The 141,526-nt window shown below is 48.6% G+C and overlaps 3 protein-coding genes across 8 annotated transcripts; 2 read left to right on the top strand and 1 right to left on the bottom strand.

The window, feature by feature from the left end:
* The first annotated feature begins 36,986 nt into the window (after positions 1 to 36,986).
* SEPTIN6 (septin 6) lies at positions 36,987 to 101,773 on the top strand. Of its 6 annotated transcripts, none has more exons than XM_047843629.1 (13): positions 37,031 to 37,134; positions 42,402 to 42,483; positions 42,842 to 42,922; positions 52,111 to 52,225; positions 60,464 to 60,659; positions 74,159 to 74,345; positions 76,937 to 77,098; positions 84,346 to 84,442; positions 87,936 to 88,104; positions 90,628 to 90,760; positions 93,887 to 94,077; positions 96,525 to 96,586; positions 100,101 to 101,773. In XM_047843629.1, the coding sequence occupies exons 3-13, from the start codon at positions 42,863 to 42,865 to the stop codon at positions 100,169 to 100,171; spliced, it is 1,443 nt and encodes a 480-aa protein (XP_047699585.1). In that variant the 5' UTR covers positions 37,031 to 37,134; positions 42,402 to 42,483; positions 42,842 to 42,862; the 3' UTR covers positions 100,172 to 101,773. The 6 variants fall into 6 exon arrangements, with proteins under 6 accessions (XP_047699587.1, XP_047699585.1, XP_047699588.1 ...); XM_047843633.1 differs by having other exon boundaries at positions 37,037 to 37,134; positions 96,542 to 96,586; XM_047843632.1 differs by lacking the exon at positions 96,525 to 96,586 and having other exon boundaries at positions 37,034 to 37,134.
* A 9,955-nt stretch (positions 101,774 to 111,728) lies between these two features.
* On the top strand, positions 111,729 to 127,732 carry NKRF (NFKB repressing factor). The gene is made up of 3 exons (XM_047843721.1): positions 111,729 to 112,445; positions 123,564 to 123,694; positions 124,764 to 127,732. The coding sequence occupies exons 1-3, from the start codon at positions 112,180 to 112,182 to the stop codon at positions 126,719 to 126,721; spliced, it is 2,355 nt and encodes a 784-aa protein (XP_047699677.1). The 5' UTR covers positions 111,729 to 112,179; the 3' UTR covers positions 126,722 to 127,732.
* A 2,611-nt stretch (positions 127,733 to 130,343) lies between these two features.
* Positions 130,344 to 139,936, bottom strand: UBE2A (ubiquitin conjugating enzyme E2 A). The gene is made up of 6 exons (XM_047843722.1): positions 139,694 to 139,936; positions 139,474 to 139,554; positions 139,033 to 139,058; positions 133,280 to 133,369; positions 132,174 to 132,262; positions 130,344 to 131,896 (listed from the first exon to the last, which is right to left on the bottom strand). The coding sequence occupies exons 1-6, from the start codon at positions 139,735 to 139,737 to the stop codon at positions 131,768 to 131,770; spliced, it is 459 nt and encodes a 152-aa protein (XP_047699678.1). The 5' UTR covers positions 139,738 to 139,936; the 3' UTR covers positions 130,344 to 131,767.
* Positions 139,937 to 141,526: the final 1,590 nt, after the last annotated feature.

Raw genomic sequence — 141,526 nt, 5'->3', positions numbered from 1 at the left:
TTGAACTTTTAGTCTCCAGACCTGCAACACAATACATTTCTGGAGTTTTAGTCACCTAGTCCGTGGTACTTTGTTACAGCAGCCCTAGGAAACCAATGCAGGGCCCATCCTGTGGATGGGTCAGAGAGGTTCCCAGAGCGTTGTATATTGGTTTGATATGATTTCTTTTCTTTTCTTTTCTTTCTTTCTTTCTTTCTTTCTTTCTTTCAAGTAAGCTCTACACCCAACGTGGGGCTTGAACTCACAGCCCTGAGGTCAGGAGTCACATGCTCTACCGACTAAGCCGGGTGCCGTTGGTCCCTGGCAGTGTGCTGGAGCCACAGGGGACCTTTACTTCTGCACAGGCAGCTGGACGTCAGCTCTTGGTTGGCTCTGTGGTCTCTCCCGAGTACCACCTTGTATACATTTGAACCTTTATTCCTTCTACTTCCCCTCGCCTGGAACACCGGTGTGACTAATCCACCATTGATTTGGAGTATGTTAATTCTTTTGAGAGCGCTGTTCCCATTTCCCTTTCAAGACGGATAGAAACTCTGAGCTCCGAGTGCTAAGAACAGCCCTCCTCAGGCGCTGAGACTTGGCTCCACGAGGGACAATTTTGCAACCCCATTTCCGGAAGCCACGATTCAAGGGATTTGTCCTAGTGACCAATGGATGTTCCTCTGACCTGAAGGCACGAAGGCTGTGAAAACGAGGCTCCGAGCAGTACGTATCCGCTCATCAGTGACATTGAAAGGGAAGGAGAGAACAGGCTCTTGGTCCCCCTGAACAGTGTTCCGCAGGATCGCAGTGGTTCGGCAGAGACTGGCCCCGGGGATGTGATGAATGAGAACTGGAGAGACCTCCGAGGAAGACAGCAGTGAGCAAAGCCAGCGGGACGCAGCAGCCCATGAAAGACGCATCCACAGCCTTCGTTTCGACCCCCGCGGCTGAGGCCTGCCCAGCTCAGGGAAGAGCGGCAGAACTGAAGTGATGATGGGAGCACCGAGGAGTAAATACATGACAGGGAACCTGGCTACTGCAGAGGTTCTGGATAGCAGCCCGCACGGCCGCCCGGGGCAGGACTCTGAGGAACGCACGGGCTCCCTCTCTGCGCACGAGGCCAGCCCTTGTCAGGTACAAATGGGGATGTCATGGAGGGTAGGTAATTCCTGGATTTTCAGAGACTCAAGCCCTGGCTGTCCCTCTCATGGGGGCCCTACTCACACTTCACCCTGGAGTATGTTATTTCTGATTGATTGATTGATTGATTTTTGAGAGAGAGGAGAGCATGAGCAGGGGAGGGGCAGAGAGAGAGAGAGAATCCTAAGCAAGCTCCACGCTGGGCGTGGAGCCCGTCTCGAGGCTCGATCTCACGAACCGTGAGATCATAACCTGAGCCGAAATCGACCGTTGGACGCTTAACCGACTGAGCCGCCCAGGCGCCCCCAGTGCCTGTTTTAGATACGGATCCTCTGTGATCACTCTCCTTGCGGAACTTGTCCGTCGGTCTTGGGGGCGGAACATCCCCAGCAAGGCGTCTCAAGTACACTCCGTAGACAGCTGCTGCTCCCAGAATTCCGTGGCCGCTTGAAATCTGCCAAGTGTTTATTTAGCACACCCAGCTTCTCACTTCTGCCCTAGGCTTGCGGGTTGCTGACAAGGGAGTGTGGGTGTATGTGGGACACCGAGTTGAAGGTCGGGATTTAGAAGTGAAACACCAAGACTGCAAATACAAACTTGCCTGAAACTGGACCTACTTTTACATAAGGCCGGCCCTGCCTTCTTGATCTCTAAGTCCGGAGGACAGCCTTATCACATAAGCATCAACAAATATTTATTGTGGACCAACTATTTATAAGACACTGTGTTAAGCACAGTGAAGACTTGCACTCTTGGGGCGCCTGGCTGCCTCCGCCAGTACAGCACGCAACTCTTGATCTCGGGGTTGTGAGTTCGAACCCCACGCTGGGCGTAGAGATTACTTAAAAATAAAATCTTAAGAAAAAAAGACTTATATTCTTATTGACGGACATAAAACGCCTGAGTATTTGGAGGGACACGCCATGTTCAGGAATATGAAGACTCAATATCATAAACATGTTAGTTGGGGCATACAGAATTCATAGTTGTGAGATAATAGAAAATATATATTGGTCTCTGCCCCAGGGTTACGGGCACAGACCTCCTGAAACCCTTGCGATTTCAAGTGGTAAGGGGACCAAGAGCATCATTTGTTCTTATAGTTGGGCTTTAACCCCTGTTCCTGACACAGGGCTCCTGAGATTCTTGTAATTTCTTGGGTGACAGGAGTGCCTCTTGTTCTAACGAGGCGACTCTGGGTGGGCTCCTGGATGGAGGCTGGTCACCAGAAAGAACAAACCATGATTAGAAGCTTGGAAATTTCAGGGGAGCCTGGGTGACTCAGTCCGTTAAGCGTCCGACTTCGGCTCAGGTCATGATCTCGTGGTTCGCGAGTTCGAGTCCTGCATCGGGCTCTGTGCTGACAGCTCGGAGCCCGGAGCCTGCTTCAGATTCTGTGTCTCCCTCTCTCTCTGACCCTCCCCTGCTTCCACTCTGTCTCTCTCTCTCAAAAGTAAATGATAACAACAACAACAAAAAAACATAAAAAAAAGAGGCTTGGAAATTTCAGCCCCACCTTCCATTCTTTTGGGAAGGGAAAAGGGCTGAAAATAGAATTAATGATCAATCATGCCTACATGATGAAGCCTTCATAAAATCCTCAAAGTATGGAGTTCAGAGAGCTTCTAGGCTGACGAACACATGGAGATTTGGGGAGAGTGGCGCTCCCGGAGAGGGCATGGAAACTCTGTGCCCTTTTCCACACATCTTGCCCTATGCGTCTCTTCCTGGCTGTCCCTGACTTATATCGTTTTCTCATAAACTGGTAATATAGTAAGCAAAACATTTCTCTGAGTTCTATGAGCCACTCTAGCAAATTAATCGAACCTGAGGGGCGGGTCATGGGAAGCCCTGATTTGTAGCCAAATTGGACAAAAGTTGTAGGTAACCTGGGGACCTACTACTTGAGATTGGCATGTGAGGCAGGGTGGGAGCATTCTTGTGGGACTGAGCCCTTAACCTGGGGGATGTGACACTATCTCCAGGTAGATAACGTCAGCATTGAGTTAAATTGTAGGACACCCGCAGGGCGCCGGGGCAGCTCAGTCGGTTTAAGCATGTGACTTCGGCTCAGGTCATGATCTCACAGTTCGTGAGTTCAAGCCCAGCATCAGACTCTCCGCTGACAGCTCAGAGCCTGGAGCCTGCTTCAGATTCTGTGTCTCCCTCTCCCTACCCCTCCCCTGCTCATGTTCTGTCTCTGTCTCTCTCTCTCAAAAATAAACATTAAAAATTGTTTTTAAACTGTAGGACACCCAGCTGGGGTTGCAAAGAATTGCATATTGTGAGGGGGAAAACCCCCACACATTTGGTGATCAGAAGTGAAGTGTTTTGCGAGTAATAAAGGTAGACTCATGGGAGAAAGATATAGGAAGAAAGAACTGGGGTTTTCCCTACACGGGTGGAAAATTGAGTTTTTCCATTACAGCTGGTGTCTAATCATTGCTTGTCGGTGTTGGCAACCGCCCCCACCCTCACCCCGCCATTGGAATTTGTGTGCAGAACCGATTTTAGTTCACGTCAGCGAGGCGGAATTTGCTAGAGCAGCCATGTGACTTGGGAAGAGAAAGGATGAAAGGTGGAGGTGGGGTGGGAATGGTTGTGAGTTCAAGCCCTGCGTTGGGCTCCACGCTGGGCGTGATGGCTACTTAAAAAAAAAAAAAGGAAAGAAAGAAAAAACCTAAACATAGAATCCCTTGGTTATTGTTATCTATAATAGCTTGTGGAAGTCGATAAGAGGAAACCTTGTTTAGAATGGAGTCGGGAGACCAACAGGGGAAGCTGCCACACCCCACCACCAGTCATCAAGTGCAGACCCAACAGGAACACCTCACAAGTTGATACTGAGGTAGCTACTTTACTACCCCGGCAGGAGGAAGAAAGGTTTTTCTCCTCTCCTGGCAACAGCCCAGCCAATGAGAGACGTCACAGCTCAGCCAATGAAAAGGCACTGTACCTTGAAGTCCCATTTTAGTCCAGTAGACTTTTTATTCATAAAAGCCCTCGCAACTACTCCCCTTTCCTCTATAAAAGAGCGGGCTTCTCCTTTGTTCTCTGGATTGGCCTGTGGTTCTGCACAGCCTTCTGGTCCTGGATTGCTATTCCAGAAAAAAAAAATGCATTGCTGCTGGTAAAATAACCGACAGTTTTATTTTTGGAGCTCAGATTTGGGTTGGCCAAAGCTTCAGTTACTAGCCTCAAAGCTACCCAGGAAAAGAACAATTCTGTAGGGGCCACGGAACGTATCTCTACGACCTCTGGTCACCAAGCAGGTAGTCAACAGGGGGGCAGGGCAAAAACCAAGAAACCATTGAAACCAGGGGGTTTCGTGTGAAGCAGTTGTTTGGTTTTGTGGTGAAGGGGAGCAGAGTTTACTGCCCCAAAATATGTCACTTTGACGTGAGGATTCTTTTGAGCTAGAGGCCACCAAAACCCAGCAGGTTCAGAAAAAGGTCTTTACCTCCCCCTCAACTGCCTAAATTGGAGAGCTCTTGCCAGAGATACCTTTTCCACTAAAAACTTCTCTGCCTGACAGGGCAACCTTTGTTTTCTTTTCTTGTTTTAAGTTTATTTATGTATTATGAGAGAGAGAGAGTATTCAGGAGACGGGTAGAGAGAGGAGAGAGAGAGAGAATTCCAGGCAGGCTCTGGTGCTGCCGGTGCAGAGCCCGACTCGGGGCTTGAACTTACGAACAGTGAGATCATGACCTGAGCCAAAATCAAGAGTCAGACACTTAGCGGAATGAGCCATCAGGTGCCCCTGAGCTTGCTTTCTTTCTTTCTTTCTTTCTTTCTTTCTTCCTTTCTTTCAGTAATCTCTATCCAAAACGTGGGGCTCTGGCTCAGAGCCTGGAGCCTGTTTCCGATTCTGTGTCTCCTTCTCTCTCTGCCCCTCCCCCGTTCATGCTCTGTCTCTCTCTGTCCCAAAAATAAATAAACGTTGAAAATAAAATAAAATAAAATAAAAAAATAAATATAAAAAGGGGCGCCTGGGTGGCGCAGTCGGTTAAGCGTCCGACTTCAGCCAGGTCACCATCTCGCAGTCCGTGAGTTTGAGCCCCGCGTCGGGCTCTGGGCTGATGGCTCGGAGCCTGGAGCCTGTTTCCGATTCTGTGTCTCCCTCTCTCTCTCTGCCCCTCCCCCGTTCATGCTCTGTCTCTCTCTGTCCCAAAAATAAATAAACGTTGAAAAACAAAAGAAAACAAAACAAAAAAACCCAAAAAACAAAAAACGTGGGGCTCGAACTCATGATGCCAAGATCAAAAGTCACATGCTCTGCCGACTGAGCCAACCAGACACCCCTGTCTTATGTCAATTTAATAATAGACCAGCCAAAAACTAAAAAAATAAAAAACAAGGGGGAGAGCGCCGGGTGGCTCAGTCAGTTAAGCATGCGACTTCGGTTCAGGTGATGATCTCGCGGTTCGGGAGTTCGAGCCCCGCATCGGACTCTGTGCCGACGGCTCAGAGCCTGGCGCCTGCTTCGGATTCTGTGTCTTCCTCTCTCTCTGCCCCTTCCCCGCCCCCCCCCCCAAAAATAAATAAGCTTTGGATTATGAGAGTGACTAATTTGGGAGGAGCGTCTTTGTTTTGGCTTCCTAGAAATAATTTTGTTTTATTTTTTCATCATGTTCAGTGTACTCTTTAATCCCCATCGCCTACTTCACCCATCCCCCACCCACCTCCCGTAGGGTAGCCATCAGTTTGTTCTCTAGAGGTAGGAGTCTTGTTTCTTGGTTTGTCTCTGTCTCTCTCCCTTTTTTTTCTTTGCCCGTTTGCTCTGTTTCTTAAGTTCCACGTATGAGTGAAACCATGTGGTATTTGTCTTCCTCTGACTGACCGACTTCACTTAGCACAACACTCTCCAGCTCCATCCGTGTTGTTGCAAATGGCAAGACACCCCACATCTTCTTTATCCGTTCATCTATTGATGGACACTTGGGCTGCTTCCATTGTTTGGCTATTGTAAACAGTGCTGCAGTAAACATAGGGTTGCCTGTATCCTTTTGAATTAGGGTTCTTTGTTTTTTGTCATTGGGTTTCAATGCTGCCGAGTGAAAGAGCACATGTGGGGTGATGCGGGACCCACAGCTCACTGCGACACAAGCACGTATGCATACATGCGATGCAGACACACACAGGAGGTTATTCCTGCGGAAACAGCCAGCCTGGTGGATTGGGTAGAAGCCACTGTAAGATCCGTTCAGCCCAAGAAAGGGGACTCTCGGTCTCCCCCTATAAATGCCAGTGGAACACCCCAGATGAAGCAGCTGGTGTGTTTCGTATGCAAGCTGCGTGAGACTGGCCTTACAGTGACCGTGATATTCACCCGCCAAATAATATAACACCTGCTTGTTATCCGGGTCACGGTATATGCTGTGCTTAAGGGGGCCCTTTTCACACGAGCACACCGCGGAACCTTAGAGTTGCAAAACTGAAAAACAGTTCTGGAAGCCTTATGGAATTTTTTGCCTCAGCTTCCCCTGACGGTTCTTACAGAGGCTAATGAAAACAGTAGGGGAGGGGCACCTGGCTGGCTCAGTCAGTAGAGCAGCAGGCGACTCTTGGCCTCAAGGTAGTGACTTCAAGCCCCATATTGGGTGTAGAGATTACTCAAACATTAAAAAAAAATCTTTAACAAAACAAAACAACAACAACAACAACAACAAACCCCAGTAGATTAATTGACAACAGAATGGGCAGAGGCTGAGGGCAGAGTTATGGGACTCTTACCCCGGAGGTGGAAATTTTTAATTACTATTTTTTTAGTGTGTGTGTGTGTGTGTGTGTGTGTGTGTTTAAGCTCTACACCCAATGTGGGGCTTGAACTCATGACTCCCAGATCAAGAGTTGCAAGCTCTATGGACTGAGCCAGTCAGGCACCCCTAGGGTGAAAATTTTTTAATGATTAATAAAGAAAAGGGCAAAACCAAGAGGAAACAGGAAGGAAAGAGCCACCATACTCTCCCTGGCAGAGTGAAAGACTTCAGGCGGTTATTAAGAAACGGGATGAGAGGGGCGCCTGGGTGGCGCAGTCGGTTAAGCGTCCGACTTCAGCCAGGTCACGATCTCGCGGTCCGTGAGTTCGAGCCCCGCATCAGGCTCTGGGCTGATGGCTCGGAGCCTGGAGCCTGTTTCCGATTCTGTGTCTCCCTCTCTCTCTGCCCCTCCCCCGTTCAGGCTCTGTTTCTCTCTGTCCCAAAAATAAATAAACGTTGAAAAAAAAAATTTATAAAAAAGAAACGGGATGAGGGGCCCCTGGTGGCTCAGTTGGTTGAGCATCCAACTCGTGATTTTGGCTCAGGTCATGATCTTAAGGTTCACGAGATGGACACCCGTGTCAGACCCTGCATCATAAGACCCTTGTCCTTCTCCCAAGGGAAGGTGATCTCGCCTGAAACAATCTTGGCTTTTCATTGCTTGCAGCTTTCTTGCCCCATCCTCCTTCCTACAAAAACCCTTCCGTTTTGCATTTCTGGGGGTGTCCCTCTACTTGCCAGATGACGTGCTGCCCAGTTCGCGAATCGCTGAATAGAGTCGATTAGATCTTCAAATTTTGCTCAGCTGAATTTTGCTTTTGAACAGATTTAACCCCATTCGTGTCCATTTTGTTCATCCCATTTCTTTCTTTTTTTAAAAAAAAATTTTAATGTTGATTTTTGAGGGACAGAGAGACAGAGCACGAGCAGGGGAGGGACAGAGAGAGAGGGAGACCCAGAATCCGAAGCAGGCTCCAGGCTCTGAACTGTCAGCACCGAGCCGGACTCGGGGGCTGAACCCACGAACCGCGAGATCATGACCTGACCCAAAGTCAGACACTTAACCGACTGAGCCACCCAGGGGCCCTTAGGCATCAATATATATATTTTAATGTTTATTTATTTTTGAGATAGAGAGAGAGTGTGAGCCAGAGAGGGGTAGAAAAAGGGGGAGAGAGAGAATCCCAAGCAGACTCCATGCTGTCAGCGCAGAGCCCCATGGGGGGCTTGATCTCATGAACCACAAAATCATGACCTGAGCCGAAGTCTGACACTCAACCAACGTAGCCACTCAGGCGCCCCTGAAGGTATCGTTTTTAAGGTTTATTTGTTTATTTTGAGAGAGAAAGAGATCACGCACGTGAGTGGGGGAGGAGCAGAGAGAGAGGGAAAGAGAATCCCAAGCAGGCTCTGTGCTCAGTTCAGAGCCCGACTCGGGGCTAGATCTCACGATCATGACCCAAGCCAAAATCAAGAGTCAGTCGCTCAACTGACTGAGCCACCCAGGTGCCCCTAAGGTTTTAATCAGTATTACCAAAGGCTGTGTGGAACAAAGGGAGTCCCTGTTGGCCCCCAACATTAAAGTGACACAAGTAAGTCTACTCTATTTATTCCTGTTTGGTGTTAAAATTTTAAAAGCTGGATAGTAGAGGGGTCCCTGGGTGGCTCACTCAGTTAAGTGTTTGACCCTTGGTTTCTGCTCAGGTCACGATCTCATGGTTCATGAGTTCAAGCCCCGCATCTGGCTCTGGGCTGACAGTGTGGAGCCTGCTTGGGATTCTCTGTCTCTCTCTTTCTCTGCCCTTTCCCCACCCATGCTCTGCCTCTGTCTCTGTCTCTGTCTCTCTCTCTCTCAAAAATAAACAAACATTAAAATAAAATAAAAGCTGGACAGTAGAGATTATTATGAGAAATCTGACCAACAGTAACTTGGGACAATGGTTAGGCAGATTAATCAAAGTAAAGATCGACAAAAGTCCAGGGTCCCTTGGCTCGGTCCCTTGCTGTGGACCCAAACCTTTTGCACAAGAGTGGGTAAAATGGTCAGGGGTTGGAGAAGAGAAGTTTCCAAGACTCATAAATATAGGATCCTCATATACTCTGGTACCAAAACATTGGTGAAACCACGATTCAGGCTATAAGTAGATTGAAAGAATTTTCTTTTTTTTTTTTTTTAATTTTTTTTTTCAACGTTTATTTATTTTTGGGACAGAGAGAGACAGAGCATGAACGGGAGAGGGGCAGAGAGAGAGGGAGACACAGAATCGGAAACAGGCTCCAGGCTCTGAGCCATCAGCTCAGAGCCTGACGCGGGGCTCGAACTCACGGACCGCGAGATCGTAACCTGGCTGAAGTCGGACGCTTAACCGACTGCGCCACCCAGGCGCCCCAAGAATTTTCAAATATAATGGTTGATAGGATAGTGGAAGCTGGAAAATGCAAACGGTATTACTATGTAAATAAGCTGTGTCTCCTGAATGTTTTATGAGTAAAGGGGAGCAGAATTGACCACCTCAAAAAAGTCTCTTTGGCATAAGGATTATCCTGAGCTGGCTATTTTGAAGAAACCATAGACACAAAAGTCTGAAAACCAAGTACAAGTTACCCTTTTGTAAGGGACATTTACATTTATAAAGGAAATCTCCATTTGTAAGGGTGTCTCCCTCTGCGTACCAGGAAGAGAAGGAGGACTGAGAAATCTCTAGAAATTTTTATCAGTGGAGAAGGCAGGGACTTAAATCTGTAGAACAACCTTACCCTCTTTACTGTGCTTTGCCTGGGAACCTCCCATAACTGCTTCCTACACCCCCCAGCTTTTGTCTTTAGCTGGAGATATTTGAGGTGGTGGCTTGGGCCATTTCTAGAAGTTAGTTTTCCCAGGTACCACCCATGTATACAGGAGGTATGCATGTCGTTAAACTTCCGTTTGTGTTTTTTTCCCCGTTAATCTGTCTTTTATTACAGGGAAGTCTCAGCCCTCCCCTACGTGGGAATGGGCATTAATTATGTCTGGCCCGGAAACACCTTCCCTCTCCAGATTGTAAAAGCAAAATATGATGATGAAGTCCTAATGGAGGCTACAGTTAGGAATGTAAGGGTTGATGGAATTACGGTAAAAGGTTATAGGAGCATTGATATGTTTGAACGGTCTTTATGTGAAATGATTGGGTCATTGCTTGATTGTATTTTGGAAAGTAACGTTATACCTGACTGGGGAATGTTTCCCCTACCTAGTATTTTAAAACAGAAAGCATGCAAATCAGCCTTTCAAGCAATGTGAAGTTGGCATGCTAAATGGCAATCAGGAAGATTGACTGAGCCTGCACAATATTGGTAGGGACAATTTGTCTGGCCGCTAGCCCTGTGCAGACAGTGGACTAGGACTTATGGCAAAAGTCTATGAGAACCTCCCAGCGATGACTACTGGCACTTTGGACTAGAGAATTTGATTTGAGGGGCATTCACCATCTTGCTTTCAGACATTAATGGAAGCTACCCTGATCACCGAAAGCCATAAGATATTTGTTTGTTTGTTTGTTTGTTTGTTTTGAGAGAGACAGAGAACACACAAGTGGGGAGGGACAGAGAGAGGGGAGAGAGAGAGAGAGAGAGAGAGAGAATCCCAAGCAAGCTGCATCCTCAATGTAGAGCCCTACGTGGGGCTCAATCTCACGACTGTGTGATCGTGACCTGAGCCAAAACGAAGAGTTCATGCCTTAACCGACTGAGCCACCCAGGTGCCCCAGGACGTAAGATGTTCTTGAAACCTGAAATGCTCACAACGTCTTGGGTGAGGTTGGAACAAAGCTCTAATGGAAATGGCAGTGCTCAGAAGAATTCCACAATAAAATGGAAGCAGTTCATACAGGATCGTGAGCAGGAAATGCTCATGAGCAAGGAGACTCCCCCCTCCCCGCCAAGACTGACTCAGGAACTGCATGGGGACCTGCTGGTGTCTCCTGTGACTCGGAAAGTGCCCTATAAACAGCTCTCAATGGACCAACAAAGAGCTGCTTGACTCGTGGGTGGCAGGTGCATGCTGAGTGGACAGCACCTTGTTTGGATGGCCACCACTCTGACCAAAGAAGGTAAAACCCAATCAGCTCGGTGGACAAAGCCCTTCTGTTGGGGTTTTTACCGACTCCTGGGAAGCAGCCAATGGTCCGGTCATATGGTCAGACAGGAGGACAATGAAAATGTGGCCTCTGAAAGGGAGGCCTGTGCGGGGTGTGGCTCTGTGGAAATTAGAGGGGTGCATTCAAGAAGGACACGTCAGATGGCTGTGTGGCCGATTCTCTGGTGGGAAGGCCCTGAATGTAGCCTGATGGTGGCAGCCCTGGGGCTACCAAATGAGTTCCGACAGGAATAGACACTGACCCTAGCTAGACTGGGTGTTGCTTACCCGGTGTTAGATGCAAATGCTCTGACTACGATCAAAGAGGCAGAATGGGAGCACCCGGGTGGCTCGTAGGTTAGGCTGGACTCTTCATTTTGGCTCAGGTCATGATCTCATGGTCGTGAGATCGGGCCCTGAGTCCGGCCCCACGTTGAGCGTGGAGACTGCTTGGGATTCTCTCTCTCTCCTTCCTCTGCCCCTCCCCTGCTCGTGCTCTTGCATGCACGTGCACTCTCTCTTTTCCTCTCTCTCGAAAAGAAAAGAAAGAAGAGAAGAAAAGAATTGGAACAGAAGACATTGAAGCTGTTTGGACAGCTGACTGTTATTTCTTCAGACCACGGGACTCATTTGGCAGCCCATAAGGTCCAGCAATGGGCGGGGAGATGTCCTCGGGGTACCGATTTAACAGAGAATGGAACGGACGATGAGAAACCACGGTTGTCTAACATGGGGACATAAAAGCATGAAGGGCTGGCTTACATGCCTTCACCAGTGTGTGCTCACGTCCAACATGAACATGAAGTCCCCACTGGCCAGGTTCCTCTGTCTTCTGGTGGGTCTGAGGGACAGGGGATGGGGGGTGACGCCGATATGACTATTCAATTCATTTTTTAGAAATCCAATCCTTGGGGCGCCCGGATGTCTCAGTCAGGTGAGCATTCGACTCTTGATTTAGGCTCAGGTCATGATCTCACCATTTGTGGGATTGAGCCATGTGTTGGGTTCCATGTTGGGCATGGAACCTGCTTAAGATTCTCTTTCATTTTCTTTCTCTCCCCGGCTCATGCATGCTCTCTCAAAAAAAAAAAAAAAAAAAAAAAAAAGAAGAAAGAAAAAAAAAAAGAAAGAAAAAGAAAATCCAATTCCTTTTAAAACTTAGTTTCAGGTTGGGGAGCCCGGGTGGCTCAGTCGGTTGAGCGTCCCACTTCGGCTCAGGCCACCATCTCACGGTTCGTGGGTTCAGCCCCGCATCGAGCTCTGTGCTGACAGTTCGGAGCCTGGAGCCTGCTTCGGATTCTTTGTTTCCCTCTCTCTCTGCCCCTCCCCCACTCACGCTCTGCGTCTCTTTCTCTCAAAAAAAAACATTAAAAAAAACGGTTTCAGGTACCCACCATAGAGATTACATTACAAATTATACAAATGACATACATTACAAAATGCTCACCGGCAAGAAGCGTAGTCACCTCACAAAATTATTACAATATTACTGACTATACTCCCTATGCTGTATTTTACATCCCTGTGACTTAGTTACTGTATAACTGGAAGTTTCTACCTTTCGATCCATTTCATCTACTTCAGGCATTCCCACCCCTCTGGCATCCACCAGTTTGTTCTCCGTACTTATGAGTCTATTTCTGTTTTGTTTCGTTGGTTCCTTTGTTTGGTTTTTTCGATTTCACACGTAAGTGAAATCATAGAGTGTCTATCTCCGTCTTATTTCACGTAGCATAACACAGTATCGACTCTGCAGTTCTTGCCAAGGGGAGACACAGGTGTCATGACTGTACGTTTTGTTTCTTCTTCCCCACGTCACCTCAACTCTTTGTTCCTCCTACTCGATGCGGTGGTCACGGGACCAGGACTGCAGTGACGAAGGCTGGGAGCAGGGCTGATTCCTGACCAAGAAAGCGTAACTATGATTTTAACCTGTGTGTCAGAATTTCCAAGGGCCTAATGGGGGCGGGTTGTGCCTCCCCTTCGCCTGGATTAACAGAAAACGCGGCCCTACTGCCTGGTGGTAAAGAGAGCCCGCTAGCTCTGTGCCTGTGAACCGCGTTCTATGTGAACAACCGGTGGACTGAGGCGAGGCGCTTGCTGGTCTGGTATTGCCGCCCGTGGTCTAGACCAGCGCAGTGGCTGGACCTAATGTCCTCCCCAAAGGTGAAAAGGTTTGGGTATAATGGAAAAATAGTTGTCGCACCTCCTGGCACAGGCTCCTGAACCCTTGTAATTCCCCAAGGTTCTGACGTTGGGGATTTTTATTTTTTATTTATTTATTTTTGAGAGAGAGAGCACAAGCAGGGAGGGGCAGAGAGAGGGAGACACAGAATCCCAAGCAGGCTCTGTGCCGTCAGGGCACAGCCCGATACAGGGCTCGACCTCCCGAGGTGTGAGGTGGTGACCTGAGCTGAGATCAAGAGTCAGACACTCAACCGACTGTACCACCCAGGTGCCCCAAACCCCAATTTTTGACACAGGACTCCTGGACCCTTATAATCTCAGGGTGACAGGAGTGTCTTTGGCGTGACTGTTGGTGGGCTCTTGGATGACTCCAGGCTGAGGACCGGTCACCAGAAAGACCAAGCCTTGATTCGAAGCTTGGAATTTTCAGCCCTGGCCCTTATGTCCTTGAGAAGGGAGAAGGGCTGAGAGTGGAATTAATGACCAATCATGACTACGTGATGACCCCTCCATAAAGTCCCCCAAGTATGGGGTTCCGGGAGCTTCCGGGTTGGTGAACACATGGAGACTGGGGCGAGTGGTGCTCCCGGGGAGGTCATGGAAGCGCCGTGCCACTTTCCACACATCTTGCCCTCTGCGTCTCTTCCATCTGGCTGTTCATTTTCGTCCTCGTCATGCAATAAACTGGTAAACACGTTTCCCCGAGGTCTATGAGCCACTCTAGCCAATCAATTGAGCCTGAGGAGGGGGCTGTGGGAACATCTGGTTTATAGCCCTAACAACCCATACTTGCCATTAACATCTGAAGTGCGGGGGGGGGAGGGGGGGGGCGGGGGGGGCACGACGGTGGGGTGGGGGCGGGGGGAGGCGGCAATTCTTGGATATACTCAATACTGAGGATTCAACTCAATGGTATCCAAGAATTGCCGCCTCCCTCCCCGCACCACTACACATTGGAATTGGGTCTGGAACCAAAGTCATAGTTAATTAGAGTTAAAAAAAAATGTGGTGTCAGATTGTAAATATCGCCTTGCAATATTTTCTCATTTAACAATGCATCTCTGAGTTCACTCCGTGGCAGTGCTCGGTAGAGATATACATATAAAGTGCTTCCGAAGGTACATGTCAAACAGTGGTTACCTCTAGGGGAGAGATTAGGTTTGGAGATGTTTGGCGAATGGGCACTTGGACATTTTTGAAACAATTATTTATTTATTTCAGTAGTTTCTACACCCAACGTGGGGCTCGAACTCATGACCCTTGAGATCAAGAGTCCCATGCTCCTGACCCAGCCAGCCAGATGCCCTGGGAACTTTGACTTTATCCTTTTGTTTTTGTTTTCTATTTTACGTATTTCATTTTATTTTACTTTATTTATGTTTTAGTTTTTATTTGAGAGAGAGAGAGAGAGTGCGCAGGTGGGGGGGAGGGGCAGGGAGAGACAGAGAATCTTAAGCAGGCTCCGCGCTCATCGCGAGGCCCATGCAGGGCTCAGTCTACAACCCTGGGATCATGATCTGAGCCAAAATCAAGAGTTGGACACTCAACCGACTGAGCTACCCAGGTGCCCTATTTAATTTAAAAAAAAAAAATTTTTTTTAAGTAATCTCTACACCCAGTGCAGGGCTCGAACTTATAACCCGAGATCAAGAGTCGTGTGCTCCACTGACTGAGCCAGCCAGGTGCCCCTTGTTTCGTCTTTTATAAGATTGGATTCATGTATTATCTGTGCAATTAGTAATAAATTTATATTTTGAGACTCGAACTCTAAAAAGTTGATTTATTCAATATCCCCACTGTGTTGTCTGTATGTTTCGAATCTGCTTTTGCTGAATTCATTCTTTCACTCAGTTATTACGGAGCACCTGCTATATGTGCACTTGTGCTCAATGCTAAGGGTATATGAGAGATTTAAAATGTGACTTGGTGGGACGCCTGGGTGGTTCAATTGGTTGGGCGTCCGACTTTGGCTCAGGTCATGATCTCATGGTCCGTGGGTTCGAGCCCCATGTTGGATTCTGTGCTGACAGCTCAGACCCTGGAGACTGCTTCGGAATTCTGTGTCTCCCTCTCTCTCTGCCCCTCCCCAGCTCATGCTGTCTCTCTCTCTCTCTCTCTCTCTCTCTCTGTGTGTCTCTCAAAAAATCAATGTAAACAAAACATTAAAAAATGTTTGTAAAACACGATTTGGTTTCTGTTGATTAGCAGCTTTCAATCTGGAGAAGATCAGACATTAAAAAAAAAATACAAAAAATACTTTAAGGGCAAAATATTTCCCAGGCCCAAAGCAGGGAGAGTAAAAACTTGATTGTAACTTAACAGAGAGTTAGTTATAAGCTGAAGAGAGGATGTGTTGGTCAGAAGGGGAGTCGTTAAGGCTACAGACACAGGAACTGGAAAATGAGTTGGTAGGGTCCACCCAGTGCCATCACGTCTGAGGGCCTCAGTCAGCTTCTTGAAATGTCTGGGCCACTTGTCAGGTGCACGTCTGAATCCCCACACCCTGCCCCCACCCCAGGAGTGGGGCACGGAGAGGCAGGGCCCCTGCTGGGGTTGAGAAGCTAGAGAAGCTTAGTGGGGAGAGTCAAGGAACAAGTCCAGAGGGAAAGCCATCGGGGAGAGGCTGCAAATGAAGCCGCGGGGACGGACCAAGGGCAAGTGCCAGAACAGAGGGTCAGACGCAGACCTCAAATGGATGCAAAGCTGAGCGGTGCAGGTGAGTTTCCTGTCGGTCTCTAGGACGGGTCAGGTGAGGGTCCTATACAGCAAGGAGGGTCCAGCACAATGGGATCAAACAATCTTGGGTGGATTCTTGGGGCACGAGGTATGCGAGGCTGTTTCAAAGGCTGTGTATCCAGGGCGGGCAGTTTATCGGCTGCAGCGGAGGTGAAGGTAGCAGAGCATGGAGCTTGCTGTCTTTGGACATGAAAGCCATCCAGCTAAGCCCCTGGCTCCGGTTCTACGGTCACTAAGCAACCTTCTCATTAAAATGTGGCCCCTCTCATGGATCTGCCCAGGGGGCCTAATGGGCTGGCTAGCTCGCACAACCAGTCCTTCTCTCTTGGCCTCGATTTCTCACCGTAATGCAGTTTTTTTTCCCATTATAATGTTTTTCCAAAACGAAATATATTTCATGATGTTCTCTTATGACAAAACTAATAGATGCTAATTATAGAAAATACAGACAAGCAAAAGAAAGGCATAAAGGTTACCCATAATCCCCCACAACCCAGAACAGCCGCTGTTAGTCTTTTTGTAGTAATTATTATTTGGATCCTTTTAATATATGTGTTTATCTACCACAGATATGCATTTGGTCATATATGGATATTTACCTGTGGCGTTCTATCTTTATTTTTCTTTTTGGGATTTGAAACTTCGTCCATTATGTCAGTGATACATGAGTAGATTTTCGTAAAAGCTTTTAGCACAATATAGAACAATATAGAATAATATAGGGTAAAATGTGCAAGACCCCAGAAGCAATTCATAGTAAATAGCTTCGCATTTATCCTGGCAGCTGTTTTTCTACGAATTTAGATTATCTATATTACATACCATTAAAATAGAAAACGTTGGATCCTTCCATCACACTTATTAGTAACTGCTTTTTTTTTTTTTTAAACATTTATTTATTTTTGAGACAGAGAGAGACAGAGCATGAACAGGGAGAGGGCCAGAGAGAGAGGGAGACACAGAATCGGAAGCAGGCTCCAGGCTCTGAGCCGTCAGCCCAGAGCCCGACGCGGGGCTCGAACTCACGGACCGCGAGATCGTGACCTGAGCGAAGTCGGACGCTCAACCGACTGAGCCACCCAGGCGCCCCAGTAACTGCTTATTTTTACTAGCATGAACGTCTTATCGTGTCAATAAATACAATTTAATGATTATTTTTCATGGCTTCACGGTATTCCGTTGTATGAAGGCACCATGAGTTATTGGACTAATATCCTACTGTTGAACATTTGGGTTGTTTTCAGCCTTTTCTTATTACACACCATGCTTCTGTGAGCGTTCCCTGTGTATACCATTATGCACACGAGTGATTGTTTTCTTGGAATACATTTTCATGGGTAGAATTGTGGGGTCCATTTGAAGGTCTAAATTGCCCTCCACAAAGGACATAGCAATCTACACACCCAGCGCCCAGAGTAGGATAGTGTTTGTTTTCCTTAATCCTGGCCTATGGTGTGTACTTTTAATCTTTTTAAACTTTGCCAACCTGTGGGCACAATAGGGTAGATCGCTGTTGGCTTTAATTAGCATTTAAAATTGTTCCCGAGGTTTACTTATTTAACAGATATAATTCAGGACCAACTATGCGCCTAACTCTGTGTTAGGTACCAGAGATACAATGGCCGCAGATACGGATCTTAATGACACTTGCTGTTGAATGAAAGACACAGACATTAATCAAAGGATACCATAAATAAATATGACACTGCACCTGTCATAAGGGTCATGAAGGAGAAGTACAAAGAGGTTTGAGAACATACGATAGGCGACTTGGGGGGCGCCTGGGTGGCTCAGTCGACGAGGCATCCAACTCTTGATCTCGGCTCAGGTCATGATGTCATGGTTTGTGGGTTCGAACTCTGCATTGGGCTGTGGGCTGACAGTGCAGAGCCTGCTTGAGATTCTCCCTCCCTCTCTGTCTGCCCCTACCCTACTCATGCTGTCTCTCTCTCGCTCTCTCTCTCTCTCTCCCTCTCAAAATAAACTTAGGGGCCTAGCTGGTTGAGCGTCCAACTTCGGCTCAGGTCACGATCTTGTGGTCCATGTGAGTTTAAGCCCTGCGTTGTGCTCTGTGCTGACAGTCCGGAGCCTGGAGCCTGCTTCGGATTCTGTGTCTCCCTGTCTCTCTGCCTACCCCCCTCGCTCGTGCTCTGTCTCTCTTTGTCTCAAAAATAAATAAACGTTAAAAAATTTTTAAAAGTAAGTAAACTTAAAAATTTTTTTTAAAAAAATAGGGGACTTGGGCCATCAGGGAAGGCTTCCCCGAGAAAGTGATGGTTACGCTGGTAACTGAAGGGAGAGTTGGAGTCACCAAGTGAAGCAAGGAAGTATTCCATAGAGAAGACAACACGTGCAAAGGCCCTGTGGTAAGAGGGAACAAACACGCTGAGGCGCTTACAAGCAGTCAGTGGACCCGGAGCACAAAGAGTGAAGGGCAAGTCAGAGAGATAGGCAGGGGCTAGGACATTCAGGCTGCTCAGGTGGGTTCAGGGTTTCGGTCTTTCCCTGAAGTGCAAAGGGAAATCATTGACGAGTTTAAAGCAGGAGGACGACATGGTCAGATTTGCAGTGTGAAAAGGCCACTGTGGCTCCAGTGTAGAGAACAGATAGGCAGGGAACATGAGTGGACGCAGGTTGGCCACCCAAGAGGGCAGTAGTTAAGATGACTTATGATGGTAGCAGCTTGGAGCAGTGTGGTCGTTTTGTACACAAAGGGCAATGCCCGACGATACCATGGAACAAAGACTCAAGCCAAAACCCAATCATCACCGAGTCCTGGCCTACCTCCATCTGGAATCTCTCTCTTGAATCTATTCCGTAAACCCTGTTCCAGCTCAGAACTCATCCTCTCCCGCCCCGACCACGCACCAGTCACTTCCGTGGCCTCCAGTCTCACCGCCTCCGGTTTCTTTTCTGCACCTGTCACCGCAGAGATTTGTCTCAATGATGGCTTTATGGAGACATAATTCACATCAGACGATTCTCCTTTTTAAAAGCTACAATTCAGGGGCGTCTGGGTGGCTCAGCTGGTTAAGCTTCCGACTCCGGTTCAGGTCATGATCTCGCGGTTCGTCAGCTTGAGCCCCACATCAGGCTGCCTGCTGTCAGCACAGAGCCTGCTTCGGGTCCTCTGTCTCCCTCTCTCTCTCTCTCTCTCTGCCCCGCCCCGCCCCCAAATAAATAAACATTAAAAAAAAAAACCCTTAATCCCCTTAAAAAAAAAAGGTATAATTCAGGGCCACCTGGGTGGCTCAGTTGGTTGAGCATCTGACTCTTGATTTCTGCTCAGGTCATGGGATCTAGCCCCACCCTGGGCTCCGTGCTGAGCGTGGAGCCTGCTTGAAATTCTCTCTCCCCTGCTCATGTGTGTGCACTCTCTCTAAAAATTAAAATAATAAATAAGGAAAGAAAGAAAGAAAGAAAGAAAGAAAGAAAGAAAGAAAATGGTACAACTCAGTGACCTTTAGCATTTCAGGGACATGGGCAAGCATTGTCACAATCTGGTTTTAAAAAATTTTTTTTTCAACGTTTTATTTTATTTTTGGGACAGAGAGAGACAGAGCATGAATGGGGGAGGGGCAGAGAGAGAGGGAGACACAGAATCGGAAACAGGCTCCAGGCTCTGAGCCATCAGCCCAGAGCCCGACGCGGGGCTCGAACTCACGGACCGCGAGATCGTGACCTGGCTGAAGTCGGACGCTTAACCGACTGCGCCACCCAGGCGCCCCTGTCACAATCTGGTTTTAGAACATTTTCTTCACCTCAAAAAGAAACCCCATAGCCATCGGCAGCTGCTCCCCATCCCCTCCTAGTCTTTTCAGCTCTAAGCAAATATGGATCTACTCTTTTGTCTCTATAGATTTCCCTATTCTGGACACTTTTTTTTATTTGAGAGAAAGAGAGAGAGAGAGAGAGAGAGAGAGAGAGAGATCAGAGGACAGGGGCAGAGGGAGAGCAAGAAAATCTGAAGTACATTCCATGCTCAGTGTGGAGCCTGATTCGGGGCCCGATCCCATGGCCCTGGGACCATGACCTGAGCCGAAATCAAGAGTTGGAGGCTCAACCGACTGAGCCACCCAGGTGCCCCAGAACATCATTCCTTTTTAAGGCAGAATAATATTCCATTGTATGGACGTACCACCTGTCATTTCTCCAACCATTCATTGATGGACGTTTGAATTGTTTCCACGTTTTGGTTATTACGATTCGTGCTGCTGTGTGCTTTCACATACAAGTTTCTGGGTAGACCTATGTTTTCATTTCTTTTGCAATATCTAAGAATGGAATTGCTGGGTCATAGGGTGATTCCATGCTTAACATTTTAGGAACTGCCAGCCTGCTTTCCAAAGCGGCTGCACCCTTTATATGTTACAGCCAGCAGTGAAGGAGGGTTCCAACTTCTCCCCTTTCTTGTTAACACTTGTTACTGTATGTCTTTTTTATTGTAGCTCTCCTCATGGGTGTGGGAGTAGGTGTTTCTTGTGGTTTTGACCGACATTTCTCTGAAGCCTAGTGATCTTGAGCATCTTTTCACAAACTTATTGGCCACCTGTCTTTCTTCTTTGGAGAAGTGCCTATTCAGATCATTTGCCCTTTCTTTAACTTTTATTTTTTTTTGTATTGAGATACAATTGACATATGACCTCCCTATATGTCAGTACTGTCCTAAGCATTTTGCAAATTTCAACATATTTAATCTTCATAATGGCTCCACAAAATACTCTTATTATCATTCTCTGAATTTTATAGGGAAAGAAGAAACCAAGGCAGAAGGAGGTGAGGCATTTTGCCTAAGATCACATAGCTGGTAAGAAGTATACCCAGATTTAAACCTAAGGGGGTCTGGCTCCAGAGGCCATGCATTTTTATATCAACCCACATGAATTGGAAAGTTCCAACCAGCTCAAAGTAAGGGCCTTAAAAAGTTTTAAAGGGGCACCAGGCTCACTCAGTCTAGAACATGCAACTCTTTTATAAATTTTTTTTTAAGTTTATTTATTTATTTTGAGAGCGACAGAGACAGCGTGAGTGGGGGAGGGGCACAGAGAGAGGGAAGAGAGAGAGAGAGAGAGAGAGAGAGAGAGAATGAGAACCCCAAGCAGACTCTACACTGCCAGCACAGAGCCTCATACGGGGCTCGAACTCCGTGAACTGTGAGATCATGACCTGCCCGGAAATGACGAAGAGTCCGACGCTTAACCGACTGAGCCACCCCAGGCGCCCCCAGCATGCTACTCTCGATCTCAGGGTCATGACTTCAAGCCCCACATTAGGCATAAAACTTACTTAAAAATTAAAAAAAAAAATAAAGTTTTAAACATAGAAGAAAGTTCACTTGCTATACACGGAGCATCTGCTTTGAAAGGCAAACAAGATTTAAACAATGTATTCATGGCCCTCATGTCATAAATTTGGCACGTCCGGTTTACCACATGATGTGCTGGAGGAAGCAATAAAGATTGGGAATTTTATCTGTGCTCACGCCTTTAATCATGAGCAGTTCATGAGCTATTTAGAAGGGATTGATCTCATCAAGGGCGTTTGGAGTAAGAGTTCCCAAATCCAATTTGTGAGACCTCCAGCGATTCGCAAGATTATATTTTCTTCTGGATGTGACAAGACGTCTAAACACGTTGCACTTGAGACTGCGGGGGACAAAAGCTCTGTTGATTTGCCCAAGGAAACGAAGACTCCAAGTGGAAGCCACGCATTTTCCATTTACCGAGCTATCTTGGGTTCAATGCGTTCATGGGTTTTGAAGAATGCTACCGTCTATTTGGTGGGAAGTCGGTCAGTTTGTGCGAGGATTTTCTTCCCTGAATGCAGGAGGAGGGGTGCAGAGGAGAGTTTAGACCATAAGATCCTGAGAGCCAAGGACAGGAGAGGGCAGCGGGGAGGAGGGAGGCGGGAGGAGGGAGGCGGGAGGAGGGAGGAGGGAGTCTCTTACCTTAGGTTAGACGCGTGCACGCGTGTGCACAGAGCTAGGAATCTGCAAGCCAAAAAGCCCAGAGCAATAACAGCGAGATCAAAGCCAACTTCCAGGCCTGGGCCATGCTTGGCAGGCACCACACATGCTTGATTGCCCCGCATTTTGTGTAGCAGCCTTGATATGATGCAGAGGACCCAGCTGAATTTAAGACACAAAGGCAGGATGGTCAGAGGAGGTTGAAAGGTTTCGTTTTCTCTAGTTATTACGGTTTTAGTAGATACAATCCGCGGATCACACAATTGATCGAGTTTATACGTTTTGACAAGTACCCAACAGTCCTCAATTTTCATAAACAAACAAAATATCATTTAAAAGACATGTTTTATCATTGCCTTGAGAGGACGTTAGGTTGTCCTTTATTTATTCATCCCCTGCCCGTCGCTAAATTATCAAACCCGCTACTAGGGTGTGTGAACATTCAGCTCAGTGAACTTGGTCCACCGGGAATTTGCAAGTAAACCTTATCCCAGCTTCTCCAGTTGGAGAGCCAGTCTCTAGACGAGGTCTCCCTGATGCAGTTGAAAGCGTGTTCTCTTTCTTGAAACTGCTAAATTGAAGCCCCCGAGAGTCTGTCTTTGGAGTCAGCACGAGACGTGCCCGGACTGAATAGCTCCTGCTCTTCTGGTTCATTTTGTTAAATATCAGTGTTCTACTCTTATCGAACCAAATGAAATTGACCGGTGACCAACAATAGGCCTATAAACGTGCACCTTTTTTTTTAATGTTTATTCATTTTTGAGACAGAGAGAGAGAGAGAGAGAGAGGGAGAGAGTGTCAGTGGGGGAGGGGCAGAGAGAGAGAAAGAGACACAGAATCCGAAGCAGGCTCCGGATCCTGAGCTGTCAGCACAGAGCCTGACTCGGGGCTCAACTCACCAACCGTGAGATCATGACCTGAGCTGAAGTCAGACGTTTAACCGACTGAGCCTCCCCGGGCGCCCCATAAATATGCACTTTTGAGGGGCGCCTGGGTGGCGCAGTTGGTTAAGCGTCCGACTTCAGCCAGGTCACGATCTCGCGGTCCGTGAGTTCGAGCCCCGCGTCGGGCTCTGGGCTGATGGCTCAGAGCCTGGAGCCTGTTTCCGATTCTGTGTCTCCCTCTCTCTCTGCCCCTCGCCCGTTCATGCTCTGTCTCTCTCTGTCCCAAAAATAAATAAACGTTGAAAAAAAAATTTTTTTTTTTTTTTTTAATATTTTTTTTTCAACGTTTATTTATTTTTGGGACAGAGAGAGACAGAGCATGAACGGGGGAGGGGCAGAGAGAGAGGGAGACACAGAATCGGAAACAGGCTCCAGGCTCTGAGCCATCAGCCCAGAGCCCGACGCGGGGCTCGAACTCACGGACCGCAAGATCGTGACCTGGCTGAAGTCGGACGCTCAACCAACTGCGCCACCCAGGCGCCCCGAAAAAAAATTTTTAAAAATGCACTTTTGAGTAAACATAGTTGATCCAACTTTTTCTGGATGCTTTTTTTAAATTTTTTTTTTTTTTTTGAGAGAGAGAGAGAGAGACAGAGAGCATGGGAGGGGCAGAGAGAGGGAGACAGAGGATCCAAAGTGGGCTCCAAACTGTCAGCAGAGAGCCTGATGCAGGGCTGGAGCTCACAAACTGTGAGATCATGACCTGAGTGGAAGTCAGACGGTTAACCGTCTGAGCCGCTCAGGCACCTCCTGGATGCTTTTGTAATACTGTCTTTACAATCTATATCAATGAATGGCCAACAGGCCATATTTCACTATTACTACCCATTTATGTGGCATGCACATCTCTGTATCTTTTACTATGTGACCTACGACGGAAAAAATGGATGCCCCCCCGCCTTAAGCAAACTTTACTGAATTTTCAGTTTTCTTGTCTAGATTTGTGATCAGAACTACGTGGGAAATCATTTAAACCTGTAACATCTGATAAGGGGCTTAGAGCACTAGTATTTTCTCTCTCTTGTTTATTGAGGGCTAATTCATTTATTTTGGAAAGCAATGGAGGAAGGTGGTTGGTAGATATTCTGTTATGAAAACTGAGAAGCTTAACCTCTGGGCTCACCTAAATGGAAGGTCGTAGGACCTCTGGAGGTGGGCCATGAAACTACTTACAGTGAAGCCTAGATCTTCCGTAAGAGACAACTTTGGGTATTTGCCAGCATGTCAAAAAAGTGCTTTATTGAGTCCCTGAGTTTCACAATATGAAGCATGGAATTAACCAATAACGCCAATACTATTCCAGCTCTGGAAAGACCACATAGGCGCCCTTTGAGGAGTCGGGGCGGGGCACACCATATGAAACTGAGCTTCTCCAAAGCGTGTTTGTTTCTTCTGACCAGATCTCACCTGCACTTGAGGTGTGATTATTTCAGCCTTCCTTTAGAGATCTCTCCCAAGTTCCCATATCCCATGTCTCCGCAGGGACAACCAAAGGTTCTTAATCCCAGAAACTATGCGCTCCCCCTCCCAGATACACACCCATGATCACCTACAGTTTTTGATTCCAGCTCAAGATAATGGACTCCCACCACTGGAATCCACTCCTGAGCCTTTGTTGACCACTTTGTTGTCATTTCTCAGCCCCTCTCTGGTTACTGGTCTTTGAATCTTAGACCTCATCCTGATAAGATGATAATTTCTTTTGTCTTCTCCACTCAACCAACCCTTGCTGCCGTTGAGACTTCAACTGAGTTATCGCTGCCTCTGGAAAGCCTTCCTGAATTATCTGAGTCTGAATTAGGTACCTATCCCATGAGGTATTCCAGAGTGCCACGTTGTTCTCTTTGCCACACTGTATTAAGAGAGCCTGTATGTCTTTTTCTCTCCACACCCAACGAGAATGTAAGTTCTGTAATAGTACTTGGTCATGCTGTATCCCTGGTGTTATGCTCCATAGACCTTTATTGAATAAACAAGTGAATTCGTTCCACTGGCTTGACCACTCCTTCAAACCCTGGCTGCGTCCTTGACTTGATCCCTTAGCTGGAGGTTGACACTATGAAATGTCTAAATTTTTTTTTAACGTTTATTCATTTTTGAGAGACAGAGACTGAGTGTCACTGGTGGAGGGGCACAGAGAGAGACACACACACACAGAATCGGAAGCAGGCTCCAGGCTCTGAGCGGTCAGCACGGAGCCCGATGTGGGGCTTGAACCGACAGACGGTGAGATCATGACCTGAGCTGAAGTCGGGCGCTCCACCGACTGAGCCACCCAGGCGCCTCTGGATTTTTTTGAGAGACAGAGAGAGAGAGAGGTAGAGCGCGCGCACGTGCGTGTGTGCGAGCCAGTGGGGGAGGGGCCGAGAGAGAGGGAGAGAGAGAATCCCAAGCAGGCTCCGTGCTGACAGCCCCACTTAGGGCTCAGTCTCACAAACCATGAGATCATGACCTGAACTAAAACCAAGAGTCGGTTGCTTAACCGACTGGGCCACCCAGGCACCCCTGAAATGTCTGATTTTAAGTAACATGACTTCTCCATGCGTTGGCTTGCTTGAATTAGCTGCCAGTCAATATGCCCTCAGGTGACTGAATCTACTTTATAAAGTTATTTAATATTGACCAGTTGAGTTCTCAAAGTATGTGCTAAAGTCAATGGTTACAATTTTATCTTTAAAAAAATTTTTTTTAATGTTTATTTATTTTTGAGACAGAGAGAGACAGAGCATGAATGGGGGAGGGGCAGAGAGAGAGGGAGACACAGAATCGGAAGCAGGCTCCAGGCTCCGAGCCATCAACCCAGAGCCCGACGCGGGGCTCGAACTCACGGACCTCGAGATCATGACCTGAGTTGAAGTAGGATGCTTAACCGACTGAGCCACCCAGGCACCCCTACAATTTTATCTTAATTGCCTCTAAAAGGAGTAAAATACCACGAATGATTACTTTTTGTGATATCTCTTGACAAGTGATGATAGAATCATGGCACTGGCTTACTAAAGGTTCCCAGGTCTATTCACCGTGGTGGGGAGAATATCTGTCCAGGCGATCGAGGTGCAGATTCAAATTATTGGAGCAGAAATTTAAAAAGGAGAGGGCAGACTCTTCGCAAGAACTTTCTGTCCTACTATGATATTTGAAATAATTACTAGAAAAGATGAGGTCAGAGGGGTTCCCGGGCCACCAAGAGAACTCACAGGATGGTAGTACCCTGGTGAATTTCCTAAGACCCACGGTTTGTTCTTCACCTTTGCAACTCAGAACACGTCAGCCTCTGGATAAACACAATGTGCTACATACATGCCAAGAATGGAATATTATTCAGCCTTAAAAAGGAAGGAAATTCTGACACATGCTACAACATGGATAAACCTTCAGGACATTATGCTGAGTGGAATAAGTCAGTTACCAAAGGACAATAGCTGTATGATTCCACTTACGTGAGGTCCTAGAGTAGACACATTCATAGAGACGGAAAGTGTAATGGTCGTTGTCAAAGGCTGGGGGCAAAAGGCATGGGGAGTTATTATTTAAAAGGTATCGAGTATCAGTTTTGGAAAACGAGAGACGTTCTGGAGATGGAAGGTGGTGATGGTTGCACAACAGTGTGGACGTACTTACTGCCAGTCAACTGTACACTTAAAAATTGGTTAAAATGGTAAATTTCATGTTAGGTATTTTTTCTATGACTAAATAATAATAATTAAAAAAAATTTTTAAATGTTTTTTAAATTTATTTTTGAAGGAGAGAGAGAGACAGAGCATGAGTGGGGGAGGAGCAGAGAGAGAGAGGGAGACACAGAATCCGAGGCAGGCTCCAGGCTCCAAGCTGTCGGCACGGAGCCCGACGCAGGCTCAAACTCACGAACCGTGAGATCAAGACCTGAGCCAAAGTCGGACGCTTAACCGACTGAGCCACCCACGCGCCCCTAATAATAATAGTTTTAAAAACAAACAAAAATAAAATACTTCAATCTAAGGAAACAAGTTCATGATAGCCAAGTTCACATTAATTAAAGTGGGGGGGCAAATTTACCAATTTACAAAGAAATGCAGAACACTGAGGGAAAAATCATAAAGGGAAATACTGATAGATTTTGACTGTATACATATTTTTTAAGTTCTTTACACAAAAATCCGTCCTAAAATTGACAAAGGATTGGTATCCATACTATATAAAGAGCTCGTATGAATTAATAGGAAAATAAGTGTTTCAATATAAAAGTGACAAGGTGCCTGAACAGGAAATTCATAAAAGAAAAAATACACTTGGGTGGTAACTGAACATTTTAATCCTTCTTTCTCTTGTTAGTGGAATGTTGGAGCCTAAGTGAGGGCTTGAGAGCTCATCCCGATCGCTTGAAATCAGGCATGGTGAGAGTATTTCCGCCATGGAAATCTGCAATATTAGAGTTTGATTTTTTTTCCCTTGGAGAACAGGTTGTTAAACATTTACCAGCAACCACTGTGCATATTCAGTTATTCTCTCTCACCTGGTTCCTTTCCAATTATGTTTAAACATTCTCGAGCCTTCTCTGCCATCTTTAAAGAAACCTCAACCCGGGGCTCCCGGGTGGCTCCGTTGGTTAAGCATCCGACTCTTGGTTTTGGCTCAGGTCATGATCTCACGGTTCATGAGTTGGAGCCCCTCATCGGGCTCTGTGCTGCCAGTGAGGAGCCTGCTTGGGACTCTCTCTCTCCTTCTCTCTCTGCCCCTCTTTCTCTCTCTCTCTCAAAATAAACTTAAAAAAGAAACCAAACAACCCATTCTTCATCCTTCTCTAGCTACCATGCCATCTCTGTCTTCTTTCACAGACAAACTTCTCCAAAGAGTTGACTAGACTCTCTGAATCCATTTACTCATTTCCTAATCATTCTTCAACACACATAAGCCATTTTTTGCCATCACCACTCCTCTGAAACAGCTCTTGCCCAGCTCAATGACCTCCGTGAATCCTAAATTCTATGAAGAGTTTTCCCTTACCTTCCTCGACCTCTTGGCAGTATTCAATTCTCTTGACCATTACCTTCTTGAGACCTTGTCCTTGGGCCTCAGTGATACAGGATCCTGGTTTTCCTCCAACCTCTCTAGCTCCTCCTTTTCAGTTTCCTTCTCAGATTCTTCTTCCCATTCCCCACCTCTACATGTTGGTGTTTTCCAGAGATTACTCTTGAGTCCTCTTCTCTTCTCTATTTTCTCCTTAGGTAATGTTATCCATTCCCATAACTTTAAACATGACCTATAAGCAAATGACTTCTAGATTTATATCTCCAGGCCTGGCCTCTCTTCTATGAGTTCCAATCGCCTACTTGACAATGATTCCCCTTCAGTGTCTCAAAAGCATCTCAGACTCCACGTCTCCCAACCTGGAGCCAAAGGCTTTCTCTCCTTTCCTCAAACCAGAGGTTCTCTACTGTGCCCCTTCTCAATAAAACATACCACGATATAAGCCAGAAACTTAGGAGCCAACTTTAGCATCTCTGTCTTCCTCCTCTCCCCCATCATTCAGACTGGGTTGTCTGTACCTTCTAAGTATTTCGCAGGTAAGTTCTCTTCTCTCCGGGTCCACTTCCACCACCCTAGTACAAGCCTCCATGATCCTTCAGCTGGACTACTGCGATCGCCTCCTAACTGGTCTTCCTGCCGCCATTTTCTTCCCCTCAATATGCTCTCCGTGATGAAGCCAAGGGAACGTCTCAAAATGCAAGTCTGATCATGTCACACTCCTGCCTTAAACCTCTCAGTGGCTTCCCATTGCTTAGAACTAAAAAATAAATAAATAAACAACGTGCAACAGCCTAGGGCCTTAAAATATCTGGCTCTTCTGTCCGACTCCAGCTTCATTCCATACCATTCCAGTCCCTCTGTACTCGAGGCACACCAGCTTTCTTTCTGTTTCTTGAATAGAACCATCACACACGCTCCTCCCTTTGCCTGGAATGCTCTTATCCCTCCTGTCCTCCCGGCACCTTGCTGACTCCTATCTAATCTTTAATCTCCATTCAAATGTCACTTCTTCCAGGAAGCCCCCTTCCTATACTGACATGCTAGACTAAGTCCCGTCTGTATCCCCCCCAACCCCACCTCACCATTATAGTTTCTCAGGGTACAAAAATTGCTCTTATCACAGTTTTATTTTTGCATTGACGTGTGTGATTATTTGATTCTTGTCTGTTTTCCCCACTAGACCATAAACTCCATGAAGGCAAGGACCAAGTCTGGTTTTGCTCGCCATTGGTCTCCAGTATCTAGTCTAAGACTTGGCGCACAGTAGGCACACAATTAATATTTGTGGGATTAATGAATCGCTTAGTGACCCTTGTGTAGGGAATTCATAAAAGTAGGCCAGTTAGTATTTCTCCTTTTATTAAGGCTTCCAGGAAGTTAAGAATCATATTTAAAGCTTTATCACAGCAATCATCTCAACCCACTATAAATAGCATATTTGAATTATCTCTTTTAATCCTGATGTGCTATTCCTAGTTTGTTGACCCATAAAATCTGTTTTGGAATAAGATGCTGTGTGTGTGTGTGTGTGTGTGCATGTTCACACATACATGTGCACATGTATATGGATACAAAGATAAATCAGCACCTAAATTCAAAGTATTGAGAGATTGAAACAAATGAAGACCTCACCTTTTTTTTTTAAGACATCAGCCTTCTTAAAAATTTTTTACAAACATTTGTATTTATTTTTGAGAGAGAAAGAGCAGGAGAGGGGCAGAGAGAGGAGGAGAGAGAATGCCAAGCAGGCTCTGCACTGTGAGCGCAGAGCCCTGTGCGGGGCTCAAACTCACCAACCGCGAGATCGTGACCCGAACCGAAATCAAGAATCGGCCACTTAACTGACTGAGCCACCCAGGCGCCCTGTTTCTTTCTTCTTCTTCTTCTTCTTCTTCTTCTTCTTCTTCTTCTTCGTCTTCTTCTTCTTTTTTTTCAAACTCTACACCCAACGTGGGGCTCGAACTCACGACCCGGAGATTAAGAGTTGCACGTTCTACTGATTGAGCCAGGCAGGGGTCCTTCTGTCTCATATTTCAATCCTTTCAGAGTGCTTGTGGTTCATCTTTGGACTGTAAGGACACTGGGTAGAGACCTTATTTCCCTAGATTTGGTACCATGTCTAGGGGCTGTTAATATCATTCAACTCATAGAGCTTACTGTATTTTTACTTTTTAAAGTTTTTGTTTAAGATTTTATTTTTAAGTAATCTGTATACCCAACGTGCGGCTTGAACTCACAACCCCAAGATCAAGAGTCCACTGACTGAGCTGGCCAGGCGCTCCTTGTCCTTTTAAACTGTTCTTTATCTTGCCAAATGTAGCACACATCCAGAAGAGTTCCTAAAGAGTATACAGCAAAAATCAATATTTATAAAGCAAACAAGCACTTGTGTGACCATCACAGGCTAAGAAATAAAACATTGGTATTTATTGTCTATGGTGCATGTTGGATCCTGCCTTATGACACATTTGGGACTTACTCCTTGGCTTTTAGTGCGTATATAGCTAATCTCCCCAGTTAGTTCCCTGAGAACAGAAATCACACCTTATATTCCTTTTTTTATTAAAAAATTTTTTAAATGTTTTTATTTATTTTTGAGACAGAGCATGAGTGGGGGAGGGGCCAAGAGCGAGGGAGGCACAGAATCGGAAGCAGGCTCCAGGCTCCGAGCCGTCAGCCCAGAGCCAGACGCGGGGCTCGAACTCACGAACTGCGAGGTCATGACCCGAACCGAAGTCGGACACTTAACCGACTAGCCACTCAGGCGCCCCTCTTTTTATTCTTAATTAAAGTTTTATTTATTTATTTAAAAGTAGATTTATTTTGAGAGATGGACAGAGAGCGTGAGCAGGGGAGGGTCGGAGAGACAAGGAGAGAAGGAGAATCCCAAGCAGGCTCTGCACTGTCAGCGTGGAGCCCGATGCGGGGCTCGAGCTCATGAACCGTGAGATCATGACTCAGGCCGAAATCAAGAGAGAGTCAGACACCCAACCCGACTGAGCCACCCAGGCGTCCCTATTTATTTATTTATTATTTTATTTTTTTAATTTTTTTTTCAACGTTTATTTATTTTTGGGACAGAGAGAGACAGAGCATGAACGGGGGAGGGGCAGAGAGAGAGGGAGACACAGAATCGGAAACAGGCTCCAGGCTCCGAGCCATCAGCCCAGAGCCCGACGCGGGGCTCGAACTCACGGACCGCGAGATCGTGACCTGGCTGAAGTCGGACGCTTAACCACTGCGCCACCCAGGCCCCCCTATTTATTTATTTTTTTAAGTGATCTCTACACCCAATGTGGGGCTCAAACTCATGACCCTGAGATCAAGAGTCACGTGCTCTTCTAAATGAGCCAGCTGGGCGCCCCCTTACATTTCTTTATACCTCCCGCAGTGCCTAGTGCTGTGAGGGCCACAGGTACAGTAGGTGTGCCATATGCACTTTCTATGGTTATGCATCTTAGATTAACCCCGTGACTCTGGGAAGACCGCTGCAGACTCATTTCGACAAAGAAGACTTGTTTGAGGAAATACGAAATCGTTTCATTTGTCTAAGTCTGTGTGTGCAGATCAGGCTATAAAGAGAAATAGCGGATCATGATGTGGGCGGGAAGCCTTCTCCGGAATTCTGGCTCTTGCCCAACGTGGGGAGCCAGCTTGGAACTCTTGGAGTGGCCTCGTAACTGGCCTGCCTGCCTCTAGTCCTGCCCTCATTCAACCAGTTCTTCGTGTGGTGTGGACGCAGATCTCGCTGCGTGTGGTTCTCTAGCTGGGGATGTACCTCTCAGCCACCAGGGAAGCTCACGAGAAACCTGTTCTTCTCCCGAACAGAGTCCCATTCGGCAGGTCCGGGGTGGAGTCCGGGCCTCTGTATCCACCTGAAGCCGTGTGGCTGATTCTGACACAGGAGGACGTTCAGGTACCATCCACGAAGAAACACGGTCTCAAAGGCTAATCTTTTAGTCCTTACAGGTTGGAACTTCAGCACCCTCAGCGTGGCACACAGAGCCCTTAATGGGTGGCTCCTTTTATTTTTATTTGAAGCCGTTTTTTAAATTTTTTAAAGTTTTATTTTATTTTTTGAGAGACAGAGTGCAAGCGGGGGAGGGGGGGGCAGAGAGAGAGGGAGACACAGAGTCCCAGGCAAGCTCCAGGCTCTGAGCTGTCAGCGCAGAGCCCAACGCGGGGCTTGAGCCCATGACCTGAGCCGGTGGGACGCTTAGCCGACCGAGAATGGGTGGCCCCTTTGAATGCTGACTCTGTTCCCTCCATGCGAACGCCACTCTCATGTCACTGACGCCATCATTTCTTGCTGTTAACAGTGTTCTGATTTCCAAGTCCTTAACTGCATTCGTCGCTCCCTGCTCCAATGTTGACCCCAAGCTGGCACCAGAGTGACCTTCCAAAATCCGCAGACCCATTCATATCATTCCCTTGCTCAAAACCATTCAGTGGCTCTTCATTCTCCGAGGGATAGTTTCTTTAACTGGCTCAGATGGCACAGCATTTGGACGCCCTGGTGTCCTTTCCAGAATGCCACGAAATAATTGATATATTAAATCGCGCCATATGAAACGAAACACTTTTCAGAAGAATACTTCTGCTGGCAGAAAATACGTCTACCTTATGTGTGCGCAATATGAAATCATAGCGGCAAGCACAGATGTCCGTGAAAAAAATAAACTGTTGAATTAAGCATGATCAATACTGAGATCGTCTGTTTAATATTCATTTGCTTCTCGTTCATTCATTTCGCCGCCTGCTAGCGGATAAGCAAGAGCATCTGTCAAAGATTTAGGAAAAAATTATGGTTAAAAAAAAAAGGTAAAATAGAGCAATTTCTAGCCATTATCTGATTTTATTTTTTCCCCACTGTGAGCATCCGATCCATTTGCGATGGGCATGTTTCCAAACTGAGCGGGCATTGTCCTTTCAGGTGCCTCTCTTCACCTCTCTGGGTCTCTATCTCCCCAAGGTCTGGCTCCTGGCTGATGATACCCTTTTTCACCTCCCTGGTTGTCAAGGTATCTGGCAACTGGCCTGGGAGCTCCCTCGGGTCGTCGCGGTGGGGATTCTCGTCACCCATTTTTTTTCTCTGGCACTTAGCACAGTGGCTGATGTGCAACGGGGGGCTTGTGCATATCTGTGGGACGAGTGAGTAAAATTGCAAAGGAAGCAAAGTTTATTTTTAGAACCTTCCAGCTCCCTGCACGTTTCTTGGCACCCGTTCCCCAACCCAATGCACTCGGTACCCTTATGCTGTCCATGTAGAAATCCACCAGGATCTGTCATTACGGCTTGAGTCCAGGCTTCGCTTTTCCCTCGATATCCTACCACACCTTACCAGTCCTGTGTCCCGTCCCTCCGGTTCTCACACTTTCGCATTGAGTTCAAACACAGATTGCTGGGGCCCAGCCCTCTCTAGGTTCTGACTCAGTGGGTCTTGGGTGGGGACGGAGAATTTGCATTTCTACTAACTTCCCAGGTGACGCTGCTAGACAAAGAGCACATTTTGAGAGCCGCTGGCGTAAATGAACGTACGACCCGGGGCGGCAGGTAATAATGCACAAAGGACTCCTTAGTTCATCCTGGCCGAACCCCTTAACTGAGTCTCTGATTCTATCAGCACTATCTGGATTTGTTTACTCCCAGATCACTTTCCCTCTGCTTTGCCTTGTCCTCCCCCTCCAACTTTCTGATCTTTTCGGATTGTTCTCGAGCTTCTTCGCTCTCGCCCGACGTGGCTATCCTTCTCTTTCTGCTTCCATAAAGCCACCATTTCAGGACGAAGGCTTTCCTGAGCTCTCAGCTCCATTTCATTGCCCTCTTTCCCCTCCCCCATTCAGTCTTAGCACCCCCGCCCCCACCCCAGCAGTCTGAGTGATCTTTCTAAAGCTTGGCTCCAATTAGGGTCCACTCCTAGCTAGCAGGGGTAGCCACTTCCCCTCCCCGGGAGTCTGGTTCCACAAACAACATTAGCATGCTAATGACAGTCACCTGCTGGCCCTGGGAAGTCGCTGCGCGCTCCAGCTTCCTCGCGGACAGTGGAAACACTGAAAACACCACATTTAAATGCTTCCGTTCATTCATTCACTCAACAAACATTGATTGAGCACCTGCCAGACGCTGTGCTGGGCCCAAGGATCCTGCCAGGGCACAGGGACCACGAGCAAGTGTTCACGGCGGTGCCCGAGAGTCCACAACGCCCCTTCACGAAGGGGATCTTTTGCTCTGCTCACCCATGGGGACAGACATTCCAGGCCCTCTTGCCTCAGCCTTCCTGCCCGCCCTGTGCCTGGGCAGGTGACCCAGGGCCAAAGATTGGGTGACGCCAACCCAGTGAGCTCCCAAACCTCTTGGTTGAAATGAGCATTATGAGCCGCACCTCTCAGTTATCCGCCCGCTGTACCGGGTGAGGCAAGGTACGTACAACTGAGAACATTGTGAGCGGAGGCCTCTCTGCACATACACACACACACACACACACACACACACACACACGGACACATACTGAAACCCAGACACATAGCTGACCCACGCGCTGACAGGGACACAGGCACACCTGCTCCCACGTAGACACCAATCCACATCCCACGGAAACGGGGATGCCCCGGCCCCAGCAAGGGCTTGCAGCCGCGGGTGGCCGATCTTAGAGGGAACAAAGGGCGGCAGGACAGTCGAATGCACACTTGGTTCCAATTTGCGAGGTCCAGCGTTTTGGAGGAGGAAGCCTCCGAGGTTCTGAGGGTCCCTAGGGACCAACGGGCCGAGTGGGTCACGTGGGCAGGGAGCCAAGGGTTTTGAGCTAAGGTAGCCCCCGGAGGGGCTGAAATGGACCGAGCTGTGGCCAGCGCGGAGCGCTGGGGCGGGAGGACAGTGGGCCGGGGAGCAGGAAGGATTCCTGGGGAGCCCCGCTCCACCCGGCCCTCCTCCCGGCCCGCGACCCTCAGGGTATCAGCTCTCACCCTGGCTTCCAGACGCGCGCCTCTCGTCCCGCCACCACCCAAGACCCATGTCCAGATCCTTTAGTGACCTCGGGCCCTTCTCCCTCCCAGACGCCCAGCCGGGAAGCGGCGGGTCACCTCGGACTCCCCGCCCCCATCCGGTCTGGGCCCTGCCTTGCGGCGGTTCCTCATGTACAGCGCTGGTCCCTCGTGTTGCTGCCACCCCAACCCAGGGCCTGGCGCCACCCCCAGGCCCTGCCCCAGCCCTCCCCCTGCCCCCCCCGGCGGGACTGGGAGACAAAAGCCGCCCCTCTTCCTAGCCATCACCATTCGCCCTGAGGCCTCGCGCTGTCTGCCTAAGTCCCCCCTACTGGTCCTCGATTGTGCCCGGCTCTTCTCCTTTGGCCTCTCCTGGGTCTCTGGCACAATGATGGGCGCACAGTGGGCGCCCCCAATACTTGGCTCGTCACGACTGTCCCGACTGCTACCCTCTCATTGTGTGTCTTTCTTCTGTACCCGCCCCTCCCCCATCCAAAATCCCCTGCCCTCCTGTTCAGGAAACGTTTAATTGGGCACTTCCTGGATGCCCTACCCAGAACTAGGCACTGGGGATGCATTTTGCCGAGTCCCGGTTCACACTGCGCATGGAGAGAGCTCCCCGAGTCAGTGTGAGAAGCACTGTCCCGGCAGGTGGAAGCAAGTGCCAGGGAGACACTTCATGTGGCCACCCCATTTCTCTGCCTTCCCTCCTTCTCCCCAGGCCTGGGCTTCGGTATCGGGTCCCCTCTCCTTCTCTCTCCCTGGTTCCTGTTTTTCTTCTTTCCTCCCTCCTGCCTCCCCCTCCGCCGCTCCCGCCTTTGGGCCGCTCTCGGGCCATGTCCTCCGCCCCATCCGGGGCCACCTCGCTGTCCCGGCCTTTGCCCATGGCCCGGCCTACCCCTGCGGTCCCGGGTTCCACTCGAGGGTCTGGGTGCCTCTCCGAGACCAGGGCACCAGCCCTATTGAGGAGCGGAGCAGGGTGTCCGGCCGCTAGAGCCTCGGGCACGCCAAGTGGGCCAGGGTTCGCCAGTCCCAGGGAGCTAGGAAGGAGCCGCTCCCGGGAGACGGGCGGGGGGCTTCAGGGCCAGAGAGGTGGAGGGGTGCCGCGGGCAAGGGAGAGGACCCGCGGCGGCGGTTGGCCGAGAGGAAGAGGAAAGCAGGCTGGCACAGCCTCCGCCTTCGGAGGTTCTCACTGCGCACGGCCGGCCGCCTTCTCCCGGGCTGAGCGAAGGTGAAGGGGAAATCCGGGCGGGACAGAGCCACCGGAGGCCGCCCCGCGTCACTCCCACGCTCCTCCTCTGAGACTCCCCGGCGGCCCCGGCACTAGAAGGGGGTGGTGGTCTGAGCCCCCGCTCACTCGCTGAGCGCCTAGGGCTTGGTAGGGAGAGGAGGCGTGGGGTCCGTCTGTATTAAGTACCCAACAGTGGTGAGCTCGCCTCCACGAAATTATAGTCCACAGCATCCGAGGCGCGGAAACCCCAGGGCAGAAGAGGACCTCGAGTCCGCTGGTCCCAGACTCCGCACGTCACAGCTCAGTTGCGGGGCCGCAGTGCGGCTCCCCCCAACTGCCCCCTTTCTAAGCTCCACCGTGGAGCGGCAGGTGCCGCAGCTGCCCCCCCCCCCCCCCTACTCCGGCCCCAGCCGCACTCCCGGGCCACTGGGGGTGGGGTGGGCGGGGGGAGGAGGTGTGCTGGAGCCTCGAGTCCCCAGCCGCAGGCGCTCCCTCCGGAGCACCCGGACATCTCGGAGGACAAGAAGAGGGGGTACGGGGGACGGGGAGGAGTGGAGGGGGGCGACTGCAGAGCTCAGCCGCCGAGCTGTGCGCGGGAGGGGGAGGGGCGGGGGTTCCCTCCCAGCCTCTGGGGTCTGGGGACTCGGGGATGTAAGGCGAGAGCAGGGGGGTGTGACAATTCAGCAGAGGTCGGGACGTACCACGGAGCCCAGTGGCGGGGGGGGGCAGAGGACGTGGTCACCGAGGGGAGCCCCCGCCCCCCTTCGCAAAGGCCTACAGCCGAGGTTACAGGGAGAATTGGAACGGGGCTCGTCGCAGGGGGAAGCGGCACGTGAAATCCGCCCCCTCCCCGTACCCCACTTCCGAAGGGGTGGGCCAGCGAGGGGAGGCTGGGGTTGGAGCAGCGGCGCGGGGGCCCCTCCCTTGCACCTCCCCCCACCGGACTTGGTCGCGCCCGAAGTGTAACACTTTCTCTTTGTCGGCGGAGCTCCGCTGTTTCTTGTGCTGTAGCTCCGGTGGCGGCGGCACCCGTGGCAGCCCTGGCGGACGCAGGAGCGATGGCAGCGACCGATATAGCTCGCCAGGTGGTGAGTGCGGGGCTGGGGTGCCGGGAGCCTGGGAAGGGCGGAGGAGACCCGGCCGCCGCCGCCGCCGCCGCTGCGGCGAGGAGGGCAGCGGGCAGCATCCAGGAGCCGAGGCGCGGCGGGACTTCTGCTCCCGGGGTCAGCGGCTCACTCTCCCGGCCGCTCCCCGGGAACGGTGGCGGCGGGCGGGTGGGGGCCCCGGCGGAGGCTGCGGGCCGGCGGCCGAACTTGCATTGCCCGAGAGCCGCAGCGAGCGCCGCCGCCTCCCTCGCTGCAGCTGCCGCCGCGCCGCTGGGCGTTGCCGAATGAATGGCCGCGCCAGCCGCCGAGCCCTCGGGGTCCCCGGCCCCCCCCTCCCCTCCCCCCGGGCCTTGCTTCCTCCTGGCGCCGGGCCGCGCCCCGGAGCCCAGACGCCGGCCGGGACCCGGGCCTCCCCTGCAAGAGGGGCGCGGGGCTGGGGTGAGCCTGGGGCAGGAGGCGGTGAGCGGTGAGGGGGGCGGGGAGGTGACTGGCGGGGGGTAGGGTTTCTCCATGTGCATTACATATGTGACTGCGGCTGTGTGTGTGTATCACCGTGTGCGTGTGAGTGCACGCGCGCGCACTCGTGCCTCCCCGGCGGGCGGCGGCGCCCGGGTTGTCTGTGACCCTAGATGAGTCCGCCTGTTTCTCTACGTGCGCTCACCCCCGTGGTGTGTGCGCGTGTGTCCCGACTCCTCTGTGCTGTTTGCCTCTGGGTCCCATTTGTGTGTGTCGGGGGTGGGGGCGGGGGTGCAGTTCGCTGGCCTGTAGGTGGCTGGCTGCGTATTTTGGCGTGTTTCTGGCTACCTGACCCGGGTTTTGCGGGCCACTGGGTGTCTGTCTGGATTCCGTGTTCGGTGTAATTGGGCTGGTATGCCAAAACCTGTGGAGCCGGCTTCTTTCTGCGGGGACTCAGGAAAATAAGTGTGAGGCTTGTAAAAGCGATGCCGTCTCTCTTTTTGTTGGCAGCAGACTCTGGGGGGAAAAAAATGTTCTTTTAAAGAACTGAAGTTTTCCAGCCTGGGATGTTCAGAGAAATCATACTGAAGTGACCCGAGGCTCCATGATTGTTTGTTTGGTTTTTATTTATTTATTTTATTTTGTGTTTTCAGACCAGAGGCGTGCTTGTACAGGGAGGGGATGATTCCATTTGGGGCAACAATCTAGCCTTTCTTTTCATCCATGGGTGTCTGAGATTTTAAGAAGCCCACAGTTACCTACACTCTTTGGTGAGGAAGGAGAGTGAAGTAGAGGTAGATGAAATTCCAGAACATCAAATGCTACTTGATGGAAATCTCCGAACCACACACACACACACACACACACACACACACACACACGCAAGTTTTTAAACCCTGTGGCTTACTTCTTCAGGGAAATAATCCATGCACTGCAATTCCAGTGCAAAAAGAAAGAAAAAAAAAAAGCCTCTAGGTATCTGGTGCCATTGAAATTGATTTGTTTTCAAAATCTGTTTCCAGAATCTGATAGCATTTTCTCTACAGGATATATATGAATTCATGACACTCTCTGGTCCCTGTTTGGAAGGGCACGGTGATTTCATTTGGACCTCCCCAACCCCTGTAGACCTCAACCCAGTTCTTTATGTTGATGTGCAAGGACCAGTAGATAGGAGACAGTGCTCTGTGATCATGGAATTTGAGAGAATTCTCTTCGCTCTAAGACTGGCACTGTAATATTTATTGCTGTGGCATCTTGAGGGTTCTCAGAGAGCTTTTCTGCTCCCTGTTACCTGCATTTTAGAGATGGCATGGCCGAAGTCGAGGGATTGTTCTCCTGGATTACACTTGCTCCGTTTTTAGTGACCAAAAAGGATGCTAATGATTTTTCTTGTCAGCTAATTAATTTGCATCGACCTGTCCATACTCTGCCGCCAGTTCCCCTTGCCTGGATTAGGATTGCAGGGCAGATGTTGTAAAGGGGAACATTCCAGAAGGTTGTGCTTCACCTCAGGCACAATTTGGGCCACCCGGAGGTCCCCTTTGTTCTGCGGATGGGAGTTGGGGGGTGGTTTAGGGCCATTTGGTTTGCTTTGCCTGGTCCCCGTTTGCTCTGGCTGGCCTTGCCCATACTGCATGGTGAAGAACTTAATTGTATGCCAGATTCTGAAGCTGAAAGAGCAGCCCAAGCACTTGAAACCTTGTTATCGGGATAAATGGGTTTCTGGGAAAACTGACGTCACTCTCCCTGCCCCCCTCCCCCAGGCTGTAAAGCTCTTGTTTATGTGTCATTTGTCTCTCTGCTCTTTGTGTCTGCAAGAAGTTGTAATTCGCCTGGGGAAGATGGAATTAACTCAGGAGACCTTGGATGGCTGATGGCTGTTTGTTTCTTCCAAGGAATATGCATGCGGGGTTTGGAAAGAGAAGTCTGGAGAATAAACCTAGCTCAGGAGTTCTTTTGAATGAGCTCCCGGACATGGTGCCACACATGCATTGCTCTGGGGCACGCGCGCGCGCGCGTGTGTGTGTGTGTGTGTGTGTGTGTGTGTGGTTGAGGGTCACCATGGCTAGTAAGGCAACATCATTAGTGACTTAAAACAGGCCACAGAATTGTTGGATAGGACCCTTCTTTGGGCATGCACGGAGCTTGGAAGTTCAGCTCTGGCGTACACAACACAACCCGATCCCATCTGAATGAACACCACAAAGATTCTGTGTGACAAAACTCTCTCTCCATTGCGTCCACAGACGTTTATTTTTGACTGCTCAGTGTCCAGCACTATGGCTAGCCCTTGTCAACTATACGGAAAAAAAAAAAAGTAGTAGACATAGTTTCTGGCTTGTAAGCTTATGGTCTAGTTGGAGAGACCAGTTGTGGCTGCTGTGAAATAGAGAACTGTAGAAGATTCTTGGGATATCCCCACTCCCAACCCTTGCCCGTGAGGTGGCTTGGGCTGCTATTAATATATACTCTTTTTGTTTAAGTTTATTTATTTACTTTGAGAGAGAGAGAGAGCGTAGGAAGGACAGAGAGAGAGAGAGAGAGAGAATCCCAAGCAGGCCCCGGACCGTCAGTGCAGAGCCCGATGCAGGGCTCGAACTCACAAACTGTGAGATCGTGACCTGAGTCGAAACCAAGAGTTGGACATTTAACCAACTGAGCCACCTGGGTGCCCCAGGGTGTACTCTTTGAGGTCATATGACTTCTCCATGGTAACCAAGCGAGGCACAGCCCAGGCCTCAGGGGCGGTATCTTCTGGCTCTTTCATCGAGCTGTTTCTTTCAATGTTGTGTTTTGGGGTCCAGACTGTAAGTGCTGTCCCATAGAAAGAACGGCTCATTGGTTCTGGCTTGAACCAATCCCACAATGTGGGCAATGATGCTCTCCTCCACTGGCAGCCTGGTAATGGTCTTTCTCCCTAATGAAGGATCTTGCAGGGGCTAACTTTGCCTTACCTGGGGTTGGTCTGGGGCAGCTGTCTCAGGGCAACCGCCTCCAGGCGGGGAGAAGCTGGTCTCTGCATTCTGATCTTTGCTATCAAATGGCACCTAACCCTTGATTTCCCTTGAAGCTCCAGCCTCAGCCATATCTACCACCTCACACTAAAAGTAATATTATACCCCGACCCGGGAGAGCAAAGCCCCAGTATGTACCCATACCTCCACTGAGGATACAGCACAGACGAAAATTTACATGGCCCCAAATAGAACAAGTTATTGAATCTAAGTCAAGGGTATATGGGTGATCATTGTACCATTTTTCTAACTCTTCTATGTGTTTGAGACTTTTCAAAAGAAAAAGGGGGGGGGACGACAATGTCTTCCCCTCCCCCCACCAAAGGCATACGGCCCTTCCTTCCCTCAGGGAGTTTACAATCTAATAATGGAGGCAGATTTAAATAGCCACGTGATTACCATCGTGGTCCATGCCGCAGGAGGAGCTGCCGCCCACTGTGAGAATTCACTACAAGTGGACCTAATCCAGCCGTGAACGGGGCGGTGGGTGACTGGAAAGGCTTCCTGAGGGCTTCAGCTAAGAAAGGGGTAGGTGTGAAGATGCTTGAGCTCTCACCCTGCTCCCGGGCCGGGGACATCTCATTTGTTAATTCACACGCTTCTGTTCTCATTCATTCATTCCTCCAACAGAGTTGGTTGGGCACCAACTCCGCCAGGCCCTGTGCCAGGTGCCGGGGATATGGTGGTGCCGAGGCACACAGGACCGTGCCCTCCGAAAGCTTCCAGATGACAGGCAGGAATCAGTCCCGTTTCCTTTCATTTCCTAAATCCTGGAAATGTTGAGTGGTAGCGGTGTTCTTATTACAAAACTGCATTACAGCTGAGCGATTTGTCTGTATAGCATAATGAGATTTTGATCTGCAGTCATGTGCATAGCATTTACCTTGTGGAGTCTCTGCTGTAAATTTTCTGTTAATTGCTGGCTTTGTTACCCAGCATGGCCCCTCCCTTTGTGTGCCGTAAGGGAACAAACCCGGAGCATTAGTCTGAGCAAAACTAATTAGGAAGATAAGCCCCCTGGAAAAAGGTATTCCAAAACTAAATAGGACTGATTTCTGGACTTGCCTGGGTTTCTGGATTATCAGAGCCGTGGTTTCGTATTAGCATGAACAATTGAGAAGGGCTTTTAAGTTGCATGTACTTTAAGACCCCATTGAAGAAAGAGAAAGAGAAGAGGAAGACAGAGAATACCATAGATAAGTATAACATGTTTCTTTCAGCGATCTCCAAATGCTTCCATCTGTATTTCATTTTTCCCAACAGCTTCCTGAACAAGTATTCCTGTTTTCTTCATTTATGGGTACGGGGAGACCAAGTGACTTAGTCCAAAGCGATATCGCTGGTCAGTGGACGAAACAATGAAACACATAACAGATGACACAGATTCATTAAAAAAATATAAATAAATAAATAAATAAATAAGCCAAACCTGCCCTTTTTGTGATGTTTCTAAGCAATAAAAATCCTGCCATTACCCCAACTTCCCCCTCTTTTCACCGCCTCTCCCCCACCCCCGCCAGCACGCTCGGGTCAGAGAAGAGTATACTTGGGTTCTTTGAAGACTCGGTGATGTTAAAAAGATCCTCAGCTTAAATCCCAGATCGCACAGCCACGGGTTACGTGTGGGTTTTCTTTCTTTTTCTTTCTTTCCATATTGCTTTAAATAAAAATCTTGGAGCCACCAGCCGTGTAATGATGGATTATTTTAAGTAACAACTTGGGGGGGGGGGTGCAGAATAAATTAGAAACACAGACCCTTCCTCCTCGGTTTGGCAGGAGAAGGCTTTTGCTGCTGGGATTTGAAACCGTGGGTTTCTCCGCTGCTTGCACAGAGGAAGGAGGCCACATGCTCAGGAGGGTGAGAAATAATGTTATCCTCTTGTCCTGTGTCTCCCCATTAAAGGCAGCCATCTGCTGAATTGTGACACGTGCTCTCAGCTCGCCCTGGGCTTGGGTCATCCGTTCCACTCACTTACAGGGGACTGGGGAAGAGATTTGCAGGCCTCCGCGGGGACAGGACTCAGGGCTCCGGTTTCTCCGGCCAGGGCCCCCTCTGACCCCCCCCCCCCCATTGAAGACCCTGGGGTGGGGGAGAGCGGGAGCAGAACCTCGCTTTGGCGACCCTGATGAGGTGTGAGGTAGTGTTGGGTTTCCTTTCCCAGCAGAGGCCCCCAGCTCTGAACACCGGCGCTGAGGCAGGAACTGGGTTTTTTCAGATCCACTTTAAATGAGACCAGATGGAGGCAGAGGCAAATTCAGGCTCCCTAGAGGACAGTTGGGCATTCATCCAGAGGCCTGTGAGTAAACCTTTTTTCTTTTTCTTTTTTTCTTTTTTCTTTTTTTTTCTTTTTTTTTTTTTAGCAGATTGGAGATAACAGTGACCAGAACACCTAGAAAACTCTGTTTAAAGAGCCTGGCTTGAAGTCTGGCTCTTGTGGGAGAGGCTGACCCACCCTGAGCGGGGGTCGCCCCTGGCCTGAGGTAGAGCTGTTGTACCTAGAATCTGGCCAGTTGGGTGGAGTGGCCCCGGGCCGGAGGCTTAGGCCCGAGTCCGAAAGGAGAGAAAGGGCAGAGGGAACCCAGAAGAGGAGGACCAGCCCCTCCATGGCTTCTGCTGCCTCAGTTGCCTTCCGTGGGTGGGAGCCGCCTTGCGGAGCCCATAGGGTTCCAGGTCGTGTTCCGTGACCCTCCTCCCTCTGGACTGTCATCAGGCCACAGGCCCCATGCCCTCACATTTCAGCTGCGTAAAGAAGTCTGTCACTGCAGTCAGCTTTTCCATTTGAGAGTAGCAGTCCTCTCGACAAGGGCCCTGGAGCCCAGCACCACTCCTCGGCCACTAAATCACTCTGTGACTCTGGACAGGTCACTTCCTCTCTCTGAGTCTCTGTTTCCCCTTTTGTAACATGAGCGGGTCGGAGTGGGTCGGAGCCCGAAGGGCGTTACCAGCTCCAACCTTGTGTGGTTCTGAGTGTTTCCTGGTCCCGCAGCTGAATTTCTTTGAGGCTCTTGCCTGCTTCTGCTTCCGACCGAGGTGGTTAACTCCATCTCTTCCCTGCTTTGACTCCTTGAGCTGGGTGGAGAGACAGAGTTGTGGAAAAGGCAAGTCTGTGCTTTTAGCTCAGCAGGGTCTCTCTAAGTGGAATAGAAACAGCCCTTCAGACAGTCTGTCCAGGTGGGGGTGTGTTGCCATTGTCGTCTTATAGAGGTACGCGACAGCTGAATTTCTGTCTATTGAATCCCATCTTAAATGCGCTAGGAGAGCTGGCCATTTAATGGAATCCTGCTGCGAGTCCTTTTATAGAATGAAAAGCCACTCGGGAATTGATCTGGTGTATTAAAATCCAGAGGTTCATCTACTCGATTTGCCCCAAACGGACCTTTCTCCCTGTATGGTAAGCATGGTTTCCTTCGTGCCTCCCCAGGGCCCCCTAAGCTGCCCGGCCCCCCGGCCCCCCCCACCGAAAGGCTTTTCTGGGGCTTTTGGGGGTTCTTATGGCTGATGATACAGTGGCGTCCGCTCTCTTGGTGGCGCTGGAGGCAGCAGATCGGGCTCTCATCCACCTGATTGCTTCATCAAGTCTTTTAGCGGCATGTTTCCGGATATGTGACTCGACTGCTGGTTCACATGAATCCTTATAATAATAAGTTATACCGTATAATAATAAGTAATGTTATAATAAGGATAATAATAGGGTTTTATTGTATTATTGCTAAAATAAGTGTTTACATACAATAAAACTGCCCGAAAGCTGAATACTTAACCGAATTTTCTAGTTATCTGTATGTTAAAGCACCTTTTTTGGTACTTGTAGAATCTTTTTTAGAAAGGAATCTTTTTATTCTGGTTATAAAAGTAAACTATGCCCCCCCCTCCCCAAAAGTAAAATATGCCTATTGTAGAAAATTTGGGAAACACAGAAAAGCAACAACCTGCATTCCCTCCACCCGAAAGTAACCATTGTCACCATTCTGGTGTAAAGTTGACCTTTGAACAATGCAGGGGTTAAGGGCACTGACCCCCACACAGTCAAAACTCCACGTATAACTTTTGACTCCCCCAAAACTTAATAACTTAACAGCTTATTGCTGGCTGGAAGTCTTACTACTGATAACATAAATAGTAACATTAACACCTACTTTGTATGTTGTATGTATTATATACTTATATTCTTACAATAAAGTAAACTAGAGAAAAGAAAATGTTATTAAGAAAAACATAAGGGAGGGAAAATACATTTATAGGACTACCTTGTATTTGTTGAAAAAAAAATCCACGTAATAAGTGGACCCAGGCCCTTCAAACCTGTGTTGTTCAAGGGTCACCTGAATATTCTTCCAAGCTTTCAAAAATACATCTACACTCCCCGCCCCCCATGATTGGAATGATTGGGGTTTTGTTTTGTTATTTGCTTGATCATATTTGGTGATCATTTTTCCTTTTCCTTAAATACTCTTTTTAATTTTTTTTATTAAACTTTTTTAATGTTTATTTATTTATTTATTTAAAAAATTTTTTTGTCAACGTTTTTTATTTATTTTTGGGACAGAGAGAGACAGAGCATGAACGGGGGAGGAGCAGAGAGAGAGGGAGACACAGAATCGGAAACAGGCTCCAGGCTCCGAGCCATCAGCCCAGAGCCTGATGCGGGGCTCGAACTCACGGACCGCGAGATCGTGACCTGGCTGAAGTCGGACGCTCAACCGACTGTGCCACCCAGGCGCCCCTTAATGTTTATTTTTAAGAGACAGACAGGCAGAGAGCGGGGGAGGGGCAGAGAAAGAGGGAGACACAGCATTTGAAGCAGGTTCCAGGCTCTGGGCTGTCAGCACAGAGCCCAACATGGGGCTCAAACCCACGAACTGTGAGATCATGACCTGAGCCAAAGTCAGCTTAACTGCCTGAGCCATCCAGGCGCCCCTCTTTTTAATTTTTTTAATGTTTATTTATTTTTGAGAGGGAGAGAGACAGACAGAGAGACAGAATCCGAAGTGGGCTCCAGGCTCTGAGCTGTCAGCGTAGAGCCTGACGCTGGGGCCCAAACCCACGAACTGGGAGAACATGAGCTGAGCCGAAATCGGACACTTAACCGACTAAGCCACCCAGGTGCTCTCTTGTCATTACATTTTCTTAGAAGATATTTGTATCAGCTGTTTAATATTCCATTGTGCATCACTGAACTATTCACTGATTTTGATCATCCTGAAGGTTTGCAGGGTCTATGATGGAGAAAAGGGAAGGTGTGAGAGATCAGGCCCGCGAGAGAATCCTATTTCAGTGTGTCTACGACGAGGTGCAGAGAGGCCAGACGAGCAAGTTTAGGGAAAGGCCAGTGGTCGGCAATGAGTTCCAACCTTTTGGTTTTGGTCTCATCCTTCAGAACGTCAGCTACTGACTTAGCCACGGGGCTTGAAATAGGAGGCCAGAAACTCCATTGATATTGACACACCTTCAGTTCCCAAGGGCCTCATATACTGTTTGCTTCCTCTGCCACTAAGGTTGGAAGAGGGGCGGGGCGGGGGGGGGGGGTAGAAGGGGCCAGGGGTTGCCCACTTGGGTGCTTATGGGACTCTTTATTTTCCGAATAACAGCAGTGAGAGGAAGATGCACAGCTGGAACCGCCATAACTTGTTCTTCGTAACGCGAACCTTTGAATATTCAATTAAAAAATGAGATTGGTGTGTCCTCAGGGGAGGAGGCGGAAGAGAAAGAGAGCAGAGCTTCTGCCTGTGATATGAAATGTGGTATAACGTATTTCAAACCGCAGGTGACTGCAGATGGGGAGAAAACAGGAAATGGAATTGGGGAGGGGAGGGGAGGGGGGGGCTCTCTCGATTCGAGGGAGCCCTCTTTCATTTTGCCTTTCTTTTAGCTCTTCTCAGACTCTGCATCCTAATTACCTCTGCTGCAAAGCTGAGTGAGAACTCTTTTCTTGTACTAAACATGTTTTTGAATGACACAGGTAATGTGTGAATACATTCATGCTGTAAAAGGATCAAACAATACAGAAGCACGTTGAATGTCCCCCTGAGGAAGCCCCCCCCCCCACCGCATTTCCACCTTGCTCCCCTGAGGTAGCCACCGTCCCTGGTTTAGTGGGTTCCTTTCTGTCCCCTTTCTATGCACTCACATACATTTATGTGCAAATACACATATATAGGGCTTTTTTTTTTTTGCATATATGGGCTCTTACTGTGCTTATTGTACTACGAGCTTCTTTTTGCTACAATATAAATATGTCTTGGAGATGTTTGCATCAGAATATACAGACCTACCACATTCTTCTCGATGGCTGCAGAATATTCCAGACTATGCATGTATCACAATTTAGTTCAATACTTTTCTATTATCAGACATCTGTGGGTTTTCCCCCTTGTTTTTCAGTATCGTAATCGAGGCTGTGATGAATTTCCCTATACGTGGATCTTTGCACAGACACGTGAGTTTCTGTAGAATAGATTCCCGGGGGAGGTTGCAGGGGGACAGGAGATGGGCCCTTTAACATTTTGTTGACTGTGATCCTTCTAGCCTCTCAGTTCAAGCCTTGAACGTGACACCACCTGCTACTCAGGTGATAACTTGAGATATTAGCGTTGGGTTGTCACTTCCATCTTTTCTGGTGCACATTGTAATCAAGACCTCAATTCATCAGGCCACCTTAAGGAGAAAGAGGAGAGAGATGAGATAGCAGAACTTTAGTGAGGGAGGGGGAAGAAACTTCCAGAGCTGTCCCGGGGTCAGTGTACATTCAGTCCGATGTCCTTTTTTACCTCCACATATTTAGCTCTGAACAATGAGAACTGATACTCATGATGACCTTGACATCTTATAAGATTCATCAAAACAAAAGTGAATAGTGCTCACTAGACAGGATTTCCTAAAGCAGGAAATATATATACAAATACATTTTTGAAGCTTTCTCGACTCTAAGCCTTGAGACAAAAAGTTTGCTGCTTAGGGGCGCCCGAATGGCTCAGTCGGTTGAGCGTCTGACTCTTGGTTTCTGCTCAGGTCATGATCTCACGGTTCATGGGATCGAGCCCTGCATCTGGCTCTGAGCTGGCGGTGCGGAGCCTGCTTGGGATACTTTCTTTCTCTCTTTCTCTGGCCTTCCCCCACTTGTCCACATGCTCTCTTTCTCTCTCAAAATAAATAAATATTTTTAAACAGTTTGCTGCTTAAATCTTTAGCAGGAAGAACACAGTAACCAGCTCCCATGCTTCCAAGTCTCCATAACCTTCCAGTTAATTTTGGTGTATTGGATGGACACTGGGTAAGAAGATACAGAGAAAAATAGGGATTCTAAAGCCACCAGTGACCTTCATCAAATCCAGACTAATGGTTAGCTCTCTGTAATTCTTCCTCATTTCAACCTTGGTCTCTGGTGCTAGAAGACTGTTGGGTCACCTCCAACTTCTCCGATCATTTCCCCCCTCTTGGAAGAATCCTTTTCATCTTCCATTCCTTACTTATGGACATTTCCTGCATTCAGTGCCTAGTTCTTTTCTCCCTGTACTATCTCTTAAAGAACACATCCAATTTCCTCCCACTTCTAAATTCATCCCCCAGTGCTGAATTCTCCTTGAGCCTACAAGCCCATATTGCTAAGTACTTGTTAGATTTCTTCTCTTGCATATCTCACCAGAAAATCAAACCGGCCTTATTGTCCTTACCATATAAAATGTTTTTACAAATCCAGAAGACAGAGACAGACACCCATGTTCTAAAAAATGGGCGAGGACTTGACTAGGCAACTCACATACATGTGTGCATATGCACAATGCATGTATAGATACACAATACAGAATACACAATAAAAGGAATGTTCCCCTTCACGTGCAAACTAAATGTTGTGATACCAGTTTTCAATGATTCCATCCCCAGTGGTTAAAAAGCCTCAGAAACTTGGTGTTGGCCTAAGTGTGGGCAAACAGACACTATTGCATATTGGTGACCGAAGTAGACCTTTGTACTATTTATTCTCTGTTGAGTGATTCCTCAGCGTGTACTGAAGTCTTTCTTTTTCAAAAAATTTTTGTAATGATTATTTACTTTTGAGAGAGAGAAAGACAGAGCCTGAGGGGAGGAGGGGTAGGGAGAGAGAGGGAGACACAGAATCGGAAGCAGGCTCCAGGCTCTGAGCCGTCAGCACAGAGCTCAACTCGGGGCTCAAACCCACGACCTGTGAGATCATGACCTGAGCCGAAGTCGGACGCTTAACGGACTGAGCCACCCAGGTGCCCCTGTACTGAAGTCTTTGAAATGTGTGTGCCCTTGGACCCAGCAGGCTTTAATTCTAGGGGTTTAACTTAAGGAAATAATCAAAGATCTATGCACACCTGTAAGAATGAGAATTATTGTTCATATTGTTTAAAACTTGGAAACACGCTAAACGTCTAGCAGTGGAAAATTACTTAAGAAAATATGGTGAATTCCTACAATGGAATGCTATATGGCCAACACAAATAGTGTTTTAGAAGTACGCTTCATTTCTCAAGAAAAGGTCCATACTATATTATGCGCCAGGTTTTGTAAAGGAGCGTACAGAATTATCCCTATTTTGTAAGAAACAAAAGGTATACAGACCGGAGGGAAACATATGTAAATATTAACAGTGGTTATCTCTGGAGGGTGCTGTTATGGGTGACTGCTGTTTTCTCCTTTGCAATTTTCCCTATGTTCTACAATTTCTACAGTGCACCTTGCGTACTTTTTAGGAAATAAAAAGCCCGATAGCACGTAATTTTTTCGTAATAGCTTATCTAAAACCAGAATCCTCAACTTCCCCACTAAGCGAGCACCCTTTCCTGGCTTCTCTTTTCTGTCCGTGGTGCCATCACCAATCCAAGCTCCCAGGCTTAGAACCTTGCAGCCTTAGAGCTCTGATTGTCCCTTCGCCCTCTCTTCACCAATCGCTGATTGAGCGATCGCCCTTCTTTAGGACATCTCTCAAGTTTGTTCCTCCCTCCTGAGTCCCAAGTCAGATCGGCTCAGTTCAAGCAGCACGTATTGGCACGGTGCCTGGATGCCTCTCTGCCAGGTCCGTGTTAGTGGAGTCCTCTGTCTTCTTGCCTCTGCTCGCTCTCTCCTCCAATCAGTCAGTCAAACACCCCGCAGCTGGAATGATCTTTCGAAAACCTGTATCATGGCTCTCCCCGCTCAAGACACTCAGAGGGCCCCCACACCCCGTTGCCTAGGGAATAAAGCCCATACACGCTTCCTTCCACTCTTTACGGCACTGTGCTAGGTGGGAGGTAACGGGGAAGGGGCACATGGGAGGTTCTTGTGAGTTTTTGTAAGTCTTTAAGCATCAGGTGTGGGGCTCGCCCCATCTCTCCACTGCGTTCAGTTTGAAAAGTCCCTTTCCTCTCCTTTTGGCCCTTGGACCAGAGGCCAGAGCTGCACGGTGCTGAATTTGGACACAGGAAGAGGCGGCCAGGGGCGATAAAATACGGCTCAGGAAACCTCAGCTCTGAGTCTGTCCCAATTTCCGATACCCGCTACGGAAGAGGATCCATCGAGAAAGCATATTGGCCCTTAAGTCTCTCTCCCCTGCAGTGGTGAGGACCGAGAGCAAACGGTGGGAAACTTCCACCTTCGTTCGTCTGCTTTAAGAAAAAGGAGAAAAGGGGTGGAGGGTGAGGGGAAGCAGAAAGGGGTGTGTGTAGAACAAGCCCCGGGTGGTGTGGGCCACGCATGAAACCCAGCTGTTTACAGGCGCCCCTCTGGGGTCCACAAAACGCCAACTCAGACTGTGGCATATGGCTGTGTCAGGAATACTCCACCGGGACTGTGGGGGGAGGGGTAAGACGCATGAGGGTAGTGAACTTGCCAGATGGCGCTCCCGGCCCTGATCCTGTCTCTCGCTCTTGGAAGACCTGCTGAGGGGGCCCAGCCCATCCCTCTCCGTGGGACCTAGGCCTGCTAGAACAAACAGCCCGGGATGCCGGTGCGGGCCTCCTGGCACTAACCATGCCCTTCTTGGACTGCTCTTGGCGCCTTTCCGGTTTACCGAAATCTTGGTGTAAAACCATTAACGATAGGAAGCTCTGGGACTAGCAGGTGAAGGAAGCAAAGGCCCTCTGCTTTGCGGGGCTGCGACTGGCCTGGCCGACCCCTGTGGAGACCAGGGGTCCCGCGGAAGCCTGGAGGCCGCTCTCTCTGGCTGGGGGGGAGACACAGGCGTTCCATGGCATCGCGTGTTATTTGGGGGAGTCCGAGTACATGGGTGATCTCACAGTGCAAGAAAAACAGGGGCGCCTGGGTGGCGCAGTCGGTTAAGCGTCCGGCTTCAGCCAGGTCACGATCTTGCAGTCCGTGAGTTCGAGCCCCGCGTCAGGCTCTGGGCTGATGGCTCAGAGCCTGGAGGCTGTTTCCAATTCTGTGTCTCCCTCTCTCTCTGCCCCTCCCCCATTCATGCTCTGTCTCTCTGTCCCAAAAATAAATAAACGTTAAAAAAAAATTAAAAAAAAAAAAAACAAAACAAAAAAAAAAAAACAGGTGCTGCTGTTGACGGAGTGCCCACCACAGGCCAGGCACCGTGTTCCGTGCTTGAGGAACATTATCCTGTGTCCTCCTCGCCCCTGTCCTATGAGCTAGGAACTACGCGTCCCCAATTTTACAGGTGGGGAGGCTCTGAGAAGTTAAGTAACTTGTCCGAGGTCAGAAGGTGAAGGAGGCAGGATTCTCACACGGAGACCTGTCAGAGGTCAAAGCCTAGTCTCTTAACCTCTACACCGAGCCACCTTTGTGGTTGCCCAAAATGCCCTCGAGACAGGACTAACTGCTTTTTTGAAGTCCTATTGTAATGTTCGCTGAGCACAGAGGCATGGACCAGGCGTTGTGCTTAAAGCTCGTTGGACGTTGTGGCACATTCGAGACCCCCTGTCTCCTAGGACAGACGTGGGAGGAAACGGGGTCTCCGAGAGGTTACCCAGCTTGTAAGTGGTGGAGGCAAGAGTTAACCCAAGTCCGTGAACCCCTGAACCCGCCCTCCCACCTGTCGTGAGCCCCCTCTGCAGTTTGCTCTGTCTGGAACTAGGGTGACATTCATCGCGGAGCCTGGAGATGCCCGTACCTAAGAATCTGTGATTTCTTTCTTTCTTTCTTTTTTTTTTTTTTTTTTAATATTTATTTCTTTTTGAGAGCTCAAGCGGGGGAGGGGCAGAGAGAGGGGGGCAGAGGATCCGAAGCGGGCTCTGCGCTGACAGAGGCTCGAACTCACAATCCGCGAGATCATGACCTGAGCTGAAGTCGGGCGCCCATCCGACTGAGCCACCCAGGTGCCCCAAGAATCTGTGATTTCTAAGCCGGTGGTGATTTCTAAGCCATTCTGCTTTGGAGCCGGGAGTAGCTATGGGAAGATAAGACACACGGGGCCTGGGCGAGCGTTACTTCCTCGCTCGGAGATCGTTTGGATGAGAAGTGAGACCCAGGTTGCTTTTAAGCACGTTTTCCTTTTCTCCCCTCCCTCCCCTTCCAAATTAGGGTGAAGGCTGCCGAACTGTCCCCCTGGCTGGACATGTGGGGTTTGACAGCTTGCCCGACCAGCTGGTGAATAAGTCAGTCAGCCAGGGTTTCTGCTTCAACATCCTGTGCGTGGGTGAGTATTTCCATAGCAGGAAATTCTATTACAGAATATGGATCCTTAATGGCTGGATGTGGCTTTGCAGGTAATTAGGTTAAATACTGAGCCATTCTGATCTATTTGCAAAAGTGCTTTCCCCACTTCTTCCTCTTTTATCCCTCTGTTTGCTTTGGTAAGCAGCCGGCTTGTGATTGTATTTTTCCCTGGCCAGACCAGAAGGCGTGGCCGTACCCTGGGGGAAACTGAGCGCTGTGACACCCTGTGGAAATGTGGTCAGGGTGCTGGCTGGCTCAGCTACGGCTGTCAAGTTCCTTTGGACTGAGAAAACCGGAGCCGGACAGAATTTGGGTGGCGGGGGAGGTAGTGGCTGTGGAAGGGTGCCTGCCCACCAGCTGTGGGCAGTGGGTTGGGGCTGTCTGTTCCTCTGTAGCCCTGTTGCGCTTGCCACAGTTGGAGCTCAAGTTCAGGGACCATACGGCCGAGCGCCAAGTTCTTTTATTCTCTTATAGCCTGTCTCCACCTGGACCTTTAGTCTCCAGCGTGGGGACCATGTCTTCTTAGTCACTTCGAATGTGCCAATCACAGCACAAAGAGAGCTCAGGAATGTTTCTGAGATGAATGAATGAGTTAAGCCCACAGGAAACACTCGTTATCCCTGTCAAACACTCCAGCATGGTAGCAATTTGAGTCCTTACCAGGACTCTGCGAAGTGAGCAGAGGGAGCGAGTGGCATTTGTATCTTCACGGGGCAGGTGGAGACCCAGACATTTGGGGAGGATTAGAGAGTCAGGGGAGGCAGCCCAGAATAAGTGGCGGAGCCAGGACAAAGCCCCAGGTCTGGCCCACCCCCTTGGCCCCTCCCACTGTTTCTCGAACTGTGGGGAGGGGGGGGGGGGCGACATCCTTTGAGAATACAAAGGCACTTTGGAGCCGAGGAGCAACAGCTCCTTGCCAGTCTCTCAGAATCTCTCCTTAAGACCTTAAAAAAAATCCCAAATTTGCAAACACAATCACAGCATATAATTTTCACTCCACAGTGCAGTAAAGTGTACCTGCGCGTTTTCAGCGACCTACTTCTAAACCTTAACGGTTGTGTAAATACCATAATAGAGTCCGTTTTCCCGCTGGTTGGTACACTCACACACTTTGGCTAATTGCTCTTCCTTATTTTTGTAGAGAGTGTATGGGGAACTCAATTCTCATTCAGGCTCTGAACCACTGCTGAATTGGATATTTTACTCTTTTAATGTAGTCTAAGGTTCTGTTTTCTTTCTTGTTTTTTATTATTTATTTGAGAGAGAGCGAGAGAGCACATGAGCACGAGTGGGGTGGGAGCAGAGAGAGAGAGAGAGAATATTCCAAGCAGGCTCCGTGCTGTCAGTGCAAAGCCCGACGCGGGGCTCGATCTCATGAACCGTGAGCCCATGACCTGAGCCGACATCAAGAGTCAGACGCTAAACCCACTGAGCCACCCAGGCGCCCCTAAAGTTCTGTTTTCTGTCTAAGCTCATTCATTTTCTAGGACTTGTTATTTTTCTTTTCCTCTACCCTTAGCACCCTTTGTCAGATCGTTTTCTGTAGGTGAGTAACTGACCACTGGAAGATGAAGAGAGAAGAAGGCCACTTCTCAGTATGGACGACAGGCAGTCAGCTAGGCTCACTCACTAGCCGAATGACTCACTCCCACACATCGGCTTGGGAGCCCGTGAGATGGAAATGTGTGCTTTACAGAATGACGCGTCACGGGCCTTTAGAGTCCGCAGCGAGGCCATTAATTCTTCAAATGCCAGAAGCCTGCTCGTGGTTAGGAGAAGGACACAAAATCAACAGAAGCCACGGTGATCAACCGCAAGGTGCTATCACATCCAATATTAGCACTGCCAAACCTCTCCAGTCTTTGGCTATTGGCCAACTTATTTCGCATAATACTTGATTACTGAAAGATTTCCGCACAAACATATTGGATTCCCTCGGCATTCCTCCCAGAGCTCCGTATGACCTGTACTGAAGTTGAGGAGATGAAAGGTGAAATGACAGGCCCGCCCTCAGCAGCCTTTCAACCGAGTGCAGTTGGGTGGGTGAGTAAAGCTTCAGGAGGGAGGCCATGTAAAGCAGAACGGCTCTCCGAGGGCCAGAGGTGAAGGGCAATGGGATCTGGGGGCCACGGGCTCCCCTAGGGCCCAGAGGAGGAGGCAGCCGAGCTCCAGGCAGTGGGTGGGAGAAATAGTAAGTAAACCCCTGTCCTCCAGTTCCCACCCAGGTGCTGGACGGCTACAGCTGCTTCCGCGTGCACCTGCTGGGGAACCGCCCCAGACCCTTCAGGAGGGGGAGGAGTCGGAAAGAGACCCTCGCCCCCGAAGACCCACCCCCTCTCTTTCTTTCCCTGCTTGCCAGGTCTCGGAAATAGCCCTACGAGCCCCTCTCTTGGCGCCGCAGGCGCCTGCCTTGAATGCCCCCAACCTGGCCTGGGTTAAGTTCATTCCCCATCCCTGATCCCAAACAGCCTGTGATTCATGCATCCTGCTCTCTGTGTTCACAACCCCGTCATTGCTCAGAGAACCCCCAATTTGGGCCAAGGTCACGTGTGGTTTAGAATGGCTCTAAGGCCGCAATCTCAGCTCAGCCATGGGGCCGGGTACTGTGACTGACTTGGTGAAGGGTCCGCAGCTTGACTGCCGAAGGTGACCTTTTCTCTCGCGGGACTTTCCGTGGCCATTCTGTCATGCTTACCGCCTGTGCATAACTATCAGGTTTACTCCCTTGATGACTGTTATAAAATGATTCTGTTGAGGCATAGACTATATGCCCCCAAAGGATTTTCTCTGCTTTTTTCATAGGGCATTTTTAAAAACGTTTATCTATTGGGGCGCCTGGGTGGCTCAGTCGGTTAAGCGTCCGACTTTGGCTCAGGTCATGATCTCAACGGTTCGTGGGTCTGAGCCCTGCTCAGGCTCTGTGCTGACAGGGCAGAGCTTGCTTCGGATCCTCTATTTCTCTCTCTGCCCCTCCCCTGCTTACGCTCTCTTCTTTCTCTCTCAAAAAATAAGTAAACATTTTTTGAAAAGTTTACTTACTTATTTTTGAGGGGTGGAGGGGCAAAGAGAGGCACACAGAGAATCCCAAGCAGGCTCTGCGCTGTCAGTACAGAGCCCGACGCGGGACTGGAACCCACAAACCGTGAGATCATGACCTGAGCTGAAGTGGGATGCTTAACCGACTGAGCCACCCAGGCGCCCCATTTTTTTTTAGATACTTATTTTTATTTGGGGTTGGGGAGAGTACGAGCAGGGGAGGGGCAGAGAGACGGCGACAGAGGATCCGAAGCGGGCTCCGCACTGACAGGCTGACAGCGGCAAGCCGGATGTGGGGCTCGAACCCACGAACCACAGGATCATGACCCGAGTCCAAGTCAGACGCTCAACTGACTGAGCCACCCAGGTGCTGCACAGTTATTATTTTCAGAGGGCGAGGCACATGCGTGTGGGCATATCATGACTCCCCTCGAGCAGATTTTCTATGCTGGGCGATAATTACTGAATGGGATGAGGTTCCCCTCGCCCTCCCACTCCCCTGACCAAAAAAAAACCCCGCACACTAGTCGCTTAGCTTTGGAAATTGCAAAGGTCCCATGATCCTAGCTTAGATACAGTACAGGAGGGCATCCGAGGAGACGCCGGAACCAGCAGTACCCGTGTTCTGGGGCCCGTTGCTTTGCACTGCTGGGAAAGAGCTCCGAAGAGACACAGCCTTCCGAATGTGCCAGCAGCAGGAATGCCTGTGAGGAGTGCAAAGAGTCATAATGATAATATTTACTTTGAAGCTGCTCGGGATTCCAGGCTCAACTTGGCTGTGTTGAACTTGGAATGGAAACGCACGAGAGAAGCAGGATTGAGGCTCACTGGAGAGGCGGGGAGGGACAGCTAGCCTTCTGTCAAGGTCAGGGGCCGATGGCATCACGCGTTCATCTCTGGGAAGGGCAGCCGCTCACCTGTCGAAGGCGGGCTGCGAGCCGTGGTGCGAGAGCGTGCAGCAACCCTCTCTCGGGGGAAACGCCGCTTTGGTTTGTAGCCTTTGCCCACTTCAGCTGATTTGAAGGTGCCAACGCGACGCGGTTGCACGAGGGGTTGGGACCGTCTGCAGGAAGCTGGGGGAGCAGCGCGCCCCTGTCGGCCAGGCCTCGGCAAGATCAGGAAGGAGAGAAGATCGGGAAGCTCACAGAGCCAGGCATGACCTTGTCCTTGTCCGTAGGCTCCCTAGAGTTCCTGGAGGGTGTCCTTTTGAACATCACCTCCTTGTTGAACTCCCGGACCGCTCTCTTGGTTTATTCCAGTATTTGGAGCTGGCAGGCACTTTAGCTTCATGTGACCCTGAGCTCCGTGTGAACAGGGACTGTGGCCGTCCTGTTCATCGCTGTCTCTTTGGCCCCTTAAAATGGCGCGTGGCTCCTGTTAGAGGCTCCGTGAACATTGGTCCAGTGACCCAATGAACCCCACCATAGCACGCCTGCGGGACGCACGGAAGGCATGTGGGTCAGAAGTATGGGCTCCAGCGTCAGACTGACTGGATTCAGTACCGACTCGGTTACTTACTACGTCGTGACCCTAGACCAGCTCTTTCCTCCACATTTTACAGATGAAGAAGGTGAGGTGCGGAGAGACCGAGGAGTGGGGCGAATTCACGCGGCTGGGGAGCGGCTTGGCTGACTCTTATTAAGGGCAAACGGTAGTAGCTCTCATAGGTTTATTGTGGGGAATGGATAAGGAAAATAGAAGTATCCCAGCAGGTGCCTGGCACATAGTAAGTGCTCCAGAAACCATAGCTATTATCATTACTCCAACCTGCTCATTTTATGGAAAAAGAGACTGGGGCCCAGAGAGGGGAACGCCCTTGGCTGGGCATCCACCGACGACCCGGCTGGGACTCTGCATTTCATCGCTTGCAAGGACTTATTTACACAAGGTGCCAGAGGACACAGATATTAGCGGCGGATGAGGAGGAGGGCTAAGTAGAGAGGTCGACATCGGACGATCCCAGAGGGTATAGTTTGCGACGGCGTATTTCACACTACGTGTTGTAAACTGCAACTCGTTTCTAAAAAACCTGGTGTTTCCAGAATACCGTCTACATTAGGCCAAGTGAGATGGAATCCTCCTGGCCGGTGGTGATGGCTTAAAAAGGGCTCAGAAACCCTGCCGTCTGTACAAGGAGGGAGGAGGAGAGAGAAATGGACCCCTCGGGGCTCCCGAGGTTTCCTGCTGGAATCTGCCAAGTCCCCACCTTCCTGCAGGGGTGTGGAGGCGGCTGACCTGATCTTCCTCAATGCTGGGCCCAGGGCAGCGTGGGAGGAGACAGCATCCTAGGCTCAGGCTGGGTCTGTGCCAACCATTAAGAGAGACCCCCCCCCCCCCCGCGCCCCCCAGGCTCCACAGTGATGGGAAATGGGAACGGGAGCACTCGATAGCCGTGGCACTGGCTCGCTTGATTTTCTGCCCTCTTCTCACGTTGCATTTATCACGATTCCCTGGACACCCGCGGGTTCTTTTCTTCCACTCATCATTGGGCATCTAATTTCCACAGCCCTTTCGTGCTGGCAGGCATTCGGGTGGTCATTTGTCCTGCTGCTCCTCCCTGCTGCCCTGCCCTGCCCTGCCTGGCCGGCCTCCATCCGTCCAGCTGTGCAAACAGAGCAGCCGGCAGGCAGTCTGTACCTTGCTCCTGACGCCTCTGTGTGCGCCCTGGTCGGGCGCGCCCGGGAGTGCGGGAACATGCCCCATCCCCTGGTCTCTTCGAATCCTTAGGATGGGGGGTGGGGGGCCAAGGAGCCAGCTCTGGGTGCGGGGGAGTCAAGGCCCACCACTCTAGGAGCTGCAGGGCATTCAGCAAAGAGCTCACGGAACAGAAGGGGGTGGAGGCGCGGATGCACATGGAAAATTCATCAGGCACGCACGAAGATGGGCTCAAGGGGCGCCTGGGTGGCTCAGTCGGTTGAGCGTCTGACTTTGGCTCAGGTCATGATCTCATGGGTCGGGGCTTCGCTTCGGATCCTTTGTCCCCCTCTCTCTGCCCCTCCCCCGGTGGTTCTCCCTCTCCCCAGCTCCCTCCCTCCCTCTCTCTCTCAAAAATAAATAAATAAACTTAAAAAAGAAAAGATGGGCTCAAATGTAGCTTGAACGGCAGCGCCCAGAGGGAAGGTGATTTAAGGGTGAGCTGTGTTCCCTCCTCAGAGGTGCCACACCCCCACCTGGGGCGGGGATGGGGGGGGGTGATACATTCCGGTGCTTGGCCAACTCTGTCACCTCCCATTGCAAAGGCCCCACCTCACCAAATTTTTCTTGAGCCCCAAATACTTCCTGTTCCTTTAGGGAGGAAGAAAAAGGGGCCTCTTCTGGGAGAATCTTTGCGGCTAATAGGTATAGCAGACCTTGGCTGGAAACATGATCTGTGTGAGGAACCAGTTCCCTGCACCCTGGCAATCAAGCACGTTAGTCAGACCTGGCTGTGGAATTGGGCTGGGGGGCTGGGGAGCCGGGCTGAGCTGAATGTTCTTCTTGTTCTCTCTCTTTCACCCAATCTCTGCACACACAGAAAGCTCTCTCATCGTTGACAGATATTTGAAAAAGCACGTCCTGCATTCAGAGCTCATTATTCACGACAGAAGGCATGTAAGATGGCCTCCTCCCAGAGGGTGGGGAGCAGACGGGCCGTTGTGCATTTATACACACTGTAGCTCCAACCCTGGCCATGGACCCCCCCCCCCCTTGCAGATTTGGACTGTCGGTCACAAAAGGGCGGGGGCGATTTGCCAGGCCAGGACTTGCCCAGTGCTGACCCACTGCCCCCTGGGGAGACATCGCAAGGGTGGGGAGGGGGAAGGGGAGCAAAGGGTGAGGATACCGGAATAGCAGGGTGGTCTAGGTATTCCAGAGGCAATCCAGGGTAATTAGCTACTGACTCTTCTATTCCTGGCATTCCTGAATCGCCGGGCGTTGGGGCGGAGGCCCAAATACAGTCTGGATCCATGGAGATGATAAGGGCCTGTAGTACCCGGCCCAGCTTGTGGCCTCATGGGACATTCTTGCCCAACTGCCATGCCACCAAGTTTCCCCCAATGTCTTTTTTCCCTGAAGACCCCTTAGCTCCTGGCAGTGGCTTGACATCCCCTCCAATCCCCCAGGAATGACCTCCCGAATGCTTCGCCGGTCCCCACGGCCTTTCCCCGACTCGTCTCCCTGGTGTGAAAGTCAAGACTTGAGATTCTTGTGGTTTAATTTATTAGTATTCTGCAGCCTGTTAGTTCAACAAACACACGACGGGTTTGTTTGAAATTGAAGGAGGAGAATTTGTGGCCTGCTAAATTCCCTCCCCATTAGCTAAAAATGCCCCCCCCCCTTCCTGGGGTACAGGTCTGGGCATCCTCAGAAGATAATTTATTTGACAAGGGACCACTGTCCCTTTCTTTTAAAATCGAAAATAGGGGCGCCTGGGTGGCGCAGTCGGTTAAGCGTCCGACTTCAGCCAGGTCACGATCTCTCGGTCCGTGAGTTCGAGCCCCGCGTCGGGCTCTGGGCTGATGGCTCAGAGCCTGGAGCCTGTTTCCGATTCTGTGTCTCCCTCTCTCTCTGCCCCTCCCCTGTTCATGCTCTGTCTCTCTCTGTCCCAAAAATAAATAAACGTTGAAAAAAAAAATTTTTTTTTTAAATAAATAAATAAAATCGAAAATAGCCCTTTAATTTTTCTTACAAAAGCTATCTGTGTTCCACATAGCCAACCTGGAAAATACACAAAAGCATTTAAAGGGAGAGATGAAAACCGAGCATAAGCCCAGCACCCAGTGGTAGCCCTTGGTAAGAGTATATTGTATTTCCTTCCAGACTTTTCCCAGGTATAACCCTACCTCTCCATCACTGCCTGTACGTAGTTTCTTTTTCTGACTATAAAAGCAATGCGTTCTTCAAGGAACACAAAAGTAGGAAGACTAAAAGGAGAATTACCCCAATGCCACTACCCTGAGATGCTACTGGCTAATACATCCCAGGGCTGTTGAGATCATGACCTGAGCGGAAATCAAGAGTCCCGACGTTCAACCGACTGAGCCACCCAGGTGCCCCTCGTCTGTATAGTTTCATACGCTCTTCATTTACTGTCTCATCGTGTACATGTTTCCATGTCAATGAAAAGACATCCAAAACCTGATACAGAATGCGTGCAGGGTCCCTGTGTGAACAGACCGTCATTTATCCTTTTGCTTTTCAGGAGAGACAGGGTTGGGCAAGTCGACCCTCATGGACACCCTGTTCAACACCAAGTTTGAGGGGGAGCCAGCCACCCACACGCAGCCGGGTGTCCAGCTCCGGTCCAACACCTATGACCTCCAAGAGAGCAACGTGGGGCTCAAGCTCACAATTGTGAGCACAGTGGGCTTTGGGGACCAGATCAACAAGGAAGACAGGTAAGGAAAGCCATGGGGTGTGGAGGCTGGTGGGAAGCCACGGGGAGGACCTCCCCACGGGGTGCTTCCTGGACGTCCTCCCCAAATGGCGCGTGCAGGCTGCCGACGCAAGCGCCGCCTCCCCCCGGGGTCCCTGTTTACATCAACCATTCTACTCGGCCCGCTTTGCCAAAAGAAGGGTGTCTTTCCAGTATACGTGGGTGAGGTCTCCATTCCATTGGGTAGACATGCCGGGGCACTGCCATGCCCTGACGACCTAAAACGGAATGACTTTGTCTCTGCCCTTGAGGCAGTCACAGGGAAGGCCGGTTTTGAGCAAATAAGTTCCATCGAGTGCGATATGCTTTGTAAAGGACAGGGGACAAAGAGCTGAAGGTCAAGTTACCATGCGCACATGAAGGAGAGAAGAGTCAGTTCCAGGTGGGGACGTCAGGGACGCCTTCACGGAGGAAGTGCCCCCTGAGCTGGCCCTTGAAGGATGAACTCTTGCCAGACAGACAAGGGAAGGGAGGGAAGGGCAGTCCAGGCTGGGGGGACTGTTTGTACAGAGACAAAGAAGTGTGGAAGAGGGGCGCCTGGGTGGCGCAGTCAGTTAAGCGTCCGACTTCGTGTCAGGTCATGATCTCACGGTTTGTGAGTTCGAGCCCCACATCGGGCTCTGTGCTGATAGCTCAGAGCCTGGAGCCTGCTTCCCGTTCTGTGTCTCCCTGTCTCTCTGCCCCTCCCCTGCTCATGCTCTCTGTGTCTCAAAAATAAATAAAACATTAAAAAAAAAAGTGTGGAAGAACATTCTAAGGAACTGTCACTTGCTCTGTTTGGCTAGCTCAGAGGGAGGTTTACTGTGAAGCTAATGAAACTTAAGCCTCGGGGCCCCCTCTTACACAGTCCCTTCCAAGGCCCTGTGGCTGATTTTTAGTCATAATGGTGTTTTGCCTTTCTTGGAGGGCCTTTCCAATCGTGTAAGCTTTAGGTCCCACAGTACCTGGGTCTGCCCCTGGGCTAGTGCTTGGCGTGAGCGCGAGGAAAGTAGGGGGAGATGAGCCTGAAGAGGTCAACAGGAGTCAGATCATGGAGGAATTTCTAGAATGTGCAGACGTGGAGCCATTGAGTTTTATGAAGTAGAAGGAGATAGTCCGACCTTTGAAGAGGATTCTTCGGAAGGGTATGAAGAGTAGGAAGACCAATTAGGAGACTGTTGGACCAATTAGATCAAGGCCACAGGTGACACAGATGCCGAGACGGGGGAAAAAAAAGGCAGATTTGGTAAATGCTGAGTAGGTAGAATCACCAGGACTCGGCAGAGACCTGGTGTGGGGTTGTGAAGGCAAAAGAAGAATCTAGCATGAGGCCCAGATTTCTGGCTTTGGAGAGTCTACCAATGGTGGCGGTGTTCAGTGAAAGAATTAATATAAGAGACCAAGGTTCTAAAACAATCAGCTGTGTTTTAGACATGTCGAGTTTGAGCTGTCTGGGGACCGAGAGACCTGATGACCTCGAGGCGGAGGCAAGGGAACATACAGGGTTAGAGGTCAGCAGAGGGTCTGCACTGGAAATAAAGATTCGGGTTATCAAGGTATAGGGAGCTGTGTTCCAGCCACAGAGCCACGTAAGACCATCCAGGGATCAGAATGCTGGGCTAAAGACGAACACCTTAGGATGTTGACTGAGCAAACGGAGCAAAAGACATTCTGCAGAGAGACTGAGCGGGGGTTGTTACCAAATTTGACTATGATGTTCATATCAGCTTTATTCAGAATGGTGCGCGAGTGAGGGGTGGGGTGCCTCAGAGCTGGGGGTGTGTGGAGGGCTGGGGGTCGGGCACCATCTGGATTTAACTAGATGTCACATGGTTATCACACGTACCTGTCTTGGAAAAGGCCGTTCATCACTTTGAGAAGGGTCTGCTCATCCTTTGAGGATTCTCTTGCTTCTTGGATGAACTGGATCCCCAGTTCTCCTATTTCTCCCTTGTTTTTAAATTTGTTTTTTCACGTTTATTCATTTTTGAGAGACAGAGACAGAGCACGAGCGGGGAAGGGGCAGAGAGAGAGGGAGACACGGAATCGGAAACAGGCTCCAGGCTCTGAGCCGTCAGCCCAGAGCCCGACACGGGGCTCGAACTCACAAACTGCGAGATTCTGACCTGAGCTGAAGTCAAGACACTCAACTGACTGAGCCACCCAGGTGCCCCACTCCTATGTCTCCCTTAAAGCTCCAACAGCCATACTCATTTCCTTCTAACGAACAAATAGATTTAGCTTCTTAGTGATTGAACCGAATTTTGGTTTCCATTTGAAATTCTAGGGGCGCCTGGGTGGCTCAGTCGGTTAAGTGTCCGACTTCAGCTCAGGTCACGATCTCACGGTCTGTGAGTTCGAGCCCCGCGTCGGGCTCTGGGCTGATGGCTCAGAGCCTGGAGCCTGTTTCCGATTCCGTGTCTCCCTCTCTCTGCCCCTCCCCCGTTCATGCTCTGTGTCTCTCTCTGTCTCAAAAATAAAATAAACGTTAAAAAAAAATTTTGAATTCTAGACGGACACACCTCAGCTTTTTATAGGTTTGATTATTGTGCTAATCTTGTTAGGTTGAGAATAAATTGGACCCTGGGGAAAAGGGGATATTTTGGGTCATCTCAGCTGCAGACTGCTCAGGACCTTTTCTATTAAATTTCTGGCAAGTCTCAGTAACACACATTCAACATATCTTTTTTTTTTTTTTTTAATTTTTTTTTTTTAACGTTTATTTATTTTGGGGACAGAGAGAGACAGAGCATGAACGGGGGAGGGGCAGAGAGAGAGGGAGACACAGAATCGGAAACAGGCTCCAGGCTCCGAGCCATCAGCCCAGAGCCCGACGCGGGGCTCGAACTCCCGGACCGCGAGATCGTGACCTGGCTGAAGTCGGACGCTTAACCGACTGCGCCACCCAGGCGCCCCTCTCTTTTTTTTTTTTTTTTTTTTTTTTTAAGTTTAGTCATTATTTTGACGGAAAGAAAGAATGCAAGCGGGGGAGGGGCAGAGTAAGCTGGGCAAAGAGAGATTCCTGAGTGGGCTCTACCGCCAGCACCGAGCTCGACGCGGGGCTCAAAACCACAAACTGCGAGATCATGACCTGAGTCAAAGTCAGACGCTTAACGGACTGAGCCGCCCAGGTGCCCCCATTCAGCATGTCTAACATTGGAAACAGCCTTGGTAATGATGGTTTGGGAGGACCGAACCGACTACGGCACTTTAGAGGCTAATCTATTTCCGTTACACTTGTAATATCCTTACTGTTTTTCCTGATTATAAACATGATACGTACTAATAGAAAATCAAATAATACAAACTCGAAGAAGTAGAAATGAAAAGCCTGCCAGAAAGTGGGCTGGGGCAGAGTAAGATCCGCCCAGGGATGGAGTAAGGGTGGAGTAAGATCCAGGGATTTGTAATAAAAAGCAGTGTTTTCTCCATACTGACGGGGCCATTTGGGCACAGATATGTCCGTGCAACCTCATTAAAGCAGAACACCAGGATGCCATACTTTACTCAGGGTGCATGGTCAACTACGAAGAGCAGTGATTCAGGCCACATCCTGGGGAAAGCCACTATTTAAAAGATGTAGCAGCAGGGCACCTGGGTGGCTCAGACTGTTGAGCATTTGGCTCACGTCATGATCTCATGGTTCGTGAGCTCGAGCCCCACATGGGGCCTGCTGTTGTCATCGCAGAGCCCGCTTCGGATCCCCTGCCCCCCCCCCCCCCACTCATGCTCTCTCTCAAAAATAAAGATTAAAAAAAAAAAAAAAAAGATGTAGGAGCAAGAGGGAGATTGAGCCAGGCTAGAAAAAGGCATGCTTAGGAACTTACGCTTTGCTCTCAGACCTGAGTTCAGATCCCAACTTGCACTTACTAGCCCAGAGATCTTGGACAAACATTTTGTGCTGCTCTCAGCCTAATGTTGTGGCTGGACCCGCCCCTGTGGTTCTTATGCTAACAAGATGCCTTCAGCAATAACCATCAGGAAATTTGAGGACCAAAAAGGTTTATTATTCACAGGTCCTGGTTCTGCTTTTATCTAGATGGGGGGTTTAGGCCCAGGCTTTGGTGGGCTCGCTCTAGATCGGTGACTTTAAAACATAAGATCGTGAATTTATTTATTTTTAAATTTTTTTAAACGTTTATTTATTTTTGAGACAGAGAGAGATAGAGCATGCACGGGGGAGGGTCAGAGAGAGAGGGAGACACAGAATCCGAAACAGGCTCCAGGCTCTGAGCTGTCAGTACAGAGCCCGACGCGGGGCTCGAACCCACGAACCGCGAGATCGTGACCTGAGCTGAAGTCGGACGCTCAGCCGACTGAGCCACCCAGGCGCCCCAGCTGCTGGGAGATCGTGAATTTAAAGCGCTGGAAGAGAAAAGCAAATGGCCCAAATGGTCACATAAGGAAATCAACCAAGATTTCTGAAACAAAGGAGCCCGGTGGGGGGTGGAGGGCGGGCGCGGAGGGGTGGCTGGCTCTTTACCTTTAGGTGGCTGGCAACCGTGTTTTTTCGAGATAATCAGTCATCTCTGAAGTGGATGCCTCCAGCACTTGCATTGCAAAAAAGAAACACCAACTCTCTGGAGCTTACACTGCAAGACACTTCCATTCTTTTTTTTTGTTTTGTTTTGTTTTTTTAATGTTTTTATTTATTTTTGAGACAGAGAGAGACAGCATGAGCAGGGGAGGGGCAGACACAGAAGCCGAAGCAGGCTCCAGACTCCAAGCTGTTAGCACAGAGCCCGACGCGGGGCTCGAACTCACGGAGTGTGAGATCATGACCTGAGCCGAAGTCGGATGCTTAACCGACTGAGCCACCCAGGCGCCCCAAGACACTTCCATTCTTTAGGGCTCAGTTTTCTCACCTGTAAAGTGGGGATGACAATAATACCAGTGCCTACCCTAGAGGGTTGTGGTGAGGCACAGTTGACAGGTCTGGTGTGCAAAATGCTTAAACAGTGCCTGGCACAGTAACTCAAGAACAGAAGATATTGTTATGATCGTGACTTTTATTGGTAGAAGAATCGAGGGAGAGTTGTACCATGTAGCATCTGGGGAGGGAATAATAAATGGAACTGAAAAATATCCACTGGGTTTGGCAACATGAAGGTCACTAGTACATTAAGGAATAACAATTCCAGGGAGGTTGTGGGTAGAAGTTCAGTTGCCATGAGTGAATGGAAGGTAAGTAAATAAAGGCATCAGAATAGCAGAAAGAGGGACGCCTGGGTGGCTCAGTCGGTTAAGTGTCCAACTCTTGATTTCGGCTCGAGTCATGGTCTCGCGGTTCCTGAGTTGGAGGCCCGTGTTGGATCCCCTGCTTGGGATTCTCTCTCTCCGCCACCCCTGCGCCTCTCTTGTGCGCTCTCTCTTTCTCAAAATAAATAAATAAAACTTTAAAAAAAGTAGCAAAACGATAGAACAGGGGCGCCTGGGTGGGGTGGCTCAGTCAGTTAAGCATCCGACTTCGGCTCAGGTCATGATCTCATGGTCCGTGAGTTCGAGCCCCACATCGGGCTCTGTGCTGACAGCTGAGAGCCAGGATCCTGTTTCAGATTCTGTGTCTCCCCCTCTCTCTGACCCTCCCTGTTCATGCTCTGTCTCTCTCTGTTTCAAAAATAAATAAACGTTAAAAAAAAAATTAAAAAAAAAAAGCAATAGAACAGAAAAGTGAGACCAAAATCAAGTTCATGTTTACATGGGAATTTGCATATCTAAGTCAGCAGGGAATGGATGGACTATTCAGGAAATTGTGCTGGGAAAATAGGCCATCCGGGCTTCTGGGTGGCTCAGTCAGTTAAGCTTCCGACTCTTGATCTCTGCACAGGTCATGATCTCACTGTTCGTGAGTTCGAGCCCCTTGACGGGCTCTGTACTGAAGGTGCAGAACCTGCTAGGGCTCGGTCTCTTTTCCCCTCCCCCCTCAAAATAAATAATCTTTAAAAAAAAAAGAAAATAGGCCACCCTTTAGGAAAAAATAAAATGAGACCCTCCCACACAAACACTGGCCACAAAAATAGATTCCAGTTGGATTAAAAACAAATTCTAAAAATATAAGAGAAAATATAGGAGAATATTTTTATAGCTTTAGGGGTAGAAAATGCTTTTCCAATTGTGACACAATCCAAAAACCATATAAGAAAAGACCGACAGATTTAAACTTATTAAAATTAAAAAACCACCCTTTGTATTGAAAGATACTATAAACAAAAGTAAGAACAGACTACACACGGGGAGGAGATAATTGCAACCTATACCACAGACAAAAGATCTTTCTCAATTGTAAAAAGAGCTACAATTCAATGAGACGCAGGTAATTGACAGAAGGGGCGACGTAAATGGCCAATTAACATATGAAATGATGCTCACCCAAGGTCACGGTGATTAGGGAAGCGCAAAAGGAAACCATGAAATAGATCTTTCATCCATCAGATTTGCAAAAAATAAAAGATGATAATGCAATGGCTGCTAACACCAGCTGATTTCATTTATGTTGCCGGGAATGTAAATTGATACAGATTTTTTTAGAGGGCACATATGGTGAGATCTGTCAAAATTTTCAATGCGAAAACCTTATGCTCCAGCAATTCCACTTTTAGGTATACGGCCTAGAGAAACGACTGCACACTTCATGACAAGTGTATTCACTGCAGCGCTGGATAGGGGAATACAAAAATCTTTTAAACACTTTAAATTTCCACCAACAGAGCCACGAAGTGAGCTGTGGTACCGCCGCCCCAGGGCATTGTATTTGGCAGTTGGAAAGAATGTGGTAGGTCTGCGTAGACTCACATGGACATGTCATTAAGTGAAAAGAGAAGTTACAGAATGAGACACAGATCGTGATGCCATTGGTATAAATCCACCTTTCACAATAAGACAGCAAACACATTCCCCCCCCCCGCCCCGCCCCGTATGAATGCACAGAAAAAAAGATCGGCAAGGAGAATCAACAAACTGAAAATAGTAGTTACCTCCTAGGAGAGGAGAGTGAGTACATGTATCGGTCACATAGTTAAAAATACATTTAGAACAGAGTGAAGTTTAAAAAAGGGAAGCAGATAAAGTGGGCGTAGACCGCTCGTTTAAAAAGCTTTCCTGGACTGGGAGAAAGAGATAAGGCACTGTCTAGGGGGAGACAAAGAGGTCAGGGGCGACTTCTTTTTTGTTTTTTAAAGTTTATTTTTTGCAGTCCTCTGCGCCCAACATGGGGCTCGAACTCACGACCCCGAGATCGAGAGTCGCATGCTCCTCCAACTGAGCCAGCTGGGCGCCCCTTGGGTGATGTTTCTGAGGCAGAGAGAGAGATGATGATGATGATGGTGGTGTTGAGGGCTTGAACAGGAGCAGAAGCTTTGAGGATGTGAGAGAAAGAATCCACAACACGGAGCAACTAAATCGTTGTGGGGGATCTAGCACGAGTTAGCCAACTGGCATACAGTGGGTATTCGGTACCTATTTGTCGAGTGAATGAAATCTATATTGATGGGAAACCTAAAACAAAGAAAACCCTTCTGAGTGTTTACCTTTCAAGACCAAATGTATCCATCGAACGTGTCAGCTAGGATGCCGACGACGAGGGTAGACAATAGCCTACGACGTGCTGAGTGCAACGGAGATGAAGGTGTTGATAAAAGAGTGGTTCACGTCGTGAGTTATGGGGTTCGGCCCGGGCTGAAGGACATGAGGCCAACAGGGGGCTGACAGCCTGTGAGATAACAGTGGTCAAGGCCCCAGAGGACTCCATGAGGTGAAAGACCGGGTTTAGGAGGATTGGAGGGGCAGGGGGGTTGGAGAGATGTGAGCCTGTGGTCAGAGAGCGGGGTGTGAGAGGCAGGATGTCTTGGGTGAAGCTGGTCTGGCTAATGGTAAGGCATGGAGTTGGCTGGAGCAGGGGGAGGTGACAGTTGTGAAGTTCAGACAATCAAGGCATAAAGAGGCTAGAGGTTGATGGGTTGTCCGCAAGCACATTGCAGTCACCCAGAATGGGGAGAAGGACTGTGGGTCAGGTGACACCAGAAGAGGGTGGGGGGGGGGGCCGGTCGGTTAAGCGTCCGGCTCTCGGTTTCAGCTCCGGTCACTGTCTCACGGTTCGTGGGTCCGAGCCCTGCGTCGGGCTCTGTGCTGACAGCTCAGAGCCTGCTTAGGATTTTCTCTCTCTCCCTCTTTCTCTGCCCCTCCCCTGCGCGTGCTCTCTCTCTCTCTTAAAATAGACTTTTTTTTTTCTTTTTTAAGAGGAGGGTGGTGTGCGTGTCAAAAGGAGAAAGGGTTTTACACCGAGGTAGAGAGGAGTCCCAGTCCAGGAGTGGCACTGAGGGGCGGCACGAATGCCCACCCCGCTGACCCCAAGGCACACAGGCTGCGGGAGAACAAACTGCCTGTGCTAGAGACGGCCGCCAGGTACAGATGCCCTCAGGGTTGCGGCATCCTGGGGTGGGGGGGGGCCGCGGAATTAGGTTTCCATTAGGGCAAAGAGGTAGGCAAGTTCTCTGAAAAGGAAGATGACCTAGGCCAACACTGCTTACACTTTAATGTCACACACAAGGCCTTGAGGCTCTTGAGAAAATGCAGATTCTGGTCCTGTAGGTCTGGGTCGGGGACTGACTGCATTGCCAGCAAGCCTTCAGCTGATGCCCGTGCCTGCGGTCCAAGGACCTCATGCCCAAGTGGCAAAGCCGTAGGCAATTGTGTTTATCGTGGCTCAGTGGTGGTGGGGGGGGTAGGGTTCAAAGGGCATAGTGGGAGCGTGTTTACAGGACAAGAGCTGGGGTGGGGGGGGGGGGGATGAGTCCAGGGAGGACAGAGCGGACTAGGGACGGGGGTAGAGGGAAGAAGAGGTGCCTGCAGGGATGGTGATAGACTGAATTAGCTGTTATCACTTTGGGCATTGTTCCAGTAGACTTGACCTTGTGCCACCTTGGTTTTGCTGTCCAAGACGGTTGTGCTCAAGCACGGTGTCTGTGACCAGGCCTCATGAGTCTCTGGCAGGGGAGTCTCGGATGGCTGCGTCTGCACAGAGGACCGGCACACAGAGAATGCGTGTGCAATGCAGAGCAAGACACCAAAAGATGGCGCGGGATGGAACCTTCCAGACGGGCCAAGGTTTAAGGCGAGTGAGAAGAGTTATAGAGGCGGGAGATTCTGGTGGCAGTGAAGCTAGAGGGCAGTGTTTTTAAGAAGGGACTGGTCGGGGCGCCTGGGTGGCTCAGTCGGTCGAGCGTCCGACTTCGGCTCAGGTCATGATCTCGCGGTCCGTGAGTTCGAGCCCCGCGTCGGGCTCTGTGCTGACAGCTTGGAGCCCGGAGCCTGTTTCAGATTCTGTGTCTCCCTGTCTCTCTGACCCTCCCCCGTTCATGCTCTGTCTCTCTGTGTCTCAAAAATAAATAAACGTTAATAAATTTTTTTAAAAAAAAGAAGGGAGTGGTCAACAGTGCCAAGGAGGACGACCACTGAAAAGTGCTCGTTGAGCGGTAAAATCATTAGTTTTCTACACTATGTTTAAGAAACCCAAGGTCATCTGAAAAACAATTTTTTTAAGTTTATTTATTTTGAGAGAGAGAGAGAGAGAGAGCACACACAAATGGGGGAAGGGCAGAGAGAAGGAGAAACAGAATCCCTAGCAGGCTCTGAGCCATCAGCGCAGAGCCCGATGCGGGGCTCGAACTCACAAACTGTGAGTTCATGACCTGACCTGAGCTGAAGTCAGAGGCTCGACCGACTGAGCCGCCCAGTCGTCCCTCATAATCATAACTGTTTGAAAGTGAACCATTCAGTGCCATTTAATACATCCCCAGTGTCGTGCAGCCATCACGTCTGCCTAGTTCCAAAACATTCTTATCCCCCCAGAATAACTCCCTTTCCCCTCTCCTCTTATTCCCTGGCAACTGCTATTCTGTTTTCTCTCCCTGTGACTTTGACTATTCTAGGCACACATCTAAGTGGAATCGACAATGTTTGTCCTTTTGTGTCTGGTTTCTTTCACTTGAAGGGTGTTTTCAAGATTCGTCCCTACGGCAGCGCATATCAGTCTGTTCTTCCTCTGAGGGACTCAGTAACATCCCATTGTTTGGAGATCCAACATTTTATTCAGCCAGCCAGCGGTTGATGGCCATTGGGTTGCTTTCACCTTTGGGCAGTTGTGAATAGCTCATTGGACCCAGCTAGCTCCCTTGCCTTCTACCTACTGGAAATCTCCCCTGGACCATTACCTTTGTTATTCCTCTCTGGAATGCTCTTCTCCCAGATCCTTCATGGCTCTCTTATTTCCATTGGTGCAGCTCAGAGGTCACGTTGCCAGGGAAGCCTTCCTGGTCACTTTTGTTTATTTATTTATTTATTTATTTATTTATCAGCATTTATTCATTTTTGAGAGACAGAAACAGAGCACGAGAAGGGGAGAGGCAGAGAGCGAGGGAGACACAGAATCCGAAGCAGGCTCCAGGCTCCGAGCTGTCAGCACAGAGCCCGACGCGGGGCTCGAACCCACAAACTGTTAAGATCATGACCTGAGCCGAAGTCTGAAGCTTAACTGACTGAGCCAGCCAGGCGCCCCTCTCCTGGTCACTTTTTATCGCCATTATCTTATTGTCTTCACAGAACACATCACTATCTGAAAGGAGTAAGTAATAATGTCCAGGCAAGGAATTGTTTTGTGCTTTTGGCCTCCTTAGCTAGCCAGTGAGGCCTGGGGACTCATTCTTAGAATCACGGTTTTAAATGCCTAAAACACGACTCTTATACTAAAAATACAGTTCCCGAAATGTTTTCGACTTGTGACTTAGTAATCCACGTCCTTTATTAGTTCCCAGAATATCTGTACACAGGTCCACAACTCTCATCATTTAGAAGGTGTGTAAGTATAAAGGCTATTTTGAGATATTTGCAACAACTGCGATAGGAAATCAACATATCGGTGATTTCCATTGACTGTGAAATCACACGTGCTGCTCAAATTCCTGTAGCTCGTTACGTACCCTTGTGCCTGAAGAAATTGCTAAGCTTTCGGGAGAGCTCAGTGGCAACGAGGTGGTTCTTTTCCTACCCCAAGTTCGTGGATCCTGTGAATTCTATCCATAGGCCCCTTGGAGGTCCGTGGACCCCAGATGAAGAGCCTTGTGCCCTAAAACATGAATGACGATGAGGGGTGGGTTATGTTGGCGATGGGTTTTGGGGGAGATGGAAGAGACTGTAGGGAGGCGGGGAATGAGGAGCAAGAAGAAAGGTGCCCTCTCCGCCCCTCCACAGAGCTCGGGTGTGAGAGATGTAGAACTGCCCAGCTGAGAAGGTTTATGAGGGAAGCCGCGTCTTTGAAGGGGAGTCAGGTATCACCCAGGAGAAGGGAACGTTTGTGCAGAGACTGTCTCCGGGAGTAAGGGGTTTTGTTTATCATGGCCTGGAAACCAGTGAGCACAGCAGAGTGGGGTGGAACGCTTACTCTATTCCAGATCAGCATGCTGGACACCGAGGACACACAGGTGAGTAAGACAAAGGTAAAGGTAGACCACCCCTTCAGGATTAGTCTAAACCGAACGCTGTGGGTTCATTGCCTGGTTTGGCTGGTCTGATCCAGGCACCGCCTCGGGGACCCCTAAGAACCTGACGCAGGAGCTGAAAGAGAGGCCCAGGGTATTACCAGGGACTGGGGTGGGGGGTAGAAAAAGCTCAAAATGCACTCTGTCCGCTCCTTTCATAGAACCAAAAAAATCAAGTAAAAAAAAAAATAAAAAGAAAAGAGTTATATAATGGAGACAAATGAGCCCATCACCCAAAAGTTAATTAGATAAGTCTAAGGGATGCACCCCCCCCCTTACTCCTAATTCTTCAAGAACCTTCTAAGGATGTCTGCAACCAAGAGATTCTTGGATGCTGTTACCCTTCAGAATGATGTTTGGCTCAGAGGGATCAAAGGAAGAAAAAAAAGGATCTTATTTTTAGATTGTTCTCTGGAGCTCCAGAGATACCTTGCATGGATCTCTCCTCTGTATGTGGCTCTCAGAATCTAGGATTTGGTGATTCTTTTTTTTTTTTAAAGCTATTTTCCCTTCTCTACCAGGGGATCTTTCAAAAAGGCTCCAGTTGGGGGCCTCCTGCAGGTGGGAAGCGTTGGCTGGTCCCCGCACCCCCTTTGATCACGTTTCCATCAAGCAGTGGGATCTGCAAACTCAGTTCCCCGGGGCTGGATGACAAACCTCTCCTAGCTTGAAGGGAGGAAGCCCCGGACACCGCAGACAGACCGGGAGATCAGAGAGACAGATCAGAGAGACGGGGAGATAAGAGCAGAGGCAAAGCTGAAGCAAAGCTGACCTAGTTAGAGCAGAAAGAGGCTGCAGGGGCGGCAGGAGTGGCCTGGGAGAAAAGAGACGAGCTTCCCAGGACAGGGAGGAGCAGAGGGCTGGCTCTTGTGTAAGACGCCCTGGCAGGACTTGGGGTCATAAAGGGGATTCTGCGTGGAGACTCAGTGAGCTGTGTGTGTGTGTGTATGTGTGTGTGTATGTACATGTGTGGAGGGTGTGGAGGGGAGTGTCTTTACCAAATTTTGTCCAAATGCTTAGGTTTTAAAGTCACGCTCTTGAAGGAAATGAGAACCAGAAAACTATCTGGCCCTCGGGGGAGCCTCGTAGGCAGTGCCATGAACCCAGCAAGACTGAGCAGAGCCCAGAGCCTTCTGCCAACATTCCCCGTCCTGGCCACCCCCTGGGACCCAGCTCCCATACTAGGCGCTGGGGGGAGACGGAGGAAGCAAAGACGGGGGACCCAGTCTGGAGCGCGATCAGCACCCCACCCCCGACCCCCAGAGATGCCAGTGAGCGCCACACTGCATCGGGGCCCCATGGGGGACAGAGACGTGCCCGTCGTGGTCTCTGCCCCTCAGAGGGACGCAGTCTATTTGAGGGAACGGTGATCCTCGTGAAGCAAGAGTAAGCGATCTGAGGTCACAGAAGGGGTTTCTGGCAGAGGCGGGGAAGGCCGTGTGGGAGAGAAGGTGGACATTCCATGGCTCCTGAGGTCTGGGAGCGCAGGATTGGGACGAGAAGAGAGAAGTGGGGCATTCCAGAGTGAAGGTACACGGATAGGCCTAAGTTTGGCTGCTGCGCGGACCAAGGAGGTGGCCGGCCTGACGGGATCGGAGGCCCATCGAAGGGAGATGGAGAAACCTAGCAGGATGTGCAGAGTCAGATTACCGAGGGCATTTTAAACTTCTAAAAGGCACTGGATCAGGGCGCCTGGGGGGCTCAGCCGGTTGAGCGTCCGCCTTCGGCTCGGGTCATGACCTCACGGTTCGTGGGTTCGAGCCCCGCGTCGGGCGCGCCGCTGTCAGCCTGGCAGCGTAGAGCCCGCTTCGGATCCTCTGTCCCCCTCCCCTGCCCCTCCCCCGCTGTGTTCTCCCCCGAATAAACAAATATTAAAAACTAAACTAAAAGGGGCTGGATCGAAATCCCAGCTTTGGCAGCCGTCAGGCCATTTCCCTGCTCCCCCCTTTAGCTACAAGCCTATCGTGGAATTCATCGACGCCCAGTTCGAGGCCTACCTGCAGGAAGAGCTGAAGATCCGCAGGGTCCTGCACGCCTACCATGACTCCCGAATCCACGCCTGCTTGTACTTCATCGCCCCCACGGGTCATTCCCTGAAGTCTCTGGACCTCGTGACGATGAAGAAGCTGGACAGTAAGGTGCGGGGGCAGGGGCGGGGGCAGGTGGGAAACCTAGCCCTGGTGTCATGGACCCAGTGCCCGTGTTGCGTGCTTCGAGATCTGTTTTGCCAGCGCTGGGCGTGGGTTTATCCTGAGCCGTCTTTCGGCCCTGATCCCTCTCGGTTAGGGCAAGGCTGGATCCAGGCAAGGTGGCCGGCTGGGCCTAGGGGGCTCAGCCCTTGGCAACGGAAAGGTGTTTTCCCTTTGCTCCAGTATTCACTGGCCTGTCCTAGGATCAAACGTGCAAAACTTGACTTTGAGAATTACTGTTCTCTATGATCCGTAATTATTTCAACAATGACCGCTGTTGCTTGTCAAATCCTCGTCCTGTCCTATGCCACTCCCGTGTGGGGACCTCATGGAACATCTCCTTGGATTCTCACAACTCTGTAGGCAAACGCTATCATCCCCCATTTACAGAAGGGAAAACTGAGGCTCTAAGAGACTAATGACTTGCCTGTTGTCATATAGCCAGCTCCCGGCAGCATCTAGATTCGAACTCGGATCTGTGACACCGAGTTATATGACCTCCATTCCGGAGAAAGGTGGTGGGGGCGGGGGGTCAGGCACGTCCCGCTTTAAGAGAAACTGGAAAACGTAAGTCCCACACCAGATTGGACAAGAATTCTTCATGTGAAAGGATTATTTCCTTCCTGAAAGAATTGATGCAGGATTCTTTAAAAAAAAAAAAAATACATTTCCCCCCTGACATTTCATATGTGCCTGGCACTGGGACCAGTACGTGAGATGCAATATTTTATTTTCCTCCTTCCAGTAATCCAGGGTGGCAGATACTATTATTCCCATTCACTCATGAGAAAACTGAGGCACAGAGAGCCTAGTAGGTTGCTCCGGGTCAGACAGCTTGTGATAGGTCTACGATTTGGACCTAGCTCTCTTTGACTCCAAGGAGTTTTCACTTTACAAAAGTCTAATTTATATGCGCTATTTACTAGCACCTCAGCGCTAAAAACCGGCATTCAGCTATGATCAAAACAGGAGTAATTTTTTTCATTTTTTTGCAGCACCGAGCTCGCCAACCCGTGACTAACCGCCTGCTCTGGAAATGTCATCATGCCCTGCATGTCCTGTACAGGGCAGCAGAGAGCCACGTGCTGGTGGCCTGGTGGCTGGGTTGGGTTAAGTAGGCAGCCTTTGGCAGGTGTGTCTATGGGGACCAGGTGAAAAGTGACAAGGGGGATCTGCTCTGCCTGCTGTCCCACCTTGGCTTTGACCTCCCCCCAACCAGCCTCCTGAATAGACTTCAAGAAAGGTGCCTGCAGGGTCCAGTCCTTTCACCTAGCACCGGAAACTGGAGGCAATCTCCAGAGGTTCTCCTAAGGCAAAGTGCTGAGCAGGCAGAGTTCATCTTCCAAGTGTAGGGCTCCTTTCGGGGCCCAAGCACCACCCACGCTGCCGCGCGGGAGCCTGCTGGCAGGAACGCCTGTGGTCTCCGTGTGAACCTGAGTTTGGGTGTGCCCTGTCTCACGAAGGCATGTGCATTTCACGATTCTTTACTTTCCAGCAGCAGAAGCCTTGTGCCTTCTTGGAGTAATTTCAAGGAGCAGGGTTCAGGTGGATTGAACTTTGGGGTGGCCCTGGGCCCTCCCCCTGCTGTCTGAAATCAGGCATGTCTACTTGCTTGCTTTATGCGGAAACTAATTGTGGAACTCGGGCAGTATAACCCTTTTTGCATGAAGACTCGATCAGACTGTAACTGAGAGGGTCTCCTTCATCCAGCCGGGTTGGTCCATAAGTTTGCTGCCAGAAGGGGGCTGGGTGTGCATCTTTACCGAGCTCTGCCCTGCCTCCCCTCCGTGCCGTCACCCGAGTGGGTGGGTCACTGTCACAGTGACTGGGGCGAGCCTGCACTGGATAGGTTGGGACAATTCACTGTTAACAAGGAGTGGCCACCTCCCCCCTCATCAACCACAGATTCTCAGCTGTCATCCTTCTGCTTTGAATCACCCAAGCAGTGGGGTGCCTCGGTGGCTCAGTCGGTTCAGTGTCCCACCTTGGCTCAGGTCGTGATCTCATGGTTCGTGGGTTCAAGCCCGGTGCCGGGCTCTGTGCTGACAGCTCAGAGCCGGGAGCCTGCTTTGGATTCTGTGCCTCCCTCTCTCTCTGCCCCTCCCCTGCTCGTGCTCTGTCTCTCTCTGTCTCTCAAAAATAAACGTTAAAAAAAAAATGAATCACCCAAGCAGTGCTATTGATATTAAGATATCACACAGCTCATGAGCTTGGGTCTGAGCTGGTTAAGACTATGGGTTTAGGAATAAGGCGAAACTTGGATCTGGATCCCAGTTCTGCTACTTACCTGCTCTGTTGCCTTGGACAAGTTACTTAGCCTGTCTGTGCCTCAATTTCTCATTGTAAAGCACTTAGTTCAGTACTCAGCACTTAGCAAACAGCACCCATTGTCATTTATTCTATTGTAACCTGGCTACAGAGGTGGCCAGTCCTAGACCATTGGTTTGAGCTGTTCCTTCTGACAGCTGGTGGAGGTCCTCTGTCACGCTCTCAGCCACAGATCACCAGCAATGATCCCACTTTGTTCCTTCATTCCCTAGGTGAACATCATCCCCATCATTGCCAAATCAGATGCCATTTCTAAGAGTGAGCTAACGAAGTTCAAAATCAAAATCACCAGTGAACTTGTCAGCAACGGGGTTCAGATCTACCAGTTCCCGACAGATGACGAGTCCGTGGCAGAGATCAATGGAACCATGAATGTGAGTTCAACAGGGGTTCAACTTTCTGACCATTTGCTGTTTATTTGTATTATTATTATTTTTACAAACTAGCCATTAGACATCCCTGTCCGTTTTAGTGTCTTCAACTCTCGATCATCTGAGTCTCAGGGGTTTGTGAGGAAGGATCCAGAACCAAAACAGCTCCTCTCCCCTAGTGGTGGCTGCTTGAAAGCCTCAGAGATGTAGAGATTAATTGCCAGAGACCGAGGGAGGGAAAGGGCAACTTCAGGAAGAGTCTGGAGCCGGGAATTTGGACCTCTCCGGCCACCCTCCTCTTTGATGCCGCCTTGGTCTAAGCCAGCCCCCACGGGACCGCCAGAAAGGCAAACGGTCTTCATCTCTGACCCAAACAATGCCATGGCAACCACCGCCAAAAAGTTGGCTTGCTCCCGAGACTGCAGGATAATCCGTACTCGGAGAACGGAGCCCTCTGCCCCCAGGAGGAAAAATGACATATAGCCTCCGATTTGTCTGGTGACTAGAGAAATGTTCTTTTTAAGTTTCGGGGTTATGCTTTGCTTTATTAAGTGTGAATGAATCAAAAAAACCACCCGACTTGCCATCTTTCCTCTCCCTTCTCATTTCCGCCCCCCGCCCCCAACGGGAGGAATGAGTAACGCGGGACGGCGGGGAGTCCTCGTGCTTCTTTACAACGTGTTGATGCTGTTGCTGTGAAATCTTCAATGTTGTGATTTCAAGGAGACAGCTAATGGCTTTCAGAAAGCCTCTGCTTTGGGAACAGATTTGTTTTTTTCCTCCCTGTTGAGAGGCATCAGTTTTTCCTGATGACATAATGCCTGGGTATAGCCAAACTCAGGAAAGCCTGGTAATAAAGGCCGTTTTTAGAAAACTTCTCTGCCGCCGCTGCCCCCAAGTTATCATTATGGCATCAGCTGCCCACCTCCTATGAACTGGCCAACAAATGAGCGTAGCGGGGCGGTAAATCATTGTCTCCGCCTGACTTCCTGCCCATCCGTACACCTGAGATAATGTTCGTGACGAGGAGTCCCTCATCATCTCTGACAGATCTGGCCCCGAGAGCGAGGCTCTGTGGCTTGTGATGGGCGGGGTTCTATCCTCTGACCGATCTGAGCAGGAGAAAGAAGGGGGGGGGGGTGGTGAACAGAGAGATGGGTGCTTATTCTCTCAAGCAGTCAGGGCGTGTTGATGGAAGCCAGGCTCTGTCAAGAGAAAACCTGAAAGGGTGCCTGGCCTGCAGAACGAGGGGAGCCTAGAGAGAAGGGTCACGTGGTGTCACTGGCCCTGATGTCCGGAAACGTTCAGTCACCTCAGAGCATCAGGCCCCGTAGACAACGTTCAAACTTGGGTTCCCTGCTGGGGCGCGTGGGCGGCTCAGTCGGTTAAGCCTCCGACTCGTGGTTTCGGCTCAGGTCGTGATCTATCGGTTTGTGAGTTCAAGCCCTGCATCGGGCTCCACGCTGAGCGTGCAGAGCCTGCTTAGGATTCTCTCTGTCTCCCTCTCTCTCTCTGCCCCTGCTGTGTGTTCCCCCTCTCTCTCTCTCTCGCTCTCTCTTTTTCAAAATAAATAAAATAAACTTAAAAAATTATTATTTAAAAGAATTTTTTTAATGTTCATTTATTTTTGAGGGAGCGAGAGAGGGGCGGAGAGGGAGGGAGACACAGAATCCGAAGCAGGCTCCAGGCTCTGAGCTGACAGCACAGAGCCTGACGTGGGGCCCGAACTCACAAACCGGGAGATCATGACCTGAGCTGAAGTGGGATGCTCCACCCACTGAGCCACCCAGGTGTCCCTAAACTTAAAAAAATTATTAAAAAAAACCCTTGGGTTCCCTACAGCTACCTACAGGTAGCTTTCAGGCTTGCGGTTTGCTTTGCTAAGAACAAACAAGGTAAAGAGTTCCCCGCAATCTCGAGGCGTCCCCCAAAACGACCTCTCACTCCTTTGCGGATCAGGAGTGACAGTCATTTGGGGCTCAGCTTCAAGGTTGGAAACTTCTCGCGCTCTGAAGCCGAGGTTCTCAGCCACGCTGCTCTGGCTTCGAAGAGGTTCTGGGTCATTCCTTACAAGCGTGCCAGTGTTTCACTTTGAAAAACTAAATTTGAGCAGCTTTAGGGTTATCCCTATAATAACACCACTCAGCACCCATTCCCCGACATCCCGCTATGCTTTTTTGAGCGGGAAAGCGCAGGCCTGGACTTGGGCAATGCCCACGGGAGGGGGGCATGCATGTGAATGCCCCTTGTGAGGGGCAGAAAGGGTGGGGAGTGGCTGCTCTGAAATACATACACGGGATGGCTCAGCCTGTCGGCCACCGGAACAGCCGTGTCGAAAGCCCCCAAGGTCTTCGGACAAGCTGTGGTGTACGGGGCCGTGTCATCAGAAACCCGGGCGTGGGTGGCAGGAGGGATGGGTGCTGGCCTTTCAATCCTGGATTTGACTCCAGCCCCATAGCCCCAGCCACCCCAGCCAGTTGTCACGGGGACTGGTTTGGAGGAGGTAGAAGAAGCCTCTTGCCTAAGTGGAGAAGAGTGTGCGGCCATCCCGCCGCTCCCTGCTAGGGATTTTCTAGGGATTTTCACAGCAGGAAATAAGAGTAATGAGGTCACAGCCTCTGCCTTGGCTTATGGGTGGGTCTGAGAAACCACTTCAGATTGGGGGTCGGCGAGAGAAGGGCGTTGAGAGGTCTGGCTGCCCACCGCTTTCAACCCTTGATCTGCTAACTCTCAGGGTTGTGGACGTGAATACTAAAAATTGCGGGGCGCCTGGGTGGCTCAGGCGGTTAAGCGTCCGACTTTGGCTCCAGTCGTGAGCTCGCGGTTCGTGAGTTCGAGCCCCACGTCAGGCTCTGTGCTGACAGCTCAGAGCCTGGAGCCTGCTTTGGATTCTGTGTCTCCCCCCTCTCTCTGCCCCTTCCCCAGTCACGCTCTGTCTCTCTCTTAAAAATAAAATGAACATTAAAGAAATTGTGGTTTACGTACACAATGGAGTACTACGTGGCAATGAGAAAGAATGAAATCTGGCCTTCTGTAGCAACGTGGACGGAACTGGAGAGTGTGATGCTAAGTGAAATAAGTCATACAGAGGAAGACAGATACCATATGTTTTCACTCTTAGGTGGATCCTGAGAAACTTGACAGAAGACCTTGGGGGAGGGGAAGGAAAAAAAAAGCTAGGGAGGGAGGGAGCCAGACCATTAGAGACTCTCAAAAACTGAGAATGAACTGAGGGTTGATGGGGGGTGGGGGGAGGGGAGGTGATGGGCATTGAGGAGGGCACCTGTTGGGATGAGCCCTGGGTGTTGTATGGAAACCAAGTTGACAATAAATTTCATATTAAAAAAAAGAATTTAAAAAAAAAAATACTAAAAATTGCTACGTTGTTCAAATTGAAAGTTGTTCTCTGAATGGCTCAAACCACAGCCAGGGGCCAGGAAATAAGCCCAGCTACTTGACTCGGCTCAGTTGGTTGGCCATCTGTGAGGTCTTGGGTTTGGCTCTCCCAAAGGCACACGACCCTGTTGAGGGCACGTGAGTGACATCACCAGTCGGGTCGCAGGGAGACCCACAGCCGGCAGCCTCTCCCTTCTCCTGAGGCGGCAGTGCCATTTCCAACGTTGGCGCGTCCTTTGGCGAGCATCACCAGTCAGAGCCTGAAATGGGAAATCTTGTCCACCCTGGGAGGAAGCCACTCCTGATCGGGTTATTATCAGACCAGGAATGAACGGTCCTGACAGTCTCCATTTCACCAGGCTGAGGCGAACGGTCATCCAGCCTCCCAAGCGTAATGAATGGTTGTACTGGAGCAGGAATAGAACAACTCGTGCCAATTGGATCATCAAACACTTTATTTTATTTTTTTAAGTTCGGTTAGGATCCTACTTTTTTTTTTTTTTTAATTTTTAAAGTTTATTTATTTTGAGAGAGAGAGAGAGAGAGAGAGAGAGGGCACAAGCTGGGGAGGGGCAGAGAGAAGGAAAGACAGAACCTCAAGCCGGCTCTGCACCCTGAGCGCAGAGCCCGGGGTGGGCCTCGAACTCACAAACCGTGACCTGAGCCGAGATCAAGAGTCGGATGCTTACCTGACTGGGCCACCCAGACGCCCCTCACCAAACACTGTAAAACATACTGAGAGGAATTTAGGGTAGACACGAGGTGAATCTGAGAACAGACTCCCAAGAGGAGGCTTGAGAGTATCTCTTGCGTTTTCTGGGACTAGGGCTTCTGACACCTGGGGGGCAAATCTGCCCGTGGTTCAGCCGCCGCACCAACTTGTGGCCTTCAGAGTCTCCTCCCTGGGCCCCCACATACAAAGTGTCACCCCCAGGTGTGTGGTTGGTTGGTTTAGCGTCTCCCCGCTCTGCTCGACTTCCTCCTGGTTGTCAAAGCCACCGGGCTCTCAAGAGTGGCAGGAGGGCCAGACAGCCCAGCCCCGTGATTCCCTGCCCTTCATGGTTAGCTGGCTTCCGGCAGATGCCATCTGAGCCAGGAGGCAGAGCGCAGGCTCCTGTGGGTGGCTGGGAGAGGCTGGCAGCTAAAGCGCCGTGTCCTTCCTGCCCCCCAGGAAGATTTGGGCCTGGGACTTAGGGACCTAGACAGGTCGCTTCCCCCAAATCACGAATGGGGTGTATGATAACCGCCCAGTAGGGCTGTTGAGACAAGCCAGTGAAATCTGCCTGGGGGCCCTCGGAAGTGATACCTTGCATATACTTATCGGGACGGACTTGGATGCCAGTTGCAAAGTGTGCTGCGGGAGGTCTCAGGAGCCCTCTGAAGCTGCCTTGGCGGGGGCTGTGTCTTGGAGCGGGGACAGATAAAATGACAGCGCTGTAAGGCAGAGGGGAAGCAAGTGACCCCGTCATTGTAACTAACAGTGTCTTGTGGAGATAAAAATAACAGGCCCAAGGGAATAAAAACCTGACGTTTTTTATGCCTTTATTCTCTTCCCGGTGTTTGTTTTTTTTTTTTTTTTTTTTTTCTCCTTTCCTCTAGAACCCAGAGAAGTCCCTCCCACTTGACATGCCCTCCTCCATCACTTTCAGCTGAGAGCCGGGGGTGCGTGAGAAAGATACAAGGCGGTTCTCTTTCTCACCTCCTCCCTCGGTCTAGCCCTCAGGCATCGCCGCCCTCTGGCACTTTTGTGTCACGTGGCTGAAGCTTTGGAACCTCTTCTGTCCAAGAGAGACAGCATTTTCCCAGAAAGTGTTGGAGGGTGGATTTGAGGTTCCCAACATGTCTTGGGGCCCTGAGTGGGAATGAACTGTGCCCCGATGTCCCTCCTACAAAGCCGGGTGGCAGAAGTCAAGGAGGCTCTGGCCCTTGGGCAGGGTTTTCAGGACCTCGGTGCCCCCTGAATTTTTCCAGACTTGAACTGCTTCTTATAATCTGGCCTTGCCCGGCCAAGTTCACCCCAGGGTTTAGAGTGCTCAGCCCATCTGCTGCTCGAACCCCCTACATGGGAGTGGCAGACCAGTGGTGGGCTTTGAAGCCAGATAGACCCTGGGTTCCGTCCCTGGCTCTGGTCCTTACTACGGTGTCTCTGCTGGCAACTGGGCCTCAGTTTCCTTCTCTATAAAATGGGGATAATAATACCTAACTTCACAGTGCTGTTGGAAAGATTCAATTGTTACTACCTCCTCTGTGAACCCCGCTTAGATTTCACGAAGTCAGCTGCTCCCTCCTCTGTTCCTGCAGCTCTTGAATCTCTGTTTATAATCTAGACTTTACTGTAGTATTATTGCTGGCATGTCTTTCTCCCCTACCAGACTGTGCGCTCTCCAGGGGCAGGCTCTGAGCCTTCTCAACGTGGTACTACTATGCCTAGCACATAGCAGAGGCTCAGTAAATATTTGTAGAATGCATGAGGAAGCAAATGAGTCCAAATATCTGAGACTGAGGCCTATTTCTCCAAGCAGGCCAAGGAAGCTTCCCCCAGCGGACTTTTACTTGTCTGTGTAAAGCCCTTTTGGGTAAAGCCCCACCCAGGATCACCTGGTTTGTAAACACTATTTTATTCAGTGGCTCCACTTGGCCAGTGGTCCCGGCACTTGTAACCTGGCCAGCTCCCTGGGAGACAGGGTGCTGTGTTCCCCAAGCTCCACGCTACCAGTTGGGGTCAGCTGCCTTTTCTCTGACCTACAAAACCTTCATCAACCGGACCTAGCTCCTCATTACCCCTGCAAGCACCACGCTCATACCCCTGGGTGTACTTTGTCTTTCTTTCCTCCCTACTATTTTCATGGCCCTGCTACTGCCATTCATGGAGTGTTTATTAAGCACCTACTATGTGCGGGCACGGGACCATACATTTGAACCTTTGGTCATATTCTGTCTTAGACGAGTCTGGGTATGTAATTCAGGTGCCCCCAACAAGATTGTAAGCTCCTAGAGGGTGAGGGAGTGTGTCTTCTACTTCTTTTGCCTCCCTTACAGCACGTAAAACAGAACCCAGCACAGTCATGGGCATGTGGGAAAATACTTGTGGACTTGACTTCTAGGCTCAAGAGTTCAGTGTGAGCTCTTGCTCCGGGGAAGGATGAGAACAAGGAGTATACAGCTCAGTCACCGGTATGTACCGGTTTCCAGGGGCTCTCGCCCTCTGGGAGGGGGCGGTGATCCTAGCCCCCTCCGTCCCCTTGAGCCTCTCTATCCACACGTAGGTGCCACATCCCACTTCCCCATCTTCCAGAGGCTTTCCCCATCAGCACCTGTGAATTCTGAATAACTAGCTAATCGTTGTATCTGCTCATTATTCTCCTTGTTTTCCACCTTCGTGTGTTCTGTGTGCATTCAGCCATGTCAATATCACCTGCTGTGAATTTCTGAACAGGAGAAGCCTGGGTGAGGCCTCTTATGCCCACACAGCTTGGAGCTTAAGAAATGCCTCTTGGGGCACCTGGGTGGCTCAGTCGGGTAAGCATCCAGCTTCAGCTCAGGCCATGATCTCACGTGTTCGTGAGTTCAAGCCCTGCGTCGGGCTCTATGCTGACAGCTCAGAGCCTGGAGCCTGCTTCGGATTCTGTGTCTCCCTCTCTCTCTGCCCCTCCTCTGCTTGCACTCTGTCTCTCACTCAAAAATAAGTAAATGTTTTTTAAAAATCAACAAAAAAGAAATGCCTCTTGATGACGACAGGGAGGGACACCACGGTATGAGGGCCCGAGGCCCCAGAGCCAGGCAGCAGTCGTATGGAGGGACGCTCGGTGCCTTTCCCCTGGAGCTCTGAGCTTTGGTTTGCCTTCTATTTGCAGGCGCACCTGCCGTTTGCTGTCATCGGCAGCACAGAAGAACTCAAGATAGGCAACAAGATGATGAAGGCACGGCAGTATCCTTGGGGCACGGTGCAAGGTGAGTGAGTCTCCAGGAGACCGGGACAAGGGAGCCCTTGCCATCTGCATCTTTGCTTGTCTCCAGCCTCTGTGTGACCAGTGTCTAACTTGTCCCGGGTCTCTACCCATTCGGCTTGGGCTTCAAACAGCCACAGGCAAGCTCTGGCCCCATACCTCGATTCTCTGCCACGAGCAAGCTCTCTTTGTCTCTAATGGAGAAAGCGTTCCCAAAACAAAAACAAATGTACATGAAGCAAGGTAAGGAGCGTGCCAAGGAAGCGTGTGTGTTGGCCCGAGTGTACCAGGAGATGTACCAGAATATAGCAAATGATTAACAAACAACCCAGATACCCGTCCAAAATAGATTGGATGAGCTGCAAAGCGTTCCTATGATGGGATATTAGACAGTGATGACAACGCATGGATTACAGTTACTTCTGCATAAATGAATCTCAGAAACATAACGTTGGATTAAATAAATCATAGAAGAATACATGATGCCATTTATATGAATTCCGGAAGTAGACAAAACTAAACAAGATAAATATATTTTTAGGAATTCATACGTAAGTGCCAAAACTATAAGGAAAAATGAAGGATGATAAAGCCCAAAGTCGGGATAGTGCTTAAGTCCCGTTTCAAGACCAGGAAGGGACACAAGGTGTGGGTACTATTTCACCTGGGTTGTACATACATTGGTATTCATTTTTACTTCTTTATTTCTGTATATATAGGATTATTTTACAATTTAAAAACTGATGTATCGGTGTGCCTGGGGTGGCTCAGTTAAGCGTCCGGCTTTGGCTCAGATCATGATCTCACAGTCCGTGGGTTTGAGCCCCACGTCAGGCTCTGTGCTGATAGCCCAGAGCCTGGACCCTGCTTCAGATTCTGTGTCTCCCTCCCTCTCTCTCTCTCTGCCCTCCCCCACTTGTGCTCTGTCTCTCTCTGTCTCAAAAATAAATAAACATTAAAAAAAAAAAAACCCAGACGTATTGTGGGGCCCCTGGTTGGCTCAGCCGCTTGAGCATCCGACTCTTGATTTCGGCTCAGGTCACGATTCCAGGGTCACGGCATCGAGCCCCGCTGAGCGTGGAGCCTGCTTAGGCTTCTGTCTCTCTCCTCCTCTGCCCCTCTCCCCCACTGATGCTCTGTCTCTAAAAAAAGAGCCCAGATGTATTATATGTACACTCAGGAAACTTCCTTTTGTGGTCTGCCTGACATGTTGTAAGTCGTCCCTGGGGCTAGCCAGTTCTGTGGATAAAGCAAGGCCTAGGCCACTGCCATGGGTGGAAGGTGTCTGGTCCTCCAAGTCTTCAGCTATAAGCTGGGTCTCTGAGCACGGGGGCACCGTGTGCCAGAGGGACGCTGATTCACAGTACACTTGTCCCTGCCACTGAGCAAACAACAGAAAGAGGGTGGGAAGTTGTCCACCCCCATGCAAGGCTGGCATGCTTTAGGGCGCACCAAAGACCCTCCAGTGATAGCTGGATTTTCCATAGATAGGACAAGACTGGTTATCAGAGCTGTGCTAGGTTGTGGTCCTTCTCTGCCATCTGGGGCTGAGATCCTCTGCTAGGAACATTTGTGAATGGTTGCTGGACTCACGGTCCTAACTGGGAATGAGTTTGTGGCCTGAGAGACGGGAACCTGAAATAAAATGAGGAGAAAGCAGCAGGCGTGGTTCCAGTGACTTCGTCCGATTTAGATCACACACACCTAACCAACAAAGGGATTTTCGAAAGTTTTTGTTAGAAGTTGGAGTTCGCTGTCGTGTTCGAGTGACCTGAGAGGTTGCCTGACTGATGTGATTTCTTTTCAGTGTTTATTTGTTTTTGAGAGAGAGAAGCAGAGAGGCAGACAGACAGAGAATCCCTAGCAGGCTCCCCGTGCTGTCAGCACAGAGCCCAATGCAGGGCTCGAGCTCACGAACTGCGAGATCATGACCTGGGCCAAAATCAAGAGTCAAATGCTTAACTGACTGGGCCACCCAGGAGCCCCTGATGTGATTTTGAATGTTAGCCTAGGTTCTATGGCAGCGAGGGGCTTTAGCCCCAAGGCAATGGGTCTTTTTTGATTTTTAAAAAAAGTTTTATTCAATCTCTACGCCCAACGTGGGGCTCAAACTCACAACCCCGAGATCAAGAGTCACATGCTCTTTGGACTGAGCCAGCCAGGCGCCCCAAGGCAATGGGTCGTAAGCAGAGGGGTTATGTGAGCCCATCTGAGCTCTGACAAGGTTGCTCTGATGGCCACGAGGCAGTCTGCTGCAACTGTGCCCCACCCTGTCGTCCCAGACCCCCTCCCCGCGCCCACTACCCTCTCCCAGGCCCAGTAAGACAGAACCTAGGGTGAGTGTGCCTGTTGGTTGTCTCAGACACCACCGTCCCCACATGGTCAGGCCAGACACTGCCACAGCAGCCCAGTGGAGCCATGCCTGGAGGAGACACGGGCCAGAGGCTGCTCACAGCCTGGCGTTCCAACCAGAAGTCCGCTTTGCTTTGCTTTGGTCTGTGTCTCCATCCTTCTTGGCCACTGCCCCGCATGCAGACCCTTTGCCATATGCCATACTCTTTTGAGGAGGGGGCTCGTTCGTTCAGGCCGGAAAGTGGGGTCCACTTTGTCCTGGCCACGTTGCTGCTGTCAGGCCATTATCCACCCCCTAAAAAACACGTCCTTTGAAGCTACTACCTACAGTCCAGATGGGCCACACCCCTCCTTGTCACTGCCATCTATAGATGTCCTTCTTTAGACGTGGCACCTGCTCAGAGCCTTTGCCTGGCCTTTAGATTGCCTGCGTCTGAATCCTAACTGCAATTTACCAGCCACATAACCTTGCCTGCCCTTACCGAGGCCTTGCATGGGCTATTTCCTTATCTGCCTGATAAATTCTGATTCTTCCGTCGAGAGTTAACTTAAGAATTGCCTCTTTGGTGAAGGCTTCACTCTGCTAGGAGTTCTTAGCGCACCCCCGCCGCCCCCTTCTTCTGGGCTTTCACTGTGCCTTGGCCATACACCGTGTTGGTAATTTTTTACATTGTATTATATTCGTCTCTTTGCATCTACTTTTTCACTAAACTAAGCTCCTTAGGGCAAAACTCCATGACTTCGTTTCTGAATTCCCGGCGCCTCATACAATACTGGGAACAGAGATGCCGCAAATACGTATTGGGACAGATGGCTGAATGTGCATTCGCCATTATCCCCAAAGCGGTGCAGAGCAAACAAACAGTCCTGTGAGTGTCTGCTCCGCGAATTTGGGTCGGGGTGCTACGGAATGTCTTCCCAGGTATTTTTTGGCCGTCTTGCAATCTTCCCTTACTGTCATCCTTGTGACTCTTCATGGGCGTTTGCAGCGGGAAAGTGAATCGGGAGGCACATTCGCGGGCTCTGCATACGCGAGGTGGAAAGGCGATGTCGCTGTTAGGCGCCTGGCCTGTCGTTTTGTCCGTTTCCGCTGCTCCTAGCCTGCCTTTCAGTGTGCTTTCAATGCCCCCGCCCCTGCCGTGCAGTTGAGAACGAGGCCCACTGCGACTTTGTGAAGCTGCGGGAGATGCTGATTCGGGTGAACATGGAGGACCTCCGGGAGCAGACCCACAGCCGGCACTACGAGCTGTACCGCCGCTGCAAGCTGGAGGAGATGGGCTTCCAGGACACCGACCCCGACAGCAAGCCCTTCAGGTACCTCTCTGGCCAGCCCAGCCCACCCAGGGGCTGCGGAAGGCTTGCCCGGGAGAATTCACACGGGAGGCGAGACGCGGGTGCCGAGACCTTAGAGCAGCAGGGCTGTCACCTGCCCGGTCCACTCTGTCGCCCCCGCGGCTGTAGCAGAGTGGGCTTGGCGAGCGCCGGGCCCCGGAGGCCCAGAGGACCGGGCGGGGGGGGGGGGGGGGGGGGGGGGGGGGGGGGGGCGCCCAAGCTCCTTGCTGCGCGCGCACGTATGCGCATGCGCACTAGCCGCGGGCAACTCTAGCAGAGGTGACTCCGGAGCCGAGGCTGTTTTCTGCAACGTGGCAGTTTGTGCCTGTCCTCTGACCCACGTCCTTCAGCAGACTCCGACTGCCCCGCCGGGTGTCCAATCCGCTCCTTCCCCTCCTTCCCATTATCAAACCAGGTGGGACCAGGTGGCCGTCATTGCACGCGTATCAGTGAACTTCAGGCCCTTCAGGCGCTGTCCCTAGTGTCTGGCGTTCAGGCGCAAGTTTGGTTTTGACCACCGGGTGTTAATAACCATTGACGTCCGTCTCAAATCAGAACTTGAGGTGCTTTCAGAGAAGAGGACTGTTTTCAAAGCGGTTTGCTATGCCGACAGGAACCACACGCCAAGTATCATCGTCTGATCTGTATGCATGCGGCGTGACATAAGTCCCACATTAAAAAAAAAAAATTCTTTTAATCTTTATTTATTTTGAGAGAGAGACAGCGTGTGAGCAGGGGAGGGGCAGAGAGGGAGGGAGACAAAAATGTGAAGCAGGCTCCAGGCTGTCAGCACAGAGCCTGGTGCAGGGCTCGAACTCACGAACTGTGAGATCGTGACCTGAACTGAAGTCGGACGCTCAACCGACTGAGCCACCCAGGCGCCCCCCGAATTATTTTAAAGTGCGTCCAAGCTCCAGGAGTTCTGCTTCCCTTACTGTCCCCTAACTTCCCCCAAATCCTCTGTCCCTACCAGCCCTTCACATTCAGATCCCATCATTTCTTTTTCTTTTTTCTCCTATTTCCTCCATACCCCACCCACCTCCTCTCTGGCAACCACCAGTTTGTTCTCTGTATTGAAGAGTCTGGTTTGTTTGTTTGTTTGTTTGTTTGTCTTTTTTTCCTTCGATTGTTTTGTTTCTTAAATCCCACATGTGAATGAAATCTCATGGTATTTGTCTTTCTCCGACAGATTTATTTCACTTAGCGTTAACACCCTCTGGCTCCATCCATATTGTGGCAAATGGCAAGATCTCATTCTTTTTGTGCGTGTGTGTGGCTTTTTGTGGGTGTGGGAGGCAGAGATCCCATCATTTATTTGGATTGTTGGGAAGTCTGTCCATCATGCAGCAGCCAGAGTGGTCTTTCTCATTTTCAAATTGCCTGAAAAAAAAAACCAGTCCTCCTGCTTAAAACCCCGCAGTGGATACATGACCAAGTCTGTAACACAGCGTCCAACACCTACTCTCTCCTGTCAGACAGACTCAGGAATCTCAACGCCCTCTACTTCACAGCTTGCTTGATCCCCTCCCGCCATGTTGAACTACGCCTGGTTCCCCAAGTACATCATCCTTTCTCCACACGTGCCTTTCCACATGCCGCCCTCTTCGGAGCATGATTCCTCCTCTTCTTCACTAGGCTGACTCCTGTTTCTATAAAACTGAGTCCAGGCTGGGGTCAGGGAGACTTGGCCTAGGCATCTCCCAGTAGACCATGAGTTCCTTGATGGTGGGCATAGTGGCTGTCCGCTCTAGATGTTGAGTGACTAGCATAGTGTCACTTAGTTCTGTGTCTAGCACATGATGGAGTCTCACCAAGTGTTTGAAATAGTTCATTAAGGGGCACCTGGTTGGCTCAGTCAGTTGACCGTCTAACTCTTGATTTAGGCTCAGGTCATGATTTCATGGTCATAGGATCGAGCCCATGTTGGGCTCAGCACTTAGAGCATGGAGCATGCTTGGGATTCTCTCTCCCTCTCTCTCTGACCCTCCCCCCGTCAAAAAAATAAAATAAACTTGAAAAAAGAAAGAAATAGCTCATGAACTGTTATAGCTAGTTAATAGCTCATTAACTATTAACTCTGAAACTGCAGTCAGTTTCAGAGCCAGGACCTGGGAGCACAATGCAGAGGAAGGATCCAGATTAAGAGATGAGAGACCCAGCTTCCGGTCCCTGCCCTTCGCCTGACTAGCCGTGTGGTCTTGAGCAAATCACCTCACCTCTCTGGTCCGGTTTCCTCGCCTGTGTAACCAGGGCACAGAAGCAGATGTTCTAAGTCCGGTTCCAAATATTGTGTCCGTTCACCAGGGCTGCCCTGTCCCCCTCAAGCAGCCCTGTGATCCTGCAGTCACATGCTAGGCAAGCTGCCTGCAGCTCTGCGGTTCTGTTTTTGCACCTGTCCCGGAATTGGGGGAGGCTGGGGGGAACCCGAGGAGGATCGCCGGCGCCAGTTTTCATTGAATGGGAACCGTTCCAGAGGCAGGGGGATTAACCTGACCGTGTCTGCAGCTTACAGGAGACGTATGAGGCCAAAAGGAACGAGTTCCTAGGGGAGCTCCAGAAGAAAGAGGAAGAGATGAGACAGATGTTCGTCCAGAGAGTCAAAGAGAAGGAAGCTGAACTTAAAGAGGCGGAGAAAGAGGTAAATGCAACCCTGAGTGCCCAGGAGGCAAGAAAGAGGGGGCTGAGCTTGGGCACAGCAGGGGCTTCTGCCCCAGGGGCACAGCCAGCTAGAGCCTTGCAGCTTCCAGGCAGGAAGGGGTGCGGTATCTGCAGCCCTGCCTTGGCTGGCACCAAGGGCACTGAGAGATCTATGTCTTCTTCTTTTCTTCTTAATGTTTTTTTATTTTTGAGAGAGAAAGAGAGAGGGTGCACCCAAGTGGGGGAGAGGCAGAGAGAGGAGAACAGAGGACCCGAAGCTGGCTGTGCGCTGATAGCAGTGAACCCAACGTGGGGCTTCAACTCAAATGCGAGGTCATGACCTGAGCCAAAGTTGGGACGTTCAACCGATGGAGCCACCCAGGCAGCCCCAGATACATGTCATTTTGATCCCTCATTCCCCAAGGCCAGGATGTGTTCTCGTTCTCTGAGCTACGCAATTCTCTAGAGCTGCACACTCCCATATGGTAGCCACTAGCCACCTGGGGCTATTTAAATTTAAATGAATTAAAATTAAGTAAAATTGAAAACTCGGTTCCTCCGCATTTCAAATGCTCAGTCCTCATGTGACTAGTGGCGATCGGATTGGACAGCCCAGGTACAGAATATTTCCATTACCGCAGAAAGTTCTAGTGGGCAACGCTGCTCAAGAATCAAGACGTGACCTACCCCCTCAGAGTCAGGTGCAGACTCATTCTTTTCCCTCTTCCTGGCAGGTCAGAGCTCGGTAGGGACAGGTGACCACTTTCTTGGCTGTCCCACCCCATGCTACCTGCTCTGACGGCCACAGGGAAAGGTGTTCCCAGGCGGTCCTAAGTACCTTGCTGAAACCTACATCAGTGACAGCTGGGGCATTTCCCTGGCCACTTGGATATTCGGTCCCGTTTCACATTAGCAATAAGGGAACATCTGTGCAGCCCTGGCAAGTTTTTAAACTCCGGTTGGTCTATCTGGGGTTTTCATCGGGTAAGTCATGGCTGACAGAGTGAAGTTCGTCCTCCAACCATTGCCTTGTCCCCAAGGTCCACTACTGGTTTGCCTGCTGCTGCCCAAGTCAGTGGCCTCAGCTACGGTTTTAGCCATCAGTGACTGCTTCATCTCTCTGGGCCTTGAGACCCATACAGAACGGAAGGACCGGGGCGCCTGGGGGGCTCAGTTGGTTGAGTGTCTGATTCTTGATCTTGGCTCAGGTCATGATCTCACGGTTCATGAGACTGAGCCCTGCGTTGGGCTCTGCGCTGGGTGGGAGCCTGCTTAAGATTCTCTTTCTCCTTCTCCCTCTGCCCCTGCCCCATTCGTGCTCACTTTCTCTCTCTCTCTAAAAAAAAAGTGGGGCGGGGGGGCGCCTGGGTGGCTCAGTTAGTTGAGCGACCGACTTAGGCTCAGGTCATGATCTCACGGTTTGTGAGTTCGAGCCCCGCGTCGGGCTCCGTGCTGACAGCTCAGAGCCTGGAGCCTGCTTCTGATTCTCTCTCTCTGCCCCTCCCCCACTCATGCTCTGTCTCTCTCTGTCTCAGAAATAAACAAACATTTTTTAAAATTAAAAAAAAAATAAAAGGGAAGCATTTACTTACTTCCCAAGTCTCTTCCCCCTGTCATCTGCTGTGGCTCTCTAGGGTCATCACCAAAGTCCATGGCATGGATATTGATTTTATTTCAGTGTCACTTTCCAAAAGAAAAATGTCACCCAGTAGTTTTGGAGGGAGTTGTGAGGAGATCTCAAAGATGAATGAATGAAAGGCCAAGGAACAAAAGCCAGGTTAGAGCAGCTGATGGGCAGGGCTTCCACCACCCTACCCCAAGTGGCTACTGAAAGCTGGTCCACACAGCAAGCCTGGCACCCACCGGCCCTCACTACGTGGCAGTCCCAAATACCTGTAGGACCCGGACACCTGGCCCCCTCCGTCCTGTGCTTCGAGTGCCACAGAATCCTAAGTTCTCTCCAAAAGCGAGTGAGGTTATGCTTGGTCCATTCTTAGTATTCAGGGTAATCGATCACATTCTAGTTTGCCACCACAATGGCCTGCCAGAATATTCTTCCCATTCTCCTTTGGGTGTCTGATTCTTTTTTTTTTTTTTTTTTAATTTACTTAATTTTGAGAGAGAGCACAAGCCGGGAAGGGGCAGAGAGTGGGGGGTGGGGCATAGAAGATCCGAAGTGGGCTCTGCATGGACAGCAGCGAGCTCGATGCAGGGCTCAAACTCCCGAACCGTGAGGTCATGACCTATGCCCAAGTCAGACGCTCGACCGACTGAGCCACCCAGGTGTCCCCTGGGTGTCTGGTTCTATTCAGAGCTAGCTGGGTCTCCCCTTGGTCAAAGCTGAGGTCTCTGCACTCATTCTATTTTATAAAATTCTTTTCTCTCCTTCCATGTCTGAGGACAAGTATTTTCTCTGACCAGCTTTGGCATTGCAGAAGTCTTCTCTGCAATCCTTGATGATCCTCCTTGATTAAAGGCGCATAAGAGGGGCGCCTGGGTGGCGCAGTCGGTTAAGCGTCCGATTTCAGCCAGGTCACGATCTCGCACTCCGTGAGTTCGAGCCCCGCGTCAGGCTCTGGGCTGATGGCTCGGAGCCTGGAGCCTGTTTCCGATTCTGTGTCTCCCTCTCTCTCTGCCCCTCCCCCGTTAATGCTCTCTCTCTCTCTGTCCCAAAAATAAATAAACATTGAAAAAAAAAAGGCGCATAAGAAAAGGCAGGGGCCCCTTTCATATCGGGAGATCTCACAATATCATCCTCTAAAGAATGGTTTCACCTTGGACAAATTCCTTAACTTCTCCAACCTTCTGTTTCCTCATGACGTACAGATGATAACAGAAAGGCTATTGATACTCACAATTAATATGGCCATAGTTCCCTGCCCATATTCAAGAGCAGAAACGTGGAGGTAAAGTGGCAGGAGAAGGGAACTCTCCAGAACACAGTGCCCTTTGGGGCCCTCATATCAGTTCCTGGTAGAGAGTCTCCTAAGGTCCCAGGGCCCTGAAGGACGTCCCCCCCCCCCCCCCCCCCCCCCCCCGCTGCCAGTACCTACCTGCCCCGGGCCGGCTCAGCTGGGAACTCACTGTAAGCAAGGACTGTCCTCAGACTCCCTGTGCCCCCCGCCAGCTGCATGAGAAGTTTGACCGGCTGAAGAAGCTACACCAGGACGAGAAGAAGAAACTGGAGGATAAGAAGAAATCTCTGGACGATGAAGTGAATGCCTTCAAACAGAGAAAGACGGCGGCTGAGCTGCTCCAGTCGCAGGGCTCCCAGGCCGGAGGCTCCCAGACGCTGAAAAGGGACAAAGAGAAGAAAAAGTAAGTGCTAGGCTGCTCTGGGCTTCTGGCTTCTTTCTCCTCCTGCTCCTCCCCCCTCAGTGCAGGGCCTGGAGACAGATGGGCCTGAGGGCTGGTGGCCCGAGGTGAGCCGTGGGCTGACAGATGCACTTGGGGACCCAGAACTGGTCTCAGTGTCCCCTGAGTTTGGGTGACTTGAGAGTAGGGGACGGCTGACGTCCCAGAGGCCCGGCACCTGTGCTCGGCCGCTTAGGAAAGCCCTGCAAAGCTCTAGGTAGGGGGAGAGGGAGGGACAGGAGAGGAGAGGCAACCGGAATGTGGGAGGGGACAAAGAAGAAAGAAGGAAATCAAAAGAGCTCTAGAGTTGTAAGAAAGAGATGGATGAAAGGAAGGGTAGATAGAGGGTCGGGGGGAGAGAGAGCGCCTTGGCGGAGCCTCTGGGCACCCCCTTTCTCCCCAGAGGTTGGCGCCGATCTGGCTCACGGGCCGGCCTGCTCATCCCGTGTCCGAGGTGTTCACCTCCCCATGCCTGTAGCCACCACCCCCCCCAACCCCATTCTCACTTAGCTGCAGCCAGCAGTTGAATTGCTGCTACTGAAGGCTGCTGCCCAGTCCTGGTCTCCCACCCTGTGCTCTCCATCCCTCTTGGCTGCTTAGCTCTTTCAGGCCTGGGCTGCTGAGAACTTGGTGGGGAGACCTCAGGTGCTAGTAGATTCCGTGTGGCCCACCCTCAAGGTGGAGAGTGATTGCACAGGGTGTCTAGGTCTCCTGGGATCTGGTAAGGCAGGCTAGCGTGGATTCCCGCCTACGTGTGGGTCCGTAACCCCGACCCAATGCCAGGCTTTGCTTGCCGAAGTCACCCATTTGTCATCCCGGAGCCAGAGGACAGGGAAGCATTTCCAGAGGGATGTACACAACACCAGGAACTGTCCGGTCGTCCCTTTTGCTCTAGTTTCTGCAGTGGGACTCGGGGAGCCCTTGGAGGCACTGTTGGGCGATGTCCTTACTAAAGGGGCCTGAGGGTCTGAAAGGTGTCCAGGGTCATTGCCTTCTGTTCTTAGCTACTTGTTCCTGACTCAACTGTTGGACATTTGCAGGAAGGAGGAAACCTCTAACTTGCCTCTGTGCCTGGCCAATCGCTTAGGAGTGAAACAGTGGCTTCCGTACAACAGTAAAAGATCTAATATTTGTAGGCACTCAACTTGGCAATCCAATGACTCAAAAGTGTAATTTGAACACTTTCACCAATCAGTCCAGAGATGTTTGTTACGGAGTTAAACCACTAGGTGTCAGATCACTGACTAATGAACTTTTTTTGGTGTTACCTGATGGATAAGCTTTAACTAGCCAGAAAAGGAGTGTCACTGGACACACTGATCTGGCATTGTGTGTTAGTTGCACCAGCAGGAATGGGTTCCTATTTTTAAGATCAGAAAAACCTAAATGTGTCTTCCGGCTCCAACCAGCTGCCTTCATAGCCTGTGGTATTTGTCAACTCAATCCCTGGGGCAGCTTCGTGGCCCGCTTGCCGGAACTAGGAGATTCCTTTGTTTGGACCCCACTGACACTGAACTATAAATACTCCCAATTTAGTTATTCAGTGGAAGTTTCTGTCAGACCAGGTTCTCTCCTAGTTGTCTCACATGAACTGATCCCCCTCTCTCACTCCAGGCAGAGGACCCTATAATAGGGAGGCGTGTCTCTCCAGTCTCCAGGAATATTTGGAATTGGTGACGGCGCCTTTGTCCAATTCCGAGACGTGTGAAAACCTTGCTGGCGTGTGGGACTTCATATTAGCAATCAGGGCAAAATAGACTGTCGTCTCCCATCTTTCCAGACACAGAAATGGCCCAGGCCTGGGCTTCTTTTTTTGTTTTAATAATTTTTTTTTAATGTCTACTTACCTTTGAGAGAAAGAGACAGACAGAGTGTGAGCAGGGGAGGGGGCAGAGAGAGAGAGGGAGACACAGAATCCGAAGCGGGCTCCAGGCTCTGTGCCGTCGGCACAGAGCCCCATGCAGGGCTTGAACTCACGATCCATGAGATCATGACCTGAGCCGAAGTTGGACGCTAAACGGACTGAGCCACCCAGGTGCTCCTTGGGCTTCTTCTGTGATGCCATGAACAGTTGGCTAAATTCTGGAAAACCCTTCTTTAGATCTGGGCCACTCTGCTCCCATAGTGCTGCTGGTGGGCGGGGGGGGGGGGGGAGGTTTGGAGGGTAGAGGCGGTGGCAGGAGGCACTTCTTAAGAGTTGGTGGTTGGATGTAATAGAGTCACATACTCAGAATTTCCATTGGCTGCCCTGAAAGAGGTTACGAAAGAATATTGGTGTTCCCGGGGTCCCTCCCAGCCCGCCCTTCCTCCCCGCCCCCACTCTTCCTCATTTCCTTTGATCTCTAACCCGTCATTGTTTGTGTCAGCTCATAATATTGGATTTCTCCTCAAGCTCACTCCCTCTTCATCAGCTCTTACTGTTTTACAGTTAACTCTGCTGTTTGCTGCATGCTGCATGAGACCCAGGGTCCTGGTAAGCTTTATTAACTCTAAATAGAACCGCCAGTGGCTTCTAGAACACATGTCCCCACATCCCACTCCCCACCCAACATCTAATCACGCAAGAAGCCACTCCACTGTCCTAGCTCTTGGGACTTTACAGTATGGGGACATAGTTTGCTGTGGTCTCAGGTGTACGTGTGGAATGTTTGCCTGCGTGGTTCAAAGCGGAGCGTTTTCAGACTCGCTGCTGGAAGAGTTGAGTAGCGCAGGAGGATCCCGTGGGTCCTCAATATTTGAGGTTTCAATTGTGGCCGTTCTTTTTTTTCTTACAAGTGCCTTAGTCATTGCTTTCAAAATTAACTAACGTGTAAGTGACGAGGGAAGCTTTTGGGTTTGCGAGGCTGTCCTGCAATGTCACACTTGGCATTGACCCCAGGTTTGGGTATGTTCCAAGTCAATGGAAACTTGCTTCTCTATTTCCCTGTGGTGGCTGTTTCTTATTCAAGGGGTTCAAGTTCTCAAATTCCCTTTGGCTATGTGCACCCCTCTCCCCCCCCCCCAAAAAAAACCCTATAGTAAAAGTGGAAGAAAAGAGATTTCAAATATTATAGAGACTTCCTCACATTTCATTTTATGAATACCAGCTTTCATGTACGCCTTTGACAAGAAGGTAAGCAGGTAACCTTTGGTAACATGGATTCCTGAGGGCTGGGCGTTACGTCTACAGACTGAATAAAAGCCGTCCTTGACGTCATGTGGTTTATAGGTTGGTTGTAGCAATGATTAAGCACCTTCTGTCTATTCTTCTAGGCTCAGTGAGCAGGGAGGAAACATAAATATGTTTCATTTAACATAATTAGGCCTAATACTGTTTTTTACACTTTATCATAGAAACTTCCAAACAGGAACAAAAGAAGAGAGAAGATAGTATAACGCAGCCCCGTGTGCCCAAACCCTGCCCCCAAACAACTGTCAACATCTGGCCAGTCCCATTTCCTCTATTATCCCAAACATGCTGGAGCACTAGAAAGCAAAACCCACATCGTTTCATCTGGAAATACTTTAGCATGTAGCTCTAAGAGCCAGCAATGCTTAAAAAAAAACAAACATAACCACTACGCTACCATTATCACACCTACAAAATTAACAATTTGTTAACGTAAAATTTCTAGTCAGTGTTCAGAATACTCTAGTTGTCTCATAAATGCCTGTTCCGCATGGTTTGTTTGGATCAGGGAATATAAAACACTGAGAAGACTTCTCCCCACTCACCAATGTAGTTTATGATTTAAATGGCAAGCCCGCTGTGAAGTCGCCAAGCCGATGGCCACAGCTACTACTCTGGGGACTTTGGACAGCTGGCAAAACATCCTACTTTCAAGCAAGTCTCGAAGAGGAAGTCCAGGCAGGCTTCTGGAACATAAAGCCCCTGAAACAGCCAAAGGGAACAACCCTCAAAGAACAACGAGATGATATATTGTCTGGCTGACAGGCGAGTCTCGGAGCCCCTGTTAGTTGACAGGAATGAAAGGGCCGACTTCCATTTAGGAAGGCCACGAGCTCCTACAGCGCGTGTCCGCTGCTGTAGTTCTGGTGCCCAGCCAAGTGGCTGACGCCCAGAGGAGCTCCGTTCTTTGTTCCCCCATTTTCAGTGAGGACAGCAGGAAAGCTGTATCGCGGTAGCTTAGGTCTCAGTTGATTCGGGTTTCGGTGCACGTGGCTTGTCACAACTCGGGTCAGGTTTCCCTGAGTAGATCGTTGTCGGTAGCCATTATGAAAATGAATTCTGGCGAAACGATCATTAAAGCCGCGCCGTACCAGTGAGAAGCAATTGGCACACGGTGGGAACAGCCAACCCCAACCCCGAGTGTCGGCTTCTCCTGGCAGGCTTCTCCCCAGTAGACCGCGAAAGTGGTTCCAATCCAAATAAGGGAGGGAGGCCTTGGCCCCATGGGATCTGAAAGCCACAAAGGAAGCCTGCCCCCTCCCCAAAGCCCTCGGTCCAGGGGCGGATCACAAAGGCCACCCCTCATTGATTGGAGTGCCAGCAGGGGGAGGCTCTCTGTTTCCTCACTGCTTTCGAAATTGCTTGAGGTGCTGCGGCCTGCTGTCTGCAATTGTAAGAGAAATTCCTCTGTGACCCGTACGCAGTCGCAGATACCGTATGTCGGTGGCTACTGGCCCCTTGACCCGTGTGGGGGGGGGGGGGCGTGCAGCACGTGGACAGTACACACATGCCCAAATATATCCACCTTCCCGTGCAGCCTAGAGCATAGGCCATCGCAGTGTTGTTGAGGCCTCTCTTCCCCTCGGGAGTAGACAGACTAAAATAAGAGGTGAGCATTTTGTATAGTGTTTTAACACTTTCCAGAGCGTGTCTCCAGACGATATATTCTTTTCACCTTGCAACAATCATGGGAGGTAGAGAAGGAAGGAATAATTAATCTTCAGTTTGCAAGATGAGCAAATGGAGGAGTGAGCGATTTCGGAGCCTTACCAAGGGTCACACAGTGAGTTAGTGGCAGAACTGGAACAAGAATGCAGAACGCCTAATTTCTGGTATAAATGGCTATTCACATGAGAGGGAGAGAATGTGTGGGTGTGTGGATATGTTCACTCTGAGGAAGTGACTACAAATATACTCACATCTCACATCTGCATATGCCTTTAACTATCCCTCGCAAATATCTAATAGCTTTTATTTAATGAGATAAACGTATTCTTTGCGGGTAATAAAACGGAGGCTAGAAACACAGGCAAGGAGTTGTCAGGAACACGTCAGTGTGATGGAAAGAGTCTTGATCAAAGAGCCAAAGGATTCAGGTTCTGATCCTGTGACTCTTTCTTTGTGACCACGGAAACGTCCGTCGGTATCTCTGTTCCCGTCTCCTCGTAAGTTTCAAACGGGGATTGATACTACTTGGCTCTGCTAATGTCACCGGCATGAAAGTTTAAATGACAGCAAGGTGAAAGTGCTGGGCGAACGCAAACCCATAATGGATTTGCCGTAGCTCAGGTTTGTCAGATAACTGTGGTCCGGACCCTATTGCAGAACCCCTCAACCATCCCCGGATACTTCTCCAACCGTCTTGCCCCGGGGCACCAGTCAGTTGACTGGGGCTGCTCCCAAGTAAGCTCCACCCCCTCTGCTTCCCCTAAGGGACAGCGCAGTGGGTGGCCCGAGAGCCTGGCGCTCTATCCAGTGGCCTGAGGCCACCTGGAGATTTGCTGACTGGATTCCTGTAGTGTCTGCGTGGGGGGGGGGGGGGGGGAGGGCATTAGGACCTAGTAATTCAGAAGAAAGTATTCTGGTGGCTGTTGATAATGATTTTGCCAGCTTAACACCACTGTCCTGCCATTCAGAGGTGTGTGGGGGTGTGTGAGAGAGAAAGCATGTTCCCAGGAGCCAATGCAGTAAGACCCTATTCTAACATAGCTGTATTCTAATTATCCATTAGTCGTCATGGCAATTTTCTTCTAACCTTTTTTTTTTTTGGTACATTAATCCATCTGTTCATTAACCCAACTTCTCTTTTCATTTTCAGTTTGGGCTTCCTGTAGACGCCCTTTTCCTGCGCAACAGAGCTGGGCCTCCCTTTCTCTAACTCCCCCTTAACACGTCCGGGGGAGCACGCCACCTGTGCCCTCCCCTCTCTTCCTGCCAAAGTTTATAGAAGCCCGGGAGTCTGAGGATGGTGTCTGGCCTCTGGTCGAGAAGCCAGCGGTCGCCGTGGTTCGGAGATGCCTGGCGCATCCCAGCCCCCCTCCTGGCGCCTCCCCCGCCGGCCTCTCCCCGGCCATCTTTGCCACACTGTGACACGTTCCATGGTCCCATCTGCCCTTCCCCACCACCAGCTTCCCTGCTCGTGACTGCTGCTTGTTCCCCTGAAGTATTTGCGTCCACCGTGGATGGGTCAGAGCCAGTCAGCACGGCTCTCCCCCTTGGTCCCCAGGCACCGGGCCACGGCCCCTTCTGAGAGGGCTCCAGTAGGAGGTCCTCTGGTGCCTTTTCCCTCTGGCCTCCGAGCCCAGCCCTTTCCAGTTTTGAGTTGCTCCGAGTAGGTGCACTCAAGTGGTGTTAAAAATCCAGAACGCGTTTAGTTATGCCGAGGCCTTTCCAGAAAACTCGACTGCTGAAGAACATAGCATAGATTTCTCCTCTCTATAATGCCGGGTACCCCACAAATGCAGAAGGGAGAATAAACCTGAATATTCTCACCAGCCTAGTGTCTTCAATGATAGACTTCTGGAATTCTTCTGAGGTGTCTCAGTATCTTTGTAATCTCCCTTAGGGCTCCACACCACCCCAATCAGGCAGAGCCAGTAGCAGGCCCACGTTGGAAACTGCCAAACCGAGCGGTCAAAAAAAGCAATGTCTTTCAGTTTTGCACTGATGGGTCTTCCCGTCTATTTAGCGCATGTCAGGAGTTTTAATCCGTATTTTGCATGTGTCCCCCCCCCCCTCCCCCCGCCCCCATAAGAAGAGGTGAGACAATCGGTTGGGGAGGCAAACACCAGGTGTTGTGCTTTGGAAGGTCCCAAACCTTATCTCCAGTCTAAAACTGTTCCAGCCCCAATTTTTATCACGGGCCCACCTGATAGTGACTTTGGGAACCCGTGTGAGGTAAAGAGCCCTCCAACGTCTGGGCCACGAGGTACAGTGTGGCCTTTGGTGTTTGGCCAGCGAGAGCGAGAGCGAGCGAGCGAGCGAGCTGAAGGTCACCTGGCAATGATGTGTGGCTAACACGCCGTTTCTCTGCCCTTCCTTTGCAGTAATCCATGGCTGTGCACTGAATAGTATCCCCTGCTACAGCTGGACTGGACTCCATTTAGCCTTTTAAAGCCAAGGCTCCTATTTTAACTGGCAGCTTTCCTTTGGGGTGCCAGGCAGCATCCCCCACCCCTGCCGTGTACTTCACTTTGAGCCCCATTTCTTCTTCTTTTGAGTTCTGCCTCCGAGTCCACTGGCACTGATCATGACCTTCTTTTGTATATCTTTTTTTTTTTTTTTTTTGAGGTTTTTTTTTTTTTTTTTTTTCCTTATCGCCTTTTTTTTTCCTCCTTCTTCAAAAACACACAGTTAAACCAGGCCATGCCAAATTTTCCGGGCTTTTTGCAGGGTTGAGAATGGGGAGGGGGTTTCCTCTCTTCCATGGTAGGAAGCGAAAAGTAGAAAAAACACACACACACACACACACACACACACACACACACACACTTTACATTTTCTTGCTGGCAGAACAAGCGCGCAGTTTTGCTGTGTATTGTTTGGTGAGTCACTGATTGGGTTAGTGACCAGAGGCGAGTATGAAACATAAGCTAGTTTCTTGAGAAACTAGCAAGGGCCTTTAGAAAGTCTCATCGTGGAGCATGTTTGGAGACCCCGTGCTTGGAGGTTCAAAACAGTATAAAACACACAAAAACGTGGATACTCAGCCAGTAGCTCAGAGAGATGCTACGTTAAAGCTGTCAAGTCTCCTTGGGAAAGGCATCTTATTTGCAGCTTTGATGTCTCCGTGTCCGGTTTTACGGCTATTTCCCCCCAAGAACCTCAAACTTAAACAACCAGTGGACTCCCATTATTCTGGGTTATTATTTGCATTACAAGTAGGAGCCCCCCTCATTTACATTTGTTTACGGATTAACTACTTGAGACCTGAGGAGTTCCCGAAAACTTCAAAAGTAGTAGCCCACCCAGCCTTTGGGAGGACTTCAGGGACTAGGCAGAAATTTCGCCTCGAGGGAGAAACTTTGGTCCATTAAACAGATAATGACCCGCTTCGCCCGCCCCTCCCCGGTAAGGGCAATTGAGGCCCAGAGAGGTCCAGGGACTTGTCAGATGTCCCAGTTGTGTTTCACAGCAGAAGCCAGGCGACATTCAGTGTGTCCTGACTCCCGATCCGTTTCACAACTGGATTCAACCTGTTCCTATATGTTCCTGGAGACCCAGGTCTTTTGATGTTCGGAGAAAATGAATAGTTAGCATCACAGGGCCTTTGAAGGGTTTTTTTTCCCCCCCAGAGAAAAACATCTGAGGATGGAGTGGGTAGGGGCGGGCAAAGCAGCGGACCAGGCCAGCTCCTGAATTGAGTGTTTCTGCTGACGGTGCCTGTTGGCTGGTCGGCTTTCCTGGAAGTCTGGAGTGGGGCCCAGGCCTGCGAATGTTTACCAGGTGCCCTAGATGATCCTCGTAATCAAGGAAGTTTGGTAAACAAAAAATCGAACCTGGGAGTGAACATGAGGCCTTTAGAAAGCCGATTAAAAGGGTTAAAATAGTTATTTTATTGGGTAGCTTTTCTCACTGTAGACAGAAAGGGGTTTCTTTTTTCCTTCTGCAGTGAAAAGGCTATTAAATTAGTACAATGGTTCTTGTTTTTCTTAAGTACCTAAATACTCTGTTAACTTCAGGTGAAAGAAAACCAGTCATTAGGAATGGTCCGAGCTTTCCTGGAAAATCCCCACATGTGATCACGATCACGATCACACACACACACAAACACACACGCGCGCGCACACACACACACACACACACACACACCCTCATTTCTCTTAAGCCGAGAAGTTTGCTTTTCCTACCTGAGGTGCAGATCACTTTTGGTTTTGGTTTTGGTTTTAATCATTTGGCATTCACATGTGGCTGTTTTGAATTAAAACAAGAAGCTTTAAACTGGTGTGTGGTGTTCTTAAAAACCTTCTCGGCAAATTTCCCAGTGTTTGCCGTCTATCAGTGTCCCCATCTCTAACCTGTCTTCTCCAAGTGTAATCTCTGCTACCTCGCACTGCCCACTCCCCTTGCCTTGTCTTACTTTGGATGTCCTTTTTCTTCGGCTAATTTCGTGTTTTCTTTCTCTTTTCTCTCTCCCTCTCTAGCTTTTTTTAATCTTGTCTCCAGCAGCTGCACTAAGTCTAAAGGAGAAGACTGCCATTATAGAAGAGTTAGGGTTCCATGTTGTCTCAAACCAGAAACCAACCAACCCCCTCTCCCCTCAAACCGCGCGCACACACACACCGCACACTCCACAAGTGTTCATGTGTCCCTGTGTCCAGGCAAGAAGCTCTCTCCTGACTTACTTGGTATTTTAAATGGAAATATCCTAACCTAACAAGGCAGGAAAAGAACCTTCAGAGCTGGAGAATGGACCAAATGTGACCTCAGAGAGACAACTGCAGACGACTCACCCAAGTGTAAGTGACTGGGGCCGGAGACCTCAGCTGTGGGTGTGGATGTGCTGTTCACAAGTTTTCTGTTTTTCCTCTTTAAATGCCAATTCTCCGGTTCGATGGGTTGACTGTCTAAGGCCACCATTAAACATCTTTGAATACGGAAGAGAAAGCCACGCGACAGTCCTATCTTCAGCATTCACAGACCTTCTGCAGACCTCCCCTCTCAGCAAGGGGGGAAGTGGATCCGCTAACACTCAGGTGGGGAAGGGAGAGACAGGAGGCGGGTTTAAACTTAGAGCAAAATGACTTCATTCAACCCTCCAAGGCCAGTTGGGGTTTTGAGAGAGGGTTCCGTCCAACCCGGGTTCTGCAAGGAGAGCTTTGATGTTGAGAAATCTGCCTTGAATTCATTGGTTTAACTTGCATCAAAATACCATGTATGTGAGTGTGCTTATTCCCGTATAGCCCTACCACCATCGCCATTCCGCTGTCCAGGGTCTCCTGAGAGAGCCTCTTTGCATGTTTTCCAGAATCTGTGTTTGTTTTTCCTTTCTTCTCTTTCGTTCCTTTTTTTTTTTTTTTTTTTTTTTTTTTTGCTCAAGAGTGTGACCAGTCACTGCCCCTCTGGGGCTTTCATTCGCCAGGAGAAACCTCCCGAAACCAGCACTGTTTAGCTTGGTACCTTTCTAATGTCCATGTCAATTTTCAATAAAATTCAAAGAAATGCTCAATGGCTGTGTGATCTGATCTTAAATCCTTAAGGGATGCGTTCCACCACGGTTTGCCCTGGGCGGGGTGGGTGGCTGCCTTCCACGTGGATGACTTAAGAGGCTCAGGGAGGTGAGCCCGTGTGCAATCTTAGGAGGTGGGCCCTGCTGTGCCCCTCCTCCCCATTTAGGCCTGAAATTCCCACGGGGCGGGGTGGGGGTGGGGCAGGAAGTCCTCTACTTTTCCTTCATTAGCGTGGATTTAACTGCTGCGTTGAGCTGATTATCCTCCAGGATAAAAGGTGTCTTGGAAATGAAGTGCCAGATCCTCCCAAGATTCTGGGATGAGTTTTGATTCCTGAAGCAAATTCAGAACTCTGCGCCGCATGTTTTCTTTCATGTAACCCTGTGATGTGAGCATCCCGAAAATTCATGAACATGACTGTTCTTTATGACAGTCTATAGATAGCAAGTAGGACTTTATGTCCTGGGTCTACCAGGGAGGGAAGCCTTCTGTTGTCCCCAGCATGAAAGTAGACAAGAGGGGAGGACGGTCAGTTTTCGACAATTCCGGTTGCAGTCCAGGTAGGGTTTTCTTTTCCTCGGCTTCATTTTCCTATTGGTCAGATGCGGGAGACCCTAGCGTGGTCCCTATCCTCTCTCTCTGTACCGGAGGAAACGACACTGGCCTGCGTCTGCGCAGCTCGCACACTAGGGGGCAGTCGAGAGAGAGAGAGAGAAAAAAAAAAACACTCGCTTATGACGTCACTGAGCAGGGGCGGGCACTTAGGTGTGGAAAAATACAGGCTCTGGAGCCAAGCACCCTTGCTATCCGTGTGTGCTCCGGGGCAAGTTGGGTTAAAAACTTCACTGTAAAAGGAGAATATAAGTAATTCCCTTGCAGGGTGATTGTGAAAGCTACGTGAGCTAATGTAACTTAACGACCTGGTTGTTCCATAAGCCACAGCCCTTATTAAGGATGGAGTTTTCCCTTTACTTGGAGCACTTTAGGTTCCTCTAATCTAGGGTTTCTCAACCTCAGCACTATTGACTTTTGAGGCCAGAGACTTCCGTGTCGTAGGGGCTGCCCTGTGCATTGCAGCCTGTTTAGCAGCGTCCCTACCTACTAGAAGTCAGTAGCACCCACCTCTCCCCCCAAGTTGTGATAACCAAAAATGTCTCCTGATGTTGCCAAATGCCTCCTGGGGGGCCAAATCGTCCCGTGTTGAGAACCATTGTTGTAAGCCAGGGGTCAGCAAACTTTTTCTATAAAGGACCAGCTGGTAAGTTATTTTAGGCTTTGCAGGCAATGTGGCCTCTGCAACCTGTTCAACTGTTACTATAGCACAAACACAAAAGCAGCCATAGATAACTATGTAAAAGGACTGAGCATAGGCTGGGTGCCAATAAGACTTTACTTATAGATACTGAAATTTAAAATTCACCCGTGAGGGGCGCCTGGGTGGCTCAGTTAGTTGAGCGTCTGACTTTGGCTCAGGTCATGATTTTGCGGTCTGTGAGTTCGAGCCCTGCGTCAGGCTCTGTGCTGAGCCTGGAGCCTGCTTCAGAGTCTGTGTCTCCCTCTCTCTCTCTGCCCCTTCCCAGCTCGTACTCTGTCTCTCTCTCAAAAATAAAGAAACATTAAAAAAAATAAAAACAAAATTCACGCGTGAATTTCATTTTCCCATGTCCTGAATTATTGCTGTTGATTTTGTCCAAACATCCAAAAATGTAAAAACCATTCTTAGCATGAGGGCCTTTCAAATGCAGGCGGTGGGACCAGTTTGGGCCTGTGAGCTGTAGTTTGCCGACCCCACCTCTAAGGCATTTTAGTGCTTAGTGATGCATCAACCACACCAAAGGTATTAGAAGTAACTGGCCAGTCGAAAGAAATCAGAAATAAAGACAAACGGCTGAACACTTAATGCAAGGTAGTGGGGGGTGGGGTGGGGTGGGGTGGGGTGGGGTGGGCGTGGGGGATGGGTTTAACTAAAATGTGCATACAGTTTTGCTGGAGCATCGGTGGGGCCAGGGGCCTGCTGTGGCCATGAGGGCGTGCTCCTGGGGCACTGCTGAGCAGGTGACAATGCCAACTGCTTCTAGGGAAAGAGCTGGGCCCCTAGAACCCTTAACAAAGACCTAGCAACCAGGGCTCCAGTTGTAAGCCCTGAGATGAAGCAGTACCCTCTGCTCTCTGAAATGCCCCCACTTAGGGAGACTGCTCTCTTTGCCACAAGCACAGCTTTCTTGCAAAGCCACTCTTTTCAAATGTGGGTACCCCTTGAAAGAGTTCTGTATCAGAACAGTGGTACCTCACTGTGGTTTTGCTGCCTGGTCCTACCTTACACTGGTGTCTCTCCAGATCCTGCACCACCTCCTAGCTTGTTTGGCTTGGGCTTTAGAAAGTCCCTGCCCTGGGCTCAACAGCTGTAAAAAAGTATATGTCTATCTGTTATGTATAGACTTGGGGCCAAACTCCTTATTTTGGGTTTGGGCTTAAATTACTTGTGCTCAATCTAACAATAAGGATATACTGAACACCTTCTGTGGGTTCGGCCCAGTGCCCTATGCTATGGGGGATACTTTTGCATGAGATCCAGTTAGATTCTGCTTTTGAGGAACTTACAGGCTAGCCACATCTCATCTACTCAACCAGATGCTTCAATCCTTCCTGATACCCAGTCTTCATTCTAGTCCCTCAGTCTGCACAGGCCTCTCCTGGAGTTACAGAAACTAGTTGGTGACTTTGTCTAAAATATCCTCTACTGATTTAAATCCTGTTTTCGAGGCTCAGGCCCTACCTTCTCCTTGACGTCCTTCTTGACCCCATCCACGTATCCTGATCTCTTCTCCATTTTCAAACTTCCTAGTTGAACTTTTATCTCTGCTGCCTCCTGTTTCAGAGACATCCCTCCCCAAGAGATGTTAAGCTTCCTAAGGGTAGGAACATCATTTATAGCGCTTCAGAGAGCCCAGTAAAGTTGGACACACAATAAAAAGTAATTAAGAGGTAGCTAGATTGAGATTTTCCAACAATGTAGGGAGTTATTGCACTTTTCAAACATTTAATTTTGGAATTAAGTTATGAGAATACTATAAAGTATATCCACACACTTGAGGCACCTGGGTGGCTCAGTCAGTTAAGTGTCTGACTCTTGGTTTCGGCTCATGTCGTGATCTGATGGTTTGTGAATTCAAGCCCCGCAATCAGGCTGTTAGCACAGAGCCTGCTTGGGATTCTGTCTCTCCCTTTCTCTGCCCCTTTCCTGCTTGCTCTCTCTCTCTCTCTCTCTCTCTTTCTCAAAATAAATAAACTTTAAATGAGACAAAATCTTAAAAAAATCGATTATTTTCATTTTAGGTCAAGGTGTTGCCCACTTTCTCCACTATATAATTACTGGGGCTTTTTCCCCCTTCTTTGCTACTAATAATCTGTGGGGGGAAACCATAAGTTCATGCACATATCCTACTGCTCCTCAAAAATTCCCCCCTAGATTTAGTATCTACTGATAATTCTTGCCTGAACCAATCTGCAAAATGACGATTTTCCAACTCGAGCACTCCCTTCATTTTTACTGGTCAGCACATAGTAAGTGAGGGCATTCCCTTCTCCCACGTTACTTCTTTATCTACTTCGTATCGCTGTGGACTTAAGGCTTCCTATTTTTTCAATAGTTCATTGCTGTCCTTAATAATTTTGATGCTCAAATTACCAAGAGTTGATCAGTGGGAGCACTCAGCTATTGCTTTTGATCCACTAGGAAACATTCCGCAAGAGGATATTGTAGTGTAGACTACTGTGGTCAAGAATTTTCGGTGATCTAATTTCTGGGGTCGTTTATGGGCGTGGGGTAGGGCCAGGCTCCAGGTTTCCCTCTTTTCATCACTCACTGACTCCCCCACAGGAAAGGGCAGGGAAAGGACAGCTCAGAGCTGTCAGTGTGTGTGTGTGTGTGTGTGTGTGTGTGTGTGTGTGTGTAGTGTAAAGACAGTGGCAAGGGCCTGTGTTAGAGCAGAGAAAGATGATGGAGGAGAGGACGATGGATGATTACACCAAGTTTCTGGATCATTTTAGGATTGTGATGGCTGCCTTGGGGCACCTAGGCAGCTCAGTTGGTTGGTTAAGCATCTGACTTCGGCTCAGGTCATGATCCAGTGGTTCATGGGTTTGAGCCCTGCGTCAGGCTCTGTGCTGACAGCTCAGAGCCTGGAGCCTGCTTCGGATTCTGTGTCTCCCTCTCTCTCTGCCCATCCCCTGCTCATACTCTGTCTTTGTGTCTCTCTCTCAAAAATAAATAAAAAATTAAAAAAATTGTTTTAAAAGATTGTGATGGCTGACTTTATCATTGCTCCCTCCCACACCTCCCTTCAACCATGGTTCAGATAATTCTGCTTAGAGGTTTCAGCTCTTACTCACTGGGCTGAAGATAGGTTGGCTGAAGGATTTTTTGATCAGAAGGATTACCAGGGAAAGAAGGTCATGGAATATCATGCAAGGTTTTGTTTCATTTTCTAGAGGATGGAAGTGTTTTTTTCCATAGTGGGGATTACAAATGAAATCCAGTTATGGTGGTCCCAGGGGAAATGGCCCCTAACATCAGTTTCATTGCCTTTCATTTTTTTGTAAGTTTATTTATTTTGAGAGAGAGAGAGCAGGGGAAGGACAGGGAGAGAGGGAGAGAGAATCCCAAGCAGGCTCTGCAGTGCAGAGCCTGATGCAGGGCTCAAACTCACGAAAGGCAAGATTGTGACCTGAGCTGAAGTCCAACACTTAGCCAACTGAGCCACCCAGGTGCCCCAGCCTTTCATTTTATAACCCAAGTTCAAAACTCAGACTGCAATTATTTGTTGCTATATGGTGGGAAAGCTTTTTTTTTTTTAATTTTTTTTTCAACGTTTTTATTTATTTTTGGGACAGAGAGAGACAGAGCATGAACGGGGGAGGGGCAGAGAGAGAGGGAGACACAGAGGGAGACACAGAATCGGAAACAGGCTCCAGGCTCCGAGCCATCAGCCCAGAGCCTGACGCGGGGCTCGAACTCACGGACCGCGAGATCGTGACCTGGCTGAAGTCGGACGCTTAACCGACTGCGCCACCCAGGCGCCCCGGGAAAGCTTTAATCCAAGCTGAGAGGAAGGAGTTTTTATTTTTTTCAAATCTCTTTCTAGGAGAGATGTGTATTGAATACAATGCTGATTTTGATAAAAGTTGGCAGTTTAGGCTGAAATTAACCCAGCTGTGAAATAATAAATCGGCTTAAAATGTAAGCTCCGAGAAAATGAATTTCACGAGATTGGGACAATGGGAAGAGCCTTCATTCATTCAGCAATTCATTTAATTCAACAAGTACCTATGGGGCGTCTACAGGAGCCAGGTGTTGGTGGTGCTAAAACCGAAATGGATGAGTTCCTTGTTTTCATGGAGCTGCCATGGTTGGGGGAGGGCGGGAATAGCCAAGCTGTACAAAATGAATTTCAAAAGGTGATACATTCTGTGAGGAAGAAGAAAAAAACAAAGCAAAACAAACTCAGGGCAGTGCAAATGACCGGGGGAGCACTGGCTAAGGAGTCAGGTGACCGAGATTCTGATCTCAGCTTTGCCGGGAATGGTCTACACCCTTCAGCAAGTCACTTTACCTCTCGGGCCTTATTTTTGTGACTCATACAAGGGTGACTTGAATGTATGAGCTCTGAGCTTCCTTCCTAGTATCGTGTTCTCTGACTTGATTTGAAGACCACCATGACGTCGATAAATCTGAACGCTTACCATTGAGTGAGAAACCAAGCGCACTCTGTGTAATGGGACAGACGTGGAAATAAATCATTATGAAACTGTAAAAAGTGCTATATCTTCTTAGTCCATACACCCCTACACGTTAGATGTGTCACGCAATGAGAAATATGTCATTTAAAAATATATACAATTTAGGGGCGCCTGGGTGGCTCAGTCGGTTAAGTGCCCACTCTTGATTCGGCTCAGGTCGTGATTTCACGGTTGGTGGGTACCAGCCCCGCGTCAGGATCTACACTATTTGGCATTCTCTCTCCCGATCTCTCTTTGCTTGGGATCCTCTTTTTCTCTTCTCTCTGACCTGCCTGCTCATGCTCTCTCGCTCTCTGTCTCGCTCAAAGATAAATAATATTTTGAGCGCAAGAGAGAGCACGAGTGGGGAAGGGGCAGAGAGAGAGAAAGAGACACAGAATCCGAAGCAGGCTTCAGGCTCTGAACTGTCAGCACAGAGCCCCACGCGGGGCTCGAACTCACAAACCACAAGATCATGACTTGAGTCCAAGTCAGATGCTTACCCCACTGAGCCAACCAGACGCCCCTAGATAAACATATTTTTTAAGTATGTCATTTAAAGACTTAAAGAGGGCAATGGATCAAAGTCACCTCACCCAACGGTCCTGCCAGCGGGACGTTGAGTTTTACGCAGGACTATTTCCCCCCTACCAAGACTGTAATCAGTTCTAGGATAACAGAGAACACCCCTGTCCCTTTTTCCTTTGTATTTCCATTATACTGAGCACACAGTAGGTGCTGTGTAAATTCCCGCTGAGAGACGCTTCTTGATTACTTGAATAGCGCGGGTTGGCGGCAGACACTGAGGGAAGAAGCTCCACAGGTAGAGTGACACATTTCACTCCAGAGTGATTTAGCCATTTGCTACTGTGCAGCTTTTCCCCCCCTCTTCTTTCGGCCCCTTTTGGAATGCACTATGTTGCGCGTTTTAAATTGGTACATGGTATACGGAGTTGCTTGCAACTGCGGTCAGCCCCGTGTCAACATGGTGTCTCCATTTGTCCGCAATTGGAATGGCGTACGGACGATACAAGTGGCTGGCTTGAGACGCGGCGCTGTGGATGATTTTCTTTGCAAGCGTGACCTTTCCCCTACGTTTTCACAATAAAATACAAAGCTAATGACGCACGGGGCAGAGGTTTTCAAGCTAGCCTCTGAAGAAAAGGCGCCTGGGCGAGCTGACTTTTTTTTTTTTTTTTTTTAAAGTGTGAAATCCAAACCGAAGTCCCTCCCCAAAGGGCACGGTCCCACTGTCGCACCCGCTCGGAAACCCAGGCCAAAGCGTCGGCCGAGCCGTCGTGCCAGCAATCGTCAGCGGGCGCCTTCCAGGGATTTCACGGACTCAAGTTCCCGAACGTCGGAGAACCTTCCAAAATTCCCTTCCCGAAGTCCCCGCCCCCCGCTCGTCTCCGTAGTGCGTCAAAGGCCCGTAGTCGTCATAGGAGGAAAAAAAATGTACGTCGCGCGAGATTCGGCGACGGGATTTCGAAGTTAGGGAACAGCCGCGGCGCACGCGTACTGGCCTCACAACCTCGGGGCGGCACGCGGGTAGGTAGGCTAGAACCTAGAGGAGGGGAGGCAGAGCGTGCTGGTGTCTCCCCCGGTCGCCGCGCAGTGTGTGGGTCTGCGGGTCGCTGGAGGTGCGGAGCACCGGGCCTGGCCTGGTCTCCCCGGTGCGCGTGTGACTGCGGCGGGCGCCGTCCTGCGCCTCCGAGAGTTGGAGGAGTGCCGCGGGCGTGCGCCCCGGCGTCGGAACGTGAGCGCGTGCTCGCCGTTTCCTTTTTAACGGTCGCCCCCCACGCACACACTCCAGTCCCCTGAGAGTTGGTCTTCGCGCCTCGGCGCACCCCCTCCTCACCCGGCCCCTCCCACCGACCCCCACCCCGTTCCCGCTCGCTCCTGGTGGGTAGCCGGCTTCATCCCCGGGGTCCCTGCTTGGGGGCGGAGAAGATGGCTGGCGGACGTCTGCTGTTGGGGGGCGACTTCCTGTCGCCGCCGCCGCTGCCCCCCCTCCCGCCGCCGCCGCTGCCGCCCCTCCCGCCGCCCCCGCCCGAGCCAGTGCTGGAGCAGTGGCGCTATAGCCACGAAAGTGACTGGCAGTGGGCTCTGCGGCGCAGCTTCATCTGTCGGCACCTGCACAGCTATCCCGGGGCTGCCCTGGACCAGCTCCTCGCGCTCTCCGCCGCCTGGACCAACCACGTTTTCTTGGGCTGCAGGTGAGGAAGGTGTGAGGGTCGGGTTACGGACCGGGGCAGGGGGCTCGGTGATGGGGATCGGGATAGAGACGGGGGCAGGATACGGATGAGGACTTAGAGGCTGGATGGAGATTGGGAGGTGCTGGAGGACTCCAGAGGGTTCGGTATTGGTCTGGGGGGTTGGCCGCGCGAGGTGGTAGAGGGTGCGGGAATCGCGGGAGCAGCTCCTCCAGGACCAGGGATGGAAATAAAGCAGCACCTGGAAGATGACTGATGAGAGGTGGTCATTGTGGTGGTGGTTTGGGAGGGCGTGGGAAATGACGAATAGCAGAATCTCGGACCTGCGTAGGACCTTCCAAGGATGCGGTAGCCGCAGAGATATTCGACAGTCGGGGCTTCGAGGGTCTGCTGGGCGAGGGGGAGGGAAGGGATCCCTGCTAGTCTCCTCCTGACCACTCCCTCTTTCCAGCCCCATTAAATAAAACAACACCAGCCCCCCGGCGGGGTTTTACTGTGTTCTGCTGGGGAGGCGGTTTGTATGAGGTCTCTTAGCTGCAGGGTCCGCCTTGCTTGTAGATTTGCGCATAATGTGCCTGGACGCAAACAAAGAGATGGATATATCTATTCTAAAAATGGATTGCTCTCCTTTCACCTTGCATGTGATCAGAAGGATTAACATTTGGCCTGTGGGTGAGGTTTTAGGGGTGTGGGTGGGTGTGTGTGCGTGTGTGTCTGTGTCCGTGTCCCTTTCCTAGAACCTGGTGCATGTTCTGAACAGGCCTCTTTGAAAGCTCTTTGCATTCAATGGAGACTGCAGTATGGTTCCAACGCATTAAAACAAAACAAAACAAAACAAGACTACTTGGACCTGTGTCCTTCGGAACCCCCCAAACTAATCATTCCTTTGGTAGACTTGAGAGGCTTTTTTTTTTTTTTTTTTTTTGACACTTAGGGCTTACGGTGAATTTTTTATTAGGATGAGAAATTCTGGAAAATGATCAGATCAAATTCAGCCAATTCAGTTCTAGGAATGACCATAACAGATACAGAAAAATAGGATTGTCCACATCTACCCTTAATTGTTGAACGTAGTATCCAGTATATACTTTGTTTTGCTCACTATTTTTTTCGATCACTATTTTTTTTCCTATCTTCTCTAGGTTAGTATAATTTCTGCCTCCAGAGACAATGATTTCACTGGAGGAACTGGTTACAACTGGGGAAGCCTCAGTTATTAATTTAGATAAATCTAATTGACCTTCACTTAACAATATTATTGTTTGCAGTTGAAAATGTACTTTTATCCTGTAATTATAGATCTCCTTGATATCATAGAAAGTCCCAGGAAATCTGAATCCTGAAGAAAAAATGTACATGGGGGAGAACAGCTATCCTTTGTGTTAATAATAAATCTTACCTTCTCTCTAGAATGTGAGCTCCTTTGGGGAAGAGGTCTTTACTTTCTTGTTCACACCTTTATCCTCAGTGCCCAGAAGAGTGTCTTCTGCGTAATAGCCACTCAGTATATGTGTGGAGTGAACAGATGAATATAGCTTTATACTGTACAAAATGTATTCATTATTTATGTCTCTCATTTACTACAACAGCCTTGGGAATTAGGTGGTGTCTCATTTTTACAGCTAAATCAATGGAGGCCAAGAAGTTAAGAGACTTTTCCAAGGTCCCGCAGTTGGGGCCAGTACCCAGGTCTTCTGATGCTCTTTCCACTGAGACACAGCTGCCATATTTGGGAAGGATGGACCAGGAGTGAGAGCAAGTAACTGACACAAGTCACATCATTATTATATCTCAGGATTTCGTTCCAAGAACAACAGCCCTTTATGTAACTAGGGCATTAAACAACACAAAACAGGCCAATGGTAGTTGGTGTTAAAAGCTCAAGCATTCAGGACATTTTGTGTGTGTGACACCATTCTTCATCATGTCACAATTTAGTTAAGTCAGTTCCATCCATACAAGAATTGCCATAACATTATCAAATAGCTTAACTGAAGAATAATGTTTGCGTTATATCTGATCACATAGATACAGGAGAAAGGGCAAAGGCAAGAAAGAATCTTGGAAGCTAGGGACCAAGTGCCGTTTTCCACTTGAGTCAGGCTTTATGTTAGCTGTCATCTTCAGGTGGGTAAAATCTATATTCCAGTACTTGTTAAGGTTGATGTTGGCAGAGCTCATTTTCTGGTCTCTTCCATGAGAGAAGACTGTTTTGTCGAAGGAACTGCAGAATACATGGTGAAACAGCCCGTTCTAAATTTAAATTGTTAATTTGTTGTTGTTCAAAGTTCATCCTTTGACTTTTAGAACAGGTTGCAAATAATAGCACTTTTATTCCCCCACTGGAGGACTTTCTGTGTTCTGTTTTAGTTGGGGCTGAAATAACTCCTCCTAGGTCAAGGATAGCTTTGAAAACTTCTTGATCATAAGACCCAGCCAGGAGGAGCTCCCACATGATCAGGGAGGCAAACCATGTTTCATTCCTTTTGGTGATAGTAGTGATTTTCCCCACAACAAGCTTGAGTATCTTGTAACAGTGGTTCTCAAACTTAAGCCTCAGAATCACCTGTCAGGCTTGTTAAAACACAGATTGCTGGGCCCCACCCCCAGAGTTTCTGATTCAGGAGGTATGGGGCAGGACCCCCAAATTAGCATTTCTAACAACAGCTTTATGGTACCAGTCCACACTATGAGAACCACTGCTTTATAGGATAAGCAATGTTTTCCAGTCAGCTTTTTCATCATTTTCCGGGCAGCCAGGAAGCTCAAATAGCTGAAATTATTTCTCTTCACTCTTATTTGTCTGTTTCATAAAAGTAAACAACCTCTCAAGATTTGTTTCTGCAAGCAATTTCTAAGATATGTCCTGTGGCTAAAGAAAAGTTAGCACAGTCTTCTAATCAGCTGCACGTACAGCACTTATATAATTGTTTGTATGAATGCCTAGGGAACCGTGCAGTGTTTTACTTAAAAACTGTAGATAATGCAACAACCATATTTAATAAAGCAGAATGTTTGGTTAAGTGGAGCATTCTCTTTTCCAATCGTTCTTCATCGATAGGATCAGAAGAAGAATCCTGGCCTATTGATCTTTGATGAGATGTTAATAGGAAAAAATATATCTTAAGATGAAACCAGGTGTGCCACCTTGATTATTTGTCTCTTCCTTGTTGATAAGAGACTGGTTTCTGGAAGGTAGGTGGCCAGTTGCGTTCACGTTGTGAAAATAACTTTGCACGTCGGTAGCATGCATCAGCCACCAGCTAAAGAAGTGGGAGTGGGAGCTTTCAAAAGATTGATCAATAATCTGGTTGTGTGTTATTCACTTACGATGTTAGGAGTCTTATTAATAGTTTTGAATAAATAATTTTATACTTGGGAATTCTGGTCTTTGCTTAGTTTTGAAACCTCAGCTTTTTTTTTTTGAACCTAGTAGAGCAATTTAATATTTTTTTTTTCAATTTTGGGAGCATTGAGGCACCTGGATGGCCCAGTCAGTTAAGTGCCAGACTCTTGATTTCGGCTCAGGTCATGATCTCATGGTTCGTGAGTTCAAGTCCTGTGTTGGGTGCTGTGCTGACAGTGTGGAGCCTGCTTGGGATTCTCTGTCTCCCTCCCTCTCTGCCCCTCCCCCACTCTCAAAAATAAACCTTAAAATATAAATAAATAAAATTTTGGAAGCATTGCTGAATGTTTGTTAAATTTCAAGTGCCACTGTAGATCTTAAGTATGCACATATCTTTTTTTCACAAATGTAAAATTCATGGGGCGCCTGCCTAGGTGGCTCAGTTGGGTAAGTGTCCAACTGTTGATTTTGGCTCAGGTCATGATCTCATGGTTTGTGAGTTCAAGCCCCATATCAGGCTTTGTGCTGACAGCATGGAGCCTGCTTGGGATTCTCTGTCTCCCTCTCTCTCTGCCCCGCCCCTGCTTGCTTGTATGCTCGCTCTCTCTCTCAAAATAAATAAATAAAAAGAACGTAAGATTCATAAGGTGAAATGTTTTTGTCTGTTATAAATCCTCTTTATGTATGCCAGGCATGAGGGGACTTGAATAATGTCCTGATTTCCAAAAGCTCGTACATAATAAGCTGTCTTTGAAGACTCTAAAAACCTGCTGAGGTTGTTTGGTTTTGTTTTTTAAGCATTTATGATCAAGTGGGTAAATTAATAGACATAAATATATAATACGCATGCATCTTAAAATCACTTGATTAGATTTGCCTTAATGACCTTTATTTACATCACGGTCTCTCCGTAAGAGAATATTGTATAGCCATTAAACTCATGTGGTAAGGGGCGCCTGGGTGGCTCAGTCGGTTAAGCGGCCGACTTCAGCTCAGGTCATGATCTCGCGGTCCATGGGTTCGAGCCCCGCGTCGGGCTCTGTGCTGATGGCTCGGAGCCTGGAGCCTGTTTCAGATTCTGTGTCTCCCTCTCTCTCTGACCCTCCCCCATTCATGCTCTGTCTCTCTCTGTCTCAAAAATAAATAAATGTTAAAAAAAAATTAAAAAAAAACGTGGTAATGACGTAGAAAAAAACTTATTGTAAGAACGACGCCGTCACCCTACCAGATTGCATATAGATGATCTGATAGGAATTTTTTGGGCGGTGGTATGGAAAGCATAAAAAAGGAATAAAAAGTAAACTCCAAAATGTTAATGAAGTTATCAGTGGTTGAATTTGCAGGTGCTTTGCTTGGTAGGTTCTCTAAAATTTCTGGAGTAAAGGTGTTACTTAAATCTACAGAGGTGCCTGGGTGGCTCAGTTGGTTAAACATCCAACTTCAGCTCAGGTCATAATCTCACAGTTGGTGAGTTTGAGCGCCTGCATTGGGCTTTCTGCTATCAGCGCAGAGCCTGCTTCAGATCCTCTGTCCACCCCCCACCCCTCTTCTGCTTTCTCTCTCTCTCTCTCTTAAAAATAAGTAAAGTATAAATATATATATATATATATATATATATATATATATATATATATATATAAACCTACAGAAAAAATATAATGGAAAACAGTAATGAAAGCTTTACTGGCTTGGCTTATTTACAATTTGTGGAACCAGGGGCACCTGAATGGCTTCGTCGGTTGAGCGTCCGACTTCGGCTCAGGTCATGATCTCTCGGTCCGTGAGTTTGAGCCCCATGTCAGGCTCTGTGCTGACAGCTCAGAGCCTGGAGCCTGCTCCGGATTCTGTGTCTCCGTCTTGTTCTGCCCCTCCCCCACTCACACACTGTCTCTCCCCTTCGAAAATTAAATAAACATTAAAAAAAATTTTCAGTTTGTGGAACCAGGGGTGCCTAGGTGGTTCAGTTGATTGAGAGTCCAACTCTTGATATCGGCTTAGGTCATGATCCCGGGGTCATGGGATCAAGCCTTGCATCCGTCTCCATGCTGAGCATGGAGCCTGCTTAAGATACTCACTCTCTCTGGGGCACCTGGGTGGCTCAATCAGTTAAGCATCTGACTTCAGCTCAGATCATGATCTCATGATTCATGGGTTCGAACCGTGTGTCAGGCTCTGCTGACAGCTTGCAGCCTGGAGCCTGCTTTTGGATTCTGTGTCTCCCTCTCCCTCTCTCAAAAAAAAAAAAAACAAAAAAAACAAAGATATCTTCTTTCTCCTTTCCTGTCTCCCTCTGTGCCTGGGTGGCTCAGTCGGTTAAGCATCCAACTTCAGCTCAGGTCATGATCTCATGGTTCCTGAATTTGAGCCCCATATTGGGCTCTCTGCCCCTCCCCTGCTTGCACGCATGCTCTCTCTTTCTCTCAAAAATAAATAAACGTCAAAAAAAATTTTTTTAAAGATTCTTGGGGTGCCTGGGTGGCTCAGTTCGGCATCTGATTTCGGTTCAGGTCATGATCTCACGGTTTGTGAGTTTGAGCCCCACATCAGGCTCTGCGCTGACAGCCTGCTTGGGATTCTCTCTCCTTCTCTGTCTCTCCCCCACTCATGCTTGCTAGGTCTCTCCCTCAAAAATAAATTAACATTAAAAAAAAAGGTTCACCCCTGCTCACGCACTCATGCTCGCTCTCTCTCTCTCTGTCTCTCTCTCTCTCTCAAATAAAAATAATAGGGGCTCCTGGGTGGCTCAGTTGGTTAAGCATCAGACTTTTGATTTCAGCTTAGGTCTTGATCTCACAGTTTGTGGGATTGAGCCCTCCGTCAGGCTGTGCACTGACAGGGCAGAGCCTGCTTGGAATTCTCTCTCTCCCTTTCCCTCTACCCCTCCCCTACTCGTTCTTGTTCTCTCTCTCAAATAAGATAAACTTAAAAAAAATAAGAAGAAGTATTTTATGGGAATGCAATCCTAAGGGTCTTGTTAAAGACTCTAGGTTAATATTTGCATTGTTCTCTGAAATGTTGAGAGTTAGGGACTATACAGTCTTTCCCATTATTATTTGAGCTGGTTGGGTTTCCTCAGTGTTATGACTAATACTAAGCTGTCTGTGTTCACAACCTGTGCAGAGGTTTATTTTTATAGCCCATGGGTGATGTTGAATTTTGTGGCAGATGTAATGAACAGGGAACAGCAAGTAGGTATAATTATTACTACTGTTGGAAGAAACCCGAGACAAAAGTGAACGGAATGAGCACCGGATGCATGCCATCTACAGCTGTACAGCATATTTGGAATCAGGCCGGAATTGAAGGTCTGGAGGGTATGCCTGGAACTCAAGGTGAGTGGCTTGAGTATAGTACCAATTCAGGTAGCAAAAGTGGCATTACAGGTTTAAGATTTATAGACTTTCATTTTCACAGTCATTTGTGTTCATCCCATACCTTGGAAATCGAACTCCCAAATATGGATGGAAGTGATATATAGAAAGTACAGCGTTTGAGGCTCTACTTTCTGCTGTTTAGGTAAGAATAAGTGAACACAAGGTTGCTCTTGGCATTTCCATACCGGTAGCAGCAGCAGTAGCGATTACCGGTGGAGAGTGCAGGTTACGACTGAGCCAGCTTGTGGTAATCTGTGAAGGCCGCCGCGTCTCGATGCTCCGCTTTTCGAGGAAAGCCGTCCGATGGGTGTGGAACCGGTTGTGCCAAAAGTGGGAAGCGTTACCCTCCTTCAAGTTCAGAACCTGTTCATGTAAAGGGGTGATAGTTGCTCGCATTCAGAACTTTCTTCCCAAATGGCACCCAGAGTCTCTCTTTTGGTCATTGGCCAGGAAAGGCTCTCAAGGTAGGAAGGGTGAGTAGGTCCCCATGATAACAAAAACTTCACTTGAGCCCGTATGTTTGTTTCTCTGCAGTTATATGATAGTCTGTCAAGCAGCCAATCTGCTTTATAAGGAGCCCTTTTAAAAATCGTTTTGGGGTGCCTGGGTGGCTCAGTCGGTTAAGCGTCCGTCTTCAGCTCGGGTCATGATCTCATGGTTCCTGAGTTCAAGCCCCGCATCGGGCTCTGTGCTGACAGCTCAGAGCCTGGAGCCTGCTTCGGATTCTGTGTCTCCCTCTCTCTCTCTGCCCCTCCCTGACTCCTCGTGCGCGCTCTCTCTCTCTCTCTCTCTCTCTCAAAAATACACATTAAAAAAATTAAAGTACACACAAAAGTAAAAGACCTTAATGGACCTCCACGTGCCCCATCACCTGACTTCGGAAATATCAACAGTCTGTCATGCTGTCCTCGTTTCATCTATTATGCCCCCTGTTCCTTGTGGGAGATAGTCTGGAGTATATTAAAATCTTGGGGTGCCTGGATGGCTCAGTCGAGCATCAGACTCTCAATTCTCTCTCTCCCTCTCTGCCCCCACCTTGCACTCTCTCTTCTCTCTCTGTCTCTCTCTAAATAAATAAACTTTCCAAATACTTCAGTATGTATCTGTACCAGATAATTTTTTTAATTTATGTTTTTTAAGTTTATATGTTTGAGTGAGTGATGGAGAGAGAGCAGGGAAGGGGCAGAGAGAGAGGGGGAGAGAGAATCCCAAGCAGGCTCCACACTGTCAGCACAGAGCCCGATGCAGGGCTTGAACACATGAACTGTGAGATCATGATCTGAACCGAAATTGAGTGAGATACTTAACCAACTGAGCCGCCCAGGCACCCCAAGAATTTTTAAAAACAGAGTTATAACGCCATTATTTACACTCAACAAAATGAGCAATAATTTCTTAGAATCATCCAATGTCCATGTTCAGTCTTCTCCATTTGTCTCAAAATGTATTTCTTTTAGGATTTTATTTTTTAAGTAATCTCTACACCCGACGTGAGGCTCGAACTCACAACCCGGTGATCAAGAGTTGCATGCTGTACCGACTGAGCCAGCCAGGTGTCCCTCAAAATGTGTTTTACAGTTGGTTGGTTTGATTCATGGTCCAGACCAGGTCCATACGTTGTATTTGGTTGATCTGTCTGCTTTAACCTGGAAACCCATTCCCCTGTCCTTTTTATTTTCACGCTATTTGATGAAGAAATTGGACTGTCACATAGTGTTTCCTTCGTTCTGGATTTGGCTGTCTATGTTCTTGTGGTGATGTTTAACATATTCCTGGGAATTAGGGGCTTGATTAGGTTTGAGTTCGATTATTTAGAGGGCCAGAATACTTTATAGATAGTGCTTTGAAATTCCTGTCATCACGTAAGGGGACACATGTCTGCTTGTCTCATTTTTCGTGATACTAAGATTATAAAGTTCCCATCCACTTTTTTGAATTGAAATTTTCATTGAGATCATTGTAGCTTCACACGCGGTTGTAAGAAATAATACAGAGATGCCCTGCATTCTTTAATCAGTTCCCCCAATGATAACATTTTGCAAAATTATTGTGTAATATCATAATCAGGATAATGCCTTTGTTCACAAGCCACTGATTTTATTCAGATCCCCCCAGTTTTACTACTACTCGTGTGTGTACTCAACTTACTTAGTTGAGTACAGTTTATTACATGTGTAGGTTTGTGTAGCCACTACCATAGTCAAGATACTGAACAGTTCGGGTACCACAAGGATCCCTCTCGTGACCCTTTTATAAGCACATCCCTTTCCTTGCCCCTCGTATGCAATATTGTGTGTATCTGTTTATTCCTTTTTATTGCTGAGTAGCGTTCTGAGGTGTGTATGTACCAGAGCTTAACCACCCACCTGAAGGACTTTTGGGCTGACTGCACGTTTTGCCTGTTACAAATAAAGCTGCTGTAAACGTTCACGTACACGTGTTTGTGTGAACATAAGATTTGATTTCTCTGAGATAAACGGCCCGAAAAAAGTGCAGTTGCTAGGTCCTGTGGTAATTGTGTGTTTAATTTTGTAAGAAACTTCCAAGTTGTCTTCTAGAATGGCCCTTCCAGTTTACACTCCTACCGGCAGCATATGAATGATCCGCATTCTGTGTCCTTGTCAGCGTTTGATGTCGCTGTTTTTTACTTAGCCATTCTGAGGGTGTGTTGTGATACCCCGTTGTGGTTTTAAATTACATGTTCTCTGACGATTAATGGTGTTGACCATCTTTTTGTGTGCTTATTTGCAGTGCACCTGTCCTCTTGGTTAAATGTTGTTCACGTCTTTTTGTTCATTTGTAAATACGTATTTTTTACGGTTGCATTTTGAGAGATGTTTGTACTAGATACTCGTTTTTTGTCAAGTGTGTGGTTTGCAAATATCTCTCCCAGTCTGTAGCTTGTCTTTTCATCCTCTTCGCAGGGGCTTTAATTTTGATGAAGTCCTTCTTACCAATTTTGCCTTTTATGGGTCATACCTTTGGTGTCCAGTATGAGAACTATTTGCCTAGCCCTAGATGCTGAAGATTTCTCCTGTATTTTTCAATCAGTTTTGTAGTTTTACATTTTACACTTAAGTACATGATACATTTCAGATGAATTTTTGGATGAGAAGTAAGGTTTAGGTTAAGGGTTTGTTTTAAACATTTACTCATTTTTGGGGCGGGCGCAAGGGGGGAGGGGCGGAGAGAGGGCAACAGAGGATCTGAAGCGGACTCTGTGCTGACAGGCTGACGGCCCGATGTGAGGCTCGAACTCACGAACACGTGAGGTCATGACCTAAGCCAGAGTCGGATGCTTAACCGACTGAGCCAGCCGGGAGCCTGTAGGTTGAGGTTCTGTTTGTCGCCTAGAGATGCCCACTTACTCCAGCACCATTGGTTGAAAATGCTGTCCTTCCGCTGTTGAGTTGCTTTTGCAGCTTTGTCAACAATTCGTTGAGCATGTTTCTGGGAGTTGTTTCTGGATTCTTCCCCATCAGCTTTTTACCTAATAGATTTAGCGGCCGTTGCTGAGTATTTCTTAGTTGCTCAGAGGTACGATTTATACAGGAAAATTCCAGATAAATGCTTGCTTTCTTCCTTTAATACTACCTGTTTTGGAATAATGACTTGATTCCCTTACTGATGCTCAAGTTGTCTCACTTTGCCGGTAGTAGTGTATTCAGATTGGCTTCTGAGTCCATTTGACACAACCCATGAGGTCTTTCATAGCTTTCTTGTTTCCAAGCACAGTAATCTCTCCCACGTTCATCTTGTACATTTCCTGCTCCAGACTTGGAATCAGCCGTTCCCCTAAGGACCCCGGTTCCTTTTTGTGGGAAATGGCAGAGACCACAGTCTGGATGTTAACAACCCAGCCACTCTTAGTACTTCTATAAATATATAAAGTGGTTATTTACATATAGTATACATATATGGTAGAAAAAAATGAATCATGAGTCTATATGAGTACTTGCAAATCAAAGATAAGATCTTCCCCTAAATATTTTAAAGTTTATTTATTTATTTAGAGAGTGAGAGAGAGTGCAAGTGGGTGGAGGGGAACAGAGAGAGGAGAGAGAGAGAATCCCAAGTAGGCTCTGCGCTGGTAGTGTGGGCCTGAATTTGACGGAGTGAGATCGTGACCTGAGCCGAAATCAAGAGTCAGACGTTTAACCCACTGAGCCACCCAGGCGCCCCCACTTAAACTTCTTGATTTTATGTTTTGTGTCTTGTAATGAAATAACATAATTACTCATTTGATAGGTAAATGTTTTAGAGTAGATTCTTCAGTTTTATAGCCAAGATGCTCTGTTGATAAGGTCCTCTGGGAGCAATTACAAGATTGGCTCATTTAGAAGCTTTTTTCAAAACGACATTCTTGTCTGTTTTAACTATAGATTATATTAATTTAAATAGGTACAGCCCACGCCTGATGGAAAAAATTCTGCAAATGGCTGAAGGTATTGATATTGGGGAGATGCCTTCATATGATCTGATGCTGTCCAAACCTTCCAAAGGTCAAAAACGTCACCTCTCAACATGTGATGGTGAGTATGCTTGTTTCTGGAAGGTGGGATTTGAAGAAACGACATGGCTTTTTCAGAATGATATGAGCATGCTATGTGATTTTAAATAGCATGGGTAACATCGGACTTACGTAAAAGAGTTTTAACTTTTAGTTATGTACAGTATTTTGTTGTTGTTGTTTTTCCCGAGGATGCTAAATAGAACTGAACACTAAGAATACTGAGGTCACACTATAATGCTATCCTTGAAGTCCATGCCATGGAACTTCCCTCCAAATAGAACAGCCTTATTACTCTGATCGTTAGAACATCTAAGTAACTAAATCCTCCTGGATGGGTCCAAGATGGACCAGCTTTCTACTGAACGGTGTTACAGGGAGGAAGCTCTAGTGTCTGCTGTAGCCTCGACAGAGAGTTCTTCCGTAGCTTTAAATTTGATATCCCCCATAAATCATTAGTTCCCAGCTGCTGTTTGTTCTAGAAATGAAACATAGCAAACCGCCCTTTTGTGCTGAATAGGTCGGAACTAAGATTTTGACTTGAAAACCTTTGGGGTCTTTTGATGATTATTATTCTTTGAGTTTTAGTCACAGCTCTGTAGAGAACGATCACAGAGTCACTCACCCCTGGTACCAAAGAGAGAGGCTGTGTAAACGCCACTGGCCGTCTTCTCTTTTGCATCAGAGCCATCTGTTCCATTTGCAGGTTTTCAGAAGGGCGCCTTTCAGCACAGGTGGTTTGAGAGTATACTGGAACTACCTCTTCCTCAGTGCACTTCACCTGTGCTTGAACTCATTGGCTACAAAAGTTTCCACCAGTCACGTGTGGTGGTGCCCTGCGTACTTGATGCAGTGGCATATTTTCTATCAAGTTTCTTCCCTTACACTTAGGACAGGGAACATCCGTCCTTATGCTGGAATCCTACGTTGATACTTGACTCCCTTTGCCTAGATGACCTGAAGTTTTTGTGATGGGAAGTATCTTGTACCGACAGTGCCACTTGCAAATAATACAGTTGGTGCTCTTTTCCTGTTTGCTTCTTTTGAAATATTCCCTCTTTAATGAATTGTAAATTTCACTCATTCTATAGGTCAAAATCCTCCTAAAAAGCAAGCCGGTTCCAAATTCCATGCGAGACCTCGTTTTGAGCCTGTACATTTTGTAGCTAGTAGTTCAAAAGATGAAAGACAGGAAGATCCTTATGGCCCTCAGACAAAAGAGGTAAATGAACAAACACATTTTGCCAGCATGCCGAGAGACATCTACCAAGATTATACTCAAGACTCTTTCAGTATACAAGATGGGAATTCTCAGTATTGTGATTCATCGGGATTTATTTTCACAAAAGACCAGCCTGTAACAGCCAACATGTATTTTGACAGTGGGAACCCTGCCCCAAGCAGCACATCACAGCAGGCAAACTCTCAGTCAGCTCCTGAGCCTTCACCGTCACAGACATTTCCTGAGTCAGTGGTAGCTGAGAAGCAGTATTTTATTGAAAAATTAACAGCGACTATCTGGAAGAACCTTTCTAATCCAGAGATGACTTCTGGATCTGATAAAATTAATTACACATATATGTTAACTCGGTGTATTCAGGCATGTAAGACAAATCCTGAGTATATATACGCTCCTTTAAAAGAAATCCCTCCTGCTGACATCCCCAAAAATAAAAAACTTCTAACAGATGGTTATGCTTGTGAAGTTAGATGCCAAAATATCTACTTAACCACAGGTTATGCCGGCAGCAAGAATGGGTCCAGGGATCGCGCTACTGAGCTAGCTGTAAAACTCTTGCAGAAACGTATTGAAGTTAGAGTTGTCCGACGGAAATTCAAGCACACGATCGGGGAGGACCTTGTGGTGTGTCAGATTGGCATGCCTTCCTATGAATTTCCTCCAGCTCTGAAACCACCAGAAGAGCTGGTGGTGCTGGCCAAAGATGCTTCTGGGCAGCCGATTTTTAATGCTTCCGCCAAACACTGGACCAATTTTGTCCTTACGGAAAATGCAAACGATGCCATTGGCATCCTTAACAATTCTGCCTCATACAACAAAATGTCAGTTGAATACAAATACGAGATGATGCCAAATCGCACGTGGCGTTGTCGAGTGTTCTTGCAAGATCACTGTTTAGCTGAAGGTTACGGAACCAAAAAAACAAGTAAGCACGCAGCTGCCGATGAGGCTTTGAAAATCCTTCAGAAAACGCAGCCCACTTACCCATCTGTCAAAAGTTCACAGTGCCAAACAGGTTCTTCACCTAGGGGATCTGGAAAGAAGAAGGATATAAAGGATCTCGTAGTTTATGAGAATTCTTCGAACCCGGTGTGCACGCTGAACGACACCGCTCAGTTTAACCGGATGACGGTCGAGTACGTGTACGAAAGGATGACGGGCCTCCGATGGAAGTGCAAGGTGATTCTGGAGAGCGAAGTAATTGCAGAAGCAGTTGGGGTGAAGAAAACCGTCAAATACGAAGCTGCTGGAGAAGCTGTAAAGACCCTCAAAAAGACCCAGCCGACCGTCATTAACAACTTGAAGAAAGGAGCTATTGAAGACGTGATTTCAAGAAATGAAATCCAGGGCCGCTCGGCAGAGGAGGCTTACAAACAACAAATCAAGGAAGATAACATAGGAAATCAGCTGCTGAGAAAGATGGGCTGGACGGGTGGCGGGTTAGGTAAATCTGGCGAGGGCATTCGGGAGCCCATCTCCGTCAAAGAGCAGCATAAGCGAGAAGGGCTGGGTCTCGATGTAGAGAGGGTGAACAAAATCGCCAAGAGAGATATTGAACAGATCATCAGAAACTATGCCCGCTCGGAGAGCCACACGGATTTGACTTTCTCTACGGAGCTGACTAACGATGAGCGGAAGCAAATACATCAGATTGCCCAGAAGTACGGTCTTAAGAGTAAGTCGCATGGGGTAGGCCACGATAGGTACCTGGTGGTAGGTAGAAAGAGACGGAAGGAAGACCTCCTAGATCAGCTCAAACAGGAAGGCCAGGTGGGGCATTACGAGCTTGTGATGCCTCAAGCAAATTGAGATGTTGCTAATTTATTTTGGAAATGCCCGACGAGGCAGATTTGTGAATTAAAGAAATGCTACATGTCCTGACTGCAGAGTATATTCATTCTTAAGATGTTTCACCTTGTTCATTTCATATAGTGCTTTATTAGGTATTGGAACCCGAAGAACTCGGCCCACTTGTATTAGCTTCATTCAGCAGAGGATACTGTGCGGTTATTGTTTGTGTCTCTGATATCGCTGTGTCCCTCAGATTTTGCTAGTTTGTACAAAGCGAGAACACACGTCCAAATGGAATTTCACCCCGAGAGAGAAATTCTCATTTGAAAGGGCATAGCACAGCAATCTGCAACAATATGTAAAGTTGATATCGACGACAATAAAACTACCGTCTTAATTCCAGACTTACTGAAAATGTCAGATCGTTTTGTATTACTATTTTCATCTTTGTGTGAAGCCAGTTAAAGAATGTTTAACAGTAAATTGTGCTGTACGTGTAAATGTCCTTACCGACTAAATGATGTAAAACTTTCTTAAAGTAATTTTAGTGTTCCTTTATTTATAACTTCTACCATGTGGTTTCCAGAATATTGAAAGTGATTTACTGTATCTTGTGATATAGGAGTTTTAACCAATTCTAGTTTTCATGCTGAGAGAGCACTACTTGAGAGAGCAGTTGAAAAGTTTCAAAAACTTTGATTCAGTCTGAAGAAAGGAAGCTGGAGCTGTTTGTTCTTGGTGCCTTGCAGAGAGACTCACAGCAACTCTCCGTTATAGCTTTTTCACACGGTTTGGACGTACCGCACGTCCGAGGCGGCCACAACCGTGGTAGAACTTGGTAAAAAGACTGCAGATACATTGGTGCTTTGATGAAAAGGTCAGTTGGCCGGTCCCTCTCTCAAAAAGCTTACCAAGCCCCAAAAGCCAACTTTGTAACATATTTAAAACTGCTATTTTCGCTTATTTCTGGAATGTAAAAAAAAAAAAAAAAATGTATAAAAAGAATTAGCATATGCTTCCTGAATAAAAAGGAGCCAAAGTTGATCAAAATGGTGGCGTGCTTATTTCCGGGCAGCAGCCTAGTGGCGACACTTTGGATCTTTGGAGGGGGGAAGTGGTGTTTGCACAAAATATTTCCACCCCAGAGCGCATGTGGATGAACATAAAAGGACTTGGCAGATACGAACAGCTAGCCAGTCACCCGTCACGTTTTCCTATGGCCCAGCCTGCCGGCTGCAACCAGATCTCAGGCTGTTTGTTTACTTTTACGTGATTTGGGTTTTGTATCTCAGAGCAGGTATTAATATTTACAGTATTACTATTTAGAGAGGACTATTCATATCGATAGTTAAACACTCCCAACGAAATGACAGGGCAGTTAGGTTGCTCACAGTGTCTTAAAACGTTTAGCACCGTATCTGACATGCAGTCGGCCCACCATAAACAGTAATTTCCTTTCCCCTCTATTTTGCGTGAAGAAGCTGTCCATGGTAGTTAAACCGATATTTTAAACATATAAAGGGATTCACTTTTACACCTGGATCTCCATCTTTTAGTCACCCACGGTGATTAACTGTGTGTGCTGTTTGCTTCTCACTGACTCCCTTTCTTCCTACAGTGGGTGGCCTTTCCTGACGTTGGTAGAAAGAGCAACGAGGTGTGCGTTCTGTTTTGGCCCTTCACGTTTGAACAATAGCAAAGGGAACAGAAGCCGGCATGTTTATGGATTTTACAGGATTTTTTCTTTTTTTTTTCCACCCCACAAGGCTCATGCCAAACTTGAGAAGCTGCGGTTCAGCTAGTGAGTTGGAAAAGCCAGCCTTCGTTCCCTTGAGTAGGGGTTGGCTTTGGGGATCAAGGGGTGTGAGAGAACTCCTTTCTCTCTTTACGTTGCTTTCCTCTTCCCAGCATGATTTTGGGGGCGGGGCTGGGTGGGTGGGGTGGGAAGTAGGGAAATGTTATCTATGAATCTGGTTTACTTAGATTAAGTTCAACGGAACAGAATATTAATGTGGTCACAGTTAAGGCTCCCAAATAATTGGGCCAAATTGTGTGTGTGTGTGTGTGTGTGTGTGTGTGTGTGTGTGTACATATACATATATATGCATACATACACAATTTGTGGAGGGTGGGGGACAAGTATATATTTGGTTCTGGATTTGAGGGTCCAGATTTCCTAACTTCTTAGGTTAGCTTTCCTATTGACGTGGAATTAGGGTGAAGTCACTTACCTCTGTTTGAAAATAAAATCTGTTGAGAAATGGGTTTAACGAGAATGAGCTGTTGGGCAACCTTGCTGCTCTATTTTGTCCCCATTCTGTTGGCTCCTGTATTTTCCCTTTCTTCAAAATTGCAGTCATTTTTAACTCCGTACCTTTGCCATAAAACCAGCACGCATACATGAGCTGCTTCAAGTTTTATTTGAATTACTTAAATACGTTATACTGAGGAAGTAACTCTGTCACTTATATATAGCCTTGAGTCTCACAGATACACTTTTTAGATTTTTCTCCTCCCCTTTGATTGCAAAATGAATGGGAATTTCATGCATTCTGTTGGGATTCTATTTTTAGTGGAATACAATGCATTCACTTTGCTGTGATAACCCCTGAAGCTAGAGATGGGTCCTAAATAAATCAAGGACTCTTGATTACAACTTCGGTTCTTCCTCATACCCCCACCCCGGTATCAGCAGGTGCAGAATTGAAGACTCAAGTTCAAATCACACTGTCATTTTATAAAGGGACCTCCAAATCTGTTTTAACTTGTTGGTTATAATTATATGCAGGCAGCCTGTGGCATTTGTAAAAAAAAAAAAAAGTAAAGAAAAAAAGGCAAATTAGCATTAAATGTTTGAATGAATGGTTTTTGTAGTGCCTTTGACCTCGGGATATGATGCTTTTCAGAGATCAGCTTGATCAGCTTGTTGACTCGGGTGTAAGGTTTTCAAAGGATTATCCCATGAAACAAATTGGGAATAGGGTTTCTCAGGAGGTGTGTGAAAAGAAAACAAAATTAAATCTGCGCACTCCGCGTCTCACCTTAATTTTTTCAAGTGTGACGAACAGTGTCAATATTTAAGGTACCCAGCCACGGTAGGGTGAAAAAGTTAATGTCAAACTAATCTACCAAATAAAGAGCAATGTAACGTGGCTCTACTTCGAAGCAGAAATGGACTTAAGGGAAAATCGTGAGCACATGTAAGGATGCTGCCGCCTCTGACGTGTTGAACGCTCTCTGCCACGGAGGCCCCTCTAAGTGCCGCGTCTTAAAGGCTGAGTGAGTACACACACCGTAAAGACCGTTTAATGTCATCTCGCCCCTACCCCGAACCAGAGAGGAGAGTTTCTAGGAAGTCACTGCTCTGGCGTCTTTAGCGCGAGCTAGGCTGCTCCTCGGGAGAGAGCGGTTTTGTTTAAACAAGGGCAGACTGAGGCTACCTGTACGCCCCAACTTCATGCGGGGGGTTAAAGTACCGGTCTAGAGTAGTTTGTGCTATTTGTTACAAGCCAGGGCTTTTGAAAGGGGTGGAATGTCAGGATCGACAAGTTAGGTCTCGGTAGGGGAGGGTGCCGGAGACACCCAGGTGCGTCGACGCCCCCGACCCCGCTTCATTCGCTTGATTGACCATACTGTATGCTGAAGGAACTTCGTTTTATTTAACAGTTTTACATTCTTGTTAAAACGTTAAAAAAAGAACAGAGCATTAACACTTATGACAAGAAAGAAGGTCCTCTCCAACAAGATCTACTCCTCTTGTTCCTCTCGCAGAGTGTTGTGATTTTGCTTTCACCATGTTTATTTCAAGGGGGAAAGTGAGTAGCTGTGAGATTCCAATAAGTTAATACTAAAAGTTCATAGTGAGCTAAAATATAATTATACCTTGACTACAAAATTTTAAGGTTATTTTTATTTACAAGTTTTGAAAAATGTACATTTTTTTACATGGGTTACTTGTGCAAAGTTTGATTTAGAAGAGTGACAAATGCACAAAAGGGGACGATGGAACATTAGACGAAACATGTACAAGCCTTGTCCCACGCTGCTGCTGAAACGTACTGTCTATCTAAAGTATAAATATCCACAGAAAGAACGTTAAGGTTCTTATAATACTGAAAGGGAAGAAGAAACTAAAAGCATGCAGCATGAACTCAGGAGTCGAGTGGAAAAACAGTTTGCCACAGACAGGCTCCCTTCCTTGGGCTAATTAAAACTCTAAAAAATGATGGGGGATTAGAAGTCTATCTAGGGTAGCACTTCTCCTTTTAAAAGATTCAAGGATCTCTAACGTTCCCTAGCTTCAAACTAATGATTGTTTCCATTCCTCTGCTCCCACACCTCTTCAAAAAGCAAAAACCCAGAAGACGACCTCGGTCTTCTGAAACTTAGCACGGGTGAGCCCGGCGAGCATCCCGCAAGGAGAGGACGTGTCAGTTACGGCGATCGCTGCGCGCCTGTGGCGGAGCCCTTTCACTGACCGTTCCCTTCCTACCGGTAAAGACCATCTTGTAATTCGTACTGGTTGGACCTTACCATCCTAGCGTTTGGGGCTTCCATTGCTCTTTCAAAATGGGTGTTTACATGGATCTGTTCCCCCGTTTTCCATAGGCCATATTGCAAACATTCACGTCTAAATCCAACACGAGTGAAGGGCCGGCCAGGATGAAACACTTCAGCAGTCATTTTGTTAAAAATAACATCCTGGTCATCGAGCTGTGCGCAAGCACCACTTGTGTAACGGTTCACTTTAAAAGCTCAGTGTAAAGCACAGTAGCACAATCCTGCCCTAAAACTGGAGATGAGACACAACAGAAAAGGAGTTGAGCATTAGTCAATTTTGCACGTAACCCAGGTACAGTACATTTGATCTCCTAGAGGGTGTTTTCTGATGTTCAAGGAGAGGGGAGAAGGGGTGGGAAAAGCTGGGCAAGGGAAGATGGAAACAGCACAACAGCTATTTTGCTTTTAATAAAGTAAATGTAATGACACTGAAGAATAGGGAGGTGACAAACACATCAATATAGATTTTTCTCTTGACCGGCCTCTTCTTTCGCTGCACCCGGGTCAACAATCACGCCAGCTCTGTTCTACTATCGCAGAGACACGTTTTTCATATTCCCGCTTGTTCTCCTGGTACAGCTGAGCAGCCTGGCTGTTTGCTGGGCTATTGGGATTGGGTTCATCCAATAGAGACTATAGAAACAATTTGTAACAGGTCAGTCCCTCGATGCAGAGAAGTATATATTCCAAACAATCCGCTGAACTGTCCTAAGTAACGACTGCATGTGCTCTCTTAGCATCCTAACCTAGAGTAACCATCAATGCGCTGCTCGCTAGGCAAATACGTGATTTCGGGGCGCTTGGGTCTTAATGACCCGCCTTTTGCCTTAAGGTAGGACTGTCAGAAACAATTCAAGTGCTAATATACACACAGCAAAGGCCATAGCTGGTCACATTAAAGAACAATCACCTGTATGGATGTTAAAATGGAAGACACGTCATAGGTTGGACTCCAGCGGTTCTGCAGTATGTCCAGACATATACTACCATCTGCATAGACTGAGAGCATAGAAGCGGTACGTTAAACACAATAAAACCCGTTAATATTGTAACATAGTCAAGACAAGTACAGTCAAGAATACTTTGCTCGTGAGGTTTAAAGACTCCTAAGCTGCTTCTCACTTAGCTTCCTAAAAAGAGTCCTCATCACTGCTAGTGAAATAATCCGAGAATGTCAAAGAGAATTGGTATAAAACTAGAAGCTACTTTGTGCTCTTTCTTCTGAAAAGACTGCCGTATTATCCAGGACATCACACACGTTTTTCCGGCAGGGTCCCTAGGCATCCCGATTTGTGGGAAATTTATTCCACAAAATGTGTAAACTCGGTCTCTTATCTGAAATAACGACAGATAGCGCAGAGTTCGCAAAGTCTCATTTTTGACATGAAGATAAGAATATCTGATATCCTGGAAAATACTTTACTAACCCGAATAAAAAGCAAGCTGTTCTGAGGCTTACGAGGAGAGAAAGGGGGGGAAAAAAAAAAAGGGCAGAAGGTAAGTTAGGGATCACCTGTGCTGCTCTTCCGATACACTGTAGCCCCTCAGCCACAGAATCTGATACTCACTGGCTCTGGAGTGGGGCCAAGGCATCTGTATTTTTGAAAACGTTCCACGATCATTTTGATCTGCATCTAAATTTGAAAACTGTTGTTCTAAATAAATAAACTGTTCTAACGTGAAAATAACCACGCCACAAGACTACCCCAATCCCAGCCTGACATTAAAAGGAAACATCAAGAGCATCCTTATTTTTGTGCAATAAGTGAATGACAAAGATCATCAGCACCAGGCGGCTTGCAGGCTCCAAGCAAAGGCAAAGTGCCTTCACTGCTTCAGTTCTGTGACTAGAGATCAAGACAGCAACAGACCCTCACGGACGAGTTCAGTTTTCAGGAAACAGCAAGATGCCTAAACAAATGCCCAGGTACTATAGACCGATAAGTAGGAAACGTGAGACACCTCCATAATTAACAGTGTACCCGTTTAAAATGTTGCATTAAGAGTGCTACTTGCCATTTGGATGGAACATCTTAGAGACAAATCTAACCGTAGGTGGCTTATTTGGATACTCTTCAGTGAATTCTATTGTAAGCTTGAACGTTCCTGTAGTTGGAAAAGAAAGGTTTAAGAAACAGATTTATCACTTTGTTCGGTAGCACTTTCTTTTAATGCTACGTGGCATTTTTTCCAGTATTAAATGAAATAATGCAAAGGTATACTGCAGAGAGGAAAGAGAGGCCAGGTAGGGGGGGAAGGCAAGATCTCCAGAAACTGCTCTAAAAATAGATAGGGTAGGAACCACCGCCCAAGGGGATTTTGTTTTGTTTTGTTTTGCCATCATTCTCCCCCGAACTTAAACACAGCCATCTTAAACGCAAAATTATGGCCTGCAGGATGACTTTAGCCACTGTACATTTTGAAGACATCCTCAAAATGACCAGAAACAAGAGCCAGAATTTGGCCTTCTTCCCTTAGATGGCTGAAAGGCCTCAAAGGCCTGTTTTAACCGGCCTCCATCTTGAACTCTCCGGTGATTTGGAAATGGACTAGAAAAGAACGGAGTACAGAGGTTCCAGAATCCATGCTAGAAATACAAATCGATAACCAAATTATTTTTTAACATGGAAGGGAATAAGTATACAAGTGTTCACTGGCTCCTTTTCGTATAATAGCAACACTATAATGAAAACATAATTGAACGCAAGCCAGGAAAAACTTCACAGTCTCTCTCAAAAGTCCTTAAGTATGACTCACGGGGTACTTCACTATAAAATCAACTCAATTATTCACACTAATAGAGGGAATTAATGGCAGAAATAATTTAAAAATCACATTAGATTGCATTCACGTCTCCAGCAAATTTACCTTTCTAATGATGTTTGTTTAGGCCACTAGTGAAATGAATTTATTTCCCTTGAATACGCGTCAACGAAGGTAGCAGGAGGCCCTAAAGTATACTATAGACTTATTTATAGGGAATGAACAAACTGGATCTCATTCAAGAATCATAGGATGTTGTGATTGGGGGAGACTATTTCCTCCCAAACAGTTTTTAAATTGGGTTTAATAAATTCAAGGAAACAATTGGGCGATTGTTTTTTCCTGACTGAAATCTCTTCAGGTTATCTTAAGGAATCAGTTACTGTCTGGCCTAAGGTGATGGGTGTTCTACTGTATTACTCTGGTCCACTGAATACATTTATTCTGATACCACAGACCACCCTTCACGTGGAGTATGCTCTGCTAACGGTTCCTTTAGAGTTGGCAATTTATTTCCTCCTTCCGTGAATAGGTTTATCCACCACTTAAGAAAAAAGAAAAGACTACCTTCTGTTGCTAGATCTGTTACATGTAACAATACCGAAGTTTGTTCTCTACCAGCACACTGCAAGGAAACAATTTGGTAACAAAGCTGCCCTTAGTATGAACACGTCTCCGGAAGTTTCAGAATAATTTAAAATGTAACATAGACCTATTCCCCCAAACTACTGTTACTCCCTAAGCTGTGTGCAAAGCCAGACCTGAAGATACTGTGCATTATAACTAAGAGCAAAAAGTAAAATACGTTGCAATGGACAAACATGCTATACTCCATCCGAACCTACTTTACTTTATTAACCTACCACCTGGTCATAAATCTTCCTATTTTTGAGGGAAAAAAATAGCGGTTCTTCCTTGTCAGTACTACTGATACTAAAATACGCAGGAGAAAGTGGGAATGAGTGTTAGTCCAAAACTTTGAGCTTCCTTAGGTATCTCAAGTATAAACACATTGGCTCGATGTTGAAATCTGATTAGATTATAGGTAAGAAGAGATTTATCATCAAGGAATTGCTCTAAAATTGGGTGGATTTAATAGCACACAGAGCTCCCAGGTACTTTAGATTCAAGAGGATAGCCTAAAAGTGGTAAAGCAACGCATAAGGCGGGCGTGCGTGGAAACGGTAGAGCATAGTGGGGAAAACAGCATCTTCGCACCAAGACGGGGGCTCAGTTCCTTGCTTTGCTACTTACTAGCTGGGAAAGCCACTCAACTCGACTAAAGCTCAATTTCCTCATCTGTGAAATGGGATCAAGAACAGTAACCAGCAGACAACATTGTTGTGAGGTTTAAAGGAGGGGAAAATACGCACAGTAACACAAAGCAAGTGCTCCATACATACCGTAGCTATAAAAATTGCAGACGCTCAACCGAAGGAGGCAAGAACCAAAAATCCAAACTTCACCATCAGTAAGAAATATACAAGTAACGAATTCAGATCCCAAACAGTACTTACTTTCTGACCTACACCAAACGCTCACAGCTGAATTCAAGGTGAGTATGTATGTTGGTGGCTCTCAAACTTTCTCAAAAGGTTCTTGACTTGAATTTTCTGCCTAATGCTCGCCCAGAAGTTCAACAAGGTGGTTACCTAGCTAGCTACCAAAGAAGTTAATCAAGTCTTTTAAAACAGCTCATTTAGTATCTTGAGTAGAGAAGCCACCTGCTTACGTGTACTTGAATATAAATTGGGACTTACCCCCAAATCTTATACTTTTAGCCACATTAAACAATCAGAATCTCTTTTTTAATACAACCCTCAATGCCATTTCGGAGATCCGAAACAAACGTTAAGGAAATTCAAAATCTTAGAACACTATGCAATTGAGACTAGTGCTCTTATCCTCTGGATATTGAGATTAGGCTTTAAATTAACTGAAAACTTGGGGCGCCTGGGTGGCTCAGTCGGTTGAGCGTCCGACTTCGGCTCAGGTCATGATCTCGCGGTCTGTGAGTTCGAGCCCCGCGTCGGGCTCCATGCTGACAGCTCAGAGCCTGGAGCCTGCTTTGGATTCTGTGTCTCCCTCTCTCTCTGACCTTCCCCCGTTCATGCTCTGTCTCTCTCTGTCTCAAAAATAAATAAATGTTAAAAAATAAATAAATAAATTAATTAATTAATTAATTAACTGAAAACTTAAGCCTCACCACTGTACACAATCGGTACTGATTGTGTTCATCTTCCCGAGGAGGACAAAACGTGGTACGGAAAGTATCAGTTAATCCGTCTATACACAGGGGCTGGGAAATTATATGTATTAAATGGCTGGTGTATGGCAATGAGGAGTGATATCGTTAAACTAGAGAGTGTATGTTCTGCTAAAGACATTTACAAACTCAAATTTTTGGAAATACCATGTTGGCCAAAGGAAACGCCTCGCCAGGTGTTTTCTGCCATTTGGCCACCAGTTTGTGACCCCGGAGGAGAAAACGAAGTACGTGCTTCTGTTTCGTTTCGTTTTGAACTGGAAATTCTGATTTTTAACATAATACCTCTTCATCATAGGATGTATTTACCTTAAGAACACCCTCGGTGAATTTTAAGTGATTCATTTTTAAAAGACTTACACCCAAATTCTTAAGGATACACCTATTGCGAAAAGCAAATACTAGTATCTTACTGTGTCTGTTAATAATTTTTAGATGATGCAAAGGAGAATACTTTTTTCCATAGTCTTTGAATTCAGCATACATACTACGATATTCTGATGAGGAAGCATTGCCCCCCAGTGTTTCGTTTGGTAGCAAGGTAAGTTCTTGGGAACATCTTCCTCTTACTTTAAGTGTGTGAAGTTAAATCAAAATACCTTGAAGGGTTCCTTTTCTTAAGTCTTCATCTCTTTAAGTAGGGCCTGGCTGTTTCAGAAATTTCCACCACAAAGCGTTTACAAGGAAGCAGCAAAAGTAGTTTTGGAGCTGTTGATTTATATGCTACATCGGAAACCTCACAACCAATTATGACACTTGTCCTTCATCAGTCTTTTCTAGTAAATTCCCTCATTGCAAACAAAGCGTATTAAAATATGGTCAAAATATGTTTTGTCCCCACAGTCAGTGTTCTAGACACCCGAGGAAGCATCCACGGATAGCAGACTGCTCGACAGAATGAATCAGGGAAGGGTATTGTTATTTAGCTGGAGTAATTCCTTTCCGTAATGCCAGTATTGATAGGCACATCATCAAAAATAGAACAAGTGATATCAACGGGCAAGATTCAGGTAGATAATGGATTCCTTAAGTACCTTCTCATTTCATACCACTTAAAACAAGTGAAGCACCCTTGAAATATTTAAGTAGCCAGTCCTCCGGCAAAGTGATGTACTATTAATAAAGCTGTGCCCAGCATGAAGCTGTCGGAGGAAAATCGGGGGGGGGGGGGGGGAGAGAGCCGATGAAAACAAAGTCTGCTGGAGCTAAAGCAAAGACACAGTTAATCTGCACACAGTGCCCAGGTACAAAGAACTAGCACCAGTCTAGTAGAGGAAAATGAAGTCTAGCTAGCTCTTGCTATGTACGGATGTGCTCAAATGATCTACTGCACCCAAGGAGCGTGCCTTCAGAATCACTCACTCTTGCTGTCATTTCTTTTGCTTGCGACACTGAGGAGCAGTGATATTTACACTCAGGGGGTGGAGGAAGTATTCAGGCGACTGTCCACAGTCTCCTCGGGAAACCTGAGTATTTCGGGCAAAGTATAAACCTGGCCAATGTTGCCCCATCTCACAACGTCTTGTAGGCTGGTAGCATCAAAAGGCAATCCAGCTCAGTAACAGAAGTATATACTTAGTAGTTTGCAGTAATATTTTTGTTCCTACTTTCAAACGGGGTTATGTGCATGCGTGTGTGCACGTGTGTGTGTGTGTGGCAACTGCCAAATGAGTAGAGATGGTCATTGCAAAAAATAACAAAGATTCTTCTGTTTTCTGAATACCTCAAGTATTAAAGATGTCGATCGGTAGTTCAAACACTTTTAATCATGTGTTAAATGTTTTAAGCTTTCAGAAAACAACCACACATACATACATGCACGCAACTGGATGCACATAAAACTCTAATCGGTGTCAATTTCCCGGCTGTAATATTGTAGGATAGTCATTCAAGATGTTACCAGAGGGGTGGAGGAATGGGTGAAGGGTAGACAAGGTCTCTCTGGAGTATTATTATTAATTACAACTGCACACGAATCTATAATTATCTCAAAAGATAAATTTTTTTTTAAATCCTTAAAAAGCAACTCAAGTGTTTTTAAAAGTCAAACCTGAATCCAACGAAAACTCACGTACCTATAGGTACACATGGTGCCTTCAAGTAGGCTGGACATTGAGGATACCCTCAATTGTGAAGCTGCTTGGAGACTACTCACCGTAAAGTCTTGATAAAAGCACACTGAAAACTCATTTTAAAACGAGAAACAATGTTATACTCAAACTGGCCATGAAAGACCACGGTAGAAACCCGACAGTCCTGGGCAAGGGATTCTTGCACCCCTCCAACATCCGGCCAACACAAATTAAGCACCTGCTGAACACAGTTGCTGCCCTTGTGGTAGAATTCTGAACTAGGCGGTCCCTGGGGTCTCTGAGTCTATCAGCAAGTCGCTGGGTTGATACTAGCTCAGTATCTTGGGAGGGAGCTGAATTTAACAGGACCACAGCCCAGACCTCAAAAATCCTTAACATCGGTGCTATGAAGCTCCTTCCAAAAAGCGGCTGCCTTACCCAGATTTTTTTTTTTTTTTTTAAAGAAACAAGCAAGGAAAAAGGTGCAGTTCTAGTCAAGCGGACAATGGTCAGAACCACCGGCCACTTATTGGATTCCAGTCAAGCCTTTAGCAGGCAGAGGCTAGGGAGAAGCGGGTTCCTAAGTAGGAGGCACTTCAGGATGACCGGGACCCCTTTCCCCCAGAGACGACCAGGCTCCTGAAAGGTGGGTAAAGAAACTCTCTTACCATCCTCAAACGGGGTCCCTTCGGGCCTGCAACACAGAGAAAAACAGTCAGTTCCCGCTTAAGGGGCTCCCTTCTCCCTTAAGAGGCTCATCTTAAGAGATGGCTATTCCAAGCTCTGCCAAGTGAACCTCTGGTAAACCGCTGCTTCCTGGGTCAGAAAAGCCAGTCCAGATCCATGTTTCGGGCTCCGAAGCCCGGCGCAGGCCGCCGCGCCTGACCGCCACCACTCCCCGCTCCGCCCCCCTCAGAACCCCAAACGGTTCCCCTGGCAGCGGGAACGGAGCTAATCGAGGCACAGGCTCCGGGGAGGCGCCTAGGCCCAGCCGGACCCGAACATTTTCCCTCTCCCCTTCCGCCCTCGCGAGGGGGGCCGGTCCCCGAGGGCAGGCTGGGCCGGCCCGCGTCCCCCGCCTCTCGCCACCATCCGGAACGCAGACTCACCCGAAAATGACCGCGTTCCAAACCATTATGTTGTTCTCGGACGGAGCCCCGCTGACTCCAGCCGGAGGATCCTCCTGCAACCTTCAGGGAAACAGACAGGGGCTCCGCAATCCGGCCCCCGCGTCCGCTCCGGGCTGCCCCCTACCGCAGCCAGCCCGCCTCGGGACCCGCCCTGTGCCCCGCCTGGCAGCCCCCGGCCTCGGCGCTCCCTGTGCTTTACCTCTTGAAGTCCCGCATGAGGCGCCGCCGAGCCGGGGTGGACATATCTCTAGCGGGGTCAGGGGTGGGGCATACACCGACGTCTCGGGTCCCGGCGGAGGCTGAGGAGGCTGAAGAGGCCGACGAGGCCGAAGGAGCCGAAGCGGCCGCCGAGGAAGCGCCCAGAGGAACGGCACTGCCCCTCCGAAGTCGAGGGTCGGTCTGGCGCCGGCTAAGCACCACCCCAGAGTAGACGGGGGCTGAACCAACCTGGAAGGAGAGGGGGGGTGTGTGGAACGCCGAACGCCGGACAGGCCGTACCAACACCGGGCGGGGAGGGGGGTGGCAAGGAAAGTTGCTTAGGTCATTAAACCCCAGCGGGAGGCGGGGAGCGCCCTGCTCGGCTCGTGCCGGGGTGAGAGGCAGGCTACCGGCCGCGCGCAAGCCCGTAATTCACTAGGAATTCGTGGTGCAGTGGGGTCCGTCTCCACCTGCCCGGGCTGAAACGAACCCCGGGAAGCTTTTTTTCTGTCCCCCCCCCCCTTTTCTTTCTTTCTTTCTTTCTTTCTTTCTTTCTTTCTTTCTTTCTTTCTTTTTCTTTCTTTCTTTCTTTCTTTCTCTCTCTCTCTCTCTCTTTTTTTTTTTTTTTTTTAAGAGATCACTTCTTACAGTACTGTACGCCCTGTGCCGGGCGGGTAGCGAGAAGGGTGGAAGTCCCTAAGTAGAGAGGAGGACAGAGTGGACGGAGGCAAATCTAGTTCTTGAAAAGCGGGAAATCTAGGGTGTAGACCCCCTGTGCACACGGGAGAAGGGGGGGGGGGAGGAGGAGGCTGTGTGACTGGTTAAAACCACTGCAAAGCAAAAGGATAAACCGGCCCCGACTAGGAAAGGGAGCTGTGGGTCCCTTGTCTATGAGACGAATGTGCGGCATTCCGGTCCCAATGTTTAGGCCCGTGATCACCCCCAAAGCAGAATAAAATGGTGGCGTGTGTCCTGGGGGAGGGAATGAGAGCTTAAGGCAAGCAGAATGAGGTTTTAGCTCTGGGCACTCACAATTTGGCTCTGGAACCACATTTCCCCTTGGCACGTCAACAAGCCAAGCGGCTACTATATATTCAGAAGAGTCCAAGGTATGAGAATATCCGACTGCGGAGAATTGGAAGGGCAGAGAGTCTGAAGTAAAAGTAACGGTAAGACGCACGTGAAAAAGCTGCAGGTTGCAGAGAAGAGTCACAGGTTAGTATGTGGAACCTGCAAAAGCAATAACAGTTTTAAAGAATAATTTGTTAACGTCAACCCAAAGTAACTTACAAGGTCGGCAGAACACTCATTTACGAATTTGTGAAAATATGAGAAAGGTAAGTTTCGGTTCAATCATAGACAGCTTCGAACGCCAACCTAATGGGTTCTTTGGAAGGTGGCTGAACATAATTAGAACCGAGCTAGCCAGAGACTGGTCCCAGGAGAGCAGCTAAGAGACATTGGAAGTAGTCGAGGTGAGAAATACAGAACTAGGCAGTGACAATAAAAATGGAGAGGAGGGGATGACTGGAGAGGACTTGGCAACGGATTGAACCTGGAGGCAAGAGAGAGGAAGGAGTCAACAATGGTTGGAGTTTTAAGCCCCAAGATAACTGGGGGTTTGAAGGTGCCATGAACAGGATTGGGGAACAGGGTGGGGAGGGGCAGTTTGGGGAGAGAAAGTTTGGGGACTTCTTGAGTTCACGGGACTGGTGAGACATCGAGCCATGATATCCATAAGATGTCAGATGTGCAGAAATTTGTTACGAAGGTGGGAGGCGGGGGATGTTTGGGAATGCTAGTGATTCTAGAAGCTGCAGTCACGGACAAGGAT

The sequence above is a fragment of the Prionailurus viverrinus genome, chromosome X, assembly GCF_022837055.1.
Source record: "Prionailurus viverrinus isolate Anna chromosome X, UM_Priviv_1.0, whole genome shotgun sequence".
NCBI lineage: Eukaryota > Metazoa > Chordata > Mammalia > Carnivora > Felidae > Prionailurus > Prionailurus viverrinus.
This window is presented reverse-complemented; position numbering and strand designations above follow the sequence as displayed.

Excerpts from the sequence above, each read along its gene's own strand:
- NKRF (XM_047843721.1), top strand. The coding sequence starts at position 112,180 with ATGGCTGGCGGACGTCTGCTGTTGGGGGGCGACTTCCTGTCGCCGCCG. Across the intron at positions 112,446-123,563 it reads CACGTTTTCTTGGGCTGCAG|GTACAGCCCACGCCTGATGG; the intron begins GTGAGGAAGGTG and ends TAATTTAAATAG. Across the intron at positions 123,695-124,763 it reads TCACCTCTCAACATGTGATG|GTCAAAATCCTCCTAAAAAG; the intron begins GTGAGTATGCTT and ends CTCATTCTATAG.
- UBE2A (XM_047843722.1), bottom strand. The coding sequence starts at position 139,737 with ATGTCCACCCCGGCTCGGCGGCGCCTCATGCGGGACTTCAAGAG. Across the intron at positions 139,555-139,693 it reads CTCATGCGGGACTTCAAGAG|GTTGCAGGAGGATCCTCCGG; the intron begins GTAAAGCACAGG and ends GTTTCCCTGAAG. Across the intron at positions 131,897-132,173 it reads CCATTTTAACATCCATACAG|TCTCTATTGGATGAACCCAA; the intron begins GTGATTGTTCTT and ends TTGTTTCTATAG.
- SEPTIN6 (XM_047843629.1), top strand. The coding sequence starts at position 42,863 with ATGGAGGCAGAGGCAAATTCAGGCTCCCTAGAGGACAGTTGGGCATTC. Across the intron at positions 52,226-60,463 it reads CTTCAACATCCTGTGCGTGG|GAGAGACAGGGTTGGGCAAG; the intron begins GTGAGTATTTCC and ends TTTGCTTTTCAG. Across the intron at positions 88,105-90,627 it reads CCCGACAGCAAGCCCTTCAG|CTTACAGGAGACGTATGAGG; the intron begins GTACCTCTCTGG and ends CCGTGTCTGCAG.